Raw genomic sequence first — 124,910 nt, 5'->3', positions numbered from 1 at the left:
CTAAAGACTTAGCAGGCTGGGTCGTCCTGTGTCATTCTTACAACGTAATCAGATCAAAGGAGCCTGATGAGTATAACGAGTACAGCATACAACTCATGAAGCTTGCTTTTTTAGAACCTTCTGCAATGTCTTGTCCAATTGTCCAATTCAGAAGTATGGTCCACAACCTCAAGTGGCATTACAACCTTCAAGAAGACTAGGCCGTCATTTATTTTAAATTTAATGTTTGCTCTCAGCTCTGCGTCATTGCATACATACGAGACCAAAAATCCTCTGGAGCATTTTGCTCTCGAACGTTTGCTTTGAGATTAATGTCAGTTATGAATAAATTCCATGCTCCAGGGGCATAAGTGAGCACAGGAACTTTACTGAAACTTTGGAATTCCAATTACTAATGTGATAGGTGTTTTTAATGGAATAATTTTCTCAGACGGTAGATTGAACAGTTGGTAGACATCATCATGTATTATTTTGACCGAAGATGGGTGACACTGTGGACGGCATCAGGGATATGATCATTTGTCTGTACATAACAACTGTTGCAGGTAACTGCTAGGCTAGAGAGTCGACAAGCGACACAATTAGCAATACCACATTTCATAACTAACTACCAATTGATTTGTGGCTGATGAGCGATGTTATCTAGCTGTGTTCCGGTAGATGTCGAGCTTTCAGCATTCCCAGAAACGAAGAATACAAGTATGTTCACATCTATTTGACTTGTACGACAGTAAGAGGATCGTCCCAGTCCGATGTACTTAATTTAAAATTACGTTTAACCTGTCGCAAACATGATTCGTTATGTTTTAGGCACAATAAAACAGGGCACATAGCATATCATAACAACAACTCCATTCTTGTTTCCCGCTAGCAGTACTGAGCTACTCTACGATGTGATAGGAAAACGTTAGCAATCGATCCGTTTGTGACGAGAAGTAGACAAATACAACGCGTTCGTTGCTTGTATCAAGTGGAGCAGAACTTGTACGATATTTCGAACGAAATTGTGGATGGGGGACGGCTGCCATATCCAGAGCTTTCCAGTAGCGTGATATGATAATCCGACCATAACAGTGCCTTTACTGTGTTCGGACCAATTTTCCTCCCATCAAAAACATGACATTTTAAAAATTTCTCATAATTTGTCAACCTAAACATGAGTACTTGCATACCGATTTTTTAATAATTAATTTATCAGTAATGGGTTTTCCGGGTTAGGTGCTTCTATTCACCTCATCAAACAAATGTGATTCTCGTAAAACCTTCATTCAACTGGAAATTTCATCTTGCATCTACTGTTTCTAATCGAACGAGTTTAATTTACACCTTTTTTCTGCAATCACCAACCCAACACACGACACTAGAGACCGGTCTCGATTCCTAAGAACCGTTAATGCTGTCGGGGACGTGAGCTGTAAATTCTAATTACTTTATGCCAGCGAATTTATGGTACCCTGGCATACATGTACCTGACGGAAGCCACTCAGGAAAATGAAGGAGCTTTTCCTTCTTTTTTTACGACCGGCAACTCCAGCGCAATCGATGATCAAGTCAGAGTTGACAGATGTGTTGAATCATGAATGGGCTGTCATGCATGTCTTGAAGTGACGTTACTGATTTCATGATGCGATAAATTTGAGTTGGCTTAAATTAACGATAAACATTAATGCCTAAATTCATATTGGAAAAATGTTATCTAAATCACATTTAAATATTCCATTACTTCTACTGTGAAGCCTAGTAAATTTTAATAATTAACTTTCATTAATGAAGTATATCAGTAAGGACAGCAAAATAATTCCATCGTTAATCATTTGAAATCGGAAAATTATGCGAGCATTCCATGCGATGCTATTTCATGATCAAAATTGCATATAAATATAACCAACATGCAAGCAGTTCGATAAAGTGAATATTTACGTTGCCGAAAAACGTTGCAATTCGATCGGGAACGGCGCTACCGATGCTACCCGTATGCTTGATTGCTTATAATTATATTTAACCGATGATTAACATTCCATCCCAACACTTTGGCCCAATGTCATCAACCTTCCGGGCAGGTTGCAATGAGCAAGCGTTCACAAATTAGCGTGCTCGCGTGGTTCAATCAATTCGATCAATTCGCAACCGGGTATGCCATTTTAACCGTTCAACATGTAGTCAATTTACCCCCTAAAGTGCCCATTACTTTCATTGATTGGCATTAAGATGCAATTGCCCACGATGACCACTAGGTCGTAGAAATATTTACTCACCCGTAAGTTTTGATGAGTGCAGTTCGTACGAAAGGCCGGTTAGGCTGTTCTAACGTCAAAGAGCACGTGGGAAAGGGAAATTGTTTTTAACAAATTGAAAATAGTTTTTTGGCAAGGATAATATCCATTCAGGTGATAGATTCGGCGAAGAGCCTATCGCACAAACATTACTGCAATCATGCATGAATGATTCGAGATGGATTCAGCATAAAATGCCTCCCTGTGTTTCAGGTATTCATAATTTAATCATCCCGCTGTGAATGTGACCCAATGATGCACACACGAACATATGCCTCGGTGCTTTCGAGAAAACTCCAAGAAGCATCTAACCGGGCCATGTTTCCAACGCAAAACGAAATGCGTCATAACCCTGCAGGATTGAGGGATGGAATATTTTTGAAGAGGATTTGAATAGAGAGAGAGAAAGCATACAAAAAAAAACAAACACTCAAACACACACACACACCCAAACAAACAAATCACTCCCCTGCATCCTCGCATAAATACTAACCAACCCCTCGGTAGCAGCGCGTCACACGAAATCAATCATCGTAATTAAATTTTCTCTCCGGCAAACGGCTTTTCATCCTAGCGCTGGCGAATTTATTTGACTTCTCATCGATTGGAACGAGCTGAATTTTAACTCATCCAAACCCGTTCCCTGTACCGCGTGAACACTACCACCTGCCAGCGCTCAGCGCCAGCGTTCGCCGAAATAGCATTGAGTTTAAATCAATAATGAATGAACGATGAAGCGAAAACGGCGTTGCAAAAATGGCATCCTCCCGTTGCTGGTCGTGCGACGGAAATACGATCGACCGAACCAGCAAAGCCCTGCAGTCCCGCCGAACGGTGGCGGCCAGTCCCAGGCAGGCCAGGCTTTTTTGGGCCACGATCGAGAGAAATTCAATCCATTGCGAAATGGTTGCAATCACCAATTGCTATTTCTTCGTTCGGGTTCTTTGGTGAATCAAAAATGGGTATATACCCACTTGCAGCCACCCCGTAGGGTTTGGCTACAACAACCTTCGCCACCAGCCCTCCCCCCCCAGAACGCTCGCCAAACAAGGAATGGAGTGCAAACGAGCTATCGGAACAGCTTTTTGAAAGTTTAATTTAACCTCCAAGATATTGGTTCCAACCGATGCCGAAAACGTCGGGCAAACATCCGTCGTATCCGATGCGATGGAGGAGTTGTTAAGCGTAAGGAGGTCGTGTAGAGCACGGACGTCGTAACGATCAGAGTTAGTTTCGTAACAAAATCGGCCATGACGGATCGTAAAAAGATAATCGCTTTTTGCTTACCTGATTTGTTTAATCAAAACAGGAATAAATCTTCCTTTATGCCGGTTAATCGATTTCCACCGATAACAGGTCCTTCAAATTTGAACGTCCAATAATTGAAGATTACAGGTGACAGGCCAACGTCAAAAAAATTCATATGTTTTTAGTATTGGAAATTATTGTTTATTAACAATATGGATCATTTTCCAGGAGGTCGGATAATCGATGTTCTACTTTATAGTGTCCAAAATGTTTTACTCGATTTACTAATCATTTTCATCGACAAACGCCTGAAAGTATGCAACACAAGAATTGTATTCCCTTTTTCATACTCCAAGGGCTACTCGAGCGATTAAGAAATGCGTGTTAATAAATTGCATACTACCAGGCGTGCTTAACAAGGGCATTGCCGCAGTATGTCGTACAACTAAATTAAATGGATATCAAATTTACATACCCTAGAAGATAAATAATCTTACCAAATTTAAATGTTTCATTTATTAGCATTTCCCGTTCAAAAACGAAACGTAACCCCCCGATCCAAATGATCGATAACAAGCCACAAACAACTATCGACCATCACAACGCCCAACACCTGACCACCACGGTAACATCAGGCAACTATCGAACTTATTTGATTTGACACTAAGAGCCTTTCACCGGCGCTTTTCTCACGACCGAAATCTCGTTAAAACTTTTCTATTTTACACCTACAGCGTGTCACCTTCGGTCAACTTGGACCGGAGGCGGGAAAATGAGCCAGTGTCCTAGAAGTGATCCTGTTTTTTTTCCCCTGCATTGCATTCACTTGCAAGTTGAAATCTCTGCTCGTTCGTTTCACGCTTTTTATCCCATCCTTTTGCGAATGGATCTTGCAAGCAGGATCTGGCTCATCCATTATAGGCCCTTAGTGCCTTTTTCGGAAAAATCTACTTCCCCAGCCAGAAGTTTGATCTCACCCGCTAGCGACCGGTCCGTTTCGTGCCGCACAAAAAACACAAACTAAACAATTCATGCACACTCTACGCTCGTTACGAAACAGTGTAACATCCTTAAGCCTGTATCTGATCGAGAGCAGGGGAGAGCCGGGACGATCTTGGGGGTGCACGAAATAGGGGTTGAAGCAAAAATAAAAACTTGCTCCACTCGCTTTCAAAACCATGTAAGACAGTAAAGTTAAAACTTTTTAGGCTACGCTACTTGCTGTCAGCAAGTTGCATCGTGGTGGCCAACGCCACCTTGCGCCAACAACTTGCGCCGCCGGAAGTGGGTACCGTGTGTTGCAGCTGCCTGCAGTTGTGTGCAGAGAACAATGGAAGGGAAAAAAGAAATTCTCGCACTCACACAGCAAAAGAAAAAAAACCCCACACATGCACAGAAAAACCCCCCGCTGGAGGGAGCGAGAGGAAAGTTTTTTAATGATTTATGTGGCTACTTCACCTGCTGCGCCCCGGCCGGGCTGGAAGTCAGGTAAACTTTTCCGAACGACCGTAACCCATCGGCGTCAGCATCGACGACGTGTGAAGCCTGCCTGCAACCCCGATGCATGGCCATCCAGCAGGGTACACAGCGATTTGGTGCACTCATGCGAATGTTGACTGCGGTGGACTAGCTGCTGAAGTGCCCGCAGCTACGTGAAGGGTGGCATGTTGCGCTTGCACATGTATATAGTTTTTTTTTTTGTATTATTACTTTGCACGGGTCTACCGTTTTTTTGCCCCGCGCATTGAAGCGTTGATAGCTCGTTTGGAGAGATTTTTCATTCGATTAAAAGGTATGAGCGTGAGGGAAAAAAAAGGATCATCACCCGTCCAATGGTCCAGTTGACTGGCGGTGAAAATACTTGTTCTAGTTGATGAAATTATTTTTAGTATCTTTCTAAGAAGTAAATATATTTTCCAACACCACTTTAAGTATATTAAAAAACACATTTGCCTCACCTTAACTGTTCAGCACCGTGTGCTATTTTTCGAATTCTTTCGAACCAATTTTAATATTTATCTCATAACACTTTTCTGGAGAGCACATGGCTTTTAAAAATGCATCCAGCTGCACAAACACACTGCCTCCCCAGCGTCTTCAACCCCCCTTTTAAAAAGCCGATCGATAATCCCCGATACGTCCTAGCCGTGTTGAAATCAAACCACCGGCCGCTTCCCGGTACGGTGTCAGTGCTGGCTTCCGGGCTGCTGGGAAGTGTGTTACGACGGAAGTTAACTTCGCTGACGTTATCGGCATTGGCGGAAAGGAAACTTTGTTTCGCAGTGGTTGGTTTACCTTGCCGGTGGTTGCCCGGGTATTCCACCAACGATCGAATAAGCTAGTAATATAAGGAACATTTGTTTACATGCTGTTAGCGATGAGCTTACCAACCGGCTGATATGCAATATATTCGATTTATTTATTGTGTTTGGTGGATATATTTTATGTACTGCTATGTTTCTTTACATTTTAACAATTATTTTTCAAAATTGTTTATCTGTTGCTTTATGTTAACTACGATAGAATAGATATCACATATGTTTTAAATATTGCTTTGCTTCCCTACAAAACTACACAACTTATCCGCACAGGATAAACATTCGTCGTTTGCTGCGCTTCTTCTTCATGAGTTCCTCTTCCGTCAAGTTTTCTGCTGTCTTTGGTTGACCACTAGCCACCGTCTTGCTGCGATTCTTTGCGTGATCACTCTGTGGAAGGAAACGGAAAAGGCCACCCTCGGTAATCTATTTCCACACGTTCATTCATCGCTACTACTTACCACAACTAAAACGCCTATTTGCAACGTCTTCAATATCCGCATCGCATCGGACGAATGGCCAAAGTCGTCAAAATCCTTCGTGCCATCCTTGCCGGCCCACTCGGCAATCAGCTCACTGCCACCGGGATGGTTCTCCATGTAGTGCGTTACATCGTACACGATGTCTCTTATCACAATCCACGTCGGGTTGCCCTCCTTACCGTTGCGTAGCGCCACTTCCGCCCGCGTGTACTCGGTCAACTCTCCCGGCATGATGGCATGAAACGTGCGGCGGCACTATTCTGTTACTGATTTCCCGTGTGCTTCCGCGTGCAAGCGGTATTGGGCCAACTTTGCCAATGATTACCGTCCGGTACGCAGCCAATAATTTTATAGATCGCACACCAACGATCTGATTAGCGTAATCTGAGACGCGTGCGTAGATTATGGAATGGACAACAGATGTACGTGATCCAAATCGGTACGGTTTGTTGTGGGTGCATAATTCCAGACCTACCACACGTTCGGTCATATTAGAGATATATAATGATTGTTTATATTGACGTCGGAGCATTTTTTACTTACCAGTGACCATTTAGCTTTTGCAGTATGTTTTGATTTTAGATTTAATTATTTTATTTATATGACTTTTCTACTACTATAATACTACTTACTATATCAAGCGTGTCCCAAGGGCAAGTCTTATTCAAACTCGTGAATCTGAATGTACCTTTGATGAGTATATCAAAAAAAATAAATCTTGGTCTCTCTTTCGTAAATATATCATCAAAGATTGATGAATCTTCAAAGATCCTCATGCCTGTAACCTTGAATGTGGATGCATAAATCATCTTCGAAGTCTTTCCTGACTGGAGTGACTCCAAATTGTTGATTCCTAAGAATGACTCTTCTTAAAATATAAATTTAGCACAACTCTAGTTAATGCCTTAATCTACAGTACAGATTCATTCTACGTTCCTCGTTGTATTAAATCGAATATCTAACTATGAAACCATGAGTCCATCCTATTTTACCCGTTCAGATATTCGAGATATCTTATTCGAATGTTTTAATTTCAAAGCCGTGGAGAACACAACGCTGGAAGGTGAGTCATCTTTAGTTAACTAGCAAATGAAACTTTGGCGGAATTGTCCTTTTGTTTTTATCTATTGAATCATGTACAATAACGTACTGTTTTTTGCTAGTAAAAGTTTTCCTTATGAGTTATTCGTTTGTTCAGCTATAATTAAGTATCAAATTACAAATGATGAATGTTAAATTGAATTTTAATCGTTCAGTGTACAATTATTCGCCTAATAACGATCGTTTTAAAATAATCCCACGCGAAAAACGATCAAGTACTGGACCTTACCGTTATAACCGTAATCGTCGACGTAGTTTGAACTCGTTTGACAGCTTTTATCGTTTTTATCGTTTTCATAGAAAAACAACATAGGCGAAGGAAAAAAACAACATAGTTAGTGGTCGTGACGAAGAAAAAACGTATCGTAAGCAGCAATTTGGTGTGTTTCACTTTATCACGGCAATCCCATATGTATTGTCTTATCAGTGGGTAGTGGCAAAAGGTGTTTTCATCGAGCGAAATACATTGGAGCATAATTCAAAGGGAGAACTTCAACCGCTGCTCGGTAAACTACGTTCGGGTTACGTGTTTTGCGACGTGCAAAAAAAACACACTGCTATCATCCGATTACACCGACCGCAAGGACAACCCATTTGCTGTTGCTGGTACGGTCGTTGTCATCGTCGTCGTCATAGCTGATTTTGTGCAACGTCGTGTCGATTGTGCGCGTTAAGCGATTAAAGTTTTGTGGCAGTTTCGGTAAAGAACAATAGCCGTGTGCAACTAAAAACTTTCCAAAGAGGTTCAATTGGGTTCTGTGGTACGGGTTTGGATAATGGCAATGCGTCAAAGGGCAGTCCACTGTTACAGTCGCAATGCCTGTTGATAAAGTACCCGGAGCAAAGCGTCGGATGATGACACGGATACGCAGGGATACTCTTGGCTTGAAAAGAAACGCAAACCCCAATCTGTACACTACGACCGCAGCATCGGCAGCGATGGAAAGTTCCATGATGAGCACGGCCGATGCACTTGCCACCGCCGGGGAGATGGTGGTTGTGGAGGATGTTTCGGCATCGATCGAACACCACCACCAATCGGTATCGACGGTTCCGCTAATGAACGGAATCACCGTTACCCTGGCGAATGGCACCGTCACCGTCGGCGACGGTGAGGATGGCGATAATAATAAGTACGATGTAGCTGATAAGGAGGAAAACGATTTGCCTGCTATTGATTTTGCCAGCGCAACGAACCACAACAATATGGAAACGCAGACGACGCCATCGGTGGCGGTCGATGATAAGATGCGGTGCTATGCGGCGAACCCGGACGATGATAACGAGACGACCGCGATGATGATAGTGGATTCTGTGGGTGCTACCGAAACGGCCCATTGCAGTAGTAGTAGTAGCAGCAGCAGCAGTAACAGCAACAGCAGCACTAGCACGAGCAGCTCCAGCGGCAGCAGTACCTCGGGAAGCAGCCTATCCCACCCGGAAGCGGATGAGGTTGACGGAGCGGACGAAGAAGAGGAGGTGGAGGATGACGAGGAGGAAGAGGAAGTGGAGGAGGAAGAAGAGGATGAGGACGACGCGCAGCGGGAGGAATTGCACGAACCCGAGCATGGTCCGACATCCGTCGTCGATGAGTCGACCAGCGTGGACAAGCTGCACATGATGCAGACGGACGACGATCCGCTGCTGCAGGAAACGATCAATGCCATCATGAACGGTGCGGAAGGTATCGAGGTGGTGAATACGTCCGAGCACGATCACGTCGAGAACTCTGCTGTCGCAACGGATCCGAGCATAGCGAATGTAATAGCCACGGAGTTGAACGCGACTAGGTCAGCTAACGACGAGGTTGAAACGGACAGGAACTACGAATGCACCTACTGTGGGAAACTGTTCACACGCTCCAACACGCTGTCGTACCATCTGAAGGTGCACACGGGCGAACGTCCGTTCAAATGCAAGCATTGCGCCAAAGCCTTCCGCGAGCAGTACCGGCTTATGAAGCATCTTAAGACACACTCGAAATATCGCAACCGAAGGTTGGAACGGGGCTGCATCGTCGATCAGCAAGCGGACAGTAGGGTGATGATGGCACCGAGTGTGCGCGTTCATCTACATCGGGGAACCGCAGCGGCGCTGCTGGCCGGCACGAACGGACTCGTTACGACCGCGGAAGAAGATTACACCACCGGTGACAGTGAACGATTCTTCAAGAGCTACGACCTTCCGGATGGATCAGTCGCGATGAAACTGGAACCAGATATCTCGCTAACGGAGGACGCAGACGTTTCCGAGGTGGGACCGGACGCGATGCTTACGACAGAAGAGGTAGAAACGGCAGAAGAACATCAACCGATCGTCGAAGAGCAGGAAGATCCGAACGTCGTCCAGGATGGAACGGGCTCGGCCGATGGCAATGAAATACGGTACCAAATCATTGAGGAAAGAATTAAATCGTTGCAGCGTGAGGTGCACTTGGTCAACCAGAACCTCAACCGGGTCGAAACTAAGGTGGACGGATTGACAAGGATCATCTCGTTGTTTATTGGAAAGTTTGAAGATGAAGCGGAACTGGCCAATCAAGCTGCCCAACTTCAGCACCAACAACAACATCAGCAGCAGCAGCAGCAACAACAGCAGGTACTTACGACCATGTCCACCGAAAACGAGACGGTCGTTCCCGTTGCGTCACTAACCGTCGTTGCACAGCAGCATCCGCACCACGTCTCCACTGCTTCAACTTCGCCCTCCATTCAACCGAAAACTATCTTCCTCACCTCAACTACCGCACCGGCGCAAAATCCCACCGGAACGCAGGTACAGGTACAGCCGGTAAGCGTGTTCCATACGGCTACGTCTCCCATCGCTCACCAGCACCCAACCCGGGTCGGAACGGTCGCCAAAGAAGCGCGCACCACCAACACACATTACTATCAGTTTGCCGAACCGTCAACGGTGGTGCACGTGAAACCCGAAGCTTCTCCACCACCGACGGTGAAGGTGTCTTCACCCTCGCCGACACCACCACCACCGCCACTACCGACCCAAGCGCAGCAACTGACGCTGGCCAGCAGTGCGAACGGTGGCAACCAGCTGCTTGATACATTCCCCGAGATACCGGAGCTACCGATCAGAACCGTGGCCGATTTTCTCGACCTTAACGATCACTGTACAGACAACGAGCAGTTCCTATTGCAGATGGTAGGTGAACGGTACGCGGGAACATTCTCTAAAACATCTCACTAATCGTTAAATCTCTTCCCCAAACTCCGAGCGCAGATGATTCGGTTACACCAGGAAATACACAACTCACAACCATTCCAGCGGAACATTAAACGTATGATGGAGGCGCTCGTCACCTACGAGGTCCTGTGCCAGTTCAGTTGGAGCGGTAAATCGGCCATTAACGGACGTAAGTACACACACACACTCCACCATAACGTATCTATCTCACGCTTATCTATCCCACCCATCCCATCTCCACCGGCAGAGTATACCAAGTACGTGTTCGGGAACAGTTTGGGCATCATCGATTTGCTGACGAAAACGCTCAACCTTGGCAAAAGTGCACAGGAAGCGGAAGCGAATCAAAAGCCAATCTTTGCCGCCATTCAGAGCTTCATTAAACATTCGCGCCAGAACATGATACGCGACAGTCGGAAGCGCCGCGATCCGATGCGTGGCAGTGCACTGGCGGTGGGCGGCACTGGCGAGGTGGTCGCAGGTATGGTGCCCGATACTACCACGACGACCACCACCATCGCGTACCACGTGAACGGTGGCGAACGGTTGCAGATAAAGCAGCTCCGGTCTGAGCGCCATCACCATCAACAGACGGAGCTGGTCAATCCGTTCTAATAAGGGGAAAACCAACCGTCGTACTCACATTTAGCGGGGATGCATGGGCACTGGCAGAGTCCTGGCAGTCCTGGATCCTGGTGATGTAAATAGCAAGTCCTAGTTTCGTAGGCATATGTGTATTGAGGAATATAGATATGTAGCTGTGTACGCGTTGTTTATCCAGCAACAAACAAAAATCCGCCACGTGAAGACACACACACATCCAAATACGTAGCTCATGTAGTGCGTTCTAATCCGACAGTGCTTATTTAAAATGGAAGGGAACCTTCCGTAATTAACAAAAGTTTCTACCACAAACCGCAGTCATGAAGCAGAAGTGGGGGGAAGTACTAAATGTTTTCGTTTTTAACACATTAGCTAAGTTTGATTTTATTTTAATCTATATTTCGCTCCTACACATTGGCGCATTACATTCACAGCAAAATCGGTCACTTTCCCTTTTTCCAAAGCGTTCGATTCATGTGGCAGCAATGTGTGCGAGTGTGAATTCATTGTTGTTCTATTTCGTTCTATTTTATGCTAACCTATTTTCTTCCATTCAACTTTCGCACCTTCGCTGGTGCTATGCAGCGCAATTGGAGTGCGGACTGCTGGCTCACAAAAGGTCCCGCGCGCGCCCCAAAAACAAACCGGGCAAAAAGTACCAACACGTGTCGAGCGGTGTGTGTGTGTGTAAAAGTAACTACCGACCGTCGAAAAAAAAAAAACAAAACAAAACAAAATACGCGAGCTAAGAATAGAAGTATGTAAAATGCGCGAAAACCTCACTAGTTCCTGCAGGACAGTTATGTGCAATGTGCAATGCTATTTTAGTGGAACTAGCGCTGTAGTAAATGTTATCGCTGATTGATATGATAAATCTAAATTTCTAAATGATACAGACATGTACGCCAACCGGAGTGTGGTTTTCCTATTTTTCGTATCTACACCTGATCGAGTTCCTCCTTTCTGACCACCGGATTGGTATATGATTCGTTTTTCTACGAATGACTTTCTCTGTTCTGGTGTTCACTGTTCACTTTTCTACCTCGATCGTTACGCTTGGTGCCGTCTGCTGTTCCTCGAAGCAATGGCTGAGCGCATCAAAATGATCCACACTAAAACCGCCAGCCGGTTTCATCAGCATCGTCACGGTCGATGTTACGAACGGTTGCGGTACGGCGATTCCGTTCGTCGCATTAAAGTTACGCAGATAGTGATAGAACCGGCTGCCACGCCTTTCCATTGAAGATCGGTCCCGCTCGTGGCGGCAGATTTGACGTAGAAACGGTTCGTAATCGCAAACGGTCACGCGTGGCCGTATTCCGCTTACGCCAATGTATGATGCTATCGTTTGCCTGCAAGATAAGCGATTGATTACTAAAGGATCAAGAAAGCGGTCCGTCTGTCGTCCAGTGTCACTCACCGTGGTTCCTGTTCCAGCTTCCGCAACGCATCGTACGCTTTAGCTCCGATTCCTTTCTCACCATTACTGGCCTTTCGTGCACTTCTCGGCTCACTGGTCGCATCCTTCCGCCTGCTAAACCATTCGATCCACGATCCTTCCACGAGGGCATGACCTATATCGTGCGCTAGCTGCTGCTGCTGCTGCTCGTCCTGTACGTCCTTCCCGTAGCGTATTCTATTCCGTTGCGTCACACCCCATCCTGCTTCTGCGTGGCTTATGTTTTCGTACAGCGCACACAGCTCCTCGCATACTAACTCATCCGTAGGTTTCTTTGTGTCACGCTGCACAACACTGCCACGTTTACCGCGCTTGCCGGATGGACTACTTCGCTTCCCTCTACCAGAATCGCGGCCAGTATCGTTACGCACGGGAATGAGAGTTGCTGCCGTTCTGAGCACCAGCTCCATATTACACCAGAGCACATTGAAATCCAACGGAGTGCGCAACACTATCGGTTCGTTTTGGTTCCGGGTAAACAGCTCGTACAGCGTACCGTGATGGTGCTTTGCCAACCGTGCCTTATGGCCGCTTTTCGTTTCCTTCTTCCGCCCCACAGTCCTTTCCGACGAGTGCTCAACGATCACCTGCTCGCCATCGTCCTCTTCCTCGCGCGTTTCATTCAGTGCCGTGTTTTGATCCTCGCTGTCGGCAACCCGCAGATGGTTCCTCTCGTTCGTCGAGGACGACGGAAAGCGTTCCATGTCGCCTCCGCTTTGGATGAAAAATTGCAGCTCGTTCAACGTTTTCCGCATATCCTTCCCATTGTGCGCGTACAGCCGACCGACATCGTGCTGATCAATCGGTATCCGTTCGACCAGTGCGAGCAGCGAAAAGAACTTTGCCACATTGCCGATACCGGGCGCAACGTAACGGATCACATTGTTGCGCGCCATGTAGCGTGCCATATGCGTGCAGGATGGGTTCGTGGTCGTCAGCACGATCGGACGCTTCGAGGATGCGATCAGGGCATTGATCGCCGCGAGAAATCCATCATCCTGGTCGAACACAATGTCCGCGTCTTCGATCAGTATGAGCGACAACTTTTTCGACCCATTTCCATTGCTTTCCGTAAACGATGGTCTTCGCTCCAGGCAGCTGAACAGTCCGTTCAGACCGTTCTTCTTGCGTCCCTTAGAGTGTGTCCCATTTACCAGCAGTCCATCGGTTGAGTTGGATCGTTCCGATTTTTGCCGCACCTGGTGGCTCTGGGTGGCTTCCAGCAGTTCCTGTAGGATAATTTTGCCTTTCCGCCGACTGCTCGCATTAAGCTCGAGCACGTTGAAGTTCATGTCGTTCGCAACCGCATACACGTTCGATGTTTTACCACATCCGGGCGGTCCCACCAGCACGACGTGGTTGCAAACACCTGACCCGGCTCCTCCGGGAACGGACGATGATGAGCTACTGTCGTTTGAGACGATAAAATCATCGTCATCTTTCCCAGCCGACAGAAAATAGTGGCCGGTTTGGGAGGTCATTTCGTTCGAACGCTTCTGACCGCCGGTGTCCTCCTTCCAGAGTGACAGAAACTGCGTTAACATGTTCGACGGTGAGAAGTTGATCAGGATCTGTTCCGTGTTTTGTGGTTTATACTTTTCCGTAAACAGTGCTTCACCGTTCCGGCAGCTATGCGTTGGTTCAATAATTTCGAAACTTTCATCCAGCGGAGTTTGGGTGCCGTTGTTGGACTTGGTGCACTGTTCCTGCTTTTCCTCGCCCTGTGTTCGCTGCTGATGTTCTTGATAGACTGCACGGAACTGCTTGTAGCATCGAAACACGGGAAAGTGCGGAAAGCGCTGCTTGTAATCACGCACTATGTCCTTTACGTTTTCAACCTCCGGCAGCTCGTCCTCCTCGTTCTCTCCGGCCGCCTGCTTACCGTCAACTTCCATCAATTGTAGGCATTTATCGATCGCTTCGTCGTAGTCATACTCGCTGCATCCGGTGAACATTCCCAACTGAATGTTACGATTTTTACTGCCTTTCGGGGAATTCTTTGTCGGTGGCGATTCCATCTCGACCGGGCGCAACTTAATAGCGCTGCGATCGAAATTTAAAATCTCTCGTGCGGCGGATGGCATCTTCTGCTCATCCAACTGCGTTACGTGACTCACCAGTGGAAACACGCTTGATTCGTTCAGTATGTACTCTTCGTACATTGTACGTTTTTCCATCTCCTGGCGCAGCTTTTCCGGAATTCCAGACATGAGGAACAGCTGTCGGGCCCGTACCTTTTCTGGATCTTCCTGGGGTGGTTGTTGTGATTTGCCACCAAACGATCGTGAAAACACTGGTGCCAATTTCGCTGATTTCGGTGTTGATGGCCATTCGCTGGCGGAAACTGGCTTCTTCCCACCTTCTTCGCCTGAGCAGAACATTCGTAACGAAGGGCTCTTGACCACCTTCATAGCGTTCGGTGATTGAACGTTGATGATTTTCAGCGGTGTCACGATCGATGTGCGCGTGGAGTGACTTTTTTGCTCCTCCTTCGCCGGACTGTACTTCTCGAAGGCGGAATAATCTTTGATGCGATTCGCACACGATCGTCTAGGGCGCGAAGACCCCCGTGAAGGGGGTGTGCTTGCTTTCATTTCATTGCTATCTTCGTCATCGATCAACACCGTTACGGTCGGTGTGGTATTTTGCGACGAAGGCGTTTTCTGTGCTTTTCCCATCGATGGGGAATCAAGCTTTGTTTTAGTTTCCGTTGCCACCTTCGCGAAATATCCCAGCAAACTGTCCTTCTTCTTTCTCGGCGAGGATAGCTGCACGAGAAACTCGTCATCCGAAGCAGTTTGATGTTTGACTTTCATCTCCTGGTCGATCGTTTGCTCCACAGCTGTGACGTTCTTCCGAGGACGACCGCGTTTTTTCTTACCCGTTACGTTAACCTCTTGCACCTTTCTTTCGATGGCTGTATGCTTGGGTGAAGATTTTAGGTTCTGTTTTGGCACCTCAACCGTTGAAGATCGCTCGGGAGTATCCGGAATTTCTAATACATCGATCGCTTTTTCCACCTTAGGCAACACCTCTTCTTCCTCCAGCTTTATCTCTCCGCTCATGTTTCCGATGAGTTTCTTCAGTCTTTTGGCACGCTTCTTCATTTGATGCTCAATGTAATCTTCCTCGGCTTCTTCCTGCAACCGTCGCTTGCCCGCTCCTTTCTGGGCAGCCCACTGTTCCAGCTGCAGGTTGCGTATGGCTTTCTTCTCGCGAGCCAGCTCCTGGGTGGGGCTCAGCTCGCGCACTTCCCGTTCTTTGCCGGGAGAGTTTGAACCGATGCATTTGGAGCGTGCTTTCATCATCAGCTGGAAAGCGTTAATGGTTTTGTTTTCCTTGCCAGTTTTTTCACCGGATTGCCCATTGCAAACACCATTGGTGGACGGTGGCACGGTGGATACAGACGTGCTCTCTTGCTTGATATCGGGTTGAACTTCCTTTAAGCTATGCTGAGGAGGTTTCGTCCTCGATTCAGAGACCGCATAAGCATCATTGTTTCGATCATGCTTTTGGCGAGATTTTCCACCCTTGCGATTATGGGATTCTATAAAAGTAGAATGAAAGATACACATTATTCTCGTTACGTTTGCTGTGTACGTGAACACTGCTTGGAACTCACCTTTTTTCTCTTTGCGATTCATCTTCTCTTCTGTTTGTACACTTGGGGTAATTGATTCTTGTTCTTCGTTCTTATCAACTGCTAACAGAATCGTACCTTCCGCTGCTGCTGCACGTCTTAAACGTGCGTGCTTTTTGGCGTGTTTGCGTTTCTTGAGCGTCTTTAACACCGATGTCATATTCTCGGCTATTAACCGGTCGAGCTCTGTCTTGGACAGTGTTAAAAGTGCTTTCCCAGAGGCAGTCGATAGGGAAGAATCGGACGACGATGATGATGACGAAGTAGATGTCACTGATTCCGTCTTGTGTAACGCTATGTCATTCAGGCATGCCTTGGTACTGGTTTCCGCTGCCATTATCATAACCCTTCCGTATGCATTAGTGCCACATACGCGAGCATTAAACCATATCGAAATGGGAACGAGGATACTGCCACCCTTGAGCACGGCAGTGAAATCGGAGATGCAACGTCAGCCAAAGCAAACATAAAACGTGGTACCATCACATGAAATCATTAATTGCTAGCTGTACAACAAAAGGTCCTTCTAACCACTAAATAGTTCCTTCACTTTTCACTGTGTTCTTGGTTATTTTTCACTGGATACGAGAAGTTTTCTGCAATGCATTCCGATTGTTCGTTCACCAAAAGTGTCGACTCCTTTTGACAAGATGGGTTCGCGCGTATTTCCCAAAGTTTGTTGTTGTCAGCCCATGCTCCAAAACGTCACATGAAAAGACGTCTTTCCGCGGTCTTTTCGGGGACGAAAAGACCACGGAAAGACGTCTTAATAACACCTCAACGGACCAACTGTCATGGCGACCCAAAACATCAACCGCTGTACAAAAAATTGTGCCGCAGCAAAAATTATTTTTTGTGCCGCTTTTTTCCGAGCTTTTTTTGTGCCGCTTTTTTCCTTCGGTCATCTTTCCCCAATGAAACCCTACAACAGTCCGGTCCGAATGCAAGCTAGCTATTTATAGAATTGAACTTGTGTATGTCTGATTGTGCAAATGTTTCTAGTTCTTTATTGAATTGTCCTATGCGTCTGTTTTGTTTGGAAGACGACTGTAGAGCTATAAAAGCAACATCGGTGTAGTGGAATGGAAAACGTATTGCTGTTGTATTTCTTCATCAACAAATCGCGAAAAATGCGTAAAATTGATGGTGTACGTACTACCCGGTAAGCGTTTTGATGTATTTATGACCTCGGCCAAGAAAAATGTGTTTTCTTTATATGGTTTAGGATAAACACAGTGCGATATTTGTGAATCAGATACGGTAAACGCTTCCGATGATGCCATTTTACCATCTGACTATGTGGAAAACCTTTCTCCTTCGAAAAACTGCATCGAATCGGCAATAGGTTAGAAACATATCCATGATGTGTTATCAACTAACGGAGGATTAGAAAATGTTTAATGTTTTGCAAACCGAAGTAAAACAGGTGTGTCATCGTTCCTGTAATACACAAAAAGTCATTTCGTCAAGGATAAGACAAATAGGGACAAATGGAATAGTATTGTAAAAAAATGTTTGCAATCCTGCAGACCCGGTGGAAGAGATACAGCATCATGATTATACCGCATGTGTAATAGAACAGTGCACTCCTTTCTTTCAAATAAAAGCTTTCCTCGTGCAACCGCAGTGCTAAAACACGCTACCTGCAAAACGTACATGTATTTTTCATTCACGGCCTTTAGTGCCACAAAAACTACACAAACAATACCATCAGCTACACAAATTCAACATGTAAAAACAGATTCGGACTCCGAGGGTTGATGGCGTTTAGAGAAACTATTCCGACAAAAAAGCATTGCGATGTGGTGCTGGAACTATCGCTGGGTGTGTCTACACAGGAATAAGGCAACACAGTTGTAGTTCGGGATCCTTTCCTCGTTCTTGTTCATACCAGCTATCCTGTTCAAAAACACAATCATTCTGTAGAAGGATCTTTCAAGCCGTCTGCTTCACTACTTGCGATCCTATTTAGAATCGGTATCAGCTCATGAAGGTGATGCAGCTACTCAATATATTTGGATAGTTTCGGGAAAGTCTCCTGAATGATATTTCGATCAAGAAAACAACCGTATTTTAAAATATTACCGACAAAAACACGTTTATTTAACTCTTTATCTTTCCCTTGGTGTTGTTTACACGAGCTTGATGATCTTCTTCTTTGTCTTCTTCTCGAGGTTCATATGGCATGACAGCCAAAACAACGCACAAGGTACCAACATCAGCAATAGCAATGCCCACAGTTGTTGGCTTAAAATAGAAAATTGTTGAAAAATCGTCTGATTGTGCATAAAACTTGTACGATAAATTATGAAATCAACTGTTAGTACAATTTAACGTTGAATTTTCACTCAATATGCCGTACAAACGATTTTGAAATAAATGAACTCGCTAACTAGTAGTATAAACACAAAGAATCGGTCTTTTCGTGGGTTCTTTGTAGCATGGGAGTACAGCTGTCAAGGTGGACAGCAACCCACCGGCACACTGGAGCCATCGTTGGACAGAACATTTGGAGCTTTAATAATTTCTTTTAAATCAAACATAACGTTTGATGAGGATAGTTGGGCTTTATAACGCACTGAATTTAGGAAAACAGTTAAAAAATTAAACACATTTCAATAGTCTCGTTATTTTGTTGAAAATAATGTTATTTATTCTTTTGACGTACACTGTATGCATGCAGTATCAAATAATGTTAACGGATAGTTTAAGAATGCACGCGTGGATGACAAATGGTACTAGAGAACACATGCACATTTCCCGTTGTAAACGATAAGTGCATAAAGTACGTAAAACCACATTCGCATAGGGAAACATTTCCCATCACATCATCAAAATTGTTTTAAAATACTTGAAAAAGACAAACAATCGTAGGTCTATCATTACCATACGGTACTCAAAACAGTTTGGAACGAAAGGAAAAGATTAACACGTCGTAAACAATATCGCTCCGGTCCGCTTTCCTCTATCGGTTCTTTATGTTTATTATAAGATTTCAAATCAAAACATAACCGCAACTTGCATTTCCTTTTTCCGCAACACGCAACTCTTGGCACGAGTTTTTTTCTTCACGTTCGTTTGATTTCCATTCGCGATAGGCGTGCGAGAGGCGATCAAAACAAACGGCAAAGCAATAAGTTTTGTGCAATATAATAAAAACGCACCAACACCCGCGTTAAACTCCGCTCGCTCGGTAGCGTGAAGTAATCGATCGCTCGTCGGTCTTCCCGGTCGGGTTTCAATCCATCAGATTTATGGCCGCCAATCGGTAAAAATGGCTGGGGATAGAAATTTTAAACAGATGGAAAACCATTACACCTGGTTAGCGATGGAAAGCAGCAGGAAGCTGAAAAGGAAACGCATTGCACCGTACATAAATGGTTCAATGCATTTGGAAGAAATTCGATAATCACTCAATCTAACGTCCAAAACCGATCGGAGTAATTGAGAAAAAATGACACTATGCTCGATGCACTTGAGTAGTTTCTTTTCTTTTCTTTTAGTTACTGTGGCGTGCCCACAAATTACATCAGTTTGGTTTGCAGAGAAACAAACCGTCGTTGAGTTTGTATACCTATGGATAAGCGCCAGTAAGTGGAAAATCGATCGTGATGCAATCAGAAAATTCAACCAAACGATTGGGTTTGTAGTTACACAAACGTACAAAATGACGCCCCGATTGTCATTTAAACTATCAGACGTAAGGTTAGTATGCAAACAATTCATTATTGCTGTCATATTAAGAAAGTTTTCAAACATGTTTGTTGTAACGTTTATCGAAACTTACTTTACCAAGCGAAATTGTTATCCCCGATGTCACTCGCGACGAGTTTTGGTTTACAACAATACACCAGCTACCATAAGAGGTTCCGAACTCTATCAACTGCCAGAAAAAAATCTATCTACATTGGGTTGTCTAAATGACCGCAAGGGAAGTAATGCACTACCCCCCCCCCCCCCCCTCCCTCCCCCTCCCGTGTGCAATGGGATGAGTTGCGATGAGCTTACCAGATACTGGACAACGATACTTACATAATGCCCCGTTGTCATCGTCACTGCCAACAGCGAACCTCATTGTCTACGGCTGGAACAAAACCCCACATCCCCATGTGCACCGCTTTCAAAAGGGGAGAATCTTTTTTTTTATTCCTCACTCCCTATTTTACAACAATCATACCCTCACGAGGCATCTCCCTACGGTGAAGATTGTTTGCAAATCGCGCTCACTTCAAAGATCACGACAGAGCGCTGATCAGGCCGAGCCCGGGCAAAACCCAAAACCTTCATAGCATCCACGATCGGGTCTACAAATGCATCCTCCGCTACTAACGGCGAAATTGAACAACAACATTTATCTAACCCGGGAGATTTAACCGTCTTCCTCCATGGTACGGGGGCCAACCATTCGGGGGCTCGGTAAAAGCAACCTAACGAGCACATTTCAATTCGACGACGATTGCATTTTTTTGTTGCTGCCAACAGTGGAGGATCAATCCCCTTGGAGGCCCAGGGCGGAATTTTTAAAGGGGGGCCCATAATTTTGCTACGGCATTATCGGTGTTAGGAAGGTGTACTTCAAACATCATTTAACAACACCAGCAAAGTCTCGGAAAGAAAGCTCCCTTGCGTACACCTCAGAGTTCTTTTGCGTAGCCCTGTAAACGGGCCTAGTAAGCTAGTCTATATATAAAGGTTTGTATGCGCTAAGGAGAACCATAACGCCACTACTTGGATCACATTTTCTACGATTTACATACATTTACGATTCCTGATTAGTCCAACGCCTTCTACGATTTTTCACCCAAGGTACGTTGGCGTTGGCGTTGGCAAATTCAAGATTGTGGTTGGGGGGGGGGGGGGAGGGGGGGGGTTTGCCTTTGAAAGAAATGCCAACCACAATCTGACTAGTCGGTCATGAGGAAACCCAGGAAAAACGGGGGTTAAACTTTCGCCCCGAAGAGTGTCTGCAATTTGGTGATCCTCCAAGCACTTTTGTCGATCATCAAAGTCAAAGTTTGCTTCCGAAAGGGGTTGGAAATGCAGATCAAAGTTGTGTTTATGCCACCCAAAGCCTAGAAGCATTATAGAACTGCGTTTTCAAAACCAAAGAATTAGTCGTCCGGTGTTATTCTCATGACGCGAACAACCCTTTCGTACACAATTTTATGGACTGGGTTCGTGTCTTGGTGGCGCATTGAAGTCACTCGCTATTCAAAATTAGAGAGTAAACATTTAAGGTTCGTGAGGACCTTTCCTCATCCATCTTTTAATAAAAATAATCCAAATAAAGCTCTTTTAAGGTTAGATAAGGTATCATAAGGTAGATAAGGTCATAAGAGCAGCAAGTTTGATTAGATTACGCGGAGTGTTTGGTCATGGTAGATTGTCAGGCAGGAATAACACTTCACAATGCCCGCGTGTCAGTCGATAATCACACCACGCCAGATGTCATCACCATCGGGCGCTAGTTGATTATGTTTTGCGTAATGGCGTAATTATGGACAGACCAAGCCTGGCTGGATTCCCTCGCCTTGTGCACACGAATAATGCCACCCACCTCGCCCTGCCCACCCACGGCACGGTCAATGCATGTGTCGCCATTGTGTGTAGATCGCACTATCAGCGATACGTGCGGCGAAGAAAATGATTAATTGTACCTTTTTCCTGCAAACAATGAAACAGTAATTCTGCGCGTGTTTAGTGTAATAGAATTATTAATTAGAAAACAGGCGTTCCGATTGTATCGGTACGAATATAACTAACCAAAACAAAAAAAAAAACAAAAAACAAAATGATTTCAATAAAACTTAACAACAAAATAATTGCCCCTACACGGACTCATCTGTGCTGCGGCGCACAATTTACGTGCAATTTTCCAACCTCCATTAGCCTACGGTACGAAACTCTCTCCAACGCTCTGCATATGATAAAGCGTACCATTAATAGTTAATGCTTACGATTCGGTCAGTCCACTCCACAGACACACACATTATCGGGGATCGCTGTCGGCCACTGCTACTTCTATGGCAGCGGCGGATCAAACGGTAGGCGGAGTAGGCGGTCGCTTAGGGCCTCGCCGTGTTGGGGGCCCCAAACAATTTGTGCCGATTGTGCGATTTTTGAAAATTTTACAACAAAGTTAATTTATAGCAAAAAAAATTAATTTACAAGGTAGAAAATTGATCAAAAATATCTTCCTTGGTTACATAAAACATTTGTTTCTATGTGATAAATTAAATGCAGAGAAGAATATCGACTTTGTGACTTTAAAGTATAAACGAAATTGCACCAGTACCAGGACACTAATTTTCCCGTTGGTCGAGAAAAATTTCTTCGAAAACTACCTGTTTCCGAATGTATAATACCAGGAGAGCATCCACGGAAGAGGTAGCACCTAGTGCAACAATTTTGGTCGAAAACCGCCGAAAAGTATGCAATGTTTAAACACTAACTTTCCCGTTGGTCGTGAAAAATTTCTTCGAAAACTACCAGTTTTTGAATGTATAGTACCAGGAGAATATCCCCGAAGAAATCTACGGACCGCGAGTCGCGTAAACTTCCTCTGTACCCTCTCTAATCTCTGCATACCGGTCACTCCGGCTGGTGTCCAAATTACACTAGCATAGTCCAAAGTGGAACGAACCCAACAACAGTACAGTGCCTTTAAACATAAAGGATCTCGTATTTCCGAGGCCAGACGAGTGATGAGGCCTAACGCTCGATTCGCTTTATTGACAACATGGTCAATATGAGCGTTGAACGAGAGACAATCATCGAGCCAAACCCTAAGATCTTTCACGGTAGATTCTCTGCTTATCTGGGTACCACATAAGGAGTAATCCCATGTCAGCCGACCCACAGAGGACCTACCGAACGACACTACACAACATTTCGGGGGACAGATCATCCACGAGGATACAGGAACAAATATTCTTATGTCGTCAGCGAAAAGAAGGTGTCCATCAGTCGGTAAAACATTGATGCAGTCATTAATAATATTGCACCGTTATAACCGACACAATCTGTCAGTGTACTACGACATAGCTTTGTCATAGAATATGAATAAAATCATGTTGCAATCATTAGAACTCTCTTTTTCGTTTGATATTTGATACCTCATGGTTCTTGGAATACCATTTCTGTCTTTCTTGATTATTACTTATTCGAAGCTGGATTGTAGGTCCAGCTTATGTCCACCTATCCCACACTGTCCAAATACTTCATCATATCCCCGTGTAGAATACTGTTCAAACTACATTGTTGTAATCTCGGTAACATTTGCATCGTTGTTAGACTGACATTGTTCAAAAATTTCCAATTCTAAATCCATACGGTTGGAGATCATCACCGCGAAATCGTTGAACTAAATTAAAAAAAGAACACGAAGAAAGATACTTGAAGAAATCAAATATGCATTGATATAAAAACGATGTATTCAGTGAAGAACCTATCATAGTAGTCTTGCTAAAACATTGTCGTACGTGCTGAAAGCGGTCTCGTTTTTTTTGCATTGAAAACTCAGTTTGTTTGAGAAAAATTAGTGAGAGCTTTGTGGTGTTGTATCCCTATAATTTGCTACTGACTATCATATTTTGCCTGAAGAGCACATAGTGTGTTTCATACTGATGTAAATGTGCAAGTGTAAATGTGACGAAATGATCGCAAGTGTCTTCACAATGACCGAAGGGATCTGCCCAGAAATTTTTCGATTCGATTCGATTTTTCGATTCGACACGGACAACCGATCTAAACTTGGAGCATCAAACTTATTACGCGAAAATCAATCGACCGATCGAAATTCACATTAATATGTGCAGGGCCACGAGAGTTGACAAATTTGTCCAATGACCAAATCAACTGGTCAACTGTGAAAACCATTATACCGTTGCCGCGCACTCAATTGTTTTGCAGATTTTCGATACCAGGAGAGCATGTTTTTCCAGAGGTGACATCTGCAGCTTGGTACAAACTTGCCCATCACAATTGCTATTGCATACTATCAAACACGTGAAAACGATCGCTAATGTAAGAAAGATCAATAAAACGGAAAGCATCCTTCATCTCGCTCAAACTTTCCGTCGGCTGGTACGAAATTCCATTCTAAACCAGCTGTTTTCCGATTTCCGATACCAGGAAAGCATCCACGGAAGAAGTAGCACCTTTTTCAGCAATTTTGGTCGAAAGGTATGCAATATTTAAACACTAACTTTCCCGTTGATCGAGTAAAATTTTGCAGCAGTTTTGCTCAAAAACCGCCGAAAGTTATGCAATGTTTAAACACTAACTTTCCCGTTGGTCGTGAAAAATTTCTTCGAAAACTACCAGTTTTTGAATGTATAGTACCAGGAGAGCATCCACGGAAGAGGTAGCTCCTGGTACTGCGCCGTAAGGTATGCAATGTGTATACACTAACTTTGCAACCAATTTTCCGCCGTAAGGTATGCAATGTTTAAACACTAACTTTGCAACCAATTTTCCGCCGTAAGGTATGCAATGTTTATACACTAACTTTGCAATCAAATTTCCGCCGTAAGGTATGCAATGTTTATACACTAACTTTTCATACAAACCAGCTGTTTTCAGATTTCCGATACCAGGAGAGCATGTTGTTCAAGAGGTAACATCTTCCATCCCCCTCCCCCCTTCCCCTCAGAGATGGCGGCCAATATGGCGGCCGAGATGGCGGCCCAGATGGCGGACAAGATGGCGGCCAAGATGGCGGACAAGATGGCGGACAAGATGGCGGCCAAGATGGCGGACAAGATGGCGGACAAGATGGCGGCCAAGATGGCGGACAAGATGGCGGACAAGATGGCTGACAAGATGGCGGCCAAGATGGCGGACAAGATGGCGGACAAGATGGCGGACAAGATGGCGGACACAAGATGGCGGACAAGATGGCGGACAAGATGGCGGACAAGATGGCGGCCAAGATGGCGGACAAGATGGCGGACAAGATGGCGGACAAGATGGCGGACAAGATGGCGGACATAAGATGGCGGACAAGATGGCGGACGAGATGGCGGACAAGATGGCGGACAAGATGGTGGACAAGATGGCGGCCAAGATGGCGGACACAAAATGGCGGCCAAGATGGCGGACAAGATGGCGGACAAGATGGCGGACAAGATGGCGGCTAAGATGACGGACAAGATGGCGGACAAGATGGCGGACAAGATGGTGGACAAGATGGCGGACAAGATGGCGGCCAAGATGGTGGACAAGATGGCAGACAAGATGGCGGCCAACATGGCGGACAACATGGCGGACACAAGATGGCGGACAAGATGGCGGACAAGATGGCGGACAAGATGGCGGACAAGATGGCGGACAAGATGGCGGCCAAGATTTCGGCCAAGATGGCGGCCAAGATGGCGGACACAAGATGACGGCCAAGATGGTGGCCAAAATGGCGGACAAGATGGCGGACAAGATGGCGGACAAGATGGCGGACAAGATGGCGGACAAGATGGCGGACAAGATGGCGGCCACATGGAGGACAAGATGGCGGACAAGATGGCGGACAAGATGGCGGCCAATATGGCGGACAAGATGGCGGACAAGATGGCGGCCAAGATGGCGGACAAGATGGCGGCCAAGATGGCGGACAAGATGGCGGACAAGATGGCGGACAAGATGGCGGCCAAGATGGCGGCCAAGATGGCGGACAAGATGGCGGCCAAGATGGCGGACAAGATGGCGGACAAGATGGCGGACACAAGATGGCGGACAAGATGGCGGACAAGATGGCGGACAAGATGGCGGCCAATATGGCGGACAAGATGGCAGACAAGATGGCGGACAAGATGGCAGACAAGATGGCGGACAAGATGGCGGACAAGATGGCGGACAAGATGGCGGACACAAGATGGCGGACAAGATGGCGGACAAGATGGCGGCCAAGATGGCGGACAAGATGGCGGCCAAGATGGCGGACAAGGTGGCGGACACAAGATGGCGGACAAGATGGCGGACACAAGATGGCGGACAAAATGGCAGCCAAGATGGCGGACAAGATGGCGGACAAGATGGCGGACAAGATGGCGGACACAAGATGGCGGACAAGATGGCGGACAAGATGGCGGACAAGATGGCGGCAAAGATGGCGGACAAGATGGCGGACAAGATGGCGGCCAAGATGGCGGACACGAAATGGCGGCCAAGATGGCGGACACAAAATGGCGGACAAGATGGCAGACCAGATGGCGGACAAGATGGTGGACAAGATGGCGGACAAGATGGCGGACAAGATGGCGACCAAGATGGCGGACAAGATGGCGGACACAAGATGGCGGCCAAGATGGCGGACACAAGATGGCGGCCAAGATGGCGGACAAGATGGCGGACAAGATGGCGACCAAGATGGCGGACAAGATGGCGGACACAAGATGGCGGACAAGATGGCGGCCAAGATGGCGGCCAAGATGGCGGCCAAGATGGCGGACAAGATGGCGGACAAGATGGCGGCAAAGATGGCGGCCAACATGGCAGACAAAATGGCGGACAAGATGGCGGACAAGATGGCGGACAAGATGGCGGACAAGATGGTGGACAAGATGGCGGACAAGATGGCGGACAAGATGGCGGAAACAAGATGGCTGACAAGATGGCGGACAAGATGGCGGCCAAGATGGCGGACAAGATGGCGGACAAGATGGCGGCAAAGATTTCGGCCAACATGGCAGACAAAATGGCGGCCAAGATGGCGGAAGAGATGGCGGCCAAGATGGCGGCCAAGATGGCGGCCAAGATGGCAGACAAGATGGCAGACAAGATGGCGGACAAGATGGCGGACAAGATGGCGGACACAAGATGGCGGCCAAGATAGCGGACACAAAATGGCGGCCAAGATGGCGGACAAGATGGCGGCCAAGATGGCGGCCAAGATGGCAGACAAGATGGCGGACAAGATGGCGGACAAGATGGCGGGCACAAGATGGCGGACAAGATGGCGGACAAGATGGCGGGCACAAGATGGCGGACAAGATGGCGAACAATATGGCGGACAAGATGGCGGACACAAAATGGCGGCCAAGATGGCGGACAAGATGGCGGCCAAGATGGCGGCCAAGATGGCAGACAAGATGGCGGACAAGATGGCGGACAAGATGGCGGACAAGATGGCGGACAAGATGGCGGACAAGATGGCGGCCCAGATGGCGGCCAAGATGGCGGACAAGATGGCGGCCAAGATGGCGGACAAGATGGCGGACAAGATGGCGGACAAGATGGCGGACAAGATGGCGGACAAGACGGCGAACAAGATGGTGGACAAGATGGCGGCCAAGATGGCGGACAAGATGGCGACCAAGATGGCGGCCAAGATGGCGGACAAGATGGCGGACACAAGATGGCGGACACAAGATGGCGGACAAGATGGCGGACACAAAATGGCGGACAAGATGGCGGCCAAGATGGCGGACAAGATGGCGGCCAAGATGGCGGACAAGATGGCGGACAAGATGGCGGACAAGATGGCGGACAAGATGGCGGACAAGATGGCGGCCAACATGGCGGACAAGATGGCGGACAAGATGGCGGCCAAGATGGCGGCCAAGATGGCGGACAAGATGGCGGAAACAAGATGGCTGACAAGATGGCGGACAAGATGGCGGCCAAGATGGCGGACAAGATGGCGGACAAGATGGCGGCCAACATGGCGGACAAGATGGCGGACAAGATGGAGGACACAACATGGCGGACAAGATGGCGGACAAGATGGCGGACAAGATGGCGGACAAGACGGCGAACAAGATGGCGGACAAGCTGGCGGTCAAGATGGCGGCTAAGATGGCGGACAAGATGGCGGACAAGATGGCGGACAAGATGGCGGACAAGATGGCGGACAAGATGGCGGACAAGATGGCGGACACAAGATGGCGGACAAGATGGCGGACAAGATGGCGGACAAGATGGCGGCCAAGATGGCGGACAAGATGGCGGCCAAGATGGCGGACAAGATGGCGGACAAGATGGCGGACAAGATGGCGGACAAGATGGCGGACAAGATGGCGGGCACAAGATGGCGGACAGGATGGCGGACACAAGATGGCGGACACAAGATGGCGGACAAGATGGCGGACAAGATGGCGGCCAAGATGGCAGACAAGATGGCGGACAAGATGGCGGACAAGATGGCGGACAAGATGGCGGACAAGATGGCGGACAAGATGGCGGACAAGATGGCGGACAAGATGGCGGCCAAGTTGGCGGACACAAAATGGCGGCCAAGATGGCGGACACAAAATGGCGGACAAGATGGCGGACAAGATGGCGGACACAAGATGGCGGCCAAGATGGCGAACAATATGGCGGACAAGATGGCGGACACAAAATGGCGGCCAAGATGGCGGACAAGATGGCGGCCAAGATGGCGGACAAGATGGCGGCCAAGATCGCGGACAAGATGGCGACCAACATGGCGGACAAGATGGCGGACAAGATGGCGGACACAAGATGGCGGACAAGATGGCGGACAAGATGGCGGCCAAGAAGGCGGACAAGATGGCGACCAAGATGGCGGCCAAGATGGCGGACAAGATGGCGGACACAAAATGGCGAACAAGATGGCGGCCAAGATGGCGGCCAAGATGGCGGACAAGATGGCGGACAAGATGGCGGACACAAAATGGCGGACAAGATGGCGGCCAAGATGGCGGACAAGGTGGCGACCAAGATGGCGGCCAAGATGGCGGACAAAATGGCGGCCAAGATGGCGGACACAAAATGGCGAACAAGATGGCGGCCAAGATGGCGGCCAAGATGGCGGACAAGATGGCGGCCAAGATCGCGGACAAGATGGCGACCAACATGGCGGCCAAGATGGCGGACAAGATGGCGGACACAAGATGGCGGACAAGATGGCGGACAAGATGGCGGCCAAGATGGCGGACAAGATGGCGACCAAGATGGCGGCCAAGATGGCGGACAAGATGGCGGACACAAAATGGCAAACAAGATGGCGGCCAAGATGGCGGCCAAGATGGCGGAAGAGATGGCGGCCAAGATGGCGGACAAGATGGCGGCCAAGATGGCAGACAAGATGGCAGACAAGATGGCGGACAAGATGGCGGACAAGATGGCGGACACAAGATGGCGGCCAAGATAGCGGACACAAAATGGCGGCCAAGATGGCGGACAAGATGGCGGCCAAGATGGCGGCCAAGATGGCAGACAAGATGGCGGACAAGATGGCGGACAAGATGGCGGGCACAAGATGGCGGACAAGATGGCGAACAATATGGCGGACAAGATGGCGGACACAAAATGGCGGCCAAGATGGCGGACAAGATGGCGGCCAAGATGGCGGCCAGAATGGCGGACAAGATAGCGGACAAGATGGCGGACAAGATGGCGGACACAAGATGGCGGACAAGATGGCGGACAAGATGGCGGCCCAGATGGCGGCCAAGATGGCGGACAAGATGGCGGCCAAGATGGCGGACAAGATGGCGGACAAGATGGCGGACAAGATGGCGGACAAGATGGCGGACAAGACGGCGAACAAGATGGTGGACAAGATGGCGGCCAAGATGGCGGACAAGATGGCGACCAAGATGGCGGCCAAGATGGCGGACAAGATGGCGGACACAAGATGGCGGACACAAGATGGCGGACACAAGATGGCGGACAAGATGGCGGACACAAAATGGCGGACAAGATGGCGGCCAAGATGGTGGACAAGATGGCGGCCAAGATGGCGGACAAGATGGCGGACAAGATGGCGGACAAGATGGCGGCCAACATGGCGGACAAGATGGCGGACAAGATGGCGGACACAAGATGGCGGACAAGATGGCGGCCAAGATGGCGGCCAAGATGGCGGACAAGATGGCGGAAACAAGATGGCTGACAAGATGGTGGACAAGATGGCGGCCAAGATGGCGGACAAGATGGCGGACAAGATGGCGGACAAGATGGCGGCCAAGATGGCGGACAAGATGGCGGACAAGATGGAGGACACAACATGGCGGACAAGATGGAGGACACAACATGGCGGACAAGATGGCGGACAAGATGGCGGCCAAGATGGCGGACAAGATGGCGGACAAGACGGCGAACAAGATGGCGGACAAGCTGGCGGTCAAGATGGCGGCTAAGATGGCGGACAAGATGGCGGACAAGATGGCGGACAAGATGGCGGACAAGATGGCGGACAAGATGGCGGACAACATGGCGGACAAGATGGCGGACAAGATGGCGGACAAGATGGCGGACAAGATGGCGGCCAAGATGGCGGACAAGATGGCGGCCAAGATGGCGGACAAGATGGCGGACAAGATGGCGGACACAAGATGGCGGACAAGATGGCGGACAAGATGGCGGACAAGATGGCGGGCACAAGATGGCGGACAAGATGGCGGACAAGATGGCGGACACAAGATGGCGGACACAAGATGGCGGACAAGATGGCGGCCAAGATGGCGGACAAGATGGCGGACAAGATGGCGGACAAGATGGCGGCCAAGATGGCGGACAAGATGGCGGACAAGATGGCGGACAAGATGGCGGCCAAGTTGGCGGACACAAAATGGCGGCCAAGATGGCGGACACAAAATGGCGGACAAGATGGCGGACAAGATGGCGGACACAAGATGGCGGCCAAGATGGCGAACAATATGGCGGACAAGATGGCGGACACAAAATGGCGGCCAAGATGGCGGATAAGATGGCGGCCAAGATGGCGGACAAGATGGCGGACAAGATGGCGGACACAAAATGGCGGACAAGATGGCGGCCAAGATGGCGGACAAGGTGGCGACCAAGATGGCGGCCAAGATGGCGGACAAAATGGCGGCCAAGATGGCGGACACAAAATGGCGAACAAGATGGCGGCCAAGATGGCGGCCAAGATGGCGGACAAGATGGCGGCCAAGATCGCGGACAAGATGGCGACCAACATGGCGGCCAAGATGGCGGACAAGATGGCGGACACAAGATGGCGGACAAGATGGCGGACAAGATAGCGGCCAAGATGGCGGACAAGATGGCGGACAAGATGGCGGACAAGATGGCGGACAAGATGGCGGACACAAAATGGCGAACAAGATGGCGGCCAAGATGGCGGCCAAGATGGCGGACAAGATGGCGGCCAAGATGGCGGACAACATGGCGGACAAGATGGCGGCCAAGATGGCGGACAAGATGGCGGACAGGATGGCGGCAAAGATGGCGGACAAGATGGCGGACAAGATGGCGGCCAAGATTGCGGAAACAAAATGGCGGCCAAGATGGCGGCCAAGATGGCGGCCAAGATGGCGGACAAGATGGTGGACAAGATGGCGGACAAGATGGCGGACACAAGATGGTGGACAAGATGGCGGACAAGATGGCGGACAAGATGGCGACCAAGATGGCGGACAAGATGGCGAACACCAGATGGCGGCCAAGATGGCGGACAAGATGGCGACCAAGATGGCGGACAAGATGGCGGACAAGATGGCGGCCAAGATGGCGGACAAGGTGGCGACCAAGATGGCGACCAAGATGGCGGCCAAGATGGCGGACAAGATGGCGGACACAAAATGGCGAACAAGATGGCGGCCAAGATGGCGGACAAGATGGCGGACAAGATGGCGGCCACCATGGCGGACAAAATGGCGGACAAGATGGCGGACACAAAAAGGCGGCCAAGATGGCGGACAAGATGGCGGACAAGATGGCGGCCAAGATGGCGGCCAAGATGGCGGCCAAGATGGCAGACAAGATGGCGACCAAGATGGCGGACAACATGGCGGACAAGATGGCGGACACGACATGGCGGACAAGATGGCGGACAAGATGGCGGCAAAGATGGCAGACAAGATGGCGACCAAGATGGCGGACAAGATGGCGGACAAGATGGCGGCCAAGATGGCGGACAAGGTGGCGACCAAGATGGCGGACAAGATGGCGGACACAAGATGGCGGACAAGATGGCGGACACAAGATGGCGGACAAGATGGCGGACAAGATGGCGGACAAGATGGCGACCAAGATGGCGGACAAGATGGCGGACACCAGATGGCGGCCAGGATGGCGGACAAGATGGCGGACAAGATGGCGGACAAGATGGCGGACAAGATGGCAGACAAGATGGCGGACAAGATGGCGGACACAAGATGGCGGCCAAGATGGCGGCCAAGATGGCGGACAAGATGGCGGACAAGATAGCGGACAAGATGGCGGACAAGATGGCGGACAAGATGGCGGACAAGATGGCGGACAAGATGGCGGACAAGATGGCGGACAAGATGGCTGACAAGATGGCGGACAAGATGGCGGACAAGATGGCGGACAAGATGGCGGCCCAGATGGCGGACAAGATGGCGGCCCAGATGGCGGACAAGATGGCGGACAAGATGGCGGACACAAGATGGCGGACAAGATGGCGGACAAGATGGCGGACAAGATGGCAGACAAGATGGCGGACAAGATGGCGGACACAAGATGGCGGCCAAGATGGCGGCCAAGATGGCGGACAAGATGGCGGACAAGATAGCGGACAAGATGGCGGACAAGATGGCGGACAAGATGGCGGACAAGATGGCGGACAAGATGGCGGACTTGGACACAAATTGGCGGACAAGATGGTGGACACAAGATGGCGGCCAAGATGGCGGCCAAGATGGCGGACAACATGGCGGCCAAGATGGCGGACAAGATGGCGGACAAGATGGCGGACAAGATGGCGGCCAAGATGGCGGCCAACATGGCGGCCAAGATGGCGGCCAAGATGGCGGCCAAGATGGCGGCCAAGATGGCGGCCAAGATGGCGGCCAAGATGGCGGCCAACATGGCGGACAAGATGGCGGACAAGATGGCGGCCGCATGGAGGACAAGATGGCGGCCAAGATGGCGGTCAAGATGGCGGACAAGATGGCTGCCAAGATGGCGGCCAAGATGGCGGACAAGATGACGGACAAAATGGCAAACAAGATGGCGGCCAAGATTGCGGCCAAGATGGCGGACACAAGATGGCGGCCAAGATGGCGGACAAGATGGTGGACAAGATGGCGACCAAGATGGCGAACAAGATGGCGGACACAAGATGGCGGACAAGATGGCGGCCAAGATGGCGGCCAAAATGGGGGCCAAGATGGCGGCCAAGATGGCGGCCAAGATGGCGGACAAGATGGCGGACAAGATGGCGAACAAGATGGCGGACAAGATGGCGGACAAGATGGTGGACAATATGGCGGACAAGCTGGCGGTCAAGATGGCGGCCAAAATGGCGGACAAGATGGCGGACACAAGATTGCGGCCAAGATGGCGGACACAAGATGGTGGCCAAGATGGCGAACAAGATGGCGGACAAGATGGCGACCAAGATGGCGAATAAGATGGCGGACAAGATGGCGGACAAGATGGCGGCCAAGATGGCGGCCAAGATGGCGGCCAAGATGGCGGCCAAGATGGCGGCCAAGATGGCGGCCAAGATGGCGGCCAAGATGGCGGCCAAGATGGCGGACAAGATGGCGGACAAGATGGCGAACAAGATGGCGGGCAAGATGGCGGACAAGATGGCGTACAATATGGCGGACAAGATAGCGGCCAAGATGGCGGACAAGATGGCGGACAAGATGGCGGACAAGATGGCGGACAAGATGGCGGACAAGATGGCGGACAAGATGGCGGACAAGATGGCGGACAAGATGGCAGACAAGATGGCGGACAAGATGGCGGACAAGATGGCGGACTAAAGATGGCGGACAAGATGAAGGACAAGATGGCGGACAAGATGGCGGACAAAATGGCGGCCAAGATGGCGAACAAGATGGCGGACAAGATGGCGGACAAGATCTTGTAAAGCCATCTTGGCTGCCATCTTGTCCACCATCTTTTACGCCATTTTGTGTCCGCTATCTTGGCCGCCATCATGGCCGCCATCTTGGCCGCCATCTTGTTCGCCATCTTGTCCGCCATCTTGGCCACCATCTTGGCCGCTATCTTGTCCGCCATCTTGTCCGCCATCTTGTGTCCGCCATCTTGGCCACCATCTTGGTCGCCATCTTGGCCGCCATCTTGACCGCCATTTTGGCCGCCATCTTGACCGCCAGCTTGTCCGCCATCTTGACCGCCAGCTTGTCCGCCATATTGTCCGCCATCTTGTCCGCCATCTTGTCCGCCATCTTGGCCGCCATCTTGACCGCCATCTTGGCCACCATCTTGTGTCCGCCATCTTGTCCGCCATCTTGTCCACTATCTTGGCCGCCACGTTGGCCACCATTTTGTCCGCCAGCTTGGCCGCCATCTTGTCCGCCATCTTGTCCGCCATTTTGTCCGCCATCTTGTCCGCCATCTTGACCGCCATCTTGTGTCCACCATCTTGTCCGCCATCTTGTCCGTCATCTTGTCCGCCATCTTGGCCGCCATCTTGTCCGCCATCTTGTCCGCCATCTTGTCCGCCATCTTGGCCGCCATCTTGTGCGCCATCTTGTGCGCCATCTTGTCCGCCATCTTGTCCGCCATCTTGTCCGCCATCTTGTGTCCGCCATCTTGGCCGCCATCTTGTCCGCCATCTTGTCCGCCATCTTGTTCGCCATCTTGTCCGGCATCTTGTCCGCCATCTTGTCCGCCATCTTGGCCGCCATCTTGTGTCCGCCATCTTGGCCGCCATCTTGGCCGCCATCTTGTCCGCCATCTTGTGTCCGCCATCTTGGCCGCCATGTTGTCCGCCATCTTGTCCGCCATCTTGTCCGCCATCTTGTCCGCCATCTTGTATCCGCCATCTTGGCCGCCATCTTGTCCGCCATCTTGGCCGCCATCTTGGCCGCCATCTTGTCCGCCATCTTGGCCGCCATCTTGGCCGCCATCTGGGCCGCCATCTTGGCCGCCATCTTGGCCGCCATCTTGTGTCCGCCACATTGGCCGCCATCTTGGCCGCCATCTTGTCCGCCATCTTTGCCGCCATCTTGTCCGCCATCTTGTCCGCCATCTTGTCCGCCATCTTGGCCGCCATCTTGGCCGCCATCTTGGCCGCCATCTTGGCCGCCATCTTGTCCGCCATCTTGTTCGCCATTTTTTCCGCCATCTTGTCCGCCATCTTGTCCGCCATCTTGACCGCCATCTTGGCCGCCATCTTGTCCTCCATGCGGCCGCCATCTTGTCCGCCATCTTGTCCGCCATGTTGGCCGCCATCTTGTCCGCCATCTTGTCCGCCATCTTGTCCGCCATCTTGTCCGCCATCTTGTGTCCGCCATCTTTTCCGCCATGTTGGCCGCCATCTTGTCCGCCATCTTGTCCGCCATCTTGTCCGCCATGTTGGCCGCCATCTTGTCCGCCATCTTGTCCGCCATCTTGTGTACGCCATCTTGTCCGCCATCTTGGTCGCCATCTCGTCCGCCATCTTGTGTCCGCCATCTTGTCCACCATCTTGGCCGCCATCTTGGTCGCCATCTTGTCCGCCATCTTGGCCGCCACGTTGGCCGCCATCTTTTCCGCCATCTTGTCCGCCATCTTGTCCACCATCTTGTCCGCCATGTTGGCCGCCATCTTGTCCGCCATCTTGTGTCCGCCATCTTGTCCGCCATCTTGTGTCCGCCATCTTGTCCGCCATCTTGGCCGCCATCTTGGCCGCCATCTTGGCCGCCATCTTGGCCGCCATCTTGTGTCCGCCATCTTGTCCGCCATCTTGGCCGCCATCTTGGCCGCCATCTTGTGTCCGCCATCTTGGCCGCCATCTTGTCCGCCATCTTGTCCGCCATCTTGTCCGCCATCTTGTCCGCCATCTTGTTCGCCATCTTGGCCGCCATCTTGTCCGCCATCTTGGCCGCCATCTTGGTCGCCATCTTGTCCGCCATCTTGTCCGCCATCTTGTCCGCCATTTTGTGTCCGCCATCTTGGCCGCCATCTTTTCCGCCATCTTGTCCGCCATCTTGTCCACCATCTTGGCCGCCATCTTGGCCGCCATCTTGTGTCCGCCATCTTGGTCGCCATCTTGTCCGCCATCTTGTCCGCCATCTTGTCCGCCATTTTGTGTCCGCCATCTTGGCCGCCATCTTTTCCGCCATCTTGTCCGCCATCTTGTCAGCCATCTTGGCCGCCATCTTGTGTCCGCCATCTTGGCCGCCACGTTGGCCGCCATCTTGTCCGCCATCCTGTGTCCCCCATCTTGGCCGCCATCTTGGCCGCCATTTTGTCCGCCATCTTGTCCGCCATCTTGTCCGCCATCTTGTCCGCCATATTGGCCACCATCTTGGCCGCCATCTTGTCCGCCATCTTGGCCGCCATCTTGTCCGCCATCTTGTTCGCCATCTTGGCCGCCATCTTGTTCGCCATCTTGGCCGCCATCTTGGCCGCCATCTTGTCCGCCATCTTGGCCGCCATCTTGGTCGCCATCTTGTCCGCCATCTTGGCCGCCATCTTGTCCGCCATCTTGTCCACCATCTTGTCCACCATCTTGTCCGCCATCTTGTCAGCCATCTTGGCCGCCATCTTGTCCGCCATCGTGGCCGCCACGTTGGCCGCCATCTTGTCCGCCATCCTGTGTCCGCCATCTTGGCCGCCATCTTGGCCGCCATCTTGTACGCCATCTTGTCCGCCATCTTGTCCGCCATCTTGTCCGCCATCTTGGCCAATATCTTGGCCGCCATCTTGGTCGCCATCTTGTCCGCCATCTTGGCCGCCATCTTGTCCGCCATCTTGTCCACCATCTTGTCCACCATCTTGTCCGCCATCTTGTCAGCCATCTTGGCCGCCATCTTGTGTCCGCCATCTTGGCCGCCACGTTGGCCGCCATCTTGTCCGCCATCCTGTGTCCGCCATCTTGGCCGCCATCTTGGCCGCCATCTTGTCCGCCATCTTGTCCGCCATCTTGTCCGCCATCTTGTCCGCCATCTTGGCCACCATCTTGGCCGCCATCTTGTCCGCCATCTTGGCCGCCATCTTGTCCGCCATCTTGTTCGCCATCTTGGCCGCCATCTTGTTCGCCATCTTGGCCGCCATCTTGGTCGCCATCTTGTCCGCCATCTTGTCCGCCATCTTGTCCGCCATCTTGTCCGCCATCTTGTCCGCCATCCTGTGTCCGCCATCTTGGCCGCCATCTTGGCCGCCATCTTGTCCGCCATCTTGTCCGCCATCTTGTCCGCCATCTTGTCCGCCATCTTGGCCACCATCTTGGCCGCCATCTTGTCCGCCATCTTGGCCGCCATCTTGTCCGCCATCTTGTTCGCCATCTTGGCCGCCATCTTGTTCGCCATCTTGGCCGCCATCTTGGTCGCCATCTTGGCCGCCATCTTGTCCGCCATCTTGTCCGCCATCTTGTCCGCCATCTTGTCCGCCATCTTGGCCACCATCTTGGCCGCCATCTTGTCCGCCATCTTGGCCGCCATCTTGTCCGCCATCTTGTTCGCCATCTTGGCCGCCATCTTGTCCGCCATCTTGGCCGCCATCTTTTCCGCCATCTTGTCCGCCATCTTGTCCGCCATCTTGTCCGCCATGTTGGCCGCCATCTTGTCCGCCATCTTGTGTCCGCCATCTTGTGTCCGCCATCTTGTCCGCCATCTTGGCCGCCATCTTGTCCGCCATCTTGTCCGCCATCTTGTCAACCATCTTGTCCGCCATCTTGGCCGCCATCTTGGCCGCCATTTTGTCCGCCATCTTGTCCGCCATCTTGACCGCCTTCTTGTGTCCGCCATCTTGGCCGCCACGTTGGCCGCCATCTTGGCCGCCATCTTGGCCGCCATCTTGTGTCCGCCATCTTGGCCGCCATCTTGGCCGCCATCTTGTTCGCCATCTTGTCCGCCATCTTGTTCGCCATCTTGGCCGCCATCTTGTCCGCCATCTTGGCCGCCATCTTGTCCGCCATCTTGGCCGCCATCTTGTCCGCCATCTTGTCCACCATCTTGTCCACCATCTTGTCCGCCATCTTGGCCGCCATCTTGTCCGCCATCTTGTCCACCATCTTGTCCACCATCTTGTCCGCCATCTTGTCAGCCATCTTGGCCGCCATCTTGTGTCCGCCATCTTGGCCGCCACGTTGGCCGCCATCTTGTCCGCCATCCTGTGTCCGCCATCTTGGCCGCCATCTTGGCCGCCATCTTGTCCGCCATCTTGTCCGCCATCTTGTCCGCCATCTTGTCCGCCATCTTGGCCACCATCTTGGCCGCCATCTTGTCCGCCATCTTGGCCGCCATCTTGTCCGCCATCTTGTTCGCCATCTTGTTCGCCATCTTGGCCGCCATCTTGGTCGCCATCTTGGCCGCCATCTTGTCCGCCATCTTGGCCGCCATCTTGTCCGCCATCTTGTCCACCATCTTGTCCACCATCTTGTCCGCCATCTTGTCAGCCATCTTGGCCGCCATCCTGTGTCCGCCATCTTGGCCGCCATCTTGGCCGCCATCTTGTCCGCCATCTTGTCCGCCATCTTGTCCGCCATCTTGTCCGCCATCTTGGCCACCATCTTGGCCGCCATCTTGTCCGCCATCTTGGCCGCCATCTTGTCCGCCATCTTGTTCGCCATCTTGGCCGCCATCTTGTTCGCCATCTTGGCCGCCATCTTGGTCGCCATCTTGTCCGCCATCTTGTCCGCCATTTTGTCCGCCATCTTGTCCGCCATTTTGTGTCCGCCATCTTGGCCGCCATCTTTTCCGCCATCTTGTCCGCCATCTTGTCCGCCATCTTGGCCGCCATCTTGGCCGCCATCTTGTGTCCGCCATCTTGTCCGCCATCTTGTGTCCGCCATCTTGGCCGCCACGTTGGCCGCCATCTTGTCCGCCATCTTGGCCGCCATCTTGTCCGCCATCTTGGCCGCCATCTTGGTCGCCATCTTGTCCGCCATCTTGGCCGCCATCTTGTCCGCCATCTTGTCCACCATCTTGTCCACCATCTTGTCCGCCATCTTGTCAGCCATCTTGGCCGCCATCTTGTCCGCCATCTTGTCCGCCATCTTGTTCGCCATCTTGGCCGCCATCTTGTCCGCCATCTTGTCCGCCATCTTGTCCGCCATCTTGGCCACCATCTTGGCCGCCATCTTGTCCGCCATCTTGGCCGCCATCTTGTCCGCCATCTTGTTCGCCATCTTGGCCGCCATCTTGTTCGCCATCTTGGCCACCATCTTGGTCGCCATCTTGTCCGCCATCTTGTCCGCCATCTTGTCCGCCATCTTGTCCGCCATTTTGTGTCCGCCATCTTGGCCGCCATCTTTTCCGCCATCTTGTCCGCCATCTTGTCCGCCATCTTGGCCGCCATCTTGTGTCCGCCATCTTGGCCGCCATCTTGTCCGCCATCTTGTCCGCCATCTTGTCCGCCATCTTGTTCGCCATCTTGGCCGCCATCTTGTCCGCCATCTTGGTCGCCATCTTGTCCGCCATCTTGTCCGCCATCTTGTCCGCCATTTTGTGTCCGCCATCTTGGCCGCCATCTTTTCCGCCATCTTGTCCACCATCTTGGCCGCCATCTTGGCCGCCATCTTGTGTCCACCATCTTGTCCGCCATCTTGTGTCCGCCATCTTGGCCGCCACGTTGGCCGCCATCTTGTCCGCCATCTTGTCCGCCATCTTGGCCGCCATCTTTTCCGCCATCTTGTCCGCCATCTTGGCCGCCATCTTGTCCGCCATCTTGTTCGCCATCTTGGCCGCCATCTTGTCCGCCATCTTGGCCGCCATCTTGGTCGCCATCTTGTCCGCCATCTTGTCCGCCATCTTGTCCGCCATTTTGTGTCCGCCATCTTGTCCGCCATGTTGGCCGCCATCTTGTCCGCCATCTTTTCCGCCATCTTGTCCGCCATCTTGTCCGCCATCTTGTCCGCCATCTTGTGTCCGCCATCTTGGCCGCCATCTTGGCCGCCATCTTGTGTCCGCCATCTTGGCCGCCACGTTGGCCGCCATCTTGTCCGCCATCTTGTTCGCCATCTTGGCCGCCATCTTGTCCGCCATCTTGTCCGCCATCTTGGCCGCCATCTTGTCCACCATCTTGTCCGCCATCTTGTCAGCCATCTTGGCCGCCATCTTGTGTCCGCCATCTTGGCCGCCACGTTGGCCGCCATCTTGTCCGCCATCCTGTGTCCGCCATCTTGGCCGCCATCTTGGCCGCCATCTTGTCCGCCATCTTGTCCGCCATCTTGTCCGCCATCTTGTCCGCCATCTTGGCCACCATCTTGGCCGCCATCTTGTCCGCCATCTTGGCCGCCATCTTGTTCGCCATCTTGTGTCCGCCATCTTGGCCGCCATCTTGTCCGCCATCTTGTCCACCATCTTGTCCACCATCTTGTCCGCCATCTTGTCAGCCATCTTGGCCGCCATCTTGTGTCCGCCATCTTGGCCGCCACGTTGGCCGCCATCTTGTCCGCCATCCTGTGTCCGCCATCTTGGCCGCCATCTTGGCCGCCATCTTGTCCGCCATCTTGTCCGCCATCTTGTCCGCCATCTTGTCCGCCATCTTGGCCACCATCTTGGCCGCCATCTTGTCCGCCATCTTGGCCGCCATCTTGTCCGCCATCTTGTTCGCCATCTTGGCCGCCATCTTGTTCGCCATCTTGGCCGCCATCTTGGTCGCCATCTTGTCCGCCATCTTGTCCGCCATCTTGTCCGCCATCTTGTCCGCCATTTTGTGTCCGCCATCTTGGCCGCCATCTTTTCCGCCATCTTGTCCGCCATCTTGTCCGCCATCTTGGCCGCCATCTTGGCCGCCATCTTGTGTCCGCCATCTTGTCCGCCATCTTGTGTCCGCCATCTTGGCCGCCACGTTGGCCGCCATCTTGTCCGCCATCTTGGCCGCCATCTTGTCCGCCATCTTGGCCGCCATCTTGGTCGCCATCTTGTCCGCCATCTTGGCCGCCATCTTGTCCGCCATCTTGTCCACCATCTTGTCCACCATCTTGTCCGCCATCTTGTCAGCCATCTTGGCCGCCATCTTGTGTACGCCATCTTGGCCGCCATCTTGGCCGCCATCTTGTCCGCCATCCTGTGTCCGCCATCTTGGCCGCCATCTTGGCCGCCATCTTGTCCGCCATCTTGTCCGCCATCTTGTCCGCCATCTTGTCCGCCATCTTGGCCACCATCTTGGCCGCCATCTTGTCCGCCATCTTGGCCGCCATCTTGTCCGCCATCTTGTTCGCCATCTTGGCCGCCATCTTGTTCGCCATCTTGGCCGCCATCTTGGTCGCCATCTTGTCCGCCATCTTGTCCGCCATCTTGTCCGCCATCTTTTCCGCCATCTTGTCCGCCATCTTGTCCGCCATCTTGTCCGCCATCTTGTGTCCGCCATCTTGGCCGCCATCTTGGCCGCCATCTTGTGTCCGCCATCTTGGCCGCCACGTTGGCCGCCATCTTGTCCGCCATCTTGTTCGCCATCTTGGCCGCCATCTTGTCCGCCATCTTGTCCGCCATCTTGGCCGCCATCTTGTCCGCCATCTTGGCCGCCATCTTGTCCGCCATCTTGTCCGCCATCTTGGCCGCCATCTTGTCCGCCATCTTGTCCGCCATCTTGTGTCCGCCATCTTGTCCGCCATCTTGTCCGCCATCTTGTCCGCCATCTTGGCCGCCATCTTGTCAGCCATCTTGTCCGCCATCTTGTCCGCCATCTTGGCCGCCATCTTGTCCGCCATCTTGTCCGCCATCTTGGCCGCCATCTTGTCCGCCATCTTGTCCGCCATCTTGGCCGCCATCTTGTCCGCCATCTGGGCCGCCATCTCGGCCGCCATATTGGCCGCCATCTCTGAGGGGAAGGGGGGAGGGGGATGGAAGATGTTACCTCTTGAACAACATGCTCTCCTGGTATCGGAAATCTGAAAACAGCTGGTTTGTATGAAAAGTTAGTGTATAAACATTGCATACCTTACGGCGGAAATTTGATTGCAAAGTTAGTGTTTAAACATTGCATACCTTACGGCGGAAAATTGGTTGCAAAGTTAGTGTATACACATTGCATACCTTACGGCGCAGTACCAGGAGCTACCTCTTCCGTGGATGCTCTCCTGGTACTATACATTCAAAAACTGGTAGTTTTCGAAGAAATTTTTCACGACCAACGGGAAAGTTAGTGTTTAAACATTGCATAACTTTCGGCGGTTTTTGAGCAAAACTGCTGCAAAATTTTACTCGATCAACGGGAAAGTTAGTGTTTAAATATTGCATACCTTTCGACCAAAATTGCTGAAAAAGGTGCTACTTCTTCCGTGGATGCTTTCCTGGTATCGGAAATCGGAAAACAGCTGGTTTAGAATGGAATTTCGTACCAGCCGACGGAAAGTTTGAGCGAGATGAAGGATGCTTTCCGTTTTATTGATCTTTCTTACATTAGCGATCGTTTTCACGTGTTTGATAGTATGCAATAGCAATTGTGATGGGCAAGTTTGTACCAAGCTGCAGATGTCACCTCTGGAAAAACATGCTCTCCTGGTATCGAAAATCTGCAAAACAATTGAGTGCGCGGCAACGGTATAATGGTTTTCACAGTTGACCAGTTGATTTGGTCATTGGACAAATTTGTCAACTCTCGTGGCCCTGCACATATTAATGTGAATTTCGATCGGTCGATTGATTTTCGCGTAATAAGTTTGATGCTCCAAGTTTAGATCGGTTGTCCGTGTCGAATCGAAAAATCGAATCGAATCGAAAAATTTCTGGGCAGATCACTTCGGTCATTGTGAAGACACTTGCGATCATTTCGTCACATTTACACTTGCACATTTACATCAGTATGAAACACACTATGTGCTCTTCAGGCAAAATATGATAGTCAGTAGCAAATTATAGGGATACAACACCACAAAGCTCTCACTAATTTTTCTCAAACAAACTGAGTTTTCAATGCAAAAAAACGAGACCGCTTTCAGCACGTACGACAATGTTTTAGCAAGACTACTATGATAGGTTCTTCACTGAATACATCGTTTTTATATCAATGCATATTTGATTTCTTCAAGTATCTTTTTTCGTGTTCTTTTTTTAATTTAGTTCAACGATTTCGCGGTGATGATCTCCAACCGTATGGATTTAGAATTGGAAATTTTTGAACAATTTCAGTCTAATAACGATGCAAATGTTACCGAGATTACAACAATGTAGTTTGAACAGTATTCTACACGGGGATATGATGAAGTATTTGGACAGTGTGGGATAGGTGGACATAAGCTGGACCTACAATCCAGCTTCGAATAAGTAATAATCAAGAAAGACAGAAATGGTATTCCAAGAACCATGAACCACCACAATACTGTTCCGAAACAAGCAAGCAGGACATTTTCACAGTTCAATCGGTGAGAGAAAACAATACCACACCACGAGTACCGCAATGGCAATAGCTGGCGAATACTGCACAAATCAATCGGCACAAATTGTTTGGGGCCCCCAACACGGCGAGGTCCTAGGCAACCGCCTACCGTTTGATCCGCCGCTACTTGTCTCATTTCAAGTCCCATCAATGTCCCCCTTCCCTCACGCATCGTTTTTAAAATTGGAGGCCCCAACCATAATTCCGCCCTGGGCCTCCAAGGGGATTGATCCTTCACTGATTGAATCATAAATAATTCAAACCACTTGGAGTAGGCAGCCCACGTGTTTCGGCGCGAGGACAACCTTTGCTAAATTATGCGCAGTGTGCACGGCTAAACGGCAATGTACGCTAGAAATGTCAGCTGCAAATGCACGTGGATGGGTTTGGGAAATTCTTAAACACCCGCATATCTACATTCCAACTTAACGGCCATGTCTTCAACCCCTCGCAAGCTATGACTAGCGAGGAACCCTATTTAATGTTTTTATTCCACGTAAAACTAAACCTTTCATCCAAATCCTTCAAATTGTCCTTACAAAAAAAAAAAGAAAATTACATTTTCCCTTTCGAAATTTTCCCAACCAAATCCATCCTCCCCGGGTACGCGTCTCGTGCGATCAGTGCAGCGGGGGCAGCAGGGAGGAAAAATAATTACCACACTTCACGCCATCGTGTTCCGGTGCATCGTACAGTTCCGTGGTGTGTACCGGTGTACGGTTCCTGCAGACAGATTCCGCCGTGCAACCGCACTGGCGAACCATAATTTCAACACGTGTTTGCCACACCGTGTACATTCATCCGTGAGGTAATATTTTTTCGGTTCCTCTTCGGTTTCAGGCCGCCACAGTGGTGTTTCCAATTTTTATTTGGATACGGATCATTATGCGCTTTTTTCTGCCTTCTCTCTTGCCGAGCGCGCGATCTACCGGCGAGAAGTTACCCGTGCATGTAAGCACGGTGGTGGCGATCTAGCGAGCAGTAACAGCAACAACGAAAAACCAAGGCAGTGAAAACCGAAAGACAGTTTTCGATTGCATTAAATGAATGTCTTTCGCCCGTACGTTCAATTGCATCTCAGTGCCATCACCAGCGAAATGGTTTTCGAGCGAAGGGAAATTGAGGATGACATGATGCTATCTTATCGTGTGATTTCCCAAAATCACTCGCGGTAGGAAAATTGCTCGTTCACCAGTGTGACTAACGTGCGATCGTGCCGCTTCCTTCTTGTTTCTTCTTCTCGCTTTGTACCTGCGAATCGATTGCCATCGTTGCCAGTCGCAACGAACTCCAGAATTGAAGAGCAGCTGCGAAAGTTGAACCATTTAATTGCCATTCCCTCCGAAGGGGTGGGGGCGGGATCGGGGGAAGGAATAGCTAATTCAATTTAACTACCGGCCTGCCAACAGGCAAACGGCCATCGTAAGCCAACTCATGCAACACTAATATCCCCCCCTCGGCTCGGTCTGGTGTACTTGCGGGTACGTACTTGGTTGGAAGTGATATCGGTAGCGCACATGAAATCTGTCCGATGGGTTTTCGGGTAGATTCAGGCAGGACCGCGCACCACGGTGACCAAACGAAACGATGGGTGATTTCTTTTCCACTGTGTTCGCGGGGTGCTCGACCAGTGAAGAAAGCATGGCCGCCGTAGTTTCACAGATCTGTGGCGACCCACTGATTGCAGTGATGATGCACCGGCCGCATCGTGGACGCAAGGACGCGGAGTGGTAATTATCATTTTCGTCATTATTGTACACCGGGAACCGAACCACGGGACCACGGGGACGGGCCACTTTTGCTTTCACCCGAATGGCATGTGCCCTTTTCTTCGGAGGTTTTGGATGAAGATTAAGTGAAAAGCTTACCCGTAACCGACCCAATCGCGTACCGTAGTGGTGAGGGGTGGTAGGAGGGGGGTAGGGGTGGGGACACTTCTGTAAATTTAACGTTGGTCCAGAGTTCCAATCCAAGTGGCTCTGGAAAAGCTTTACCGAGCGAAGGAATTGAGGAGATCAACTGTCACCTCGATCGAGTTTAAGGGATTCGAATTCAAACCGTGGCCAAATTTCCCAACTCAAGGGAAATTTCGATACGTTTTAGCAGACAAAAAAAACTATTTTCTTCAAGTCTATTAAAAGGTATTAATTGCACAAAAAATGCAACATATTATTACATTTCTACCCTCACAACTTCTTTGTGGCGTTAATAAGCAACCGCATAGCTTACCAACTCATCACCACATCGAACGTGACTAGACACGGTGTGCACGGTTTTGTTGTGACGATCGGGCCACACGGGCCTGTTTGTTGGCAAACACGGGCTCGTATGTGACAGTAGACACGCCGATTCAAAATGATCGAGGTACGGCGACGGATGGCACCACTAATCATCGCCTTTGCCAGCGAGTAAGGAAGTTGGTTAACCATGGTAAGTGCTTCCCAGTCGACGGACACCTTCTGTGCTGCCGATGCAAAATGCCTCTTGCCGCGGCCCATAATGACATTTACGTAAGCGTGATTAGCAAAACGGTAAACCCCGGGCGATGATGATGCACCGCGCCGGGCACGACAATCCTGTGCCGTGTGGCTGGCCGTCTCAGCCCAAACAGGAAGAGCAACCGGTGCGCTCTTAGTAAATGTGACGTTATAAGCAATTATGCAGGATTTTAGCGAGGTTGAAGGCATTACGCATTGATGGAGGGAAGAATTAAGTTCTCTTGAATGATGTACTTGCATCGCAAAATGTTCTACCGGGGAGCGAAACAAAAAGAAAACGTCTACTCCAACCTCAATCCCGTGGTTTGTTTATTTGAAGAATTGAAACAAATCTGAGTAAATAAAGCATCTCGAGCGTCGTTTGAAAGCGCCTGGCTATACGAGGCCACAGGTAGGGAAAATCCCATTAAGAACCTCATTTTGGTGTGCACGAGCTAAATAACAACATTTATCAACATGCCGCCCCCCCGATTGAATCTTTTCAAACACACACACACAAACTATAGCCCTTGTCCCTTTTTCTTTCTCCACCCTTCATTTCCCATTTCGTAGCTTGGGCCGATTTCCAGCTCGAATTTCCTTCGTTTTCTCTTTCCCAGCGTGTTTTGTTTTTGTTTTCGTTCCGTTTTTCTTTTCACACACTTCCCAGGCCGACTCACCGCGGGCCATTCCTTTCCCCTTGCTGCGTCCCGGCGTTTCGAAATGAAAGGGAAAGGCCCTTTTTTGCATTTCCAAACCAACCGTTTCCCTCCCCTCCCATCACCTCCCCAAGCATTACCGGCATCGATCACTATCGGCGAAACACGGGGCGGCCGCTTCCGTTGTCCCGGTGTGAAGCGTTCCAGTTCCAAATGCAGTTTTTCCAGTGCAGTCCAATACAAACCGGTAATCTCGAAAAAGAAATGGTGAAGAATAATGATCACGGGCACGGGGTGGATAAACGGGGTAAAAGGTAACCAATATATGTCGACCGGGGAGTGGATCAAGCCGGGTAGAAGGCACCCACACACACACACACTCGCTTATAGCCACCCTCTTCTGAAGTTGCTGCAGACAGGCTTGGTGACTGTTATGTCCGTCGGGCATTGAGGTGGGGCAGGCCGGTCCAACGAAAGTGTTTACCGTCGTGGGGAACTGGAAAAACGCGTTCCTTGGTTCGTAAGCCTTTCGCTTGCTTTTTTTTGCTTAATATTGTTTCCACCGGTCCCGTCCCGTCTTTGCCTTCCCATCCACTCCAACTGCAACTCCAGGCAGCTGAGTAAATACGCATACAGACACGCAGAGTGGTAAGAGCTAGCGCACACACAATGAACAGTTTGGGAGGGTGAGATCGTGTATGCGTTTTACAGTGCTGGGCACAAATTGTGCGGCACTTTTTCACGGAAGTGAGTTTAATCAAAAACGCCTGATATGAGCTATTAGTGAGCTAACTCAAACTAAAAAATAGCAAAAAGTTGTTAAAGTGTTTGCTCGATCTTCGTAACTTGTTCGCTCCGGGAACTTCCAATTGAAAAGAAACGAAGGAGAATACCTATGAAAATCACAGTTTATAAAACACACTTAGTTTAATCTTTGTTTGTTTTGAAATTGCCGTTGAAAACCGTTGAATAAAAAATAGAAGATTCTTGATTTAATTACTGAAATGTTCACATTAAAGACGAAGACTGCTTTCCATAAAAATAGGAGCTAATGCTAACGCTGTGAGTGACAGTTCAATTTATTAAAATCCATCAGAGTAGGCCGAATTTTCTTAAATGTGCACCAATTGCGGGGAAAATGCACCCGAAACCAACGAGTCCAGCTGATGATCGCACTGATTGTGCTGTTGATGAGCTTGCTCGTTCAATGCGAGTTGTCGGTGAGCTATTTCGATCGCAATCTTTATTGGCACAACAACTTAAAGAGATCTATTCCTGCGATTAGCGATCTATTAGCCGGATAGTAAGTCCTGTGTACGGAGTTCTTGTCCGGATGGGATTTTGGGTCAGCCGTGTCAAGACCGAGGGTGGTACACCCCCATATATAAAAGGCAATATATTAAAATAGCCAGAAGTACGGGTTTTCTATAATTATATCTGTTTTATATATTTTCCAGACCATAAGAAACATCCAGGATGAGACAACACAGAGAAAACTTGGTAACTCAAGCTAAGCACGAGCTAGCGCTACAATTAGCTTAATCGTTTTGAGCTATTTAAAGGATTGCTTACATTCGCTCTTTAACGAGCTGAGCTTTAGAGTTAGATCAGTAGCTCAATATAGCAATAATTCAATACGAACGGACAAGCTGTATTGCCTACACCACCTTGCTGTATAGGTAACTTAATATAAGGAACAATCCACATACATTTGAAGACATTTCCATCCCCGAACAGTCAATGGTCACCTTATTCCGGGTGTACTCGGCCGATTGAATAATTTTTCTTATTATTAATAATTATCATATCACTATTATATTAAAATCACATAATTTTACTTTAAAACTCAAGGCGCTTATTTCGTTCTGTGCATCACTGTACACCGCAAACAAGTAAGCTTCACCGACGATCGCGATCGTATTCCACGCCAACCATACTGATGTGCACACGCACACCACGAACACAAATCATCCCCCGTCGGCTTGCGAGCGCGCTGTAGCCACTATTATATGGTGGCGGACGGTTTCAAAATAATTCAAACGTTCCGCGACTGTTCACGCGAACGGACGTCCCCCAGAAAAAAACCGCCCCTTCCGCCCCTTTATTACCGCCCGTCGTCAAGGGCCAGCCGATCTTCTAGCGTTTTGGCCACGGTATCGCGCACTGTGGTAGCATCCTTTCGAGTCGTGTCCACCAGTGTGGGTTAATCCCTCTTTTTTCGCCGGGTTCCGCAGTGCAATATTCGTATCGTTTAAAAAGCGAAAGCTAGGCGCCAGATCCCGTGTACAGCCCGAGCAACACCCAAGATTTACGATGCTGGAGAAGGAACCGGATTCAATGGCCGTGACGATGAAGCAGGATTACGCTGCTAGTGAAGTGTACAGCACCACCAGTGAAGCACCACCCGTAAGTGTCCTCCCCCTGTAACACCAGTCTCCATCATTTCCTCATCATCATCATCTCATGCAATGGCGCCATGGAGCTGTAGGGGGCTTGGAATCGACCCCGGAAACATACCGAGTGATTCGTTTGTCGTGAAGCTAAACACCCAAAGCGCACACCACCAAGGCGCTTAATGGGCGCGTGTGCATTCGTATTGTTTTTTTTTGTTTTCTTCTCCTGAGTGCCGTGTACGATGCAATCACTATTAAGGTCAACTGGAGCCATTTCACGCCAACACAATATAATCGTGGCACCGTGTTGGAGGTGCGTTTTCTCGTGTGATTTTCCGTGCAGCACACAGAGAGAGAGCGCACTGTTCGTGATCGACTCCAGCAGCCGTGCAAAAAACCGTCTTTCATCACATCACGATCGGGCTCACGGAACCGTGCGCGATGCACGACGATGTTTCGGATTCTTTTCTTGCCTACCCGTCCACCTTGACGGTGGGTGCAAGGTGTACGTTAAGCGAGACCGCAACAACGCCACGGAGTTTTGCTCCTGCTCACCCAGCATCTGCTCATTTACATCCCCTATGCGCGGGGTGCGAGCCAATGTTACGAATGTTGGTTTATGCTTCATCCGATCGAACCACACGCCATAAATCTAAACCGAGCGAAGATGGTTCTGCGGTGGCACACACAGCCACCGTCCTTCCGTTTGTGTTTATGTTCTCCACTGTCCACGCTCATCGTCTCACCAAAATGCTCCATTCTTCTGCATTCGGATGATGACGCATGTGTGTTAAGGCTATAGTTAACTGAATGCCGACCTCCCTCCAACTCTTTTAAATGTGGAAGACCTTGAGAATAATAATGATGATGTTGCTTCGGTTTCGGTTTCGGTGACTTCGGTTGCTTCGGTAAAAGTGTGGCGTCCGGTTTTGCTTTTTAAACGTTGGCCGTTTCGTTTCGCCGAAATGATGCTTGCAGTGCTGGGTGAAGATGTTTGAAGATCATATTAAAGGGAACTCTTTTTAGCAGTGCGGCACCGCACAGATAGGCACGAAATTTTCAGCTCATCTCCTTCGGGGTTCATTCAATCAATGTTATTATTTACCGATTCGACCACGCATTTGCTATTCAAAGATGGTCCGTTGGCAGCTTTTGCGAATGTTTTTCCCATCGAAAACTCACGACGTAGTTTGCGCGCAGATCGTGAATGATTGGAAGATTGGAATGCAGTTTTTTGTGGCTTTTGGTTTAGAATGATGGAAACCATCTAACCTCGCACTTATGGATCTTTATGACAAGGCAAAATTCCAACTTCCACCGGTCAATCCGTCCAAACGTACCGGAGCTAGTACACTGAGGGTAGCAATTTCCAGCGCAAAAGAACTATAATTATGGACCGTCGAATAGAACGCGAAAGCGTTGATGTTTGGCAAAACGGTTGATTTATTTTTAAATACATACACCTACTTATCAGCTTACAGATACCCGTAGGTACCTAAATTAGTTTATAATCCGCAAAACTCCTTCAAGCACTTGGAAGCACAGCTGGAAAGTAGTATTACTCGGAGCAGTTTGAGAGCATTAAAAGCATACAATCATCACACAGGCTGGCTCACCGGTGGTTATGCTCACCAGTTGCATAGCGCTATTAACCCGCATAATTAGCATCTTGCAGTGTCTGCAGAAAGCGGCACCCGAGACATACCGACACATAATTGTAGCTGCGATCTGCAACCCAGATTGTGCATGCGACAAGTGACAATGACAGGCTGTTTGCGGCTGCATGAAGAAGGCTAATTAAACGAACACAAGACACACTTCGAATACGCGCAATCTCATCTGGATCATCATCATGATCATTCATGATCATCGCCACCCTCCCACAGGGGGGGGGGGGGGGGGAGGGGGTGAACTGAAAACGCACTGACTCCGAAAGCAAATGGATTATCAAATGGAACCGAACCAGTGGAACAGATTTGACTGTACCCAACCGGCTGTACCGGTGTGCGATCGTCCAATTGTCTTTAGTGTCAGATGGGAGAATGGGCTTTAAGGGGGTGGTGAAAATTCATCCCCCCCCCTCCTCAACACCCCTCCCTCATTCCCCCCGCAAAACCTCCAGCTCATCCGGTTTAGATGCGTTTGAAGCCATTCGATGAAACCATTGTTGCTTATTGTTACCGTTGACCCGATACTGCCACCATTGTCCATGGCCCCATAAGGCACATTGTGCTGAGGCAGAGGCAGAGTGCTTTCTGCTCGTCTACACCAAAAAACAAAAAAAAAACACCATGGTGGAGCATCACGCGCCCATCACCTAAAACAATGCACTCATGCACGGTGGTGGTTCCTCGCTTGCGACGCGTTCAAGTCTTTCCCCGCCGAAGTGTGTTTTGAGTTGCGGATTTACATTCACTTTGTGCTTAAATTTTATGCATTTTTTTTTGCTGAACTTTTCGACTCGAGCAGCATTTATCTCCGGTCGGTCCATTTGAATGGCGAGTGATCTCGTTGGGAAGCATCTTCTGTTTTTGATTTTTTATTTTAACCGAACCTAGCTTACGTTAAAGCTGTTTTTCAATTTCCATTTCGGTCACTTGGAGCACACTGGAGGGTCGGAATTTACAATACGGCTCGCGTTGGAAACAATACAATACCAGTACCAATTTCATTACAGCCACCGTTGCTGCTTCGATTCGCACCAGTCCATTCGCACCAGACCTATCTAATCGCTTTCCTCACGCCACGGCCATCGGCCACTATATCCCCCGGGGGGGTTTCCGCTTGCGCCACTGGAGGCGGCCATTGCAAAGCCATTTTTCTTCTTACTTTCGATTCGGTTACCATAACCTCTTCTGATTAGTTAACAAGATGCAATTCTCGAAGTGGTTCGGAAGCGTAGGAAAACGAAAGCACACCAAGAGCACCAAACCAAACGAACGAAAGGAAATCATTTGCAAAAAAGGCAGGAAAAAAGCACAAAAAACAGCCGAAGCAAAAATGGAAAGGAACAAGGAAACGATCGTAAATCGTAAACCGTGCATACGGGAGTGAGGAAAGCATTGTAAATGTGCAAACAGCTGCAGGCGAAAGGTATACCACCGGCCGAACCACTTTTCCGTGAAGCAATGGCGAACGGAAGAACGGAACGGGTTTCGGTGGCTAGGCGTGAAAACAATCGCTGGAACCCTCCTCCTATCCCCCCAAAATCGGTTTAATCATCAACCAGACAGTGTTACAGTTTAATTTTATTGAACGTCCATCAACCCCGCGGCTCGCATGGTTTGGCAGGGGCTAACAGTTGCATAATGAAATTATGCCCTTCGAAATGATTAACTTTCCTTTGCCAATTAGCTCCCGAAACCGCAACACCGGGAACATATTGCCAAATTATTATCCAGCCGAACCTGGAAACGAACCTCTAGGGGGGAGTGGATTGTATTCGATTGGAAGATTATTTTTATAGCATCATATATTCTTCCCGCATTTAGACCACTGGCGTGTTGAAGTAACCCTGCCTTTTTAAAGGGTTTTCCACACCACCGAACCGTCGAGCGCATTTTGCAATACCTCGTAATAAAATTGGGCCGCTTTTAATTGGACACCAACCTCCACTCCCCAACTCCATTCTGCGTGCGATCACAAAGCCAACATTTAAATGTGTGACCTATTAAAATTACAATACCGAAAACAAAACCATTCCGCAGGGCACAGTTTTCGTTACAAATCGTTTGCATTGCGGACGAGAGTGCTGAAACAAACACGAAACGCAATCCTCCCCTTTCCAAGATGGGCACCACTTCTGATCAAACCTCCAATCCCTTCGTCACGTTGAACGCAACGCATCGTCAAGCGAGTCGAATGCATGCTTAATTGGCAAACATGTTCATTTCGACGATGTGTCACTTGAATCAAGCCGTGAAGTCTCGGTGGATTTCCATTTTTTCTTTCGTGCTGTGTGCGAGAAGATTTTCCATTCCAAATACGCGATAGAGTCATCGCGCATTGGGGTAAGAAACGGCTGGACGGTGCGACTAAACAGCGATGAAGACGCGGTGAATGTTCTCATGCGCGATTTTGTTCTCATCTTTGCTGCATCGGCGGCGTCTCAATGTCGCCGATGGTGGTGGAATAAGTAAAAGGATGATCGAGCGTGTGCTACCGCTCTAAGTTGACCCAGATTTTGGGGCCAAGCGATGAGGCTCGCTGGTAGAAAAACAACCCTCAACCACGACCGGAGACGAGCGGAGCTGCGCATCGAACAAATCCAAAACAGCTGTCGGTGGTTCGCGCAATGATGAATTCATCGCAAACGCAAAGATATGGCACCGAAAGGGATCGCCATATCGACCGTATCCATATTTTCCACGCGAGAGGTTTGTTTTGTATGTTTTTTTTTTTCTTCCATTTGCACCATGAACGTTGTGCCTCTTTTTTTCGCCTTCTATCCGACAAAACAATCCACCAACCTGCTTCGTGGGGGGAGACGACCATTCGATGTGCGATTCGTTACGTTACAATTGCGATCGTTTTGTTTCCATCCCTTCAGCCGGTTCCAATCGATTTGCCATCAATTTGTTCCCGTGGTGCTGTCTTGTGCTGAGGAAAAACAAAAACTGCATCTAAATCAAGCTTTCCGGGCTTTATTTTACTGTTATAGCTCGAAGCCACAGCGTGACCACTGATCAATCCATTCTTGAAGGTTGCACGCTGCTGGATGCATCTGCAGTGTTGCTGCAACAGTTGCATCCACGAAGAAGAAGGCTTCCAGTCACGAACTATTTCCAAATCGCCTAGACACTAGACGGCGACAAAACGCGTTGAAACACAATGTTTTCCTTCGTTGCGCGATTGGCATTTCCTGCGCACACAAACAGTCATTACTTGGTGCGCTTTGTACGGGGCAAATGATAATAAATGAGGCAGGGGAAAAAACCCCGTGTATTGGAACAAAAAGAATAGTTAAATTGTGTGATAAAGCATGAAACGGTCAACAACAGGTATGTCTGAGTAACATCACGGCAGCCCCGACAGCGAGTGTCTCACGGGAAACGCGATCGTGCGTAGTCACGTACGTACATACACCTCATCGAAGATATCGAACTGACGTGCCATAAACGCACGGTATCCGGTCACAGACAAAGGAAATTATTATCTTATCAGCTACTGGAAACTGTTTTCCTCCGAATAGTTAAGTATTTTGCTGTCTAGAACCATCCCCAACGCAGCAAAACAACGTCGCCTAACGAAGCCGCAGGGTTTGTTGTTTGCTTGTTGCGAGTGTTCATTATTTGGCAATTTTAACCATTAAAATATAATTAAGCTTCAAGGTGCTTTCGAAACGGTGTCACCACACCACTGGGACATCATTACGCCGTGACCGACGGGTGACATTTCTAACGAGATCGACGGACCATGTGACGGACCGCAACAAACAAAAAGAAGGAAAAAAACCACCTCAACCACTACCAACCCCAAATATTCCGTACCAAAGCACTGAAGCCGAATCGTCTAACCCGTTGCAATTGCACTGGCGTAACGCCGTAATTGGTGACCTCCTTTTCCCAGCCGCGTTCAACCACTGTTGTGGGGTTTGGAAAGGTTTTTTTTCTAATACCTCGCCGAATTATAATAAAAGTAATAACACGCTAACTCGCATTCAACGCACGTCACCCCCCTCCGGGCAGGGTGACTGGAATGAAAACTACCCCCCAACCACACCCCCTCCCTCCAGGATCCCTTCAGGGGGAAAGTGAACCTTAAGCAACCCAAGTGTCAACCTCCGGGTTGGTTTGCTCTTTTCGTTTCCTCGTTTTCTACTTGCCCCGTTGCCGTTTGCAGTTTCGTTTCGGGGTGCTTGCGGAATTGGCCAGGTAAAGTAACACTTTCGCCATTAACCAAACGGCTCGTAAAACCCCTAACCGCAACGGCCACGGTACAGACCTCTTTAATATCCCAAACCGTACCGCAAGAAGTGCAACGTCGTTGAAGGACAAAAAAAAACAGAGTGGCAAAAACAGAACACGCTCTCCTCTGCATTAACCGATTGGAAATGGTTTATATTTTTACAACAACCGCAGCCCCGTACGCAATCGGTACCGCGGGTCAGTGTCCCATCGTGCAAGAGACGGCGTGCGGCTGGATGATTCCGCCGTGCGAAAGCCGGATGAAATCGAAAGTGAAGTAAAAGTCACCATCGGGTTCGGGCGAAGCGGCGATACTCCCACACTATCTGAGGGACCGATGAGGGGGACATTCAACTGACAAGATTACTGGGCTCTTGCCCGTTTTGAAGACCCAAAACTCTCGGACAACCCGGTGTCGTTTGCTGCATTCAACCAGCTGCTACACAAGCTGCGGGACATTTTGCGTTGCTCCCATTTAGGGTTTAAGCGTAGCAGAGCTTCAATAAAACCTTCCTCTCAAATGGACCGAAGCAGTGCTCAGCTCTGCTCAGCCGACAGTAATTGATTACCATATTAAGCACTCGGAGCAGTGAAAAGACTGCCAAAGACTTTTTGAACTAGCGAAAAGCGTTGGGAAAGGAAAGTGAATGCAGTGAGTGGACGACTATTCACCGTTGCAAAAGCTAAGCTTCCAAATGCTCTTTTCATGTGTAATACAACGCATTATTGTGAAGATATTGTTCACAAGGAAATTCTTCAGTTGAAACGATCCGTACAACTTCATCAACCGTGCACCTCAAAACGAGATCTTCACAATGTCCATAGTCATCCACAGTAAATGCTCCAGCGATCCTCGAGGCTCTTCACGACCGATCGCATCGCACCGGAGCTATTGCCCAACCAGAAACGCAAACATACCTTCGATGCTTAAAATAACATTCACCTTGAACAACGCGCGTGATTATCTCACGTTCCTAGCACACGGCTAGGAGCGCATAAGAATGTCAGGAAAAAATAGCCTCCCACGGTTCCATGGAGTGCACGAATTTTATGCTCCACCAGGAAGTAATTAGTCTTGCCGACGTCATCGACGACTTCGTTCTGAACGTCGCGCGTAAGATGGATTTAAAGCAACAGAACATGGAAGGGGGGAGCCCAATATGGGGGAAGATCGCGCAAGATCACAACTCTTTGTCCACATTCGGACGTAAACGGCGATGATCCCCGGTGGCAATGCAATTGAAAGGGACGCGCGCCATTTTTCAGCACCCTATCAGGAGCTCATGAGCATAACTGACCCAAACAAGCAAATCATAGGTTTGGGTTGATCTGGTTTTGCCTACGGTCAACTAGAGACGTGTTTTTCCGACACGTTTTCCATCGCTTGGTTTGGTTTTGTGTACTGGCAGCACGACGTAATCAACTGGCATAGTTTGTGGACAGGATAATTTGAGACGCTTTTGTGTGTCGAAAACTATCAAATCTAAAGGTGCTTGAAGAGGTGACCGTTGTTATTGTGGTTTTTACTAACATTGCACCAACGTCTGACTTAATTTCGTCCCGGAAGAAACCCCCAACACCACCACCAGCAGCAGCAATTAAAGCATCTTTTACGCCAGCTGTAAATGCAAGGAATTATCTGCAAATGCGGAACCTTATTATGGTTAATAAATGTTCGTGGAAATAAATAAAAATAACCCTAGAAGGCTCACGCTATCCACCACCGATGGAAGTCGAAATAAATTGCGTATTCATGTGCATGTATCGTGGTTGGATGATCGCTGTTGCCCGCGCGGAACACGGCGGTGAAATGGTTCGAGAACTTTACGCACCTCCACTGGTGTGTCTGGGCGGTAGCCCCCACCCACTCGCACAGTAATGACCGCACGGGTGCTATTAATGTAATAAGGGCTATTTTTATTTATCTGTCCACTCATCCCTACTGCTCATACACCACACACAGCCACGGTACGCGTCTCGTTCGGCTGATGAGCAAATAACTGCCCCCCTAACTGATGCTTGACTTTTGATTGCTTTGCGAGTTTGCGAGAAATTACCTCCCGCTGGGTGCGTGCGAGATAAAGGGAAAAATGAGAAAAACGTTGGGGGGAAAAGCACAGAATGTAATACTTCCGGCAGGGCTGGGTAATGGTACTCGTTGTTCTGATGCTGCCAGACAAAAGTGAAACTGCAACAACAGCAGCAGCAGCAGCACCGCTGACCTAATGAGCGTTATGAGGATGTGGTGCTTCGGTTATCTGATTGCACGAAGTAAACAACTGACCATCATGAAATACTCGTTGCCGCAGTAATTTTACGCCCCGATGCACCGACCGCACTGCACAATGGAACACTTTCTTTCAGGTTGGTCGATTTGCGCAAAACTAAAAAGCTTCCCCGACCCCGAAGGGTGCGAGCGAAAGGTTGCGCGTTGACGTAACGCTCGCCGGAGTGTGATTGATTCTGTGATGTTTCGGTGATGCAATTTTCGCGCATCTAAAGAATATCCGAACCAGCAACGGTCTCTTGCCGATGTGTGGCGTGTGATGGACCATCTCTGCGCACCATTGCACAACGGCGAACGGCCCGATGCGAGTAGAAGTGATTGATTAAATAACTTCTTCTCAGCGTGAAGAAGGAAACAATCGACTTCTATCCAATAATTGCACTGGCGATACGGTTAAACACAACCGATTAGACACGGTTCTCCAGCATGGAACACGGTTGGTTTCGCGGTCTGGGAGGTTTTTTGTCTGCACCAAGCCCAATCCAAGCAAGCGTAAACCATTTATCTGGCATCGAGAGGCAAAACAAAAAACAAACGAGCGATACACACGAAGAGGGATTTTATAGACGTAACATCTCTTTTTGCAGCCAAACTCCCTATTTGGCTGCCAGTGAACCATCACCTCATGGGTATGCGATGATTATAACTTCAAAGTAACCCTCTTTTCCACGTGTGGACTTGTACTCGAGTACAAACACACGGATTGTGCTGTGGCTTTCTCACTCCCTTTCGATCTTGGCTGATCGATCGAACCCCATCCGAGCTACTTGCATGTGCGAAAACAATCGATCGGTCTGTGTCCGCGCACAGTCTTGACTTCAACTTCGCTTTTCATCGCCAATGTGGAACACATATCTGTTCTGTTTGCGTGCCGACAGTCGGACCCGACGGCGAGGTTTTTGCTCATTCCGATTCAGGGTGCGTTAAACGGCACGGCACGGCGCCCGTTCCCGTGGAAGGGTCGCGGGTCGAACGTGGTCGCCGTTTTGCGCCATTGTAGGTTAGCGTGTTTCTGGTAACACATTCACTTGCGTGCCAAAGACTTGCTGGCCGGTGGGGACGCGGTTGACGCGGCTAAAAATAAAGCACCGTCGTACGGATCGGACCGTGCGATTGGCTTGATCTTGGCTTGATCTCGCGAGGTGTCTGACGTATACGTGAAAGTGATGATTTCATGTGTTGTTTTTCGGTTTCATTCGCTGCGAGGCGGGTTTGTTAGTTGATTATTATAATTATTTCTAATAAATAGGGTAGAATTTAAAAAAAATACGACCCAAAAGGCCACAAGCCACAAACACAAAAACAATCAACGTTTCCCCGCTCGCGTCAAACCAATCAAACCGAAATCAAACAAAGGTAAACTTTTTCTGTTAGAATTTATGTTTCTAATCGTGAGTAAATTGAAATGAACACAAAATACAATATACTTTGGCGAGAAACAAAAAAAAACCCACTCACAATAAAACAACAAGTCGCAATTGTAGTGGGAAATTGTGGGAAAAATACCACACACACCGCACGGCGGAGAAATCATCCAATCTGAACAAAATGCCAACCGACGCGAGCCGACGAGAGGCTTAAAAGCAAAACGCATGTCCAACGTGCATTCAACATCCATTTTCATGCGCACCTCGGGAAACACTTTTTCCCGTGCGCGTACTACCAAAACCACTTACCATTAGCCGTGTGCGTTCGTTGCGCATTCGCGCGTTGAAGTTTTTCCTTGTTCGTGCCGGGGTGGCCACCACGAGCGTGCGAGAATGTAGAGATGGCGGTTGGGTGGTCTCAGATTCCGCTGCTGGGTAATCAATCCGATGCGCGAACGACTCCTTTTCGGAAGGGAGAGGCCGACAGCACCGAAAGCCAAACAAACCTAAAACCGAAACGATGCACAATACCCGACCGCGTTGCATAATACCCGACCCCATCGTAGGGTGGACTTTTATGCGCAGCGCCTTTTTATCTACGGCGTGGCGGGGGGGAGTGGGGATAGTTATTCGTACGCAAAGTTTAGTCTAGCGACCTTAAGCGACAATTAAAGTCTTTTTTAAAACGGCCGCAAATGTAATCGTTTTAACTGGCCGCGTTTCATTTCGGTGATGCCCTAATGGTGATGCCCACAAAAGCTGAAGACGATCTTCTAAAGCTGAAGACGAATCAAACGCAAGAAGAAAAGAAAAAAAATCCCGCTCAATCTCACCGTGAAGATGGATGATGTCAGCAGAAGGTTAGCTGTGTTTTTTTTCGGGTGTTGCTGCCGTTGATGCCGTTGCTGCCTACTTCAAATGATTCAAATTCCCTTGCCCGTACGCGCGCAAGCTCAAAATTACCATACTCACGTTAATGATGTTAGCGCAAAGTACTCTTTATGCCATTTTGCTGGTCGTGATGATCACCGTTTTCGCGCGAGGAAGCGGTGTGGTGTGTTTTTTTCGAGTTTTTGCTGCATTCAACGTTCTTCTTCAACTCGGCCAGCTTCAGCTTCAGCCGCTGTGAAGACTGTTTTGCACTTCATTGTGCCGGATTCGGTGCAATTCACGTCCCATTCGTATGCAAAAGCTCGCACAACGGGCGCAATCGGTTGATCGGTTCCCTTCTTTGGTAACGGACGATGAGTAGCTGAACGTTAATAATGATAGCCTTACAATCAAAGATGATCTCAGGGGAGGGAACGAGGCTCCGCTCCTGTGCCCGTACCTGGCCCTGATTGATACAAAGCTCCACTCCGATTTTCGAGGATCGAATTCATACTTGAGCAATCAAAAACGGCCGATCAGCATGATGGGTGGATAAATGCTACACGGGTTCATCAGTTTCATCAGCTGCGGGTCCGATCTCCGATACGCACAAGCTGACGTGCATTCTTACGCGCTTACAGGCCCAAAGGGTGGGAGAGAAGATAATCCGATGAGAAATATTCTCCTCTTTTTTGTGTTGTGCCTTGATGATTGATAAATAAACCTTTCATTAGTGTTCAATGGGAGACACAATCTACTACACCGGGAAGAAGGGAAATAACTGCATACATAAACTCATTAAAGCACACGCCACAAAGCGCAAACACGACACGATCAGCTCAAATGTAAACAAAAACAAATGGCGCTGCAGTTAAAATGGCTCAACCTTTCTCTACAATGTGGCCGCCTACAGTGTGTGGATGGTCCTAAAATTTCCTCCACCTTGGCCAGAAGGTTTCTTCAACGGGAAAGTCTAACCTCTCCCGTGACCTTCGAGGGTGAGATAGAAGAAGAAGAGCAGGAAAAAATCACTGGAAATTGACCGGGAGCATGATTTATTTCGGTTTAATTACCAACTACGGCCCCTTTTTGGTTCGTAAGTCTAGCCTTCGATCTTTGCTCTTTTCGGCTTTATCAGCCGTGACCAAGTTGACCTGGAAAAAAACCCCAACCCCGCAGCTCAACGGTGCAGCTTGTCGGTGGAAAAAGAAAAGGAGACGACTTAGCTGCTGCAAGCCGGGAAGAGAAGAGTTTTGTAATGAGAGGCTCCACTGTGGCATGAAAGCAGTAAACCATCAATCATAAAGCGAGCTGATGGAGAGAAGAGCGATCGTACCGGATCGGATCGGTGTTCAACAGCTGATTGTTCTTTCGCAAAAGCGAACATTTAGTTGAAAACATAAACAGACGGAGGTGCTTAAGATAGAGTTCAATTCGATGGGCATGGGGATGTACGGTTCAGTAGTTTAGTCGATCTTAACCCCAATGCTGTATTTGCGAACGTTTTGTTTGCGGAGATCCTGTTTGTGTGGCATTTACATTAAATAACCCTTGCCACAAGTGGATGAGTGGTGAGTTGGCACCGAAAAATCCCCCAAAAAATGAAACAGGAGCCGGACAATTTACTTTCCCTCTGCGAGTGGATAGCGTACTTTTACATACATCACGCATCAGTCTCATTTAGGTTTAGGTTTGGACTATCGATTAATTTGCATGAAAAACAACAAGGTTTTATTGAATTTTGAAAAGGAAGGATACAATCAATAAGCTTAGCTGAAGGAAGTAATATTGTGGATGGAAACCCTTTATAAAACATTTTCCACAATGCCTTTCTCTTCTCTACTTCCACGAGAAGGCAAAACGCTTTACGACTATTGACAGTGCACGCTAAAACAATATTGATATTTTATTGGTGGTGCAACTTTCCAGCAAACGAGGATCTCATTTGCCAACGTTTTCCACCGTGTTTGTGTGTGTCACCGCAATGGCACAATGAAAGGGGAAGTTTTACGATCGTTTGGGAAGTGGTTTTGTTTTCCTACCATTCGGGAATATATTTATACCGCATAACTCATCCAGCCGGGCCAGATAAAACTCCCCAGTCCTCTACGGGGCCCCTCTACAGGACCGACCTTATCCGCTTCGAACAGTCCACAACCACAAAAGGAGCGCCATTACGAGCAGAGAAGCAAGAAATGGCAAAGCAAAACAGACGATGACGGCATACGGTGAACGTGATTGGAATAGTTGCAGCAGGCAAGGCGAACAAACGAACGAACGTTTGTCGTTCGACGCGATGTGTGCAGTTTCAATATGCAAATGTGAGCTTTCCGGTTGCGTTAAGCCGGATACGCCACAGCAGAGAGCGACCGGAAGCGCGAGCAGTATCGAACCAATTTTTAGCACGCGGTATTTCGTAGTTTAACAATTTGTTTAATATTTCAAATTACAAACTGAATTAAATTAAATGCCGTTTGTTTCATTCATTAAACGATCACATTCTTCCTTCATTCTTCTTGACCATTCATAACAATTTAATTGACTGTTTGCTTACTCTTACTCCATCCCACACAGGCCTACAAAATGCGTCAAGCAAACTCGGTGAAGATCGCCAAGATTATCGCCATCACCGTGGTGCTGTCGTCCTTCATACTGGGATCGTTCATCCTGGCCTCGTCGTACCTGCAGGCGAAGCAGTCCTGCGACCAAATGCAGGCCCTCGATGCCGTCCTGAACAAGGAGCTGATGTTGGAAGCTATGCAGCAGGTGAGTGATCTTTTCCCTCGTTTTATCTCCCTCCCCCCAAAAGCGGATGTGTCAAGATCATGGTCGTCTAAAACATTTTAAATCTTAAGCTCTTGAGCTTGGAGGACCCACCGAACCGAACAAACGGTCACGCCCGTTGTCAACACTTCCACGTACGATTGCGTGCTCGGTCAGCTGGAAAGCCATAATAAAAACACGACTTCATAACGTACCACGGCAAGACCTCGGTACGGTTTTCCAACGCGAAAGAGAAACACAACAAATTGCTTATGTTTACACCGGACCGGAGCGGTGGGACCCATTTCCCGAGCACACAACAAGGCACCACTTCTAGGAACGCCTGTTTTCCATAAAGCACATAATTTATTCCTCAAACCGTCAAACAATTTGTAGACCTTCGGCACTGGTACGGAACGCTGGTGTTGTAGACAAATTTTTGTTGACACTGAAGACGTCCCGGCCTACAAAGCTCAACACTTTTTTGTGCCTCGCAGGCCGTGACGCCCAAAAAAAAAGCTTTTAACATTGATGGTTTTGTGGGTAGACCTTTGCGGCTGGGGGTTTTGTCAGCGCACAGGATGGTTGCTCTAGCTGGCTTTCCACCGACCACTTGACAAGTCAACGTCTCCTACGATTGCAAACAGTGTGCGACGAGGCGAATCATTTGTCGTAAAGCACTTATACGATTGCGTTCTGCGTGATTATCGCAGGTGGCAACGGGTGCTACGTGGCGGCTCGCTTCACTGTGAGGCTGTGAGCTGATCGTAAAAGCAATTCACCCAGCAAATGGCGAAGGCTTGACAGCATTATGGGGTTTTTGTTTCCCTCCATTTGTTTTATTTTTGTACTCGTCTTCCCAGATTCACCAGACGTGCTAGCGCATCACACGGCTGCAGTGAATAGTTCAAGGTGCTGCGGTTCACTGCGGGATAACACTAAAACACTAAACCGGGAACGAACGTATCGGCCAAAACACACACTGGACACAGGGTTATCGTTCGGCCATATCTTGAACGCCAATTGGCACGTTTTATCACCCCACCAGCAGCCAGCTCGCATGTGCCATTATTAATTTATCGCACGGAAGTTGGTTGTTTGGCGATAAATATGATCTTTGCAGCATCGCGTTGTAACTTATCATGCAGCAGATTAAAGTTAATGGCATGTGATCCGAGATAAAGCGTCCACCTTTAGTCTTAGACGCTCTTAAAGCAATCATCCATTCGGCAGTAATCACGTCATTATACGTATTACTATTTATTACCAAGCATTTCCCATCGCGCCAACGTTGACTCGAAGGAAACTGATTGGCCAAAATCTAATTTATGGCAACCTTAATTGTGTGTGTGACAAAGATCAGATGTGACCTGTACGTAACTCTCGCCACTATTATGCATAACCAACCCCCAAAGGCCCCTCCAAAAGGGCTGCGAGACGATCCCGAACCCGATGCTAATTGCTACCGAAACACAATCATATCTACTGGTTTGCTTGCTGGAGGGAGGGTGCATTCGACCATCCATCATAAATACCCTTTTCGGAGTGACGTTTTATGGTGCATAATGGTGCTTCGATGCCGACGACAAATCTAAGCGTGTGGGCATGACATTTGGACAAATCAAGGCCAGTTCGTGACTCTGGGTGGATCACAGCCGGACCTAATCCCGCCTGGATTAAACAATGCACCGGTGCGGTGTGGTTGTGTGATGTGTAAAATATGGCCCCTTTTTTATTACAACTCGTATTAAGGGTTAAAAGGCCGCCATCTTAGACGACACGTCACCCGGTCAAGTTAGTGATGCCACTCAAAGCTCCTACCGATGGCGTACCGTGGAATACGCCATCGGATATCGTGTCGATGCAATTTAGCATTTTTATCTTCTACACAAGCTCACTCGGAACAGGTTTGAACCATGGATGGCGAAATTGGTTTACATTTTGTTTGTGTTCTCAAGTATAACAATAAGACAAGAGCTCCTTCAACATTCTTCTTTGGTTGACTTCTCCTTCCATTTTTTCGAAAGTTTATCGCCAGCAACTCATTTAATTCGTTTATTATTCCAGAACCTTAATGCTGGATAGTCTGGTTCCATGTTTTCCTTATATTCCCATTTCCATAAACTTGTTCTAGCCTGTCTCTACCCTGATAATGAGGGAGTTGGATGTCTAAAGCGTTTATTGTTTAGAATTTGAAAGATGTTTGTGTTTGTACGCAGTCGAGGTTTTGGGACGATAAAGCATGTTCTTTTTGTTAGCTGCTATCACGTTCATCATCATCGTTTGACTCTCCATGATACATGGACGTGAAAAATGACACCACCTTGCGATTGCGATCCAATGATGCCCGGGTTGTATAACAGTGATCGCTGGGTCATGAAAGCTCGTTCCATTTTTAGCTACACCAAAGTACACCTTGTACCCATCCGCTTCGGGAACTTCCTTCCTGCCCGATCTGACTACTATTGCACCGCAGCGTGTTTTCCTTATTATGGGAAAATTATATAAAGAGCATTGCAAGATATCAAACGCTTTGCCGCCGCTTTGTGTAGTATATCGTTTTCACCATAGGCATGGATGCTGCTCAGGTCGCAACATTATCGCGAGCGAAACGATAACCCACCCCTGTTGTCCCACATGCTCCAGCTTGGAAGCTGGAACCTTCTATTGCTACGGGTGGAAAATGAGTTTTTCTCATCATTCCGCCCCTCTTCCCGCTGCCGAGAGGCAACGGGCAAGGTTAATTAAAGCTACGATCACCTTCCGATAAGCTGCTGTAATGAGCTGAGCCGAGCAAATAGTGGACGAAAAAAACAAACATGCACACTATCTATTCGTATCTCGCAAAGCGCCAGCCACGCAGCGGTTTAACCTAGAACTGCCGCACAACTGCCGTGATGGAAATTCGCATGTTCGTCGTCGTGATCGTGCAGGGAAATGCGTTCCCGATTTGTGTTCTGAGGCAAAAGTTCGTGACTTTATCATCCGGTGAGCGGGGGGTAGGAGTGGTGGTAATTGGGGACAGTGAAGATTTTCCGTGCATTTCGTGGAACTGTCTTGCCACTCACTTTCCTGAGGGATTGTTTTTCCCAATTAACCCTAAACATTTTCCGGAATATAATTTTCCATTTTCTTTCTATTTTATGAGCTTCACGCGTCGCACATTGCACCCATAGTGTTTTTCACATCGTTTCGAAACTCACTGCCCGATCGGCAGCTTGGTATGCGATGCTCACATCACCCCACATCGATCGACCCCTCTTAGATCGGTTGGTACGAGTACAGGGGGGTTGGGGGGTGGGGGTGGTTCTGGGAAAACAATGAGCAATTGATTTTCTATAATTTGTACCTCCAAACATCGGACCCGCATCGGTTACCATCCCCTGCCTATTACGGCGTTCCTTCCATACCGGCGATAGGGAACCATTTCTAAAGCACCGAACGAATCAACCGAACCGAGCGGACATGCTAATAATGGTCCCACCGAACCCTTCGGGGCTGGACGGATGGACGGATGAACACCGCTCCACTACGACACAGTAATCCAGCACAATCGTGATTGCGATCGCGATCGTATCATTAGCGACTGTGACGCAGAGTGCCGTCCACGAGCTCCACGGGGGGCCATCATCGTGTACATCTCCTTCTTTTTTGCTGGTTGGTTAATTTCACACGAGATTGTTGCATGGTGGATACGCAATATCGGTTTGCTTGCAGCGGAGCGGACACTAAATGCCAAAAAACACTGAGCTCCGTGAAAGATGTGCCGCGACAAAACAACAGCCGCCCCGCCATGTTTGGCAACCTTTTTTTTTGGGGCTGTTTGTTTGTTTGCACTTTTTAAGTACACAATTTCTTTTAATTGCAATTATATAAATGGAGCGCTATACTACACACCGCCACCGATTGCGTGTTTAGTTTTTCGATAACCGAAACGGAAACCACACGGAACAGCACGTGTTCCTTTCGGTTTTTTTTGTTTAAGCCAAAAGCGAATACAGTTTAAGCCCACTGACCGGATTTTGTTTCGCGTAACACATTGCGCTACTAAAACCTAAACTGGGGAGAAATAAAAACCCTCCCCCCCCCGCACCTTGCACAGGAAGAAAGGATATAAAACAAACGGATGGGGCTTTCCATTCCCTTTTCGTTTCGGTTTCGTACTCGTACCGACGGCTTGAAGTGCGACCATGTGTGTGGTGTGCGTGGGTGAGTAGTTTTGTTGCGCGAAACATCACGCACCTCGTGAGTGATGTTTGCACGTTTCACCACAATGCGACCAGAAATCGCAAAGAAGTGTTTTTTTTTGTTGTTGTTAGCAAACAACCGTGAACGTACGATAAATGGAGCCTCGCCTTGGGTCGCCCGGGGAACCAAAACCAAATTATACTTTCGGGGTTGAGGGAAGGTTTTTTTTGTTTGATAAACGTGTTTTCCGCTCTTCCGAAGGCAAAACCAAACCCGAAGAGTGTCATTTATTATTAACGAAGTTTGTTTGTTTGTTTTTCTGTTTGGCCAATCACCACCACTAAGTTTACAAGGTGGTGGAGAAGGAAATGTTGATGGGGAACGTTTAAGCCACTACACCATGTGACCACGTTTTGTCGAACAGTCGAACAGCATTGGTTTGTTTCGAATTTGTCATCTGCTCAAAATTTGTACGTTCCGGTGACTAATGGCTTCTCCTCGCGATTTCCTTTCCAACCGCGGATGTTTAATCGGCTCATTAGCATGATGCAAAAAATGGAACCTTCACGATCCTTTCGCTAACATGCACGGATCACACGGTTGGTGCGAAAAAACACGGTACGCAAATATTGCAAACGGGGAACAAATATGAAATAAACCCGATGTTTTTCTTTCGGTTTGATCGCTCTCTCACTTCGCGGGAGCTTTCAGGTGGCAACGCGGTGCTGTTCCCAAATGGCGTACTTAAGCAAGCGAGCTGCTTTGACGGTTGATTGCGTACGAAATAAACGCACGAAATGGTGAATGTTGCACTTTCTGTTCCATCGTGACAGATCGTTTACCTCTCACTTTTGGGGGAGATTTGGCTAATGAGCCATTTGCGCTGGAAAGGCGACATTGTGTCGGCAAAACAATGCAACGTTCCGTTCCGAGCTGCAGATGACTCACCCGGCGGTACTTTCCAGCGGGGTGATGCAAACTTTCTAGGCGCTTTGCTTTTAGATGAAAGTGAAATTGCACTATTAATCACGTTCGATTGGCAGTTGGTGAATAAACACAATCGGTGGAATGGTTGGTAGCTTCATTCCGGCTTCAAGAAAGAATAAACCCTACCAGACATATCGGGAGGTCCCGTTATATAATGCCACCTCGCTTCTGCCGAGCAAGACAAAAGGTGCAAGCATTAGAATTCGAGAAATAGCTCAACATTCCTTTGCCATGGTTTGATTCACCATCGCGATGATTTTTTCTCCGTTCGTCTTCGCTACGAAAGGTCACTAGACTCTATTAGGCTTCCTGTGGGGCCCTTCGCAGCTAGTTTGGTTCCAAACCATCCGCAGCTCTGCAGTCCCGTTTCTACGGCGTGTACACAACAAACAACGAAACCAAACCGAAATCAAACACATAAAACCAGTTCCCTCCCCATTGGTTGATTACAACCCCCCGGAGCGATAAAGTAACGCCAAGGGTTCGTCGCTTGGTGTTGCTGCCAGCGCGTTGAAGTCTTTCCGATCGGTTTTGCTGTTCGAAATGTTCGAAAGCAAACGCGGTTTCCAAGCAAGACAAAAACACAGCACAGACGGATGATATTTTTGTGTGGGAGCACTAACGATCGTGGCCGGGGATGAGAAGTAATAACGGCTAAATAATAACATCGCAAACGTAAAGAAAGTCAGCATGGGCGGGAAGGGGGATGGGTGCGAAAAGTGGCCCTGGCGACGAACTACCCCTGCTGCCTGGGGCCGTGTCTTGATACGTCTGATTGTGGTAAAACCACTTTCACTTTTCTTTCGTGGAGCCGCGCAGCTGGAAGCTGGTTAACGGTCGCTGTACCACACAAAACCCATCCCTAAGAGGGAGAGTGAGACAAAGTCGACATGAAGTTCAAAGGTTTTCCCCCCCCCCCCCCCTTCCTCACCTCCTCCTTTTTGTCGCTTCACACCCGGGGATGGTCCCCCGATGTTATGGTGGCGATGGCTGGACAAGCAGCCATCCGCCAGCATGATCGGGGCAGCAAGATGAAGTAACCACCAATTCGGCTCACAGTATGGGTGAGCATCAAGTTACCACTTCGGAAGGTGCGGTTTGAAGAAAAGGAAGAAAAAAAAACCGATTCATCGTACGTTCAACCGTCCATCCGCAAACCGGGAGCGCTACCCCGGAGATCTAATCCGGTGAGGTCTAGTGGGGCCATCCGTGTGATCATCACCATCGGTTTTCCAATCTCCCGCTCGGTTTGCGGAGTTGCGCGTGTGGATACCGTGCGCCGCGTTTGGTGGGCGCAATGGCAAAAAGGTCGTTTCATAATCGTTACCGAGGCAACTACGTTTATCATGCACCCCGGGTTCGATCGTTCCAAACCAAACGAGCACTCTTCAAGGGGATGCTTCCACTTGTACGGAGGTTGGGCAGTTGAGGTCCATTTGGAGTCTTTTTCGACCACTGCGAAGATTTTTCCAAGGGTGTGAAGAATGCAAATCCTACATTACGGTTTACAAATTACATCTTGCGGTTTGAAGTGTTGCTGCTGCAGCTTGCTCAGTAACATAATTTCCATTCCACATGGAGCTCATAAGTAATGGACGTGAAAGTGAGGTGGCAAGCACGTTCGCAACGGAGATCTCTATGACAAATCGACACGCTAATGCGCTTTAGATGATGTTTGGACCTACTAATAGCAGAAGTTCATTTCGAAACTGATTAATTAAACTACCAAGTGCGACCCAAACGCCCAATGGTTGGGCCCAGTGCAAGAAGACTTAATGCTTCGTTTAAGCGCAGCTTTAAAAACTTCATCATTAAACTTCAAGATGACCTCTGAGCACTTACTCAACCATGCTAATCTAGACTGTGTGAGTTGTCGGATCCGATGGCGACATTCACGCCGCAATGCACGCACCAGCATTTTATCGACGATCATCCCGAACCGTGCGCCATAAGTTTCGCACGCAGTGCATCGAAATCGAATGTTTTGCCGAAGCAAGATGCTGATTGCTTAGTGGGGTTTTTTTTTCGCAACACACACTTCAGGCTGTGTGCAATCCGGTCTAACCAAATCTGTCACCGGTAATTCCATATGTACTCCAAGCAGTCAACCAGTAACTCCGCAAAATAGTAAGAACGACTTTGTATCGATCAGAGAAGAGTTAAAATGTTAAAGCCCTAACCTGTCTGTCAATTGCAGGAACTTCAAGAAAGAAATTTCTTTTATTCCTCTTACCCATGGCCCCAGAATGGTATCGCTCGTATCGAAAGGTTAACCTCTAAGAGATAACCTTTTTCAAAAGCACAATGTTGGGGACCACCCCAGCGTACGTCCATGCTCATGTAAAGACTATGTAACATGCTTAGCACATTTTACGCAATGTTACCAACAACGAGGAAGTACACCGTTTTTGAAGGGGCTTTCACTCTATCCGACGTGATCGCGTCCGGGTGGTTGATTACTACACACGCCTTACATCACACTTCGTACGCCGCGTACTACCATTTGCGACCAAGTAGGTCTGCATTGTAACCCACCCACATAAGGTATCGAGTCGTTTAGCTAACTAACCCTATCCGATCCGTTGTCTGTCGCACGCCAGGAATTGCCAAAGGCGCAGGCTCTGATGCAGGACAACCTCTCGGCCGACGAAAGCAACCTGCAGACGATCGATCGGGATGAGAGCAAGAAGCGAAAGCAGGAGGAATCGCACAAGCACCACAAGGAGGATTCGGACGAATCGGGCGACTCCGAGGATGAGGATGATTCCTCGAACGATGGTGAAAGCGATGAGTCGCTGGACATGAACAACCGTCACCGCGTCAACCTGCCGCTGGATCTGCACCTGACCGATCTGGCTAGCGCTATTCTTCGGGAAAACCAGAAGTGAGTATTGTATGCGAGTCGGCAGAAGGTTTGTGAACACTTCCCGGACATCCAATTCTCTTTCCTTCCCCAAAGATCCCGCATGAACTGCATCGTTGAGCGACGCCGTTCTGAGGAGTTGGTCGATTCGCCACCGAAAATGGTGCGCCTGCCATTCGGAATGGATCTGACCACTGACCCGAAGCAGCAGAAGGTTACCGGTGAGCGTATTGCCATCTTCTGCGAATCCGGCAACGAGCTGAAGTGAGTACAAACCGTGCGCACGCACCGGCTGTGTGACGACTTTATGCTAACAAACGTACCCTTTTCCCTCACGGAATCGCAGGAACGAGGATGCAGAGCCTGTCCGTCAGGTGTTGATCCCGATCCCGCCGGTTCGCACGTTCGGCCCAATCACGCACCTGCCCCAGCAGATGGGACCGCCGGCCCAGACCATCATTCGCCAGATGCCGCGACCAATCTTCCCGATGCCCATGATGCACCATCAGCAACCCCAGCAGTCGCCCCAGCAGCAGCTTCCCCCGATTCCGGCCCAGATGATGCAAGCGCCGCACCCGGACGCACCGATGGGTCGCCCGAACTTCCATCCGTTCCTGCAGCAGCTGCCCCAGATCATGGCCGCACAGATGCACCAGCAGTCGGCACAACAGCCCCAGCCGGCGATGCCACCACGCACTGAGGTCCGCATCCATCTGCAGCGCATTCCGATTCCGGAGATAATGCGCCCATTCTTGCCGCCCCAGATCATGCGCAGCCAGCCGGAACCGGAGCAGCAGCAGCAGCAACAGTCGGCCCCACAGCCGCAGGCACCCCAGCAGCAGGAGGTCCAAATCCGCGAGATGCCGATCGATATGGCGATCCACAAGTTCCCGATGCCGTCGTCGGATGAGATGAACGTCGCCGACTTTGCTGCGCAGAAATTCACCGAGCAGCTGCGATCGCTGATTGCTCGCATTGCCGAATCGGAGGAAAGCGATGAAGAGACCGACTCCTATCGTAACGTGCCCGATCAGGAAGGACCGTCGCCCCATTCGGATGAGCGTGAGCTGCAGGAGCAGCAGCCGCCGCGCCCGACCGAGCCGGAAATGGCGCACCAGGAGGAACAGGAGCAGCAGGCCAACCAGCAGCCGGAGCAACAGGCACCAGCGCAACCGCAACAGCCCGAACCGCAACCAATGCTGCCGATGGGACGGATCCACTACGGTCGCAGTCTGCTAACGCCGATTAGCTTGCCCGGAAAGGTGGTGGAAACTTCCGCCTCCGAGGAGGACGCTGTCCGTCCGCATTGTAAGTAGCGTTTGAGTGAGGGATTCAGCGAAATCAACGAAGGCCATTATTAAAACTTAACCTTCCCCTTTTTTCAGATGTCCAACCACGATCGGTTTAAAGCGATCGTAAGGACGGGCTTACCACGGCACCGGTAGTCCCTATCTGCAACACCCTATGGGCTTGTTTTTTTCTTCTTCCTTCTCCTTCTTTTGTTTATGTGCGCCCACCCCAAAAAAAAACCCACATACAAAACACAAACTAAGATGTGATTTTAAAAAGGCAGAATTACCACGCAACTAAAAGGACTTAAACACTGCTAGTACTACGCACACTATTACGGGACACAGATGGAGAACGACAGAACAGTACGATAGTATGAACATCCGGACAAATCAGCGAATCTCAAACGTGGTCGGTGGTAAAAAAAACACACACATCGTCAAGATGGGCGAAAAGAAAAAAGAATATGTAAATATATTTTTGGATTTTGAAGTGAACAAAGGTACGGGGATGGGCAAATTAAAGCCAACGCGGCTCGAAACCACCAGAACGAGCGTTTATGCGTAGCGAGTAATGTGAAGCATTTGTTTGCCGTGCTCGAAGTGATAAGTGATAACGCATACGCATTTGGAGAGAAACTGGCACGGAACGTGTGTATTGTCGGTGTGTTTGTTGGGAAGGATTCAGGCAGTACAGCTACACCGCTTTCCGCAACAAGTACAACGGAGACCCTGATGTTTCGAAACTAAACATCCCATTTTTAGTAAGCAAAAGCAAGCACACCTGTTTCTCGCAAGAGGACGATACAAGGTAGACGGACAGGCATCAACTGTGTATGTTCTACGCTGACAATAAATCTACAAATATGATTTTAACTGTGCGGTATAGCGTTTCTTACTTCTTCCAGCGGACAGGAAAGAACAGCGTCGATCTAAGATCTTGTAATTCTGTTTTAATTTTATTAGTGTACATTTGCTGTTTAAATTGATTTTAACACGCTAACCTAGGGACATTCAAGATGTATTTCATAAAAAAATAAATACTACATTTATGTTCATCAACTATGTACAGTTATCGTTCTCGATCGCGTGTGGCGCTTATTTTGCTCCTTTTCTAGAAGGTGTTGTTTGGTTTCTACTCGCGATTTCCTTCTCAAAACGACGTTAAGCGCCAAACCAACCAGTTCTATGAGCTTTCTGTTCAGGACATGCCGGACCGTGCCACCCTGCCATCGAACAGACGATCAATCGTACCTTCTTTTCAAGTGGCAGATAACAGTAGAACAAGATAAACGTTCAACAAGCGCAGGTAATTGCCCGATATGGCGTGAACAGAATCCCTTTGCACAATCAGATTGGCATTCAAAGTGTTTCAAGCGGATTGCTGGCACGATAGTTTAGCGATAGTGCTTGTTTCCATCTTACAATTTAGCGCCGAGAGACCGACTGCGGACGTTCAAGTGATATTCATTTTTTTGATTAATTTTGTAACGATATTTTTTAGCTCCTGGGCAAAAGGGCGAGAACTTACTTAATGTTCGTTATGTAGTTTGAATTTAGAGCTGCCTGTATCGTTAACAACCATTTAATCCTGAATAAGATTATCATTACTGTTCCAAAACGTATTACTACTACTGTATGCTACTAAAGTTTATCAACCTGTACGTTTCTGCAAGCATGGTAATGTTGTTGTTGATCATTACACATTGGACCTAATACCAGACGCTTCCAATATCGATCATATCGGGTAAGCTACGCCTAATATCTATCGCTCATTCAGCTCCGTTAGCGATTGCTATTTTCAAGGACGACTTTGCTATTTTCAATTCTACGAGGCTCAATTCAGCTCCATTATCAAGCACAGCACAACCGCTTTTGCGTTTAAGATTGATCTGCGTCCTGCAGTCTTTGTGTTCTCGAAATATGCCCCTTAACATATCGGCGAGCGTAACGAAATAAAACGTATAGGCACCGACAAAACTAATAATAAAACCGGTTCAACAACTAAAAACGATAAAACAACTAATTCTAATCAATTGGGTACACTTAAACGATACACATTTCACTAAATCTTTGGCCGTATTGATCGAATTAGTCGATGTTAAAACGATGGAAACAATCAAGACAAGAAAGTGTGAAATAAACAGTAGTAAAAAGAAACCGTCACCAACCCACCAGCTCACTCGCTCCAGCATTGGTCCAGGCCAGTCCATTCCATTAGCCGTTGTCGCACGTGTGGCCCTCGCAGTTGCCCCAGAACAGGCAGTTCCCAACGCCACTGTTGCAGATCAGAAACACGGCCATCAGGAACACCAGGCTGCAGATGGTGCACGGTTTACGCTCGAGGAAGAATCCGATCAGATAGAGCACGATGAACATCACATGCGTTTGCATCAGGGCTGGATTCGTCGGCTTGGGTATCAACAGCACCGGGATGAGACATTGCAGGCAGTACATGGCTTCAGCGTGCCGTGGTCGGCTGATTTCTCCCGCAAGTCAACTTGCCAAACAACAGGATGATGAATGTTGATGTTTTTCACTGTGTGCCACTGACACCAGCAGTGCTTTCACTGCCCTCGTCGTAATGTACGTGTAGGTGGAGATGATGATGCTGATGCTTATCGGGTGCGCGTTGCTGCTGATGCACCAACAACTTATCTCCGACGTGGGCCTATTCCACGCCTGGCCGGAAACAGTACCAGCATCGAAAGTTGATTTGAATACGCTCGACGGCTTTAGAGTTTTTGGAAATGATCGTATTTACACTCTCGATATTTTGCTTTTCCCTTTTCTCGAGGAATTTGTGACAGCTTGCAAAGGTGCTTCGAGAATAAAGGTGGCGTTTTGACGTTTCAGCAGATTTGCTCTAAGCACCTTGGCGATAAAGATGCGGTACACGAGAAAACAATAAACCGAAATTTGTATCGAAAAACAACGAGTGTTACCGTGTGAATACCATTCGGCGAAAATATCAGAGCCAATGATTGCACTTTTATCTGTTTGATTTTATTGATCACCAACAATGCAACAAAACGTTTGAAATGGCCCGAAACTTTAAATGTTGGTGCCGCTGTAACTCACTCCACACGAACCGCTGTGCAATGTAAACTGTCAAATTATGCTATTGTTTATGTCGTTGCTTGCATTTGGCGGGCTTTTTCATTTCAACAACAGATCATATTCGTTCAACAGTGTGTTCTATTTTGTGAGTGTTTTTTAATCAACTATTTCCAACGATGCCCGAACTAGAAGATTCTACAGCGAAAACCAAATCGAAGTTCGATCCAAACATTCTGCCGGACTTGTTGCCGCTCTACTACAAACGTTTGTTTCCCCACAAACAATTTTACCGATGGATGTCGTACGGACGCTGTAAGTTTCCTGCATTCCCTGGAGAGAATGTTACATCTGCTCGTGTATTCATTCATTAATTCCGTGTTGTTTCTGACGCAGCCGAATCGTCCGGGTTTTCGAACCGAGAATTTTCCTTCACGTTGCAGCATGACGTATACGTACGCTATCAATCGTTCGAAACGCAACAGGAATTGGAGCGTGAAATTTGTTTGAGGGTACCATTTAAAATCGATATCGGAGCGGTGTACAACATTCGCCCCAAAGACCACCGCGGTGGCATTGCGATGCAGCCCATGCAAAGGGAGCTGGTGTTCGATATCGATATGACCGATTATGACGACATACGAACGTGCTGCAATGAGGCGAACGTTTGTCAGCTGTGCTGGAAGTTTATGTCCATTGCGTGTCGCGTGCTGGACGAAGCGCTGCGGGAAGATTTCGGCTATGAGCATCTGCTGTGGGTTTTCAGCGGTCGTAGAGGTATCCATTGCTGGGTGTCGGATAAATCGGCCCGTCACCTCGACACGGCGGGACGGTCAGCTATCGCACAGTACCTGAATGTTTTGATTTCTGGCGGCGAAGGGACGGCATCGCGCGTCATCATACACGACGAGATGCATCACAGTGTGAAGCGTGCCTATCGCGTTGTGGCACCGCTGTTCGAAGAGATTTGTCTGGTGGATCAGAACATTTTCGGCAAACCGGAAGGCGTGAAAAAGCTGCTGGCTCTGGTGCAGGACTCGACCATGCGTACAGAGCTCGAAAAGCGCTTCAAAGCGGGCCCTAGCGATTCGAAGAGCGTCTGGAAGGAGTTCGTTGCGTACTTTGAGGAACTACGCATGTCTGGCAATATCAACAGGTATCGACGGTATAAGTTCATCGTGGAGGAAGTAATTTTAGCGTTCACCTATCCACGGCTCGACATAAATGTTACGAAAGGTTTTAACCATCTGCTGAAATCGCCCTTCTGTGTGCATCCCAAGACTGGGAAGGTGTGCGTACCCTTCAACCCAAACATCGCTTCCAAATTCGACCCAACGGATGTGCCTACAATAACGTAAGTATACTATCGTAGTAAACCATTCGTCATAAAAAGTCGTCCCGCTAAAGTATTCATATATATTTCCCCACAGCGACCTCTTGCAGGAAGTGAACGCTTTTGACGAAAAGAATACGGTTGAAGGGGAAGAGAATCGTTCTAAGATTAAAGACTACAAGAAAACGAGCATGTTCAAAGGCACGGTCATATTCGAAGAGTTTCTTCGTAAGCTCGAACAGACGTTCAAAGGCAAGGCGGCGGCCCTTAGCGACATGAAAATGGAATTCTAGGCATATGGTTATGGGCTTTCGTTTGTGAAAATAAATGCAACCAAGTCATACCGCACACATCCGCCCGGTTCTTCGTCATGTATGTCGTAATTAGTGGCAATGTAAGTAATGTTACATGTAGTTAAGTTTATGTTTTGTTGCCAACTGCCGCCCCAATGAAAGGAAAGAAAGCCACTCGGGTAGGCGCATGTCGTATGAATGAATTTCCTTTTATGGAACTAGCCATTGCTTGCAATGGTCGGTTTCTAGGCGACATTTTTAAATCCTCTCCAGTGCATTATTCACCGGCCTATTATATCCTTTCGACACAGCGCCAACCTAAGCTGCATGATATAAGGCTTAAATAAATCCGCTTCTCGTCGTTCATAACCGTTAGAACGGATGTAACAATTGCGCACCATTGCGGAAAGACGCTAGATAAAGGCTAGATAGAAATCAGTCGATGCGCCACTCCTGGACGCAACGTAACCTGTGTTTGTTTGTCACTATTCTTGCACACTTGCCGCTGCGTGTACGATATAACCCAGTGGCCCTTAAGCGTTGCCATCCATTCTTATTCCTTGCGCTCGGCAGTTGTACGGCTTCCGGAAAGCCGTTGACGTTATCCCAGGAGGCTAGCGGCAAATCAGTATCAACGCGACTTTCAAACGAAACGAACACGAAACTAGCAACACCGGGAAATTACGGCGTAAACGGTGCAGTGAAAGCTACACAACCATTTTCACAATCGTTTGCAATCACAGCCTGCAAATCATTCCAGCCGTCAAAAGAGTGCTCTGTGTAGAGTGGAGTTGAAATCCTGCCCCTAACGGAACTCCCCATTCGAAGGTTTATCAGTTCGAGTATGCTTTATAGTAGCCGTTCGGCTAAACGCAATCCGTGCTCACCCACGCTGGTACCGTTGGGAATTGGTCTGGTGATTTTGTGCAGTGTATCCTTCCCGATCCCGTCCGTGCAATGTTTGCCGAAAGTGTTTCGGAGTAACGAAATCTGCGGTGTGTACAATGGCCATCGCGTGTACTTCGAGCTGGGAGATCGTGGCCAACTACAAGCGACCAATGTGTCAGTACCTTACGTAAGTGTTGTCGGCAGTGTTGTGGGAATCGATTTCTGTGAGTCATTCTGGTTGCTAATTGGATTGCGAGTTCCATAATAACGCATCGAAGGATTCGTGGAAAGTTAGCGCCAAAAATCAAACTGAGGTGAACGATATTTTCTACAAGGTTTTTAGCGTGCGACTGAATGCATGTAATGCATTTCAAAATGTGTAGGACTGTGGGTGTAAATACAGGTGGACTTGTGTAGTGTACTTCGCAACTGTTCGAGGCAATTTAAATTGAGCACGGAATCGGTACCCGTAACTTGGCAGTCAGTCATCTGTAATGCACAAGTGCATTTATTCACACAAAACAACCTAAAGGACTGAGCGAGAATACAAAGGTCAAGACTTATAATCTGGCTTAGAACCACTAAGACGCAACAAGGACTGTTACCGGACGCTTATTGCCGTACCGTTTGCAATGTGCTGTTCGTAAATTAAGCTTACACATGCGGCAATGGAGCCGGTGGTCTTTGAAACTTCGCTACTTCTTGTTTGTGGGACTACAACCTCAAAGGTCTTGTGAAGTCCTTTGCTGGTGATCTTTAAATAGTGTTTAGTCTATTAGCAGAATAGCATGCATTTTGAAATTGAAATATAAATTAAAGTACATTCGCCTGTGGTTAACGTTACAAACATTACAATTGAACTCAACTCCTTGCAGATTCCTCGAACAGCATTGGCAAACCAAACCGTTGCCCCAAGCGTTTGCATTCTCGAGCTGGTAACCTGTCCATCGTGCAATTTTAAAATCTCATTAAGGTAAGCAGCGTCAGTAACCGCCGTGCATAGTGGCGCGAAATGCGGCCCGGCGGATCAGCTCGGTGTTGGATAATAATTGTAATTCTTATCGATTTTCGCTTCCCCAATGAAGTTACTCCAACTTTCCGGCCAAGTGTTCCGTGCATAATGAACCGCCCTGCCGGTGCGATTATCTTGAGTTTTCTGAGCCACCGTTCGATTCGACGGAACACACCGGTCGGCGGAACTGTGGCCACGATGTTGTCTACCAAACGCAAACCCGTTCGGTGTTGATCAAGTTCGTGTACTGGAGCAACCACACGCATGCCTTCACCCTGGAATATGTCGCTGAACGTAAGTGGGATTTTGGGTGTGATTGCTGGAATTTTTGGACATTCTCGTGTAAAAGGACGCATGTAACCTCATCCGCAGGTAACCGTGAAACTATTCAAGCTAATCCGGGCCCCGTCCAAAATCTCACCAACCTCAACAACTACCTCCATCATCGCGTCATTACCACACCCTACTTCCCGTCGTACTATCCTCGAGACTTTGGAAAGGAATATGTGCTCAGCTGCAACGTCGAGGCTTGCCGGATCAATGTCATCTTCAGCGATTTTCAGCTGGCAAAAACGTCCACTATGGAGTTCTACGATTGGAACGGGCAACGGTTGGGTGCCATCTCGGGGACAGTATTTCGTCCACCAGTTTTCCAAAGCACCGGACCATCGATGATCATACGGTTTTATGCGAACGGTGGCTCTGGGCTGGGGTATCGGGCGATGGTGTCTTTCCTGCATGTGGCAAGCGCATCGGACATGTCGCTCCATCCGAACACGAACTGTGGCGGAGTGGTTGAAAACATTGGTGGAGCCATCACGATGATGAAGATGCTGGACAGTACCAACGAGACCCGGCTGTATGATTGTGTGTGGTTGCTAAAGCCTCCGAACACGTACGCCCATCTCAAGACGCATCTATCACTGAAGGTGGACACGTTCGAGAAGCTCGGACCCCACTCAATGGTGACGATCATTCAAGGTACCACCTCGGACGGAACGGTGCTCAGCGTGACGAAACCGGACAGTGCAGTGGCCAAGAAAGATCTAGTTGTTCCACTAACTTCAGGCTTTTATGTACATCTGAGAGCCTCGTTTGGACATTTGTCACGAATGGCGTTAGTCTATTCCGGCTTTAGTTATTTGGGTAAGTGTTCAGACCGTTGCGCCGGATTTTATTCAATACCTAATCGCCCCTTCATCTCGTCGACACAGATTGCTACATGGGGACCGAATATCTGTGTCAGAATCGTAAGTGCATACCGATACAGTTGCACTGCGATGGATTCGACCATTGCGGCGATGAGAGTGACGAGCCGGAAAGCTGCGTGCAGGAATGGTCGGCCGGACCGATGGATCGTCGCTGGTACGCGCATACCCCGAACTACTATTTTCCCAAGATGGATCGTTATCCGGATCTCCGGACAGCTACCATCATCTTCATCGCGAGCAGCCTGGGGCTGATCATGCTAATATCGGCCCTTATCGTACTGCTCTATCGCACCGGTAGTCGAGCCCGCCAGCAACGCGAACTACACAGTCAGCTGCAAACCATCAGCGAGCTTTTGGGTAAGTGTTATTGGTTTCCCCGTTGCGCAGCCGCAGTACTGCAAAGAATCCATCTTTAGTGAGCGTTATTTATGTAGACAGCAACAATACGCATGGTGCGGAGGAACTGGACGATCCGCCGGTATACGAAGCGCCGCCAGATTATGATGAGATCATTAAAGTTGGCATGGACGAGGAGATGAAACGGAAACGTCGACGACGATCGTCCTCATCGGCTTCCGGTCGACGTAGCCGTATGCGACGGTCACGCCGGCAGAGCAATGCTTCGGAAGTGAACAATCCCATCCTGGAGGTGCAGCTGCCCCCGGAATCAGACAGCATTCCATCGACTAGCGGCTTCTCGTTGGGGCTGGGTGCCGGGATGAGCGACAGTGATGCGTACGATCGATACTCCGATGCGGACATCGATGAAGAGGATCGCGATCTGCGGATGGCCAACTGGAGCAACCTGGAGGAGAGCGGCGATTTCTTCAGCAGCTCCCGCATACTGGGTGAGTTTGTTGGCCGAACGGTGAACCAATTCAGATTTCCGTAGCTTTGACGTTTAGAATGGCGTTTACAGAAACTCCAGCGCCGTCTACGGGCCCGAGCCAGAGCGTCATCGTCGGCCATAGTACGTCCAGTCCGCCACCAACGTACGACCAAAGCAACGCCCGGTTCTTCGCGATGCATGGTGTCACACTCCCGGCGGCCAGCGTTGCGAGCAGCGGTATGCCGAGCAGCCATCCGGAAGACACTGTTCCGCTCACACTCGGGGTAAACTATCTGTCTAGTGTCATCTGTGGATCACCGAGTGGCGGTGTTACCACTGGCGAACCCACCATTCCTACTCACCTATCAACATCCGGCGCTATTGCTCCGATGCCTTTTACAATTAATTGTGATGTTGTGAGTAGTGATCGAAGCACCGGTAACAGTATTAATACCAGTACTAGTAATAGTGTGCCACCGAGCGGCAGCATCGAGCCAGTTACCCGTACCATACTTCCAACTCCTATCTGGAACGGTTCCAACCGTGCCGAGCGTCCGTGGCAAACCTTTGGTGGCAGTTTAGACGAACCAAGGCTGGAACGACAACAGCAACATCCGGTGCTCGCACCTACTATGGTGCGAAACACCTTCAACTCGTTGGATATTGACCAGATGCAGGAGATTGATGCATATTTATTTGGCTACGGCAACGAACCATCAAACGACCTTGGGGTGTAAGTACCTGCATGCAGATGTTTAGTTCCAGATTAGATAACTTACCTGTAACATCTGCATTCGTTTCTAGCTCAACCGGTAGCAGTCAGGAAACGATCAACTCCAACCGAACGACCCAATCACAACTCACAACATCCGCTTCGTTTGCTCGAAGTTCTTGTCTGTGTGAATCGAATAGCTCGCCTATCAATCAACCTGCGAGTACCGTCACGCCCAGTGCTCTTATCTCCTCTTCTACAGCCACTAGCTATGATATGATTCGCAAATACTGTCCTGTCTGTCGGGAGCAACATCTAGCGGATAGGCAACAGTCAGCCCAATCACCTGCCGCTCCTACACAGCCGAGCACGGTGTACTGCTCAAACTGTAACGGGCGTATCGTATCCGCAGAGTACATGCAAATTATGCTGAACAACGATGCCGAGAGTTTTCAACAGCACCAACAGCAACTACAACAACAACAGTTGCAGACTCAACCCGGCTCAAGCACCGATCCGGCAGGATCGAGTGCCTTAGGCAAAGTGTGCACATGCTTAGCCAAGTTTCCGTCGCAAGGTAACATCATGCGGACAACGTCTGCTATTGGGATGCTGCTGACGACACGTACCTTCTCGGTGGACCAACTGGACGATGGTGCGTTTGCGGGTGGCAGCTTTGGCAACGATCGGCGAAGTGCACGCAGCTCGTGCAGTGCCGTGTCCAGGTTCGATGCGTACTTCAATGCACACTTCGGAACGACCAACAACGATCGACAGGATGAAGGCTAAGCTTTCCGTAGTGTATTACCATATCTCCTAGCGCTAATCATATACATATGCGAAATAAAATTTACTATACGCAAGCAATATAACAGATGTACAGAAAAGGTGATCGAACTCGTCGAAGTCGTCCAAAATTTCACCTCAGTTGGGTTAAAAGTCAGCACCGCTTGCCGCGGTTAGTACGACGAGAAGGATTATGGACATGTTGAAGACAGAATACGCTCCGTTCATTCTTAATACAAACATGTCGCGACGGTTGAAGCTTGGATATTGAGAAGCATTTTAGACATCGACCCGGTTGAAAGTTGAGGAAACCAGCGTTCGAGAGGCAATTGCCTAGGGGAAGTATTCGTTCTGTACATGGGGACAGCCTCTACAATTTACCGAAGACCTCACTGTCGTTTAATGAAGTATACTCGCAAGGTTCCGGTGGACTCGACACGTCATTCGAATGACACCGGACAAAGTCCTTTAGAGCCCTCCGCATGAAGATGGATAAACAACATTTTTCAGTAAATTCCAAATGGAATTAAATTTCAGCATTCTCAAAAATCAAACACGTAACACCATGATTCATGATCTTCTAAATCCATTTATTTTAACCATTTTCACTGCATTTGTTTATTAATTCCAATATTCGTAAATAACAAAAGTAAAATAGTATTCATCTGGTTTGAGTTCTGCTTTCTTCACAATTGTTTGATTTCCGTCTAATGTTGTATATCGGGGTTTCTAACCATGGGGAGGGTTTTCGACTACCAAGTCTGGCACAAAAGCCAGCATTCAACTATTTACAGCGCACCTAACCCACGGGAGCATTGAACATGCAATATCTTATGGTTTCTATTGTTCGTAAAATGTAATCACTAGCATTTTTCCCCTCTTTTCTCGTCCTGTGCGCTATCGAGGCTTGGGTTGATGTTTGATTCATTTCATTTCTTTTACTACTGGGGTGCTCTATTGGATCCTTAACAAGAGCTCATGTGAGTTCGTCCTAGCTCCTCGTTACGCTACTTTCAGAATGAGTGTAAACTTTGCTTTACTTTCTACAGGTTATAACCTCAGGTCTAGTTCACAACATTGTGGGTTTGCTTGTATGATAAATGCCCACAAATAAACCCACTTCCCGTTCGTTGCACATGACATTCGTTGCAACCCTACAGCAGTCCGCTACTAGCATGCATGTTGGTCCACGCTAAATCAACTTAACTAACGCTAATGCACTGTATCATGCAACCTAGTTCATGATCGTTTAATAAGTAAAAAACAAAAGAAATATTCACATCCTTTGTATCGTAACAATAATAGGTGTCAAAATATCTATCCTCCCCTGAATCGAGATCTAGTTTGAGAAGATTCATGTGTAAACTGCCTCTCCAAAAACATCGAGAGATTCAACTGCATTATTTGCTAACTCTGCACAGAGCTTTAGCAATTTCGCACCGAATTCAATTCGTTCGCATTGCTTTGCTTGTGCTATTTGATTCTTCCATCATCGAATTTCACAGATTCTACGGTACTACAGATCACGATTCTACATTTCTTAGTTCCACTAGTCCTTATACCGCCATGCCCTGGCATTGGCACAGATTGCTTCTACCAAACCGCTTGCTCACTCACAGGCGAGAGACTATGCAAACAGTTTGTCCTAACCAAAAGGAACATCGTTTGATTCGGTTTTGTAAGTGGGTTTGGTGCTAGGTTCGATAGATAGTACATTAAACTATGCGAGTCCTTTCTACACTCTTGAAAGCTTGTAGCGCTGGATGTGGTAATAGGTTTAACAACAGGAATTGATTTTAGAGGTGAAATCAAAGCCAATGGAAGGTCGATATTCAATGTTGGAATGGTATAGGGAGAATAGCTTTAAAAGCTTTGCAACGAGAACGCTCCCCCAGAAAGGGGCATTCGCTAGTTTAGGCCGCAATAAAAAAAATTACTAATCGTTTAACTACAAACATACGTTCTAATCGTTCGATGCACTGGCTCGATCCTCTATCACGCTAATCGTCTAGAAAAGTTTAGTACGCTGGCAGTAGCAATACTTCCGCAGGTAGTCTATATGCATGCACTCGCTTTGACTAGCATACTCATTCAACCGGCTAATCGATCCTGTAATCTCGAACGCATCCCGCTCCGCGTAGTGTCTTACCGTCGACTCAAATTTCCCACCGCCCGGTTTGCCCTCGAAGATGAGCAGATAGTCCTTGTACGGTAGCTTTCCCTTCGGTTCGCGCGCCATTTTGGCGAGCGTGATTGAACCGAGCGTTAGCTTCGCGCAAGCATAGTTGGACGTTGTGCTGTTCCGGTGGTCCTCCAGGTCACGGTTCACGTAATCGATCACGAACGCGATCGCCCGCTGCACCATCGGTGACCGCTTGTCGATGGGTTGAAAGTTGGCACAGGTGCACCAGTGCGATTCGATCGCTGTCTCCTCGCATGATCGATTCCATGGGGCCTCCACGAAGATGCTCTGGCAGTTGGGACAGCTGAGCGGACCGGGCAGATTTTGAATCCGTCCCGACAGCTCCAGCACATGCTTGAGGGTGGCGTGCAGATCGTACGGATTCGTCAACCGATTGCGGTTAATCTTTAGCGCCTGCACAATCTCCGGGTGCTCCTCGCGGAACCAGTCGGGCAGCCAGATGAAGTTAAACGGCAAACGTTCCTCCAACCAACCAGTGAGCAGCATACGGACCGGTCCGAACCGCAGCCCATGATCGCTAAAAAACACCACCATGCTGTTGTTGAGAATTCCTCGCTCGTCCAGCTGCTCGATGTAGTACTTCATGCGCCGGTCCATGGAGGACGGATCGCTGATGTCGTTGTGGCTGAACGTGTTCGTCCAGAACAGCCCGAAGTACGGATCGTTCCGGTACTGTGACGCAAAGTCCAGCGCGTACTGGTAGATGTAATCGGCGTAGTTCTGATACCCGAGACAGAAGGTGAGCGAGTTTTTCATCTTCTTCGATAGATTCTTCTCCGCCGCTAGCGCCACCGGTCGGAAGTAGTGGTCGGTTGGTTGCGCCACAAAGCCATACTTGTGGTAGTTGAAGGTGTTGATGCTGGCCTCATCCTCCGCGTATGCCGTCGCGTACCCATTGTCGGCGAAGTACTTCCACATGAACGGACACTCTTCGAGTTGGCCCACCTTCTTCGGGTTGCACACCGAGTAGGCGAGCGAGTTGTTGTACCCGGTCAGGATTGCCATCAGGTTCGGGTAAGTGTTATCGTCAATCTGTGTAAGATACCAGTGTTGCTTACAACGGCTCAGACAAAAAAGCATATATCAGCTATCTACCTACCTTGTTGTATCCTTTCAGCTCAAACCAACCCGTATCATAGAGATGCTGCGCCGTGTGAGGCATCGCACGGATAAGATTCAGCCTCGATATACTGTCGATACCAATCATGAGTACGCTCAGGGGTCGCTTCTCCGCTCGTCCATTGAACTTGTCTATCCGCTCCCGGACGTTCGGCTGCGGGCGCACCAGGGCATGCACGTTCGTGTAGATGGCCTTTTTCGATTTGCTCGACTCGGACACACCGGCTTTGCATCGTATTAGAATTCCGTTGCGTACCGAGGATGGCAACAAGAACGATTCGTTGAAAGCAATACACTCTCCAACCCTGCAAGCAGATGGTAAACAAATTCTGACTTAATGCAACGCCGCCGCTCTCGTTGCGCATCAACCCCGTACGTACCAGAAGTTTTTGTCAGCCTTATCCTTCGTCCCCGATCGCTCGATGCTCTGATAGCAGCACCGAACGTACCGCATATAGTGCGGCATGAACGCATCCAACCGATCGCGATGGTACCGCACCAGTACCGTGTCGTTGTCGAAGTTTTGCTCGATCGTGGTCAGCGGTTGCTTCGGGCTGCACGGCACAAACCGCTCCTTGCTGAACAGCCGCATCACGTCCTTCGCCACCGGGTTCAGGTCCATTATCTGGCAGCCCGGTCCCCACACGATGAACCCTTTTGGCACTGGGGCGGATGGATCGAGCAGTTCGGTCGTGGTGTTGTTAGTGAGCAAGGGTTCAACATCCGCCACCGTCGAATGGTGATCAATCGTAGTCGGATTGCAACCATTTTCGACCACCATCGGCGACGGCACGTTGGCATTCGTGAGATGGTTGTTGATTGCAGGGACGAGGGCAGCGGCGGCGTTGGTAGTGGTGGTGGTGGTGGTGATGGAGGCATTGGTTTGGGGAACGATCGGAATAATTCGATTGGAAGTGAGTTGCAGTTCATCTGCTCTCGCTTGTGAAGCATAAGCCTGGTTGTTGGTGCATTTTGTTGCAATTTGGTCTTGTTTTTGTTCTTTGTTTAATTCAACATTTGTTACAAGGTGTATTGGGGATTTAGTAGGGTTGTTATTGTGTTTTCAAAACCAATTAATTGTTTTATTTGCAAACCAATTTTAAAAACAAACGTGAAACACACCCCAGGAGAAGGTGTTTGTTTTTTGTTGTTGAGTTATTGTAATTTTATACATCAAAACAAGGAACGTGTAAGTATCGCGTGCATTAGAATAAATTAAAAAATCACAAAGGTACAATTTACGCGGGGCGGTGTTTTTTTGATAATTGCAAGGCGTGTGTAGTAAGGTTTGGTCGGGTTTTATTTCATTTTGCACGTAATCAAAATCATACACAGACAGATAACGGACGGACGGACGGGGCAGGTTTAGTGGCCCTCCCGGGATGGGGACATGTTTGTTTTACCAACGAAAAATAAATAGAAGGGACGAATACATTGCGCCACGGATGTGCACGGATTGATACGGGATGAAAGAATCGAACGCAAAACAGAAGGAAGGAATAAATGGGAGATAAGAAAGAGATATTAAAAACCAATCGAATACTGCTGCATTAATGCTGCTGTTCGGTTACACTATTCGGTTCGGTGCTCTAGGGTGCATCATATTGGCATTTGGTTCTCATCAATTCAAGTGAGGGAAGAAGAAAAAACACACTAACTATAAGAGATGTGAAGCAATATTTTCTAACCAAGCGATTGTGTGTTCTCGTATCACTAAATGAGGAAACAAGCCTTGATTGAATCTAGCAAAATATAATATGCAAGCTAAAATAGCAAAGCGATTGCTTTTTTTTTAAATTTTGTGTTTCAATTATAAGAATGTGAAATTTGTTGTTTTAAGGCGAAAGATTCGAATATTGTTCCTTAAATGATTTTTAGACCTTAAATAATTACACAGTTCCCAATTACACAGGCACCTAATATGCTAGAACAAAACAAAAACACGGTGAGCAGTGCATTACTATTTAAACTACTAATTCACTAACAAACATTCAAATAAATATAAAAAATCAAGTATATCAATACAATTAACGTTCAACAATACAATAACAATTGTATTTATTTACGTAAATGATCAAGCACTATCACGTAAGACGGTTTAATCTGGGTAACAATTGTGTATGTTATGAATTTTTTTTTAAAACTGCATAATGTTCCACACATGCACGAGGGACAAATAAACAGACATTCACACGTACTCACAAGTCAGAATCATGCAGCAAAATATGATAACGCACTCGCATGCACGGAACCGCGCGCGTGTCCTCGCGCGTGCACCACCAGACCAGTGCTGTTGCTGATTGTGCTGGGCTTACCTTTTGGTCCGGGCAGGTCGGCATCATCCGCCGGTATGGTCACGATCATCTGGGTCGCATCCGGCCAGATGGTGGTCGTAAAGTACAGGTACACGGTGACGCAAAACAGCAGCCCGACCGCAAACACTGGCACCCGGCCCGGCGCCCGGCACTTGTCCTTGGGCAGGAAGCCACGGGCGACGTCGCGTCGGTTGTTGGTGCAGGTGGCATGTTGCGGCCGTTGCTTCTTACTGTACACCGCCAGCGTTGAAGCGGGATCGAGCAGTGTCTGTAACACCGATGGTTTCATAGTGTATGCTCATTGCTGAAAGGGAAGCAACAGAACGCCCTGCCGGGTTTAATCAATTGCCGGTGATGTACTCACGTTTGTGAGATGGCTGTCATTGAGTATTACGAACAAAAATACCAAAGGCAGTGGTCGGCAATCTTCTTGGAGTAAAAAGCGAAATGTTATGAAAATACACGTGGAACGAGTTTCAATGAGCGAAGTTGTGAACGAAAATGGAAGCGTTATTCTGACGAAAAAAGATCTGCTGATGTATGAGAAGAACCAGATTAGGCTTCAAATGTTCTTTTAAGAAGTCCATGTTCTTAATATGCGTGATAAAACAGCCGACGAGTTTTAAAACAGTTATGCGACTCTTATCAGTTCACAATCCGAAACATTGATCACAAAGTAATTTTCACCCCTTTTTGTTCACGTAAATGAGGACATTCAGATAACCAAGTGATAGTGTTTCCACCAATTCATGACCCATTCAACACCATCTATTTTAGGTTGTTTTAGGATGTTATTGCTTCATTTTCAGATTTTGTTTAATGGAAAGAATCAATAATATCTGTCAAATTTTTAATCACCATCCGATGCTTCATTCGATAGCCTTAAAGAACAGAAACAATGAAATACATCAGATTGGGTAAGGATTAAGATTTGATTAGGAAAAATCCAAGTTATTAAGGAATATTCAACAATGGCTTGAATTTTTTAGAATAAACTAATGAAACATCACCAGCGTATGATGTGCTTCAACGTTGCTAATTTATTAGAATATTCTAATAAATTCTAGTCATTTATGGTACAATTTTAACAAGTTACGCATAGGATGAGTAAACGTGCGCGAGAGCTGTACTTTGCCGACCACTGAAATAGGGTATGGGGGGGTCTCATCATACCAAAGGGATCTCGAAGAATCAGAAAAATTATCTCCTACTTCCTATCAGCTTAGAAGAAATGCCTTAATCAGTTAATTCGAATGGTCCTCTTGAAATCAACGCGCATTATCACTAAAAGCGCATCTGTTTAGAATAGTTCCTATCAGCCAACAGCCAACTAAAATAACCACTTTTTAAAGACTTTATTGAATGTTTCCGTGCTCGCTTCATCTCTTCACTGATTAGTGTTTCCTGGGGATGGTTGAGCTGCGTTTTTTGTGGCCTTCTTGCATCGACGATATGTTTTCGAAGCGATTAATGCCGGAGGCATCATCCTATCACTGGAACGGGCGCAATAGACAAGCGGACTAATGTCATGTTGGGATTTTTTTGTTGTCCGTTCGCGAGCATCAATGCATGACGACCCAAGGCCAACCCCCATCGCTCTGACCCCAGTGAACGTCGCCGTGTGCGAATTTTGGCCAAATCACAAGAATCTCGACAATCCACCAGAGTGATCGTTTGCCTTCTTAGCGGCGCCAAGGTCTCGTCGCATGGTATGGGAGAAGCTACGATGCCAGGAAACATTGGAGTTAGATGAATGCTTATTTTTTTGCTAGGGTCTTTTTATAATAAAGCCGGTTTTGTTGGCGGTCGCAAGGGCAACCGTCATTAAAAAAGTTTACTGCATTCCAAACAGTGTGCGGGATTAACCTTACAAACTGACGCATTAATTCGCACATTTGGCAAAAAAGAAACACACACACACACGACCGATCGGTGGGAATTTCGATAATTACTACCGGTCCTCACGTTGTCCGGCTGATGACGCGATTAAATTCCAGCCATTGCACAATGGACCGCATTGCTGGAGCACTGGGAGCTGCAGTTGTCCGAGCATGAATGAGATGCAATCACGCGCATTTCTAGTCCGATTCGGATGCGATCGAGCGCAGTAATAGTCACGATCGTCCCGACTGAGAGTAATTGAAGCCGTGCATTCATGCAACAACCCTATTCTTTAGCCAGTTCTCAGCCCTTGAGTGCCGTATTCAAAGCGTGCGGCTTCCGTGAGCAGCGATTGAGCTGAATCTATTTCTATCCGACTGGCCTTAAGGTGATCTGTTTTCACAATGCTCTAACTTGTTTTCTCAATTTTCTTCGTGCGAAGGTGCATCTTACTCTGTCGCAATGTGCACTGTGCGATCGTATCTTCTTCTATTACTGCGATGAAATAAGAAGAGGAATGTTAATGAATTGGAAGAACTTTTTGCTGCCATATAAGGGTTGTGACTATTTCCGAACAATTTATATATTTATAGTTACTTAAAGTGTTGATATTTTTACTACCACAATCAACCCTAATAAACAGTCTTCCCATACCTCGGCGGAATTGAAATCAATTGAATATTTCTTCAGTGACTGCCGTACGTCCGGTAAAGGTCTCGGTTTAAAATTTAAACCATTAATAATTCATCCCACTTTGGCAAACTATCCGCTCTGAATGTTTCACGGCTTTATAATAATCCTTTTGCAACCAACTTTTGGACTCCTCCGGGGCTAAGGAGGGTGCATGCAGTGCGGCGAGTTTCGTCCTGCCATGCCACGCTGTGCTAGTGCAACTGCACCACCATCGCCAGACTTCATCCGTTCGGAAGCGGAAGAAGGACGGCGAACAATAAAAGCCAACGACCGTGTTCGGCTGGGCATGCCCGGTAAGCGGAAAGGATCTGGTAGACGCCGTGAACTTCCTTTTACTATCGCTTTCCGTGCCCGTGTTGCCCGGAAAATCTATTCAAGGTCCACTAACGACGTGGCACAATGCATCAATAATTCCGTGCCCTATTACGAGAACCCTTTTGCTACGTACCCCGCGGGGGCTACGATGGCGCCTGTTCCGGCCCCCCCCCTCACACGTTGTCTTTCTTAAAGTCTAGCACTGGGCATATCCTTCCCACCGTCTGCTCGTAAAATCCAACCCCATGCATGGCGGGGACGACGGCAGTGGGACCGATTTTGCTCCAAAGGTTGGAGTAATTGCCGACACTCAGTCAACACCGAAGTTCAAGCATTGCTGGCAAAAATCGAACCACACTTCAAGGAAGGTTGATTGCTGAAGAACTCTGTTTGATTAACAACCGGATGACTAATACCGGTTTCTGTGACGTCATGGCGTCATGTTAAAGAACGTTATACCGTTGATTGAGCCATCGATCGGATTTAACGCTCTTGTGTAATAGACTGTTACCATCATTTTCTGCTACGAACTGATAGTTGAATTTTGGCTACGCCTCACGTTTTTCAATTTCAATTTAATTTTTTACCTTTTCAGTGCATTTGCAATTTTGTTTTTGTTTATTTCGCCAATTTTTGTAAATTTTGTACCAAAATTATTTTTTATAAAAATAAAATGTAACGAGTTTTTTGGGAATTTTTAAAAATTGTTAACGATATAAAGGCTGAAATGGCAGTCCTAGAGGTTGTTGTTTGTTGTGTCAATAAAGAGTTCGATCAAAATTTGAAGATTCGCGTATTTCGAATTCGTGTAAATAGAGTGTCCCATAACTCGGGAAATGCCTGTACTAACATAAATGAGTTTCGAAACACATTTACTCACTCAAAAGGGAGTCACTAGTCGACACAGAGATTGAGTGAGTAATATCAGAAGAGTGTAGTGTAACAGGAAGGATAAAAATTCTTCGAATTCTTGTTTGCACGTTATTTATTTAACGTACTTTTTCAGGTTTTAACTCACTCACTCACAACCGACTCTTACCCTTAAGAGTAAAGGAAGGATATCGCGCGAAAGAGATAGATAGAACAGATGAACGGCCCAACCGATTATTCTATATATTCCGTTAGCGGCATACTGACTGAAACTTTAAATTCAAATTGATGCTCTTCCACCAGAAAGCATACTTTAACAATGCAATGTTACAATTACAGGCGGATCGATTAGAATCGTGCGTAAAAACTACAAGCAAATACATCATATAAATCCCTAGAACTAACACGTTCGATAACCACTAAACCAGATGCTAATATTTTTGTTTCGGGTGGCATTGTTGGAAGAAGTTGTTCTGTTCAATTCGCTGGGCGTATGGTCACCCGATAAGGGTTCTTAATATTTCCACAATATCTTCAACAGTTAACCCTTCCTACTTACTATCTCTCTACTTACCCCAACGAGCTAAATCCACTATTCTTTATGTCGATCACTCAACGATCCTATTTATTTAAATGATCAATTTTACATTGACTACACAAGTTCACCAGCAATGCTAAATATACGTGCTAGCTGTCTACTAAAATGAATAAACTTTTCAAATGTTCCAAACAGCCCAGAACCTGAACCAATTCGTCTCTGTCTCGACGATTAGTCAGGGTAGAATTAGCCGAAACTTAAATTATTCAGCCAAGCGCACACGTTTAATTACCATCATTCTAAAATTTGGACAAACTTGCGGATGGATTTTTACGACTGCCTCGCACTAATCTCCTTTGTCGACAAAACCACGTAAGTTGTGCAATTATTTCCGTTTGCCGTGTACCACCACACAATTCCAACAAAAATCGACCATATCGCCACCCACTAATTTCGGTGGGACTTTACACAATTGTATGCACATCGCTATCAACCCGGTCGCAGTTCGTGCGCGATGGACAAACAAAAAATCCGACACTGTTTGTTTGGAAAATAAACAAACATATCCCGCACATTCGCAGCCGGACGCACGTTTTTGTAAGTGTCCGGGCATTGTCATGGTAACGGTATGGGACTCACTTCATTTGGAAAAATTAAGGAAAGCAATAGCATTCGCACGAGAATGCTAATGAATGTTTACTTTGTGTGAGGTGGTCGAATGATTTCCGCTGTGGATGGGCTAGACATGAAAGATCAGTGGTCGTCTACGAATTCAATTCCGAAGAATAGATCTCTCTTTTTTCACCACTTGTATTGTCATCACCACAATGTCAGCTTGATGACGCCCGAGATACGATCTACTTCTGGTCGATTAGGAAGGTATAGCAATCGATGAAAGTTGTGGACGATAGCGACACGAACGGATCTCCAATTGCTGATAGCACTCCAGAGCTCGTGCTGCTCAGCTTAGCACTTATCATGCGTCACAATCCAACGGGATGCATAATTGATAATAGAAGCGTTCAGAGGCACGTTCTCTGTCACCGGCAAGGCTGTGGTTTTATGGTGTGTATTACTGACCTTTTTGACACCACACCACCGTTGTACACCGATTGACACTAGCTACAACCACGTGGGAGGATGGAGAGCGCTACGCTCGGATGCGGATTACTTCAACTGTACATCAAATGCCACGAAGTCACGCTATCTTAGATCACCGAATTGTATTCCATATGTCGATTGGCCCTAAATGCGTTGGTTTTACTACCGCCACATGTTTTTTTTTTTTGCGACGAGAATAGGGACCTTCATAGGGGTCCACCTTCCTGAAGGGAAACCTTGTAAAGCAGGAAGCACCAGACTGAGATTACACAGATGTGGAGCACTTTTCTTAGCACCCACAAAAGAACCTTCCTCACGCGAAACAATGTTTGCGACGCATCTCCCGCACTACGCACGTTGCAAAGAAACGAACAGCGATGGGATGCGGCAACCTTCACCAATCACTGTGCATCCTCTTCGGTTGATTATGCTTATAGCTGAACGCAGCTGGGCAGATGCACATACCAATCTCCCGGTTTTCGCTTCCCGGCAAACATACACACGCACCACAGCACTTGTGACCACAGGCCTGGCGACAAAGCAAAACAAAACCTCTAGAAAATCGATGCCGTACGCGGCGTGACGGATGTGAGAGCGCCCCGCATCGGAGGAGTCTGACGCATTGGGGGGGTGATGTTTGCACAGCGCCTCACCAACGCAATGGCCCCTGGCTCGGCGGTATAAATATAAATTATAAATAGTATATCACTTGACAAAACGACGAGCGTGCTCTGCTCGTGTAATGTTGCCGATCTTTTTCTTTACCACAGCCACGGCGCCGACGGAAAACAATGTTAAACTACCGAAAACTCTCTCGCTCTCTACTCTACACTATGTTGAAGATTGCCTGAACGTCGTACAATAACACTTAACAATAACAGAATGGTAAAAACAACCCCTAGATTCGAGGCGGAAGAGAGCATTAAACATATTTTACGCACCAGCAGCAAACTTCGCACTGAAAATTTGCACTATTCGCAAACCTACGCGAAGAACGATCTGTTCGCAACTGATGCCCGGAGAGCGCTGGGCACTAATATTGTGCGCTCGCCGATTCACAGATGCTGATTTTGTTTCGCGCTAAAGACGCGAGAGCCGACGTCCGTCGGAAATGGTAAGGGAAGGGGTCTACGCATATGGTGGCAGACGTTCGAAGACTGCTTTTAATATTAAACACATTGTTTTTTTTTCATATGCAAACTAATTTAACTCAACGGCCACTCCAAGAATGATACACACGCGCTAAACACATGCGGCACGGAATCGAACTTCGTTTCCCACAGCACACAAAACATGACGCTAACAAAAAAAAAATATTCCGTACCCCACAGCAGCCCAGGTTCCTCCAGTGCCTGACGCGCGCGTATTCCCCAGGAAAGTATGGCCGCACAAACGCACAGGATGTACGGCAGCTGTTTCACCCAGCAGAGCCAGCAGCAGCAGCGGTGTAGTAGTAGTGGTAGTAGTAGCTCTGGCCCCGAATCGGACCATCGGTGCAGCCTGCTGTAGGCAGATGAATGCAAGCGATCCTGCACCAGGACACATCCGTTGCGAATGCGAAGCGCCCACGGTCGGTTCACAATTGGTTGGGTTTTCGTTGTCCCACAGCACGCTGTTAACTAGTAATACTGCATTATCCTTTGCTGCTGCATCCTGGCGACACAGACAGCACCCAGCAGGACGGAAGGATTTACGCGACACTTCACACCACGGGGGCGACTGACGCGCTGAGCAGTTCGACAGTGTGTTCGTACGTTCGTTTTTCACGGGACCCAACAACTTACCGCTGCACGATTCTGCGCACTACTGCGCCACGGAGCAATAGGAATACAACCACATCGCCGACCGAAGGGCCCCCCCGTTTTGGCAATGCTCTCCCTCCACACGCACCGCGCCCGTCTTGTGTGGTAAGCGGGTATGCTTTTAAACGTATTTTTTCAGTTGATAAGAAAACGCGTTTCGTCGTTAATAAGCATTCGGGCAAAATTTTAGTTTAAAACCAGCGGTAGCGACAACAAATGTGTTTCCAAGTAATGTTTGTGTTTGTTATTCTTAGGTCACCGCGATAACGCTGTTTATGCGCAAATTTTGGAAGGTCTGCCAAGATAGGTATGAGAGAGAGGCCCAGTGTTGAAAAGTGTCTAAAAAATTATTAGAAATATTAAGAGCGTAAAGGAAACTATTTTAACAAATAATGAGAAACTGCTATGTATTTTTGATGTATATCAGTTAGAATATAATTTACAAATTGTTCGCATACCTTCGTTTAATATGTTAGGTCATTGACACTTAGCATACAAAATAAATTGACACTTTATGACCAACTTCATGGACTACGTAGACTAACCAAACACCTCCAAACATGGAGGAAGCTATTGTTTCAATTAATTATCAAATTTTAATGGCGCCATAAATGAAAGCCTTAATGCACATCTTCGTACGCCATGCCTGTCCGATTGGACGTGCTAATGCGTCATCTCCGTCTGGATAATTGTAAATGACAGCATCACGCCCGGCAGGGTCACACAATTCCTTTAGAGGAAATTGCAATAGAACTCGATTTATGCCGGAACGAACTATTCGCGGGCAGATGTTCGATACGAACTAGAGTTTGTTTAGCGTTGGTGTTCTTGAAGTAGCTACACACTTCTATATCGCACATGCTAATAAACAAATGTCTGTACAATGTTTTAGCATTCAATCAAAAACGGTGTGATTTATCTTAAAGTGATCTTCCTTCCAACACTAACCGACGATGTGCAGCATGCAGTCGTGTTCAATTCCGTACCGGCCCAGAAGTGGCCACAATTAATATAGGCTAGCAAACCGTGACCTTCTCAATCATTGGCTACGCAGCGAATTATCGGCCATTGCTCAACTTCACGGTTCAGCTTCATTTTGTCCGTCCATCATGCTTATTCGCACTCTCTTTCTGAGTGATTCTACGCACACGACGCGACACAGTGGCGGATATTACAGCGGGTGGAATATGCGGCTAGGGGGGCTCCGCTTTGTGGGGGGCCCCGAAGAAAGTGTGAACTGTGATAGTGAAGTGTCCCCCGGTTTTAGAAGTTACGAGTCTCCCTTCTACCACTCCGCTAAGGGTCTTCAAGGAGGTTGATTTACCAAATGCACATTGGGTATTTGCAGGGACATAATTAACATAATCATCTTGCTATTAGTGGCAAATCAAACACTATTATTTCTTTTTGTAATATTAAACGAGGCAACATTCAATAATGTGTGTTTCTATGTTATCGGGGTTATAAAAACGTGGTTGCCAAATAAACTTTTGTTTCAAAAATTCAAAGACATTTTTTTCTTGCAAACTTTAAATCAATGTATCTGTTGTAAAAGAAACAGCTTGAAATTGTAGGTGTTCGAAGTTAGATTATTAAAAAAAACACAAATTATTCTCTTACACTAGTTAGCGACAAAGAGAGACTAACAGGGACCAAGTTACATGAATAACTCAAATAATGAAGTATAAAATAGGTTTAATGCTCATTCTGAAAATTTGAACATTTGAATATCTCCATTCTTCGGGATTTAATCAAAATGTAGTGCGAGGCTTCGAAACTTTATTAGCAAAAACTTCAAAAATACGTCCTTATACCATTTAAATCATGACAATTGGTATTAAACGCCCCCTAGTGTTTTCAAAGTTGTTGCATATTTCGATGGGCCTGTCGATGTGTCCACAAGGTCCGAAGAAAAACAATATCAGTTGGTTGTGATATTGATTGAAAGGACGGTAGGGTGCTTGGAGAATTTATGGTTGTACTAGATAAACCTAACCTAAAATCATCAGTATTTGTTAGTCTGTATTCGTTTAAATAGCAGTGAACTTCTCTAGACGATCAACTAACATCGTTCCAATACCAGCCATTAAGGACAAAGTGTCCTTGGACACAAGTAACAAAGTGACACTATCTAAAAAAAGTAATTAAAACATTTTAAAAAAGTTAATGTTAATGTGGTCCAGATCGGAACTAGGCATGAAATTTCTTTTTTCTTTCCATTAATGATAAAGATAATAAAACACTTGGAATTTGTGTGTTCCTGAAGTATATTCGAGATTTGCCCACTGTGTTCTCTAGCCGCCTACCGAATTACCCTACGTATAATTTATCGTGTCCGCCCCCGGGGGCTACGCATGATAAGCGGCATGGAATTTGCTTATGGAAAATGGACACAAAAACAAAGCAAATCGCAAACAAACGCGACACTGCTCGGCTGGATCTACATTGATTAAAAGTCGCAAAACGGAAGCACTGTTTAGCGACGTTGCGGAAAGCAAAGCGGTCTGGCCTTGCTGGGGATGCTGTGCTGAAGTTCGAGATACGAAAGCGAATATGTGATATGTATGTGGTGCGTAAATTGAACAATACTGAAACCGGTTTAGAAGGTTTGTGTTTTGATTAAAATTTGTATTTTACATTGTACAGCATTGCATGGTTTCCAGCACAATCTGTCACCGGATACCATGCCGGCTGCCGAATAATAGTTGTGTTAAATTAATGTCGCTGTCGCTTCTAATGCTAATGCTAATCTTAACGCTCTCCGGTGCGAATGACAGACATCGTTCCTGTGCGTCGATGTAGAAAAAAAAAATGGCCAGTATGATTTGGACGCACCTGGAAACCCACAGTTGTTCCTGTTGAGACAACGCGTAGAGATAGGGAAAAGAAAGGAAAAATACGATCCAACACAACAGAAGTCTATTGGAGTGCATCATTCACCGACATACGATCGATAAGCGAATCGTGGTTTATGTGTAGCCATTTCTTCACCAAACGATTGCCTCTTTCCCCCTTGTCAAACTGTCGCCGATGAACCAGGCTTCCAATAGTAGCTAAAGCGAGTCCTTCGGAATGGAAGATATCCTCTTTTTAATCTAGACTTTAATGTTTCCAGTACCACGCAGTCGTACCACGCTGTATGTCTGTCTGTACGCAACACTTAGCAATAATTCTAGTTCGTGTGAATGATACCTATCGATAGTTTATCAATGTGAAATAAATAAATTTTCCCTAGTACGTAACGTATTCGACCATGCTGCTTCCCCTTCTGTTGGGCTGACAGAAAGCAACTCCTTAGCAAAATAAATAAACCATCCTATCAGCATATCAAATCTACTGCTCTACTCGAACCGAATTGGGTAAATCCATTAAGAGTTTTGTTTGCTACCAAAGTGTGTTCTTAAGAGTGTTTACCCATTCGCTACCGGAAGCCGAAAAACTTTCCTCCGAACTCCGAAAGAAAAAAACCCATCGTCCTGCTGAAGGGTTGCCCTTCAAGTAATGGTCATGCCTTCGTTCTGATTTGCGAATCTTTTCCCTCCTAAAATGTATATTAATTTACCGCACTGCCTACTATAACCGTATACGCTAGCCTTACTAAATGGACGATAAATAGATAAAAAGGGAGTTGCTTGGGGATGATGTAATTATGCCGCTCGTGTCTACTACATTCGCCACCCCAGCGGGTGTGTTTCGTTACCACGTTCTGCTGGGAATTACCATCGACTTAATTGCTAGTATCCTTTCTGTTGCAAATATAGCTTTCGGTTTGTAATAGTATAAAATCCGGCTCATTAAAACTCCGCTCAGCGATTCGGTTCAGCGCCGTCCGACCGCATCGGGTTCACCCGGCCCTAGTGCGTGCCACTGGTTACAGCTAGCTACCGAACGGTTTTGAGGGCTTTATTTACAAACTAGCACAGCACGGCACGTTAGTAACGAGTGTTCCGGTGTTCCCCAAACCGTACCCGGACGTGTGGTACACGATGAAGAAAACATAAACCCCTGGGCGACATTTAAAAGTAAGAAATGTGGACTGAGAGCCAAAGTAAAAAAAAAAAAAAACAACGCGAAACTATGGCGCGAGCGAGCCTACACGGTTCCCTTTAATGGTAGCCACTTCCGGTTGGCCCACCCCGGACGGAGTCTAGCCCGCACTTAGGTTCGTGACCAGTGTCCACCGGTGATGCGGCTCGTCCTACTCCTTGGTTTCGACATGACGGCCGGTACGATCGGTGCCAGGACGTTGTTGTAGGCCGGCGCAGGGCATCCTGTGAAGGGGAAACAAAGGGCAAAATTTAAAAATAGTAAGAAAGAGAGAAAGAGCGGGAGAGTGAGACAGAGACGGAGAGGAAGCGGCAGCAAACGCAGCACAAACAGTCAGTCGTTTGAAATGGAAACATATTTCCGTTTGCGTAGCCTGGTCGTGCAACTCATTTCCCGCCGTTTGAGCGTTAAATAAACAACAACCGTGAGGAGTGGCATTTTAAAATCAAACTTATGAATATTACCGACAGAATAGCATGGGGCAAACATGTTAAAATACACCGTATGTGTAGTTTTTTTTATTTTTTCCGATTATACGTGGGCTTGAGGGACTGTTTTTCATGCTGTTAAATTATTAAACTCCAGCAAAGGCGCGTCCTCACTGTGATGGGCTGTTTTGGGGTGGGTATGCTGTGTGTATTATTTTTAAAACATTATGCCATGTGTCCCAGTGGCAAACATATCGATGTGGAGAACTAAAATCGATTCTTTAGGAGCAGCGACTGTGTGGTGTATTTGTTTCAATCACGTATTAAAGGGATTCGTTTCCAAAGGGGCATACGAATTTGAAGGTTAAACCACATGTTAGTTAAACTCTTTATAAAAAATATGTATTAATTGTAACACTTACGACAAACAGAACACCGATCCTCATCGCTACCATCACCGCATCCATCGCGCCCAGAACACACGATCGCGGTCGACCGGCAACGGCCATTAGCGCAGCGCATCGGACAATAGTTGCGACCGCGCGCCGTCGGACCGCTCAGCAACTTTACGAAGAAGTTCGGCACCGCCCGGGAACCGCACAGATGCGGCGGTTCGTCGCTTCCGTCTCGGCAGGATACGATCGCATTGCAGTACTCATACTCCGGCAGACATTCACCGCTGCGGCACATAAACGTGTGCTCGGGACATTTGCGCGACTTGCGGAAATCACACCCGACCTCGTCCTCGCCGTGCGGACACTGTGCCTTCCCGTCGCAGATACCGGCCCGCGATATGCAGCGTCCGCTTTTCTCACACCGGAACGAGAGCTCGGGACAGCTGGGCGAGCGCTGCAGTGTGGCGTTGGATTTCGGCGCGAAGTTACACTCCTCATCGGAGGCATCGCTGCAATCTGGACGTCCGTCGCACACGAAGAACCAGCTGATGCAGATACCACTCGAGCGGCACTGAAAGGTAAAAGGGAAGTTTGAGATATTGACACCTGAGACATGCAGGGCAATAGCTCGCGCAAGCATACCTGGAACGTTCCGCGAGAGCAACCGGTGTTGGTGGCACGGCAAGAATCATCCGGCGTACGGTAGGAACAATCGCAACGTCCCTCGTCGTTACAGTAGCTGTAGGGATCGGCCAGCTGGCACTGCTCACTGCTGGCACAGGACAATCCCAACGAAACGGGCCCGTCTCCCAAATCAACTCGGGTGCGTATTCCTGCGTGAAAACAACCAACAAAACCAATATAAATAAGCTGTACATCGTAAAATGGAGGGTTTTTAAAACCTCGTTTGTAACGGAAACATGTTTTGAATTTTACAACGAAAGAGCGCCATCTGCAGGAATGTTTTTAAACTAGAAAGGTTTAGTACGTCAACTCACACCTAGGTGGCGCTAGCAGCGATTTCAAATTTCGCGCATGTTTCTCAACGGACAATGCTTGCCCACGGTTTACTTACTCGCGGTTGATGTTGCAACGGTGGTAGTCGATACGGGAGCTTCCGGTTCCATGGCCGTCGTGCGGCTAGCCAGTCGGACGAGCGTTTCCGTGGTCGTGTCCAGCGATTGTGTGTCAATTACTTCGTTATCGCGCTCCGAGTGTCTGGTTGTTTCGCGCGCCTCAAATCGATCCTTGCCAGAGCTCTTCTCCACCAGCTCGTCCACCTCGTCTTCGTCGAAAAGTTTGGAGTCTTGACGGCGCAGCTGCACATCATGATACTGCTCAATCAACTCGGTCGTTGTCATTTCCTTCGCATCGTTTGATTCCGTGTTGGTATGCTCCGTGGCGGATGGCAGCGTTGTTTCCTCGATACGTTCGGTGGCGGAAACGGTGGATTCCTGCTGAATCAATGATGCTGCCTGCTGTGCATTGTCATCGTCGGGTGACGCCGTACGATCGTATTCCACGATCTCTACCTCGTTTTCGACGTCACTTGGTTCGGTGTCGAACTCAAGCCCGGTTGTCGCTGGGTCGTCGCTGTTGGTAATCGTTGTCGTCTCGCTACGATCGGTCGTTGTAGCACCATTCGAAGGGGACACAATTTCGATCGTCATCTGAGTGGAGGAGTCACTACTATCCAGCGCGTCCTGCTCCCGCTCCTGTGTGGTGATGGCTTCAGCAATTTCCGTAGCCCATTGTGCGGCCGTTGTAGTCGAAAGGGCATCGGCAAGTTCTTGCTGCTTGAACTGTTCCTCCACTTCCTTCTCGAGGTTCGAGTACTCATCCGTATTTTCGTACTGCTCCATACCACTGCTGGTCGTCACGCGTTCTTCCTGCGGATAGCTACCGCTCGTGATCTCCACAAAGTCCGTCGTGCTGATACCATCCTCCTCCGACGCCACCGGCTGATACTCGGTGGTGATGTGCTCCTCGGCCGATGCCATCTGCTCGTCCTGTGCATCATCGCGCTGCACAATATTGTCCACCACGATCACATCGTCCTCCGTGGTGGTGGACATCCGGTCGATCGAACCCTCTTCCATGCCACCGTCGCTGGTGGGACTTTGTTGCTGCGGCTTGGTGAAAGCTGGCAGTTGCTCCTCCGGCACGGCCAACGTCACCGGTTCCGTCACACAGGTCGGCCCATTTTGGCGCGCCGGCGATGTGCACTGGCAGCGACCGAACAGGTTCGGAATTAGGAAGTCGCAGTGGCTTTCCGTGTCCCACATGCGGCAATGCGCGTGACTGTAGCACACCGTACCCGGCTGGGCGGCTGAAAGAGACGCGTGACAAATGATAACGATTACGGATTTGCACAAACGTTCGATACACGGGCGGTGGTAAAGGGTGGTTCGTGTGTGTATGTGGATTTAATTTATGGCAACGCATTTCCCGACATATCGATGGCGATTTTCGATTTCCGGTCGCACGCATTCAGACAGAATGCCAGCCGGGAAATGGTCCGGTGGAAGAAAAAAAAATGGTGGGGAGTACAAGTGTTTTCGATTAAATTATTAGAATCATACACGGTCACTGGTTATCGTGCTAATAAATGAATGCCTTTTTTTAATGCCTCATATGGGAAGCCACTCTAATTCGGCGACAGGATGGTACGGACGGAATGAACGATAGCGGACGGTTATAAGCCGATGAGCGAACTGTCTGGCGTACGGAAATTGAAAACGGAAGCTAATTCCATCGATTGAATGCAGCTCCAGAGTCGGCGAACCGAACTAAAACAACGCGGCTGAACAACCGGTGAAAGCGTGGTGGAATTGTTTGCATTTTAGACTATTTCTTGATGAATGATTTTGTTCAATATTTGTTTTGCGTCGTGCACGACATCGTGGTGGTAATAATTTAGCAAGATAATCATGCTTTCTTCCAACACTTATCTGAAGATACCTTCTTCAACGGCATTCCCATTGAAGGCAGTCGTGCAACAAAAGACGGTACCGATCGCACAGTGCTTTTGTGCGTGTCATATTTCCCGTAAAACCCATTACGGAAGGTGACATCATACCGGGGCCCTGATGATTTCCCCTCGTTGATAGCTAACCTTGCCTGTTGACCTACATCATTGAAACCATTCCCAGGTGAAAGAACGGAATACACGTAAACCATTTGCAAACATTACAATCATACCCGGGGGGGGGAATAAAGAAGTCGTACGCAATCTGGAGGTGAAATTATGTCACCAGCCACTCCAGTGTCTATTCCACTGACATAAATCGAGCGAAGGGACGCCGTACCGGAAGCTATTTACGTACCATTCCGACCATAGAACAACATCCACTCTCATCCCCTATTTGTCTTGTGGTGGTGATGGTGCACCATCTCAAATGCCCAGACGGGTTTGCAGGGGTTGCAGCGCCATGCATCATCCATTGAGAAATTGCACGCTGTTAGCCGCTCAAGCTCGAGGAATCTCGTTCTCATCTTCATTCCGCTTCCGAGGTAATACCGCGTGTCAGGGGAGCTGGAGCACGCGATCATCTTCAGGTAGGTGGGATAAGTTTCCCTAACCACAATTCACGTCCATATCACGTAAACACACACTCACACAAACAGTCCAGGTTACTACGAGATGTGGATGATCTCCCGGGTGCGGAAGGTGCCGGGGCATGGTATGATCCGCTAATGGGAAATATGCAGCATGACAGTATGTCATAAATTAGCAGACACTTTATTAGCGCAGTGGTGAAGTGTTTCGCAACTGGATACGGATAGGGTGATTATCGGTGGTAATAAGTCAGCTGGCAGATCTGCTTTCAGGGTTGTTTATTTAGGACATTTTCGTGCGATGAGAACAATGTATGTAAATGGATGAAGTGAAGTGCAGAAAAATATGCTTCAGAGAATGAAATGTTCTCATTACACCAGGCACAAAATAAACACTTTAATAAGCTTGGTTTTAAAATAATAATTTAAAAGGGGGAATTTAACTTTCTCTCGAAGATTATAACATCACTGAAATGATGCACCTCAAACTCGTTTATCTGTTCCCAGAGCTATGGGAAATAGTTTAATTTAAGGAGCATGTAATGAGCAATCATAAGCCATTGACATAAGCGGGAAGATTGAGTTGTCGTTAACGAAAACCACTTTCAAAGCATCGATTAATAGCTTTCGACACGCAACGGCGGCCATGCTGTCATCATCCCTTACGGTACGTCCTAACGAATCTAGCCTTAGGACGGGAAACTCATCCACTCGCATAATTACCATATCGACCAGATGGGAAAATCCCTTTTCGCAACAGTCGTCCGTCGCAAATTCCCATCGCTCGGCAGTCGTTTCAATTAATCCCATGTGACCACGCTGACCAACCACGCACGGTAAATGGTTGCCTGACACGAAGCGGATCCAAGTGTGCCGATAACGCGATCAAAACAATTACACTCTGTCAACCGCGTCAACGAGCCGGACGCGCGGCAGGATAATCATAAAAACAAATGGTCCGACGTGCAGCCGGGATGTCATCTCCGTGCCGTGGATACGGTTACCGGTCGAATGCGAATGCTGCCGCACGTCCACCAGCAGGTAACTCAATACGGCGAGCCGGGGGCACGATTCACACCACGACCTTGATTTGCGACACGATTTCGCATGAAACTGCTGGCAGCGGGAGTGAAAATGACACTCACTGTGCCTGCGTGCAAAAGGGCATAACAAACGGCTTCACTCGCTAGTGTGCAGCTACCACATTGATTAATGACGGCGAAAATGTTCCATTCACCCAAACACATGGAGCATAATTTGAGTTTGTTATGCAAATACAACTTACTGCAATTTGTGTGTGCGTGTCTTTTGTTCCTTCGCGGGGTGGAAAATGGTAAAAGAAGATCGCACTGGTTTGAATTGCTGAACTTGTAACTAGTCCGGAGTATAATGAACATCCAAGTCCAGGAATCCACCAGATGCAACAGGCTGCCCAGAAGCAGACACTACGTCAAGATTGAGGTGAGCGAGCGTAGGGGGTAGCTTTGGGAGAGATAAAAATTAACCCACTTTTGAGACCGGTAACTCGTGCCTTTATTCATGCATGCTTTATAGTTACCAAAACGGAAGGGGAAAAAAGATAAGCATGAGAACGATTGTGCGTCATTGAGGGGTGGCTTTTGTTTGGTGGCCGTATCATGCGCGTTCGTGGCATTCTTGGATTTGAATTTAATTCGATGTTGCGACGTTTTAAGCCCACTTAAGTTTGGGAAGAGAGATAAAATGCTAAGCAAATGAGTAGTTTTGCAATAAGGCAACATATATGAAAAAAAAAACAGCAATGGAGACCTAAAATTATACAACAAAGAAACATTTACCTCAATTAAGTTAGATATTATTTGATTTATGACCCAATAAAGCACCTTATGTGGGGCTATGCACCTCGAAAAAAAAGGGTGTTTATGGGATAATTGAAAAAGAAAAAAAATACTACTTAGCATATTGGAGTGGTATTGTTAGTATGCACATTCAAGTTACGTAATATTTTTTACTTCAACATTGTAGAATTGATACAGGGTTTTCTTCGTAGTGCTGTCAAAATATCTGAGTTTTAGGTTCTTACTGTACTTTCATCAACCCAATAATTATAATAAATTTTAAATAAGAGATTTAATTCAAGCACTTATCACAGGGAATTTTAAAACTATTAATTTATGTCAAAATGGCGGACGATTAAAGTTGAATGCAAATCTGTCAAAATGACAGATAATTTATCACTTTTTTTCTTTGTTAGAACGGCCTGGCCGTATCGACCTACGAGCCATAAATACCTACGTATTTTACCACGTAGCCGGGTAGTCAGTCAGTCCTTGCTACGTGGGATTGCTCCAGATGGGATTTTGGTCCAGTCCGTTCGTGTGACGACTGACCCTAGAAAATTTGTTAATAATTTGTTCAAAATACAAAGTGTCGATTTAATTACTCAATTTCTAGTGAAACTTTCTAATCAATCAGATCACAAGACTTTGGGCATTGAACATGGACGTATGTCGATGCATTAACTCCATCTGGGGGTAGCTGTTTGGTATATTGATCTGGAGTTTTCACAAAATATTCTTAAATGCTTAAGCTTTAAGAAAATGTAAATAAAGAAAACCAAATCATCGATCATATAGACTGAATATCCTCCCTTAAATAATATGATTGCTTTGCTCCATACAAAAGACTTCAATGAGATGAAACAGATGAAACTCAAGATGGTAAAAATTGAATAAAATTTCCAACGCAACTGTTTTCCATCCGCGATGAAATTATTATCATGTCAGGACACACAAAAACTGACGCATACAAAAAAACGGTACACAAAACTAAACCACACTCCAGCCCATTAACCGTCCTGTGCAAGTAGCCGTTTGTAAAGTAAGCGCACGTCCCGCACCACACAAGAGCCAAACTAATTTGAAGACTCTATTAGGCGGACCGTTATTAACCAAAAAACACAACATTTGTCCACCCGTCATTGTTCGGAATGGGGTGCAACGTTTCACTTTTCTTTCTTGCTTTCATTTGGAACCGCGACCTTTCCCCGTGGGTAAGCCGCCGATAGTTAGCGAGCTGTACCGCAACCGGGTGCGAAGAACCCATCGGCCTGCCGAACAGATCTGTTCACCTCCATTCTCGTACCTTTTTTCTCTGTGTAATCCATTGCAAATCGTTCGGATAATGAGCGCGCGCACACGGGTGGTGGGGTTGTTTGGGGTGGTAGGCGCGCGTGCAGGCTCACTACATAGAATGAGCGTGTAGTTTTCGCGAGGCCCGGTCAAAGGAGGTTGCAATATTATGCTAAAAACACTCTGACACACTTTTCGATCGTTGTTGCACCTCTTGGTGTGATTTGACAGTGAGCTGGAAAGAAAGTTCGCTGTTCGTTCCTACTTCGTCACGGCGGGAGGTTTTCTTTCTTAGCATTAGCCTCGCTTATGCTGCTAATGTCTTTTAATGTCCTTTTCATTATGGTGGAGTTCATTATGGAAAATGGACTCACGGCACACAGTTGTTAGATAACACAATTCAATTTGATGTTGGTTCCATTAGGAATGGAAAAATAATTAGGAAACCAAAAACACAGGACAAACTCATCTACTTCAACATCACTTCAAGAGTTCTTCGGTTTGTCTGTTAAGTAGCAGAAGCATTCTTTGCTCAGGAGCATGTTTGCAAATTTTCCAATTTTCCAAAGAATTTTTTCTCAGTAACCGAAATAATTTCATCCGTTTTCCTGTTTCGTCACCAAAGGGCTCATTATGATATCCCTTCGAATGGGCAAAGTTATGCAATTTAGCCTTCCAGCATATCGTGAGACTACAGCAACGCCTCCCTTGACCCAATCAGTGTCGCTGCTGGAATGTTTTGATCGTTTGTGGCTGAAGGAAGGATAAAAGAATTTTCCTGCTCCCAGAGCATTGGACCGAACAAACGTTGCGAAAGTGGATTACACAAATTCCAGCGCTAAAGTATACGAGCTTACGGAAAATAATTTACCCATTCTTTTCTGTTGACATGTTCCGATGCTTCGCATTAGGAAGGAAGTCGATAAGCACAACCAAGATAACACTAATAGTAATAATAGTGCTGCCTTCTGGAGGACCCATAGTAGGGAGTAGTACACCATCAACGTGAATAGCCGTCAAGTTTTGCACTTGATAGTTAGTTCAATCAAATTCAAACCAGCAAATGGTGTTGATTCCGCTCGTTTGCGTACCGTAGAGCTCGGGTTCGCTCTATAAGTGGACGAGCCACGAGCGAACCATCAACAAACGGGACTCCGTGTCCGGGTTGTGAGCTAATTGGAACCGGAATATCGTCAAATTTCGCTGCTGTTTTTCGAAGAGTACTTCGGTTTCCCCAAAAAAAAAACCGACGTTCGTGGATGCGCCCTAAATGTTGGAGAAGTGATTGAGCTACTTCATTGAGCTGGCGCATTCAGCGTAAGGGCTGGAACAGGGTGCTAAGAGTTTAACTAAATCCCTACTGTCCCGTTACCTTACCTCCACAGCAGCGCATTGAAAAAACCCACAAAATATGTGGCCTTTTGTTCGTTTATTTCCCCCAGCCACAAACAAAAACAACCAGTACAGGATGGAGTAGCATAATTGAGGCTGGAAAGATCAACACTCCAACGCTAGGAGTAATCGAATATCCGCTCCGTTTTGTTCAATCGAAACAAAACAATTCTTACCGTACGAATACATAAAAAAACGCACCCACAAATACATAGACAAAAGTGCTACCAAACGCACCCCGAAGGTACTGCCGGGTTGGCGGCATTTGGTGATGGGCGTTTGTTGAATTATGTAATTTTCGTGATCATTACCGCCTTATAATGCGCCGGCCGCACTTGTGCCTTGTGGGGGCCTCCGACCACTAGCCAGACGGGGCTTCTACAGCGAGATGAAACACTGGACGGAACCGGAATGCAACCCGGCACCGGTTGATTGGAAGCCACAGGTTGGTCTGATGGAGTGTTTTTGATTATAATTTTCCTGCCCTTCGGTTTTCTCCGCTTTCCGGTCACCGAACGAAGGGCGGGAATCGTTCCCTTTTTTTCTTCGCCTGCAGGAAATATAAGTGGAAAAAGCCTGCATCCGGTGCAGAAAGTTCAAGTTCACGACCGGCACGCTGCACCAAGGCTAGGGCTTTTTCTATGCGCGGCACAATCTCGACCTCTCGGGATAAGGCGCGTTAGCTTACATTAGCATACAGATTGGCGGATCGGTTTAAGCCTTTAAGCAGCGGCTAGTGGTAGTTACGCTTTTCAATTCATCTCGCAGCGCAGAAAAATGCAGAACGAAGAACGTGTCTGGTTTGCAATCGATTTTTTTCCCTAATAGATTTAACTGGTTGCGCGTATCTGTTATTAGGCGTGTCTGCCGATCGGGTAGTCGGAAAATAATCTATTTTCCAGCCGCAATATCGAAAACGTTGATGTAGCTTCTATATTTATAGCAGGTTTTTCTTCCCAAAGTATCTCGAGTATCGAGTAACGTGTGATTAATGTTAGTGGTAAATGAAGTGCAATTACTTACTTAAAAAAGAGAGATAATAGGTTACAAAAAAATGATCGTTTAGTGCGTGTAAAATATAGCATTCGCTTTTGATTGTTTTAAATAACGTAAAATAAAGAGGACTATTGGCAAAATTATATAAAAAAGAGTAGAAAATTGGCACTTTTGACTTCAGGATTCTCGAGCGTAAGTAGCAAAGCTGGAGTTATTTTTGCATTCTTTTGCAGTTTAACTAGAATATGTTGCAGTTGAACTACAATATGTTAGATGGGGAATCGTCCTAAAAATTCGTCCCTTACTTGACCTTTCCTAAACTCTCACAAGCTGAGATAGATCATGGTTTAAACTTTCTCCAATGGCACACTGAAGTTTTTGTGAAATAATTGAGTGAATTGAGAGAATTTACTGGAAAATTTAAAAATTACAGATTTAACCCGGGAAATTCATCTGTCTCTCTTCTTGGCGTAACGACCTACTAGATCATGCCTGTCATTTCTGACGTACTAGACTTGCTTGATAGACGCTACCATCATGTCATCAGGCACACCCTTCGGAGATTCATATTCGATTTGAAAAGATTTCAGATAAGGATCAAATTCCGTCTTTTAAACTTATAAACCTTGTGAAACATAACCTCAAAACTTAACATATCTATTATTCCATCCATCATTCGTCATGCCATTTTGGAAGTATTGTGCAAATAATGCTTTCGCGGCAGTTTCCAATAAACAAAAAGATCTTCCATGCCCAGTCTCATTGAAAAGCACAAACAGAAAACAACAACAAACAAATCTCTTCCTTTTCCGGTGTCTTATTAATCGTGACCATGCGCAAGAAAGGAAAAAAAAACGAGTACATTACCACCCTCAATCTGGTGCACAGCATAATTTGTGCAACCATTTCGCGGTGGAACGCGTGGGAAAATGAATGGGGGTTTTTCACCATTCAAACACTGCTGCTGCATTTGATAGCCAGGTTTTCGGGGTCACGACACGGCTGCTTTGGGTTGGTTTTTGGGGGTACGAGGTGCTTTGCAGAAAACATTTGTGGTTGCCTTTTTTTTGCGATGCGAATTTTCCTTTGCCGTCACGGTAAAGGTATCGGGATCGTGAGTGTTTGATGTGCGACAAAAGGGAGAAAGTGGTATGTTTGCGAAAAAGTTTCACTACTGTACGATACCTGCCGCCGGTCAAGATCGACAAGTGGCCACCGCTTTTGAATGGGGGCGAGAGTGTTGATTAATACCAACTTCATCGTAAACCCCCACGAGCCCTCCACGGAGGATGTTACTTTCCAGCTTCCCGCTTAGAAGCTGCTACTTAAGCGGCTCGAAGGTTAAAAGACGATGCGTATCCTGCTGGAAGGGTGGAAAACGATGCGTTTAAATGGTAAAATCACTTTCACTGACCGAGGATCGGTTTCGTGTTCGGTATTGTTCTGTGTGGTTTGGTTTCATTTCCTGCGTGAAAGCGATTCCCTATGCAAAAAAAGACATTCATAACATTCCTCATGGGCTCTTTCGTGCAATGTTACGACTATTTGATGGTTTTCTGAACCTCAGGGTTTTTTTATATTTTTTGGGGCATAATTATTGGTAGCTCTGTTGTGGCTTCCTGTGGTATTAAAACAAACCGGTAAAGTGCACATTAAAACCGTCCCGTGAAGGTTGAGCGATGGAAGCATAGAAAGAGCATATAAACGAAAGCGATCTTTCAGTTGGTTGATCTCAGTTAAGGTCTCGTAGGTTTATTAGAAAAAATCATGAGAATAATAATATTATTTTCACAATCTTTTATTGTAATTTACTATAGAATGTCAACTAAAATACTCACCCAAGCTCACGCAACCAATCAGCGTTTTTTTGTTTTTTGCACAAAGCCCTGCGTTGCGTTTCGATTTGCTCCACATACCTAATGGGCCACTCCAATCGATAATGGCAAAATAAAGGGCGAAATAAAAACGGGGAAGGCAAAGCGGGGGGATGTGCTAGTGTACCACTGTCCGGTCATCTTCTGCATCGGTCAGCAAACAAACATCCCACCACGGCTTTTGCTCCCATTTCTGGCCACCGGTGTGCTGTTCATTATTTCGGTAAAACAGCACTAATCGTCCACCATTACTGTCGCTGTCGGAGCGAGATCTCCTCTGTCGGTAGGGTGTGGTAGGTCCTCGGGTCCCGCTGCACGAACACTCGCGTACACCGAAATTGGACCAATCTGTTGCCCGCCACTTATGCCGGTCGGTGGTGTCGGGTCGGGTCCATAAAAATCCATTCAGCATAAGTGGCAGCCTGCCCCTGGAGGGGAACGGAGGGCGGTTGCATGCTCCCGAGTTGCTGGTGATGTTGATGATGGTGCAATACCATTGTTCCCGCCGGCCAGGTGCCCACCGGTAACGTCACCGCCAGTAGCCACGCTGTCAGCGTGCATCGCGGGCACGCAAACGGAACAGCCACCGTCGCTCATTAGGTCGGTTGACGGACCAGGTCAGGTTGACATAGAACGTAACGCGGTGTGTGAGTTAAATTACGCGTAACATTCGTACGCGGTTTTGCCGGCGCGGAAGAATCGCGCGCCCAGCAGTCGAATGCGTTGTGTTGGTGATCTGCTTGATGCTCTTGTTCGGTCCGTTCCGGAGCAAAGAAATAAAAATAAAACCGGAACACGCATCACGCGAATGAATGGTGTTGCACCGGCCAGCACGATTAGCTGCCTTTTTTCCATTTCCGCCTCCGAGGCACATTCGTCGCGCTGTCGTACCATATGTGTTGGTCGTGTTGAGGGTGATGTGTGGCCAATTTGGGGAGGCCGGATTCGCCAGTAAGGCAAGCAAAACAACACAACACAAACGTAGCTTCATCGTCCAGATAAGGCTTAATCACACAACCATTGCTTATTAGTCCCGCATTCGAGTAGTCAATGACCATGATTTGGAGGCAATTTTCCAAAACTCCCGAAAACGAGTCCCGTGGAAGAAAACGCCTAACACCCCATGACGATAAGGCTCTTGAGCTAAATGTATGAGGGGAAACAGCGACGAACAAAAAAAAAGTTTCCTTCCCGCATACGTCGACGCGTCGAAGATGTTCATCGATTACGGTTGAACGCGCGCCCGCGAATGCGGAATGCTCCGATATCTTTACGGATAACTGCCATTGTTCTGCAAATGCTCATTATCTCTGAAGGGATAAATAGTTTCGCAACTGTGTTCGGTTGTGTGTGTCCCTAGCAAATCGGTTGCGTTTTGGTGAACCGACCAGCAATTAATGAGTGAAACTGCTGTCAAGACGCACCCTGAGCCGATCCCTGGAGCTGGGGAGCCGAACAAAGCGTGTGTCAGAAATGGGATGAACCGAGCAGGAAGCTTGTTAAGCAATAAACGATTTTACTGACCACAGTGACATGAAGCTGAAATAGTTCCTTTTTATGAAAGCTGGCACGGCGCAATAAACCTTTCTTGCCTAGTTAACCACATTTTGCAACGATAAATAGTGGATAGAATATTGGAAACTAATTGCCACTCGATGCTCGATGCCCTGTGTGTTTACCCGAGGGTTAAGGTTGAAGGATGACGCAATGTTAACACATCCCTTTTTTTTCATTTTTACGCCCGCCCAGGGCACTTCGGACATGCAAAAAAAAAGCATTAACTGTACATCGATGAACTTTAATGACATTCAATAGACATGTCTATTTAAAAAAAGGGTCGGAATTATTTGCATCGATGCCGATCTTTCCCATGCATTTAAACTGCCCATAAATAACGATTGTCCTGTCATGTTTGTGTAGTTCAGGCTGGACCGTTGGTCTAACGTTTGCGACGCGGTCACGCGGGAATGTCTTATCCCGCGGGTGGTAGTACCGTACGCTTCACCATCGGACGGGTGTACACAATCAGTCAAATGGTCAAACAGAACGGGGGTCTCTCCCATAAACGGGGGTAGCAACACGTCAATCAATCCATTTCAACGGATGGCTATTCGTCCTACAGTCGGCTCATCGATGATCCTTTAAGGTCTCGACCGTGGTGGGCTAAACGTGTGAATAATTGATTGGTGTGACAGTCCCCATGCAGAGTGCGTTACGTTCCGATTTTTGTTTTTAGGGTCAGGGAAAATATTTGAGCGGAAAATGAAAGCTCAAGTAAAATATAATTCACACACGAGCAGGCGTTTCGGGAGGCAAGAAATTTGCATTAGCCTGATTTCTGTTGCACCGTGCTGTGATATATGCATTTCTAATGATACGTTGAAATGCATATTTGCCACACAGCACAAGGTGCGGGATGGAGAAGTTCATAAAGTTGGTCATCCTGGATGCACCGTTTCGCACGAGGGTCATAGCCTTAAGCGGCCGATAACGAGGTCAAGCAGGCACAAAACAAAACAAAAAACAAGTAGCATTTGCAACTGGTTGGGCAACTCGTGAAGGCATGCCGGGATGGAAAAATGATGACCATATATACAAACGGGGGGGAAAATTGATACACACGATCGGCGTAACGAGCGTGCCGAACGCGAGACAAGCCGTGCTTAATATGCGAAGAAATAGACAAGGAAGGGAGGCACCACTTTGCCTAATTTGGTGGAAATACTTACGCGAAAGACAGGTATGTTTGCGGAATTGCAGGAAGCCACCATCGCACTGGCAGCGGCCACCGATACAGCTGCTGTTAGCCACACGCATCGAGCACTGCTCCGACAGGCTACACTCACTCTCGAGCAGTTGCGCTGAACCGAGAAGAGACGGAGAAAGATTAATTAGACGTAGCAAAACAAAAAAAACCAGAACACAAAAATCCAAACGACCTCCACGATGTAGGTCTTTCCTATCTGGTTGAGATTTTTCACGTCGTTCGGTATTGGTCACCGCAAAGCAAAATTTCCCAGGATCCACTTAACGTTTCCCGAAGCGGGGTGAGGCAGGGAGAGATGGAAAAGATCATGAGATCTTTCGATACCTACACGGCAGACAGGAAGACTCGTTGAGCCGCACGTAGAATGGACTGCACTCGCAGATGCCCTCCAGGGTGCAGTAGCTGCCCTTGACGCTGTCCGAACAGTCCATGTCGTGCTGGCAGGTGTCGCCCAGCAGCAGACCGTCCACCAACGTGGCCGTCGTGCCTATCATTAACTAGAAATGGGAGAAGCACAGAACGAAAGTGTAACGTTAGCGTGATTGGGGATTGGGTGGGAATATCGTTGAAGAAGCAGGAAATTCTTCAGAATTTATTGGTTATTGATTTGAAACATAAAGATGATTATCGAGGATTTAGTTGAGAATTCTAACTATAAATGTGGCCAATTGGCTTGGACAATATACAATACGGATTCAGGCAATTACCGTATTTTAGCGTGTTTAACGACCCCCTAGATTAATTATCCAGGATTTTTGGAAAAAAAGATATTATTTCTTTTTAAAAAAAAATTGGAACAATTTTATTGTTACATTTAATTTTGAACATTACAATCCATAATACTCTTTCATATCGTCCTTGCTGGTGTTTTCAAACACATTTTCATTATCATTATCAAAGAAAATTCCTTCGCTGACTCCTGATTATGCAGTAATGACCCATTGTCAGATCGCTGGAATGGTGAATTTTTTATTCTTCCTGAAGGAGTCAGATTCGAATCAGCCCCTTTTATAGCTTTTTTTAGCTGACTGGTTAGACCTCTAGGAATGACTTCCAAAAACGATTTGCTTGAGCAACAATTTGTTTAACTTCTACTGGTAGATGACCTTTAAATGCATCCAGTACAAGCTTTGGTGTTTTTTTTTTTTTCATAAGAGCTGCAGGTCTCTGGTTCCAAACCAATTTTTTAACAGGGATTCATCCTTGTCTTATCCATCCGTCCTTTTATTTCAACATAACGACCCCTTTAATTGGACTTTGGTCAGTTTTGACCTAAAAGGGGGTCGTTATACACGCTAAAATCCAGTACTTCGATGTACAAAGAATTCCTAACATAATTCGATCTAATACCAGATTTTTCCAGGAGATGAGAATGAGTCACAAATGATTGATAATAAGTGATGAGAATGAGTTACATGAAAATGAAATGAAAATAGTTTGAAAATAGTATGAAAATAGTTTTTAAGTGATGCCTGCAGTCTAATTCCAGAACATCGATATCTAATTAATTAAATAATAGTACACAAAACATCTTTAGATCATGGACATGCTAGAAATCACAGTGCTGGAATAATAGAAACACGATCATCACTGCCAGCCCATCTAATGAATTAAATCAACTCTCCAAATTCCAGTGCATTCGCATGCCCACCAGCTGCCGCTACGTACTCCTCTTCAGAAGCACCCCAAACAAACGGGGTGATAGCAAGCTTCCCTTCGAAAAAGTGCATCACGATTGCACCGTTAGTGAGCTCCCTCTCCCCCGTATCAAATTTCTCCCGTGGTTTGGTGAATGTTTTGTGATCCAACGTACGAGTGCTTTAAAATCCTGCAACACTCACACACACAATACACATTTGTGGATAAAAGCCCTCCTATGACCTTCATTCGTGATCGCGCCAAGAAAGTAGGTGCCGACCGGTCCCGATATACACCCCTTCCTGGGTGAAAGCCCATGCACGCGCGTATGTCCTGTCCCACAGCGAAGAAAAAACAAAAACAACCACCCGGTCGTGAGTGGGGTGTTCCTGTTTTTTTTTAGAGGGGATACACATATGGGCAACTGCTCCGTGGCAAACGGGAGGCTTCTGAATGAAAACCGAAAACAGTACAGCATTAAAGCGCACCCTCCCCCCAGGGTCCAAATCCGCATGCGGTGCGAGAAAACGTGTCCCGATCGTGATCAAACATGTGAACTCATAATGGATTTAATCGATGACTTTACGGGGCCGGCCCTTCCCTTCCTTACGGGCACGACCACGGGCCACGTTGCGCTGGTGCACGAGCCCGGCCATCGATCCCGCGGGGTAAGCGATGCTCCCGTCAGGCCAGGATGTGCATAGCGAATGTTGCGGACGGGGTCTTAGATTCCAGGCGGCATTCGCCGGGAACCTGTTTCCACTGGCTTGATTCTGGGCCGTGCTGGTAGCAGCGCAAAGCAAAAGTCATGCAAACTGCCCCTATCAGCTCATGTGCTTGCTTTTTTTTTGCTAAGCCCTTCTGGCATGGGGCGGACGGGGGAACACTCACACAATATATAGGTCAAACAAAACCAGTGCAACTCCGCAGGAGCAAATGCCAAACTTGAAAGCAACACCGAAGTCGGTTTGCCATCCGACGGCATCCTACTAATCCCCTCGGACAAAGTTAACGTTTTGCTGGCAACCTTTTTTTTCTCGCTATCGTTGTTGATGCAGGTGACGGTCCGCAACCCGACCGTCGGTGAAGAATCGGTGCCATCGGAAACTGGGGTCTGTTTTCGCCTTCGTTTGTTGAAGGCTGGCTGGCCTTTCTGGTGGCCACCGCCACAAAATGAGGAGGTTTTTTTGCTGCACTTGAAGCGTACTCGATTCGCCAAACGCTCTCACTCGGATGGCAAAGAATGCTTGCGCACCCCGAGTTGACCCAATTTGATAGCCGGTTAGGCAGGGCGAATAAGGAACGACGAGCGGGAAGTGACTAGTGGCTAGTGATTTGGTTCCCGGTTTTCTTTTACTTTTCCTCTTGCCAGGTGGGTTTCCATCGTTGCATTGATCGGGCAATGCCGGGTGCTTAATGGTGTGTTAGTTTTCCTTCATTAATGTCCGAGAAAAGTGACGAACGTCACATGACAACGGAGGGGGGGCTAGTGCAGAAGTCGTCTCGTTTGATCAATCGCTGAATGTTGCGCGCACTTCAAGACCCGCAACAGGTTCCGGCAGGCGTGTTGTGTCAGTTTTCCACTGTTGCTTTTATTTGCCGTCTGCATTTCTTGCGCATACAATGATGTCTTATTTATCCGATGTAGATTTCACACCCCGTGCAAGTTGCAGCGATTTAATTCTCGTTTGTGTGCCGGAAATGATCGGATGCAATCAGTGGCACCGGTGGAGACAATTAAAAGCAAAACGTGAGAAATTTATAGAAATGCGAAGTCCGAGATGTCGTAACGCTCTTCAATTGATTTGAAGCAATTTGAATTGATCTTGATATGCCAAACCATAATAATTACGTAGCTGATAAGCAAAACACTGGAGAGAGTTTATTTTCATTCCCATCTCCTATTATTATCCAATCGATTGTAATTCTTACTTCGCACTGATTCGGTCCCTACTTCATGCCACGCATTTCATTTAAGATTCCTGACCCATTTTTTTAAAAAACGCGCATCAATCACCCAAACCACGGCCCGGGAAGTGGCGTACCAACCAACCATAACAATTCTTTTAAGATATGCAAACGACACTCGTACGGTCAGAATGATGCGTGTACCGTTCAGCACCGTTCACCGTTGCAATCCATTTCCGTGTCAATGTTACCATACATCAGCGTGTCGACATCGGAGCAACGTTTCCCAGTGCAGCCGGTCCGGTTGGTCGCCGGTCGTCTGGTCAAGCGAAACGGCCAAATCTCCCCCCTCAGGGTGATTTAGTTTTCTACACGTTCTCGGTTGCTCCCGTAAGCCCCGCTAGGTACTTTGCTGACCAGTTCGAAGATGTATCCATTTCATTTATGCATTCTCGAACACATTGCGCCTCAAGCGGAAAGCGTAACGACGGTGGTTTGTCATGCAAAGTTATCGCCCAAAAAATCGAGACGCATAAGAAAACTTGGCCGGGGCAGCTGGTTTCCCAGCCAGCCCAAAAAAAAAAACAAGGAGTCAATTGATCTCTTTTTTTCTTATTTGGCCCCACCAAAAAGCATCATGATCGACCAAGGGGCCAAACAGTACCGTTACGTATGGGTGGCCAAAGGGATTGGTGTACTTGTGTCGGTTTGTTCGGTATGTGTTGATTCGGCACATGTTTTACACCTGACCATCAATTTTAGGGCCTTTTAAAATTGAAGAATCACTAAACGCCACTACGGCTATGGTTGTGAAGGTGTGTGCTTCTTGCACTGGTGCGATACTTTAGCGTGTGGCATTCCAGCACGCCCGTTGCAGTGAACCGTTCAGCCAGCCATGTGAGGCCGTAACTCACTTGAACACTTTACAGGTGCGGGAACTGGAATAAAACATAAATCTCCAAGCGGCGAAGCTTGTACATGGGTAGAATGAAACGAAAAAAATTTCTCACCATTTCACCAGCGAAGCAGTATGAAGTATGACTTATTTATGAAGTATAACACTTGTTTTCACACTTGAAATTAGTGAGTTCGATGAATTCTGATTCTGATTCATAAACCTTATTGAATCTTTAAATAAGATGCAAGAATTTTTTGAGAATTCAGAATCTCCAAGGAATTTATTCTTCGATAAGATTTGTCCGTAAAACTCTTCTCACCACATCAACACTGGTAGAAACTTTCTTTTTAAAATCATAAATGAAAAAAAGCAATTAGCTTTAACACCTCTAATAACACCCTAATCTAAGGAGAAAGATCTGCAGTTATTAGACGCACCTTTAACGCCATTTTGATAAGCCAGCTTTGTTCGGTGTAACATAATTTTCCATCCCCATTGATTCCCATTGTATGGTGGTCTTTTTTTTTAAATGGCCGTTGGTTCCCAAGCCGATCGTAACATTTTTGGCAAAAATTTCTCTTCCTGTAGATTGCGATCCAAACGATAATCGTCCAAAAACACGTAATAACAATAACAAGACACAGTTTTCACTCGCAACAATGTGCCACCCTTTGCGCCCTGCGAAACATCTCCAGTGAACCTTAGCCTTCTCCATCGGAGCGATCGCGAACGTTCGGATCAGAAGGAAATTAACTCCCAAAAAAATAGAAAAAAAACACATCGCTCTCGGGGCTAATCGTTCCCGTGAAAGTGCGTCTAATCTTTCGCACGTTATCACACGGTATGGAAAACTGATTTCCCTCCCATCAGTGAAAGTGACGATCATCGTCGCGACAGAATAGAAAAAGATCGCTCGACGGAAACGGTACCATAATGCAACGGCATTTACGGGCGCATGCTACCGTAATCGAAATCAACGCTTTTTTTAAATCGAAAACACCGAAAAAAAAAAACGGAAGACTCGGGATGAAATGTGTGAAAGCATGGTGTCTGCACACTAATCGTGCACGGGAGGATGGACACAATGGACCGATAGGTCAAATTATGGGACAAACTTGTGGTGAAGCAGCAAAGGGTGTAAACTTTCGCTTATGCTTTTTGTTCCCCTCGGTTTCTTCGCTCCATCATCGCTTATGATGATGATGATGATGGTGTGGTGAGACAGATGACAACGATTTTCAACGCATTTCGCACGTGGTCTCCCGGTTCTCACCGGAAACCGAACGGTGGCTACCGAGTCGCCTGCTGTCGGTGCTAGCAACGATGATAATCGCGACACCCGCCGGCCACTCCGGACGGCCTAGCCAGCGGGGTGCCAGCGAGTCGTGCTAATAATGACCTATTGTTGCACACACCGGATTGGGCATGTCGGATGGTGGACACTTACGAGTCAAATGTCACTCGAGCTCGTACCCGGCTGTGGTCACCCGTCAGGTTTTGGAGTGTTGTTGTGGTCAGTCAGATGAAAATTCTGCAGGTTGGAGTTGTTGTTTGCCGCATGCAAAAGGGAAGAGAAATCAAGGAACACACACCCACCCACCCAGCAGCACAGTTCCGGGGGAAACAAAGATCTGCCAAGGTGAAAGTGCGTCGGTGTACAGTGGTTTTGTTTTATTTGTGTGTCTGGAAAGCGTTTAAAAAAGTTCGTTGCCTTTTGGGAATGCAGTAGCAGCCCCGTGGTGTAGGCGGTGTTTTAAAATAATCGTACACCATTTGTGTGTGTGTGTTTTGGGAAGTTGGCAGTGTGCAAAAAACCCCGGGAATTGCAGGGAGAAGTGAGTTGAAAACCTACTATTAGCTGGAGGTATTAGGGATGTATCTTTAAATGGATTTGCTGGGACACGAAATTAAAAGCTCATTTTTGGCTCTCGCTTACTTGATAACTGTTTTTCTCGCCTTAATAGCATAGAGAGTAGCATAAAAGGCTATTTTGGGGGCGTTTAATATTTTCAACGGTCCTAACTGTTGTTCTCGCAGTTTATATTAATTGATTTAATCAAAAATAGCAAATTCGGCGTTTCTTTGATTCTGTGATCAGTGGTGGTGAGTTTTTAGTTGTTAGTTATATAAAGAATTACATTTTCTATTGTAAAACAACCGGCAATATTTGAGTATTTAAATAAATATATGGACAAACAACGAAGTCCACAGTCAATCGAATTTCTTGCCACAACAATATACACATAGTCCCTGAGATACACTGATATAACCCGATAACCTGGGAAAAATTCGCATATCCCGAATTTCCGCGCAATACTTCGTTATAAAATCGTTTATACTTCAAAGTTACATAGTTGACTTCCTTCTCTGCGAATAATTTATTCAGTAAATCAATAGACTTTTTGAAAGAATACATTATAATAAATTAGAAACAAATGTTTTATACGAAAAAAGGAAAGTATTTTCCACTTTTTCGCCTTTTTAGTTAGATTTTGTGCTATAAATTACCTCATCTATCAAATTCCCTAAAGCTGCGTATTTTCGAATCTGTCTATAAGAGGAACCGCGTATCTCGGGAACTGCCTGTACTTGTCGTACCCACATGGCTTTAAGTTTATTTTCTTTTGTTTTACATGCACAAGAGCGACAATTTTTTCAGCCAACAATCTCTATTGTAACTTTAACTATTTTACGTCTACGTCTAACATTTTATCTAAAAGTTTAAAATTCAAATTTCGTTGCAGTAAATAATAGCTATAAGGAACGCCAGAGAGTAATATAAACTTTGTTTTTTTTTTAAGGCGTTCATCCTACCGTTTGATCCGCCGCTGTAGGATTAATTCAAATGGAAAATAATTCCAATAAAATAAGAGATATTGTTTTCCATCAGAGCTGAGATACTCAAAAAAAGCTTCTCCTAAATACGTTTAACACTTAAAATTAAAATCAAAGTTAAAGCTCAACTATATTTCTTCTACTGCATAGTTCAGCTAAATTCCAATTCTTCTTCTACCTTTATCTATCCATTGCCCTGCCCATTAACAGAACGGATCGCATTGATGCATAATCCAGCTAGTCGCCAGACACACAACAAAAAAACAGAAACATTAAAAATATATAACAAAACGTTCCAACAACCATTACACATGTTTCTTCCCCACTACACCAGCTGTGAGGGCAGCACCATCCGGCATCCACCGAAAGGCCCGTTAAGCTGCAGCATAAAATAATAAATGAATTAAGCGCGAAACATGCGCGAACGTATACGCGTATGGTAGCTGATGGCTGATGGACAGAAAGGTAAGCACACGGACGCACGGACAAACAACGGGTCGGGTGGTTTGAATGGACCCTATCCCGCCCAGCAGCTTCTCATCTCACTTTCCTACGGGTTGGGGAAGCAAAAAAAATAACAGCCGCCCAACAGAAGAACGCACTGCTACAAAAAAAGTGACCAGCGATCGCACACTAGCGCCATCGGCACCAATTGATGTTGCGATAGTGTTTACAACATTTTAATCAAATTATTACCATCCACTTATGCTGCGCAAAATTACTGATGGGGAATGGACTGCCGCTTTTTTTTGTTGTTGTTCGCTAAATGCTAGCCTATGCCCTATTGTTTGCCCGTTAAAGTATGTTATTATTCAAACGAAAGGTTTTTTTTAAGTTTGTGCTTGTTGCATTAGCGAAATTCCTTAAAAAGGGAGTACCGATGGAGTAAGCTATTTAGCTGGTACCATTTTTTTGCGTCATTTTTTGTTTGTGTACAATTGAAAGTAATGCGGAAGGTAAACGTTGTTTTGCTGTCCGTTAAGGATGTATCCTTATGTTCATCCGGATTGCGAAGGCATTTACGTGTGTTTGAAGCGAGGGAGTTATTTTAATGACCTTCCGTCCAGTTCCTGCACTGCCGCAAAGTAATAGAATCTTATTAATTATAATAACAACGACGTTGTCTAATGGAGTTTGCTGATGGACGGTGGATTAATGAAAGCGCGCCAGCAATAAAGCTAACGGTAAGCAAAGGTTTATGTTGGTGTTTTTTGTGGTTGTTGTTGAGGTTGATCTCGTTTAATGTTAACCGCTAATAACGATAGCTCGGAAGGCTGGACGGAATGGATGCAAAGCACCGCGAGTGTGTGAAGGAAGCAAATACGAGCGTTGATGAACTGATCGATTAGTGAGGGCAGAAACGCTATTATTAGAGATGCGCATAGTTGAAGGTGATCAAATAATTTTAAATTATATTTTTCCAATATTATACTATTAGCATTTCAAACGAAAAAAAAACACAATCGATCAAAACCAGCTTGATTTTGGTGGGAATTCCAAAAAAACTCGAAAACAATTTTAACAATCCAAAAAACAACTTGGAATTACTTCCTCCGGTTTGGTATGCTGATAATTTTCCTGTAACGCCCATACGGTTTCCGCTCGGTTAGGAGTAAGAAATTATGGAATGTGGACAGACGGTGCAGCTTCCAAGCGCCGACGGTGCAGCTTTAATGCGTTCCGGCAACCTGATCCGTGGCTCGATTGTATCGGCATCCGCGATCAATGGCTCAATGTTTGCGCCTGGTCGATTGGGGCAGATGATTATGATTACTACCCATTATCGGCTTATGCAGGTCAGCGATGACCCACATTTGATAGTTACACATCGGTCCCGGAGGCACGGAGTAACAGGATTTTATATCACAGAACACTGCTCAAACAGTGCGCATGCCCACAAGCGCCGTGGGGAAAACGCGCAAGGTGGACGACCTACCACACGCACGCGAAACAAACACACACACGCCGGGTAAATCGTCATATTAAGCGTTACAGTTGATTAGCTCCCATCGGTACACCGTGCCGATGCGCTCTTAATCCGCTATACCAAAAGGGAGTTCTTAATGATTGGTACGATCAGCAAGATGATTATTCAATTTTTCGTCACAATCGACACAATCCCTTTCGACACGGGACGATCACATACCTTGTGTGTTTTGACGGGCGGATGAAGTAACAGGAGCTTCAATTAATTAACAGCAATCCCGATACGTTGCGTCAAAAAAGAGAAACAAAACCAAAACATCACAAACAGCGGATGGGAGCAAAGCTGCACGAAATACGATCACATCATACGACCTCGTTTCGAGGCCAATTTCACGACCAGCCCGAAAACAAAGCTCGAACAGATAAAAAAACAAAACAAGAGGAAAACGTAAAGTCAGTCAGCCGGATATCGATCATCGGATTCGGATGCCGGTGATGGAGCAAATGCTGGGCGGCTGCTGGTGTCACGCTGCGTGAGGATCGGGTTCGTCTGCTGTGCGCCCGTTGATGTCTTTCTCTGCGCCCAGCGCCGGTTCGACTGTCGACCGTTGGCTACGGGGCGCTACGGTTTCGGTTTTTCGGTTTTTGTCCAACGGCGAAAATCGATGTCATCGATGCAAGCGAAGGAAGTACGATTCACTCGCGATGACCGCCGGTATGGACCGAGCAAATCTGTGAAATAACGGGCTGGATACCGTTTCGACTAGAATTGTTCGACAAATGGTCGGAAATGTGTGTAAGCACACGAAGACACCTGTCTCGCTTTCCCACCTGTGTAACGTCGAAACAAAACAAAAAAACAAGGGTGTTTTGTTCTTTACCAAACTGTACACGGTGAACGAATGTTTAACGTATCCATTACGGGTTAGAACGCAACCGCGAGACTCCAAAAGGTACGTGTCTCGCGGTTAGCGAAAACAAAAAACATCCCACAAGATTGAGAAGCAAGAAATTCGAAGAAATGCTTTTCCCACAGCCACAGAACGATTGTGTCAATATCCGTCACTGATTATTGGGTTCCGTTGTTTCCGTGACCACGGCCACGGGTTCCGTTCCCGTTTGTTAGAGCTCGTTAACTGCGCCCAATGTGTGCCACAACGATGCAAACAAATGCGTGGAAAAGAAAACACTCAAACGCGGTTCTCCGCTTTTTCGCTTAGAAGTGTTAAGGTGTTCTTTTGCATAAGTTATTTCGCGTAACACGTCACGTAACTTTCGCCGAAAAGCGTATCCTGCCCGCATGGTGGCATGGTAGAAACAGTATGCCGAAACTCTCGCTTTGGGCTTCGAGATCTCCCTAATTAAAACACATTCGCATCGGAAGTCCAATTGATTCGATCCCGTTTAGGACGGTGTACAACTGTCCGCTCGTCAACCTTGTCACGGTGACACACTGCCGTGATGGGCCGCCAAAAGGGACCGTGGCAGGAAGTGTGAGAAGGAGCCAGCGAACAAAAAAACAAAAAAAGAGGCAAAGCAAATGGGACTGTTTTGACGATCGGTAGAATGATCTTGCCGTGTGGCGAATGTAGGTCAGCAAGCCGTTGACGGTGGCGATTAAGATTAAGATGCCATGCGGCTTGTTAATGCCAAAAGTTTGCCACGCTATCGTATGTTTGAATTTTAATTCAATTTGAACATTGATAAATCTTGGATAACAAAGCCATTCATTAGATATACAGCAAGTTTTGTTATCTTTTCATGTGTGAACTGACATCGTGAGTCGCAATTAATTATGTGAAAGAATAAATATATATTTTTACCAATTCTATATGGTGTAGTATTGAACATTCAGTTAAGCATTTCAAAGCTTATCAAATCCAGAAGAAAAGGCACTTGAATGGAATGTGAGAAATGTTTAGCTCTAAATTGATTACATCCTTCATTGCTTTCGGTATGGCAATTGCACATTCCAATCGGTAAATTCTTGCTCTCCATTTAAAAATCGCTACATCCCGATCGGGTACGATCCGTAACTACATAACTGCATAGCCATCATCCCCCCGGTGTTCCGTGCTTAATTGGGCGCAGATCGACGAATTAGTGATGCACATGGTGGTTGCAGAAAGAAGCTGAAAACAGTTTCTCATTACCGTACCTAGCCGAAAGGAAAACAGACCACGGAAATATACACTGCCAAGACGAGCGCAGGAACGTCCGCACCCCAGAAGCAGGCAGTCGTACTGACAGTGAGATTAGATAATAATTAACAGAAGTGAGCATTTCCCGTGGATCGCTCGCCACGATCACGCCACCATTTGCAGGCCGATGTTCTCGTTTTGTAGTCTCAAACCGAGGCCAATGCAGCCCATGTCGGCATCTTTCCGTACCGCTTTTTATTTTCGCATGTTTGCGTGCAATACGACTGTGCGACTAACGGCTCTAGTCAGCTGTGGGCACTGTGCGCTCCCACACGGCTAATTATTACCGCAACCACCGGTGGGCCACTGCGATCCCGCACACTGCGGGGAGATTCGAATTTCACATGATTTACATCAAATCTCACGATAGGCCGAGCATGACAACGGGTGCATCGGGTAAGTGCATCGGCACG

The 124,910-nt window shown here is 47.5% G+C and overlaps 9 protein-coding genes across 11 annotated transcripts; 4 read left to right on the top strand and 5 right to left on the bottom strand.

Moving 5' to 3' along the window:
- Positions 1-6,100: 6,100 nt before the first annotated feature.
- LOC128304979 (cytochrome b5-like) lies at positions 6,101-6,552 on the bottom strand. Its single transcript, XM_053042234.1, has 2 exons — positions 6,301-6,552; positions 6,101-6,229 (listed from the first exon to the last, which is right to left on the bottom strand). The coding sequence occupies exons 1-2, from the start codon at positions 6,550-6,552 to the stop codon at positions 6,101-6,103; spliced, it is 381 nt and encodes a 126-aa protein (XP_052898194.1).
- Positions 6,553-8,119: 1,567 nt separating this feature from the next.
- On the top strand, positions 8,120-12,266 carry LOC128302130 (uncharacterized). Its single transcript, XM_053038870.1, has 3 exons — positions 8,120-10,581; positions 10,660-10,792; positions 10,871-12,266. The coding sequence occupies exons 1-3, from the start codon at positions 8,239-8,241 to the stop codon at positions 11,236-11,238; spliced, it is 2,844 nt and encodes a 947-aa protein (XP_052894830.1). The 5' UTR covers positions 8,120-8,238; the 3' UTR covers positions 11,239-12,266.
- On the bottom strand, positions 11,693-16,867 carry LOC128302129 (enhanced level of genomic instability 1). Its single transcript, XM_053038869.1, has 3 exons — positions 16,308-16,867; positions 12,647-16,232; positions 11,693-12,578 (listed from the first exon to the last, which is right to left on the bottom strand). Exons 1-3 carry the CDS (start codon positions 16,666-16,668, stop codon positions 12,257-12,259), a joined length of 4,269 nt encoding a protein of 1,422 aa, XP_052894829.1. The 5' UTR covers positions 16,669-16,867; the 3' UTR covers positions 11,693-12,256.
- A 31,839-nt stretch (positions 16,868-48,706) lies between these two features.
- On the top strand, positions 48,707-72,413 carry LOC128301791 (putative mediator of RNA polymerase II transcription subunit 26). The gene is made up of 6 exons (XM_053038421.1): positions 48,707-49,059; positions 62,051-62,242; positions 70,015-70,298; positions 70,374-70,541; positions 70,624-71,585; positions 71,663-72,413. Exons 1-6 carry the CDS (start codon positions 48,967-48,969, stop codon positions 71,683-71,685), a joined length of 1,722 nt encoding a protein of 573 aa, XP_052894381.1. The 5' UTR covers positions 48,707-48,966; the 3' UTR covers positions 71,686-72,413.
- A 110-nt stretch (positions 72,414-72,523) lies between these two features.
- Positions 72,524-74,347, bottom strand: LOC128301792 (bladder cancer-associated protein). The gene has a single exon (XM_053038422.1). It carries the CDS (start codon positions 74,021-74,023, stop codon positions 73,784-73,786), a length of 240 nt encoding a protein of 79 aa, XP_052894382.1. The 5' UTR covers positions 74,024-74,347; the 3' UTR covers positions 72,524-73,783.
- Positions 74,348-74,750: 403 nt separating this feature from the next.
- On the top strand, positions 74,751-76,285 carry LOC128303770 (DNA primase small subunit). The gene is made up of 3 exons (XM_053040831.1): positions 74,751-74,938; positions 75,020-75,977; positions 76,054-76,285. The coding sequence occupies exons 1-3, from the start codon at positions 74,803-74,805 to the stop codon at positions 76,247-76,249; spliced, it is 1,290 nt and encodes a 429-aa protein (XP_052896791.1). The 5' UTR covers positions 74,751-74,802; the 3' UTR covers positions 76,250-76,285.
- An 808-nt stretch (positions 76,286-77,093) lies between these two features.
- Positions 77,094-81,736, top strand: LOC128303859 (uncharacterized). The gene is made up of 8 exons (XM_053040936.1): positions 77,094-77,324; positions 78,013-78,110; positions 78,223-78,443; positions 78,522-79,295; positions 79,364-79,717; positions 79,777-80,208; positions 80,280-80,922; positions 80,994-81,736. The coding sequence occupies exons 1-8, from the start codon at positions 77,094-77,096 to the stop codon at positions 81,688-81,690; spliced, it is 3,450 nt and encodes a 1,149-aa protein (XP_052896896.1). The 3' UTR covers positions 81,691-81,736.
- A 531-nt stretch (positions 81,737-82,267) lies between these two features.
- LOC128302542 (uncharacterized) lies at positions 82,268-94,394 on the bottom strand. 3 transcript variants are annotated; one of them, XM_053039389.1, is made up of 5 exons: positions 94,047-94,394; positions 87,325-87,628; positions 85,390-86,008; positions 84,990-85,314; positions 82,268-84,922 (listed from the first exon to the last, which is right to left on the bottom strand). In XM_053039389.1, the coding sequence occupies exons 2-5, from the start codon at positions 87,611-87,613 to the stop codon at positions 83,696-83,698; spliced, it is 2,460 nt and encodes an 819-aa protein (XP_052895349.1). In that variant the 5' UTR covers positions 87,614-87,628; positions 94,047-94,394; the 3' UTR covers positions 82,268-83,695. The 3 variants fall into 3 exon arrangements, with proteins under 3 accessions (XP_052895349.1, XP_052895351.1, XP_052895350.1); XM_053039391.1 differs by having other exon boundaries at positions 85,390-85,672; XM_053039390.1 differs by lacking the exon at positions 94,047-94,394 and adding an exon at positions 93,664-93,723.
- A 4,288-nt stretch (positions 94,395-98,682) lies between these two features.
- Positions 98,683-113,582, bottom strand: LOC128304536 (uncharacterized). Its single transcript, XM_053041730.1, has 6 exons — positions 113,420-113,582; positions 113,054-113,185; positions 100,470-101,723; positions 100,037-100,227; positions 99,422-99,965; positions 98,683-98,795 (listed from the first exon to the last, which is right to left on the bottom strand). Exons 1-6 carry the CDS (start codon positions 113,520-113,522, stop codon positions 98,683-98,685), a joined length of 2,337 nt encoding a protein of 778 aa, XP_052897690.1. The 5' UTR covers positions 113,523-113,582.
- Between the last annotated feature and the right edge of the window lie 11,328 nt (positions 113,583-124,910).

This window comes from Anopheles moucheti, chromosome 3 (genome assembly GCF_943734755.1).
Source record: "Anopheles moucheti chromosome 3, idAnoMoucSN_F20_07, whole genome shotgun sequence".
Taxonomy (NCBI): domain Eukaryota; kingdom Metazoa; phylum Arthropoda; class Insecta; order Diptera; family Culicidae; genus Anopheles; species Anopheles moucheti.
Note: the sequence above shows the minus strand (reverse complement) of the source record. Positions and strands in the feature narration are given on the sequence as shown.

Bases quoted from the DNA above. Each gene is read 5' to 3' on its own strand.
- LOC128304979 (XM_053042234.1), bottom strand. From the start codon at position 6,552: ATGCCGGGAGAGTTGACCGAGTACACGCGGGCGGAAGTGGCGCTACGC. The intron at 6,230-6,300 runs GTAAGTAGTAGC...TTCCTTCCACAG, and splicing joins AAATAGGCGTTTTAGTTGTG to AGTGATCACGCAAAGAATCG.
- LOC128302130 (XM_053038870.1), top strand. From the start codon at position 8,239: ATGCCTGTTGATAAAGTACCCGGAGCAAAGCGTCGGATGATGACACGG. The intron at 10,582-10,659 runs GTAGGTGAACGG...CTCCGAGCGCAG, and splicing joins AGCAGTTCCTATTGCAGATG to ATGATTCGGTTACACCAGGA. The intron at 10,793-10,870 runs GTAAGTACACAC...CTCCACCGGCAG, and splicing joins TAAATCGGCCATTAACGGAC to AGTATACCAAGTACGTGTTC.
- LOC128302129 (XM_053038869.1), bottom strand. From the start codon at position 16,668: ATGATAATGGCAGCGGAAACCAGTACCAAGGCATGCCTGAATGACATA. The intron at 16,233-16,307 runs GTGAGTTCCAAG...CTACTTTTATAG, and splicing joins GAATCGCAAAGAGAAAAAAG to AATCCCATAATCGCAAGGGT. The intron at 12,579-12,646 runs GTGAGTGACACT...CTTATCTTGCAG, and splicing joins AAGCTGGAACAGGAACCACG to GCAAACGATAGCATCATACA.
- LOC128301791 (XM_053038421.1), top strand. From the start codon at position 48,967: ATGCTGGAGAAGGAACCGGATTCAATGGCCGTGACGATGAAGCAGGAT. The intron at 70,299-70,373 runs GTGAGTATTGTA...CCTTCCCCAAAG, and splicing joins ATTCTTCGGGAAAACCAGAA to ATCCCGCATGAACTGCATCG. The intron at 70,542-70,623 runs GTGAGTACAAAC...ACGGAATCGCAG, and splicing joins GAATCCGGCAACGAGCTGAA to GAACGAGGATGCAGAGCCTG.
- LOC128301792 (XM_053038422.1), bottom strand. From the start codon at position 74,023: ATGTACTGCCTGCAATGTCTCATCCCGGTGCTGTTGATACCCAAGCCG.
- LOC128303770 (XM_053040831.1), top strand. From the start codon at position 74,803: ATGCCCGAACTAGAAGATTCTACAGCGAAAACCAAATCGAAGTTCGAT. The intron at 74,939-75,019 runs GTAAGTTTCCTG...TTTCTGACGCAG, and splicing joins ATGGATGTCGTACGGACGCT to CCGAATCGTCCGGGTTTTCG. The intron at 75,978-76,053 runs GTAAGTATACTA...ATTTCCCCACAG, and splicing joins ACGGATGTGCCTACAATAAC to CGACCTCTTGCAGGAAGTGA.
- LOC128303859 (XM_053040936.1), top strand. From the start codon at position 77,094: ATGCTTTATAGTAGCCGTTCGGCTAAACGCAATCCGTGCTCACCCACG. The intron at 78,111-78,222 runs GTAAGCAGCGTC...TCCCCAATGAAG, and splicing joins AATTTTAAAATCTCATTAAG to TTACTCCAACTTTCCGGCCA. The intron at 80,923-80,993 runs GTAAGTACCTGC...ATTCGTTTCTAG, and splicing joins CCATCAAACGACCTTGGGGT to CTCAACCGGTAGCAGTCAGG.
- LOC128302542 (XM_053039389.1), bottom strand. From the start codon at position 87,613: ATGAAACCATCGGTGTTACAGACACTGCTCGATCCCGCTTCAACGCTG. The intron at 86,009-87,324 runs GTAAGCCCAGCA...AATTAAACAAAG, and splicing joins CGACCTGCCCGGACCAAAAG to AACAAAAACAAGACCAAATT. The intron at 84,923-84,989 runs GTAGGTAGATAG...TATCTTACACAG, and splicing joins AGCTGAAAGGATACAACAAG to ATTGACGATAACACTTACCC.
- LOC128304536 (XM_053041730.1), bottom strand. From the start codon at position 113,522: ATGGACTGTTCGGACAGCGTCAAGGGCAGCTACTGCACCCTGGAGGGC. The intron at 101,724-113,053 runs GTAAGTATTTCC...CGTCTCTTTCAG, and splicing joins CAAACATACCTGTCTTTCGC to CCGCCCAGCCGGGTACGGTG. The intron at 99,966-100,036 runs GTATGCTTGCGC...TTTACCTTTCAG, and splicing joins GCTCTCGCGGAACGTTCCAG to TGCCGCTCGAGTGGTATCTG.